The 144,179-nt window shown below is 46.9% G+C and overlaps 1 protein-coding gene across 1 annotated transcript; it reads right to left on the reverse strand.

Annotated features, from left to right (window-relative positions):
• Positions 1–34,487: 34,487 nt before the first annotated feature.
• LOC100278461 (uncharacterized) lies at positions 34,488–85,633 on the reverse strand. The gene is given in 13 exon segments (NM_001151734.1): positions 34,488–34,973; positions 54,153–54,590; positions 54,720–54,963; positions 55,171–55,326; positions 56,251–56,376; positions 65,687–65,954; positions 66,043–66,103; positions 66,645–66,804; positions 66,888–67,013; positions 67,743–67,893; positions 85,020–85,114; positions 85,208–85,264; positions 85,364–85,633. Coding segments are annotated over 13 exon segments (2,136 nt in total). The 5' UTR covers positions 85,577–85,633; the 3' UTR covers positions 34,488–34,932.
• Positions 85,634–144,179: the final 58,546 nt, after the last annotated feature.

Genomic DNA, 144,179 nt, shown 5'->3' on the forward strand with positions numbered 1-144,179 from the left:
TTGAAGAGAAGAAATTGACAACAACACCGGTATTGATTCTGCCAGATGTCCACAAGTCATTCTCAGTATACTGTGACGCTTCGTACACCAGTCTAGGATGTGTGTTAATGCAAGAAGGGAAACTAGTGGAGTATTCGTCCCGCTAGCTGAAGATTCATGAGAAGAATTACCCTACTCATGATCTGGAGTTAGCAGCAGTGGTTCATGCACTGAAGACCTGGAGGCACTATTTGTATGGACAGAAATGTGATCTCTACACTGTTGGGGGTCTTCTTCTCCGTCGAAGGTCCTCAAGACAAAAACACCTTCGGCAAAATGATACAGAGGTCCACCCTTCTTCTGCTGAAGGTTCTCAAGACGAAGACATTGCGTAGAAGCAACAATGTAGAATGTTGAGCCTATAGACATGGTTAGGGTACTTACTGTCTTCAAAGCCGGGAGGTTGCTCAACATAGACCTCTTCCTTGATTGGTCCATTGAGGAAGGCACTCTTCACGTCCATTTGATAAAGCTTGAAGCCATGGTAAGTAGCATAGGTTAATAATATTCGAATTGACTCAAGCCTAACTATGGGTGCATAGGTTTCACCGAAATCCAAACCTTCGACTTGTAAATATCCCTTGGCCACAAGTCGGGCTTTGTTCCTTGTCACCACACCATGCTCGTCTTGCTTGTTGCGGAAGACCCACTTGGTTCCTACAACATTTTGGTTAGGACGTGGAACTAAATGCCATACCTCATTCCTAGTGAAGTTGTTGAGCTCCTCTTGCATCGCCACCACCCAATCTGAATCTTGTAGTGCTTCCTCTACCCTGTGTGGCTCAATAGAGGAAACAAACGAGTAATGCTCACAAAAATGTGCAACACGAGATCTAGTGGTTACCCCCTTATGAATGTCGCCGAGGTTGGTGTCGATGGGGTAATCTCGTTGGATTGCTTGGTGGACTCTTGGGTGTGGCGGCCTTGGTTCTTCATCCTCCTTGTCTTGATCATTTGCATCTCCCCCTTGATTATTGCCGTCATCTTGAGGTGGCTCATCTTGTTGATCTTCTCCTTCATCAACTTGAGCCTCATCTTCATTTTGAGTTGGTGGAGATGCTTGCGTGGAGGAGGATGGTTGATCTTGTGCACTTGAAGGCTCTTCGGATTCCTTAGGACACACATCCCCAATGGACATGTTCCTTAGCGCGATGCACGGAGCCTCTCCATCACCTATCTCATCAAGATCAACTTGCTCTACTTGAGAGCCGTTAGTCTCATCAAACACAACGTCACAAGAAACATCAACTAGTCCCGAAGACTTGTTAAATACTCTATATGCCCTTGTGTTTGAATCATATCCTAGTAAAAAGCCTTCTACAGTCTTAGGAGCAAATTTTGATTTTCTACCTCTTTTAACAAGAATAAAGCATTTGCTACCAAAGACTCTAAAATATGAAATATTGGGCTTTTTACCGGTTAGAAGTTCGTATGATGTCTTCTTGAGGATTCGGTGTAGATACAACCGGTTGATGGCATAGCAGGCGGTGTTGACTGCCTCGGCCCAAAACTGATCCGAAGTCTTGTACTCATCAAGCATGGTTCTTGCCATGTCCAAAAGAGTTCTATTCTTCCTCTCCACTATACCATTTTGTTGTGGCGTGTAGGGAGAAGAGAACTCATGCTTGATGCCCTCCTCCTCAAGGAAGCCTTCAATTTGGGAATTCTTGAACTTCGTCCCGTTGTCGCTTCTAATTTTCTTGATCCTCAATCCGAACTTGTTTTGAGCCCGTCTCAAGAATCCCTTTAAGGTTTCTTGGGTATGAGATTTTTCCTGCAAAAAGAATACCCAAGTGAAGCGAGAATAATCATCCACAATAACTAGATAGTACTTACTCCCGCCGATGCTTATGTATGCTATCAGGACGAATAAATCCATGTGTAGGAGCTCCACTGGTCTGTCAGTCATCATGATGTTCTTGTGTGGATGATGAACGCCAACTTGCTTTCCTGCTTGGCATGCGCTACAAATCCTGTCTTTCTCAAAATGAACATTTGTTAATCCTAAAATGTGCTCTCCCTTTAGAAGTTTATGAAGATTCTTCATCCCAACATGGGCTAATCGGCAGTGCCAGAGCCAACCCATGTTAGTCTTAGCAATTAAGCAAGTGTCGAGTTCAGCTCTATCAAAATCTACTAAGTATAGCTGACCCTCTAACACTCCCTTAAATGCTATTGAATCATCACTTCTTCTAAAGACAGTGACACCTACATTAGTAAAAAGACAGTTGTAGCCCATTTGACATAATTGAGATACGGAAAGCAAATTGTAATCTAATGAATCAACAAGAAAAACATTGGAAATGGAATGGTCAGGAGATATAGCTATTTTACCCAAGCCTTTGACCAAACCTTGGTTTCAATCCCCGAATATGATAGCTCGTTGGGGATCTTGGTTTTTCTCATAAGAGGAGAACATCTTCTTCTCCCCTGTCATGTGGTTTGTGCACCCGCTGTTGATGATCCAACTTGAGCCCCCGGATGCATAAACCTACAAAACAAGTTTAGTTCTTCACTTTAGGTACCCAAATGGTTTTGGGTCCTTTGGCATTAGACACAAGAACTTTGGGTACCCAAACACAAGTTTTTGACCCCTTGTGCTTGCCCCCAACATATTTGGCAACTATCTTGCCGGATTTGTTAGTTAAAACATAGGATGCATCAGAAGTTTTAAATGAAATGTTATGGTCATTTGATGCATTAGGAGTTTTCTTCTTAGGCAACTTAGCACGAGTTGGTTGCCTAGAGCTAGATGTCTCACCCTTATACATAAAAGCATGATTAGGGCCAGAGTGAGACTTCCTAGAATGAGTTCTCCTAATCTTGCTCTCGGGATAACCGGTAGGGTACAAAAATGTAACCCTCGTTATCCTGAGGCATGGGAGCCTTGCCCTTAACAAAGTTAGACAATTTCTTAGGAGGGGCATTAAATTTGACATTGTCTCCCTTTTGGAAGCCAATGCCATCCTTGATGCCAGGGCGTCTCCCACTATAAAGCATACTACGAGCAAATTTAAATTTTTCATTTTCAAGTTCATGCTCGGCAATTTTAGCATCTAATTTTGCTATATGATCATTTTGTTGTTTAATTAAAGCCATATGATCATGAATAGCATCAATATTAATATCTTTACATCTAGTGCAAATAGAAACATGCTCAACAGTAGATGTAGAGGGTTTGCAAGATTTTAATTCTACAACCTTAGCATGTAATCATTTTCACTTCTAAGGTTAGAAATAGTAATATTGCAAACATCAAAATCTTTAGCCTTAGCAATTAATTTTTCATTTTCATTTCTAAGGCTAGCAAGAGAATCATTCAATTTTTCAATCTTAGCAAGCAAATTAGCATTATCATCTCTAAGATTGGAAATTGAATCATCACAAACATTAGAATCAACCTTAGCAATTAATCTAGCATTTTCATTTCTAAGGTTGGCAATCAAATCATGGCATGTGCTTAGCTCACTAGTTAATTTCTCACATTTTTCAACTTCCAGAGCATAAGCATTTTTAACCTTAACATGCTTTTTGTTTTCCTTGATTAGGAAGTCCTCTTGGGAGTCCAAGAGTTCGTCCTTCTCATGGATGGCACTAATTAGTTCATTTAGTTTTTCCTTTTGTTGCATGTTGAGGTTAGCAAAAAGAGTACGCAAATTATCCTCCTCATCACTAGCATTATCATCACTAGAGGACTCATATTTAGTGGAGGATTTGGATTTAACCTTCTTCTTTTTGTCGTCCTTTGCCATGAGGCACTTGTGGCCGACGTTGGGGAAGAGAAGTCCCTTGGTGACGGCGATGTTGGCGGTGTCCTCGTCGGAGGAGGAGTCGGAGGAGCTCTCCTTGGAGTCCCACTCGCGGCACACATGGGCATCGTCGCCCCTCTTCTTGTAGTGCCTCTTCTTCTCCTTTCTTCTCCCCTTCTTGTCGTCACCCCTGTCACTGTCACTAGAAATAGGACATTTGGCGATAAAGTGACCGGGCTTACCACACTTGTAGCAAACCTTCTTGTAGCGGGGCTTGTAATCCTTCCCCCTCCTTTGCTTGAGGATTTGGCGGAAACTCTTGATGATGAGCGCCATTTCCTCGTTGTCGAGCTTGGAGGCGTCGATGGGTTGTCTACTTGATGTAGACTCCTCCTTCTTCTCCTCTGTTGCCTTGAATGCCACCGGTTGTGCTTCGGGCGTGGAGGGGCCGTCTAGCTCGTTGATCTTCTTTGAGCCTTTGATCATCAATTCAAAGCTCACAAAATTCCCGATTACTTCCTCGGGAGTCATTAGTGTATATCTAGGATTGCCACGAATTAATTGAACTTGAGTGGGGTTAAGGAAAACAAGTGATCTAAGAATAACCTTAACCACTTCGTGGTCATCCCATTTTTTGCTCCTGAGGTTGCACACTTGGTTCACCAAGGTTTTGAGCCGGTTGTACATGTCTTGTGGCTCCTCCCCTTGGCGAAGACGGAAGCGACCAAGCTCCCCCTCGATCGTTTCCTGCTTGGTGATCTTGGTCACCTCGTCTCCTTCGTGCGCGGTCTTTAGCACGTCCCAAATCTCCTTAGCACTCTTCAACCCTTGCACCTTATTATACTCCTCTCGACTTAGAGAGGCGAGGAGTATAGTTGTGGCTTGAGAGTTGAAGTGTTGGATTTGGGCCACTTCGTCCTCATCATAATCTTCATCCCCTACGGATGGTACCTGTACACCAAACTCAACAACTTCCCATATACTTTTGTGGAGTGAGGTTAGGTGATATCGCATCATATCACTCCACCTAGCATAATCTTCATCATCAAATGTTGGTGGTTTGCCTAATGGGACGGAAAGTAAAGGTGTATGTTTAGGAATGCGAGGATAGCGTAGGGGGATCTTACTAAACTTCTTGCGCTCATGGCGCTTAGAAGTAATGGACGGCTCGTCGGAGCCAGAGGTGGAAGGCGATGAAGTATCGGTGTCGTAGTAGACCACCTTCCTCATCTTCTTTTTCTTGTCGCCACTCCGATGCGACTTGTGGGAAGAGAATTTCTTCTCCTTCCCCTTCCCCTTGTTGCGGGACTCTTCCGATGATGCCTTCCCGTGGCTTGTAGTGGGCTTGTCGCCGGTCTCCATCTCCCTCTTGGCGTGATCTCCCGACATCACTTCGAGCGGTTAGGCTCTAATGAAGCACCGGGCTTTGATACCAATTGAAAGTCGCCTAGAGGAGGGTGAATAGGGCGAATCTGAAATTTACAAACTTAATCACAACTACAAGCCGGGTTAGCGTTAGAAATATAAACGAGTCCGAGAGAGAGGGCGCAAAACAAATCGCAAGCGAATAAAGAGTGAGACATACGGATTTGTTTTACCGAGGTTCGGTTTTCGCAAACCTACTCCCCGTTGGGGTGGTCACAAAGACCGGGTCTCTTTCAACCCTTTCCCTCTCTCAAATGGTCCCTCGGACCGAGTGAGCTTCTCTTCTCAATCAATTGGGAACCAAACTTCCCGCAAGGACCACCACACAATTGGTGTCTCTTGCCTTGATTACAATTGAGATGATCGCAAGAAAGAATGAGAAAAAGAAGCAATCCAAGCGCAAGAGCTCAAAAGAACACAACAAATCTCTCTCACTAATCACTAAAGCCTTGTGTGGAATTGGGAGAGGATTTGATCACTTTGGTGTGTCTTGTATTGAATGTTTAGCTCTTCTTGTAAGTAGTTGGAAGGTGGAAAACTTGGATGACTTGAATGTGGGGTGGTTGGGGGTATTTATAACCCTAACCACCAAACTAGTCGTTTGGTGAAGGCTGCAGACGACGGGCGCACCGGACAGTCCGGTGCGCCACCGGACACTGTCCGGTGCGCCAGCCACGTCACCAGGTCATTGGGTTCCGACCGTTGGAGCTCTAACGTGTGGGCCCGCCTGGCTGTCCGGTGGTGCACCGGACACGCCCTGTAGGCTGTCTGGTGTGCCACCCGAGCGTGCTCTGCTCCTCTGCGCGCGCTGGCGCGCATTTAATGCGTTGCAGACAACCGTTGCGCTTGAAGTAGTCGTTGCTCCGCTGTCACACCGGACAGTCCGGTGTGCACCGGACACTATCCGGTGACTCACCGGACAGTCCGGTGAATTTTAGCGGAGCGGATTCCCGAAGCTGGCGAGTTCAGAGTCGCTCTTCCTTGGAGCACAGGACACTGGCCGGTGGTGCACCGGACAGTCCGGTCAATTATAGCGGAGCGCCTCTGAGAATTCCCGAAGGTGTTGAGTTCAGCTTGAAGTCCCCTGGTGCACCGGACACTGTCCGGTGGTGCACCGGACAGTCTGATGCGCCATACCAGGGCACAGTTCGGTTATCCCTTGCTCTTTTTGTTGAACCTTTTTCTTGGTCTTTTTATTGGCTTTTTGTGAACCTTTGGCACCTGTATAACTTATAGACTGGAGCAAACTAGTTAGTCCAATTATTTGTGTTGGGCAATTCAACCACCAAAATCAAATAGGAAATAGGTGTAAGCCTAATTCCCTTTCACCAAGAAAGCAGAAGCTTCGGAAAATGTCCGATGATAAAAGCCAAAGGTGCACGAAATGAAGTCAAAAGGCTTATGAGTGCCGGAGTCATCAGAGAAGTAACATACCCAGAGTGGCTGGCCAATACTGTGATGGTGAAGAAAGCTAATGGAAAATGGAGAATGTGCATTGACTTCACAGATCTTAATAAGGCATGTCCAAAGGATGAATTTCCATTGCCAAGAATAGATTCTCTTGTGGATGCAGCAGCTACTTCAGAGCTCAAGATCTTATTGGATTGCTATTTAGGCTATCACCAAATCTGGATGAAGAGGAGGATGAGCCTAACATAAGCTTCTTAACCCCTAGTAGGACTTACTGCTACCTTCGGATGCCTGAGGGGCTCAAGAATGCTAGAGGAAGCTTCAGTAGAATGACTGCCAAAGTTCTCAGCTCTCAGATTGGCAAGAATGTTCTGACATATGTCGATGACATCATAGTAAAAAGCACAAAGCAAGAACATCACATTACCGATCTACAAGAAACATATGCTAATTTCAGAAGGGTTGATCTCAAGCTAAATCCAGAAAAATGTGTCTTTGGAGTGAAGAAGGGGAAATTTCTTGGTTGTCTAGTATCAACAAAGGGGATCAAAGCCAATCCAAGTAAGATAGAAGCTATACTTCAGATGGAGCCACCAAAGTCACGAAAAGGTGCCCAGAGGTTAACAGAAAGGCTCGCATCATTGAATAGATTTATTTCAAGATCAGCAGAGAGAAACTTGTCATTCTTCGAAGTGCTGAAGTCAGCCAAATTCTTCCAATGGGGACCAACTTAGCATTTGATAGTTCGAAGAACTAAAGCAGTATTTGATAGAAATAACAACCTTAACACCACCTTAGTCAGGAACTCCATTGCTGTTGTATGTAGCTGCTTCCCATGTTGTGGTTAGTGCAGCGCTGGTGCAAGAAATGCAGGATGGCCAGGCAAACAAGCAAGTGCGAAGAGACTCCAAAGTCGTTCCTAAGGGGATGCAGAGTCTGGGTGTGTATTCGTGTGAGTTTTTTATCTTCGACATACATTTGCACACTTCATCATTGTTGGTCACTTGTTCTCAAATGCTATGAATCAAGAACAAGGCAACACAAGTGTTAATGGTTAAAAACCTTTGTCCTTCGTAACATTATCTCCCTCAGAATATAATGGTCTTCGGACGAAGGTCATGAAGGACGTACCTTCATCATTCCAATAAGCAAAGATACAAACAGAGATATATGAAACGTGAAGGGAATATGAATAATCATTTCAAATCATTAGACTATTCATATTCTTATTATTTAATCATGAACAAACATCAATGATATTTAAATTACATTTGTACCTTCGACTTGACAGAAGGTGAAAAACCAGAAGTGACGCGTGAGTGATTACCAATCAGCGTGAACAGTACGGTGTTACTGTTCATCTATTTATAGGCACGGGACGCAGCCCGGACAAAATTACATTCATGTCCTTGACATTTGCTATTGACCATAAAGCAAGCTGTCGAGGACTAAATAGTCTTTTCCCCCTTAAGTCGGTTTCTCCTTTTACCATCATCGATGTGTTGAGCCGAAGCTTCTTCAGCCACAGCTTGGGAGCTAGCTTGTCCTTCGTTCAGACTGCACCTTCACACCACGCACACCTTCTTCTCAAAGCCGAAGCCTCCTGTAATGGTCTATGTCATACTGAAAAACATGTTAGTTAAGTTTTTGAGGACCTTCGGAAGAGGAAGGCCCCAATAGTAGCCCCTCGCAGTATTAATTTGTTTTTTTCCTTTAACAAATTCAGACTGCGATGTGAACGAATGCCTCTAGCCAAAGGTCCGAAAAACACCTTCCCTTTGCTAGAATAGCGAAAGTCAATGACATGTAGGGCCCGCCAAGTTGCAATGCACTTGGGCATATAAATAGGAGCCTGTAGCGATAGCATTTGCTACGCCATTTCGATCGCTTGTGCTATTTTTGCAAGTTGTAATTTTCTTGCTCTGTCAGATTTCGCTTGTTTTGTGAGCTTCGGCATTTGCGCAAGTGCTCGTTAGATGTCTAAAGAGAAGAAGATGTCTGAGGAGAAGAATGCTGCGGACCCTGCTCTAGCTGGATTTTATGAGGCTATGGAAAAAACGAACACGGAAAAGATTACGAATGAAATATTAGCTGGGTTGTCTGAGGATTCTAGTGATAGCGAGAACTTTGATGTGGACAATGGGAATGAAGATGCCGAAGATCAGCCATGGTGGCCAAGTCATACTATCTTCGGAAAGTCGTCCATCAAACAGAGTCAGATTGATGCCATGAAGGGAATATATTTTCGTGACATGTCTATTGTGGGAGTTGGGGGGACAGTGTCGCCCCTGCACTCGAGGAAGATGAAGTTGTTGTTTACAGGAGCTTCATGAAAGCAGGTCTTCGGTTTCCATTGAGCAAATTTTTGGTTGAAGTACTAAAGACATTTGAGATCTTTCTTCATCAGATTACTCCCGAAGCTATAATCAGGATGGGTATTTTTGTTTGGGCCGTGAGGAGCCAAGGGCTAGAACCAAGCGCAAAGTGCTTCTGCAACATGCACGAGCTACTGTACGAGATGAAGGCCACTGGCAAGGAGCAATATCACAACAATTTCGGTTGTTATGGCTTCGTTCCTCGTTCTGATGTAAGTTACCAAGTTCCAACATTTCGAAAAAGGTGGCCCGGGGCCTGGATGGAGGAATGGTTTTATGTTAAGAATAATCTAATTGAAAGGGAGGACATAAAGGGGGTTATCCAACGCCCTATCTGGTCTCGCTTCAGCCTCAGAAGGCCGGCTACTGTGCTTGGGAATGATACCAAAGCATGCCAGAAGGCTTTCAACAATGTTTGTGCCTTCATTGGCACAAGAGACCTGGTTCAGAAGCACATAGCCTACAGAGTGTGGCCACTTGTGAATGACTAGGAGATGGCGAAGGAGACTGCTATCGAGTCCAGTCAAGGTGGTTTGGTTTTACTTGAAATACACCTTCAGATATAGAGACCAGTTTGACGAGCCAAGTGATGACTGGCTGACATGTGTTGAGGTGACTAGCGACGAATTGCTTGGAGCGTACACAAGAGCCGAAGATGATGCTATGACCTTAGCCTTCGAAGGACAAGGAAAGAAAAGGTTGAACAGAGTTTTTGATGTTATCGGCTTCGTGTACCTGTACTACACTTATCCCTCGTGAAAGCAGGGAAAGAAAAGGAAAAATGTCGCTTCGGCCATCTCTATTGTGCTGAAAGGCAAAAAGATTAAAGTTTTAACGCACCTACCTAGGTATATTGAAACGGCTACGGTGCCAAAGCTTGGTGAAGGGACATCTTCCATTGCGGGGCCAGGACAGTCTGCTCCTGCTGGCCAAAGCGCCGAAGAATCGACAGAAGGGTCAAAAGTTGTTGCAACCGGATCGGCCGAAGCGCCGAAACATACTTCCGAAGCTAAGGGAAAGGCGGCCAAAGAGCCAGACCGAGAAGAAACTGCAGAACCACAAAAAATCTTAAGTCCGGCACCGGAGCCAGAATTGCCGAAGGTGGCAAAAACTCCTGCAATAACTCCCAAGAGGAGGAGTATGGCAAGCGTGCTGGACGCTGTCATGGAGTCGACAAGGGCGGTAACTCCTACCCCTGTAAAGAAGGTTGTCGTAGCTACTACAGCTTGTGTTGAAGCCGAAGCTGGGCCCTCATTGCCCACTGAGGCGAAGCCTATTGGAACTGAGCAAAGAACTGAGCAAGAATCTTCAGATGTTGGCCTGGCTCCGGAGAAGAAAGAGGTGACCGAAAAAGTTAAATCTCCTTTTCCCGAAGCATCCTCCGAAGATCTTGACTTTATTATTCGACATGCTTAAGGAAAAAGATTATCTAAAGAAGAAATCGTGAAAGCCAAACACTATGCCCGGGAACTGAAATACTCGAAGGGGGCCTTGGTGTACAATGGCACTGACGAAGATGATTTTTTATACTGTCTCCCGAACAACAAGGAAATATCTGTCTGCCGGGAGATGGAGAAAAACATGGGATTTCCGAAGCTTGAAGTTGGCCTTTCTGCCATGTCAAAGGATGACCTCGCAGACAGCCTTGCATACAATAGTTTAAAGGTATGGAAGTTATGGACTTGTAAATAGATTATCTTTTGTCTTTTATTCTCACGCTAATCCTTTGTGTCTCTTCTTTTTGCAAGGCTTAATTGTTAGCAACGCTTTGCGGGCACAGAAGAATGCCGAAGATGAAAGCTGTCAAATAGCCCTCGGCAACCTTCGGTTGGAGATTATCAGACTGAGGAACGAAGCTGCAGAGAAAGACAAAATTCTGCTTTCCTTAGTGGACAGAGTGAAGAAAGACGAGGCAAAATTTAATGCTCAATCCGAAGCCCATAAAGCCGAAGTTGTGAGCCTTCAGAAAAAACTTGTCGAGGCTAACGAAAATTTTGAAGTTGCTAAAGTAAAGCAAGAAATAAGTGAATGGTCGAATGTTAGGTTGGAAAAGAATGTTGAGGAGCTTCGTGAATCCAAGGAGAGATGCTTTGAAAAATTCTTGGATTGCGTAAGAAAACTGAAAACCAGCTTTGCCAAGGTGGGTGCGTATTCTTCAGAGGAAACATTTGTTCGAGGTGACCCCGAAGGAGTCATTGATTAGATTGGTGAAGAAGCCGAAGTGTTTGAAGAGATCCTTAGTGATCGTGAGGACATTTGTGCCTTCGCCGGCGCCCGAGGGGTTGCAGCAATTCTAGAGAAGACTGGTTGTGATCATGTTAAAGCTGCGGCCTAGACCGAAGCCGCCTTCTCCACAGACGACATGAAGGACCCCTCGGCCGAAGCCACTTTGGTGGGCGAGAAGTTTTATTCTGATGTCTGGGTGAACAGTGGCCGAGAAATGGCCAACGAAATTATAAAGAAAAATGAAAAAGAAACCCATGACGCTCGGGAAGAAGCTAAGCGAGCCGAAGAGGCTGCCGAGCGCACAAGGCGTATAGGTATTATTTTTGAATTTTAGCTTCGATGTTTGTTTTCTGGCTTCGGACTAACAATTTGTTTACTACAGCTGAACTTTCACCGCTACCTGAGCTGTACGACCCCCATGCCGGTCCCGTTATGAAGGAGGCTCTAGATGTGATGAGTGTTGCCAATACCATCATCGACGAAGTCGTCGATAAACTGCTGAATGAGGCGGCCGAGAAAATTCTTAAAGAAGACTAAGCTTTTTCTTGTAATGATATAATGTAACATTTTTGTATGAGACAATTAGTAGACATGTAAATTAATGTAATATATTTCTTTGCGATGCATGAAATTTACGCACATACCATTTTTTAGCCTTCGGCGAAAAAACACCTTCCCTTCTTTTCATGGTTCATAAAGAAAGAAGCCCCTTTTATGGCAAATCTGTTGTGTGATACTGTTGTCAACATATTTTTCTGATAAAATTGTATTTGCCAAAAGTTCGCTTCGTGCCTCAGCACACTCTCACTCATCAAATTATTGCCAAAGATTTGCTTTGTACTCAGTCTGCTGTTGATGCGATATGATGTATGATGTAATGCTATGCGAGATGATGCGATGATATGATGCAACATGATGTTTATGCCGATGACACACACCCATACTGAAACACTCAAGACTCTGCATCCCCTTAGGGACGTCTTTGGAGTCTTTAAGCTCTACATTCCCTTAGGAACGACTTTGGAGCTTCTTCACCTTCTATTTCGGTGGTATTTAAGCTCGGCATCCCCTTAGGAACGACTTTGGAGCTTGTTCACCTTCTATTTCGGTGGAATTTAAGCTTTGTATCCCCTTAGGAACGACTTTGGAGCTTCTTCACCTTCTATTTCGGTGGAATTTTTGGCTCTGCATTCCCTTAGGAACGACTTCTGAGCTTCGGAACATACTCTGTGCTCCCTTAGGAACGGCTTTTGTAGCTTCGGAACTTACTCTGCGCTCCCTTACGAGCGCCTTTTGTAGCTTCGAAAGTCTGTTAGGAGGACACATTTTACTCATTGACACGGGCACAATTATTACATGAAATCGAAATTCGGTCCTTCGTGACTTGTTTTCATACAAAAAATAAAATGGCAGAAAAGATAAAGATACATCAAGAGTAAGATATTCTTTAGTAGATGTGCTTGGATTCAGGAATAGTGTTGTTAACTGTGCGAACTTCAGACTCCTCCCAAAACTCGCGCTGCTATTGAGCGTGTTGGTGCCCTTCTGGCTGCTGGTTTCGGGTCAGAGTAGGTGGTAGCGGTGGTGGTGGTGGGAGCTGAGCCCAGGAAGCTTGAGAGTGGCTCACCGAAGCGACAGAGGTCGTAGGCTGTTGATTACCTAAGTACTCTAGGACATAGGGAGAGTAGCATGAGGCAGTATGTAGGACCTGCTTTGGCTGATTCTATCGTGTCTCAGCTTCGGCAATCTCCTTTTGCTTCTGAATTGTGACTTGGCATGTTCTTGTGGTGTGGCCCTTATCTTCAACGCAGAATAAGCAATATAGTCTTCTGGGCTGATCTTCGTATCTTCCTCCGAAGCTTCTGCCCCTCTGCCTCTTAGGGCTGGTGGCCTGAAGGAGCTTTGTTGTGGCCCTGATGACTGGGAGATGTGTTGTTGCCTTTGGGGTTGACTTCTCTATCATCACTTGGATTGGCATTATGGATTGACCTGACATGCCTGGGGTGAAATCTTCCTCTGAAGCCCCTGGCCAACTCAGAAAACCTGTATGCTTCCTCCCTTCTTTGGTGGAAATCATTATTGGCCCGGATGTACTCATCCATCTTCTAAAGGAGCTTCTCCAGGGTTTGTGGGGGCTTCCTAGCAAAATATTGAGTTGTAGGTCCTGACCGGAGCCCCTTGATCATGGCATCAATGACAATTTCATTGGGTACTGTAGGTGCTTGTGCTCTCAAACACAGGAACCTTCAGACATATGTCTGAAGGTACTCCTCATGGTATTGTGTGCACTAAAACAAAGCCTGAGCAGTCACTGGCTTTGTCTGAAAGCCTTGAAAGCTAGTGACTAACATATCCTTGAGCTTCTGCCATGATGTGATTGTCCCTGGCCGGAGAGAAGAGTACCAAGTTTGTGCTACGCTTTTGACTGTCATGACGAAGGATTTCGCCATAACTGTAGTATTGCCCCCATATGAAGACATGGTTGCTTCATAGCTCATAAGGAACTGCTTCGGGTCTGAGTGCCCATCATACATAGGAAGCTGAGGTGGCTTGTATGATGGGGGTCATGGGGTGGCCTGCAATTCTGCTGCCAAAGGAGAAGCATCATCGAAAGCAAAATTGCCATGATGAAAATAACCATACCATTCATCATCATTGTGTGAATTCTCTTGATGAAGCTCCCTGTACTGGGGCCTTCGGTCTTGGTCATCCTATGTGAGGTGACACATTTCTTTGGCGGCCTCATCAATCTTCCTCTAGAGATCAGCGAGCCGAAGTATTTTCTCTCACTTCTTTTGAACTTGTTGGTGGATAGCTTCGAGGTCCCTGATTTCTTGGTCCAGTTCCTCCTCCTGAGGTCTTGGGTTGGTAGCCTTCCGCTTCTGGCTCCTAGCTTCGTGTAACGTCTCCTAATTTACGTCCATTGGCTGCAGTGCAGCCCCTGGTCCTACTGTCTTCTTCGGTGGTATGACGAAGGTCAAAGCTTGCCAATGGTGGTCGAATGAGTTCACCGGAGGTGGGCACCAATGTTGGTCACTTGTTCTCAAATGCTATGAATCAAGAACAAGGCAACACAAGTGTTAATGGTTAAAAACCTTCATCCTTTGTAACATTATTTCCCTCAGGATATAATGGTCTTCGGACGAAGGTCATGAAGGACGTACCTTCATCATTCCAGTAAGCAAAGATATAAATAGAGATATATGAAACGTGAAGGGAATATGAATAATCATTTCAAATCATTAGACTATTCATATTCTTATTATTTAATCATGAACAAACATTAATGATATTTAAATTACATTTGTACCTTCGGCTTGACAGAAGGTGAAAAACCAGAAGTGACGCGTGAGTGATTACCAATCAGCGTGAACAGTATGGTGTTACTGTTCATCTATTTATAGGTACGGGACACAGCCCGGACAAAATTACATTCATGTCCTTGACATTTACTGTTGACCATAAAGCGTGTTGTCGAGGACTAAACAGTCTTTTCCCCCTTAAGTCGGTTTCTCCTTTTACCATCGTCGATGTGTTGAGCCGAAGCTTCTTCAGCCACAGCTTCGGAGCTAGCTTGTCCTTCGTTCAGACTGCATCTTCATACCACGCACACCTTCTTCTCAAAGCCGAAGCCTCCTATAATGGTCTATGTCATACTGAAAAACATGTTAGTTAAGTTTTTGAGGACCTTCGGAAGAGGAAGGCCCCCAACAATCACATCATCTTTTGCATTAATACAAGCATACATTAAGCATTTGTAGGTTCATCATCATCACATAAAGCATGAAGCATTAACAGGAAATGCGAGGATTCCTTCCTTCAATGAGAAAACACTTCGTTATATACGAAGATGGTTTGTCTCAAAGGAAACTTTGTTGTACACGAAGATGCTTCGTCTCAAAGGAAACTTCGTTGTATACGAAAGACGCTTCGATGTGAACGAAAAGAAGGGAAGGTGTTTGTCGGTACCCTGAATCAGGGGTACCACTTACTACAGTTTAAAGACGCGGTGCTCGTATGTCGTTCCCTAGCCACACGGTGAACAGCGCTCGTCCCCACCACATGGGCAGCTCAAGGGGCACCATGCAGTAAGGAAAGATGATACATCCAGGATGTATCAGTCGAGCCGGACCTCCGCGAGGGAGCGCCGGACCCCTGTACACACAACCCGGACCCCCGATTATGGCCCGGGACTCCCGAGTAAGCATGTCGGGTCCCTTGGATGGGGTCTAGATCCCTCCGAGTAAGGTCCGGGCCACAACAAGGTCCCAGGACAGGGGAAACCCTGGCATGAGCAAGGGTCCGGTACTGACACGTGGTCGGGCCTTATTCTGTGCATGCGCTCCCCGCTCAGACGGAGACCCGATGCGGCCACGTGGCTCGTTGCCCGTGACATAAGCCAGCGGGCGGAGTCTGACGTAAGGCACCTAGACCGCGTGGACTCTGCATTTATTACGGAAAGGACGTGTCGCCTGTCCACCCTGCTGACACGCGATGTGCCCCCTCAACATTTATTGTGTCCTGTCCATTCCACTGGCAGGCAGCGCCAGGGCCATCCTGCAGACGGTGCACCTGTCCAATCCGTTGTCAAACAGTATGCCCGTGTTGTGCGGCGCATTGATCTCATCATCCCTTGTACGAGAAGCTTCCCCTGCACGCCGATGCTACGCAGATCTCGGATATCAGGGCACAAGGAGATTGCTCCAGCAACAAACATTAGTAGCTCCAAGTACTACATCCCTTATGTTCCTGGGCCCATATGTCGGGGCTCAGCACTCTTGTACATGCCCCCCTTAGCTATAAAAGGGGAGGTATGCAACGTTACAAGGGGAGGGCACTTAGACCCAACTTAGACTCTCAATTCTCAAGCTTCCACAGCAATCCAACGTACAGTGGAGTAAGGTGTTACGCTCCAGCGGCCCGAACCACTCTAAACTCTCGTGTGTTCATGTGCTTGATGTTCGCTTAGCAAGACAGGCAAAACGCTTAAGCCCCTTCCTCATCTTAGGATTTAGGGCAGGTGCACTCCGCCACCCGGCCGGAGAATTCCCTCTCCAACATTTGGCGCATCTGGTAGGGGGCTAGGCATTAGGTTTTTGCTGGTTTTCTCGCTCAGCATGATGGTGTAAATCGTTGAGCACCGCGCCGAGACATCAACAGATTTCCTGGTGGAGGAAGAAGTTGTTTCTTCCACGCCACAGGTTCCCAATCGCCCAGTGTTGGGCACTGCTGCTGTGCACGCTGCACGGCAGCATATAGTTGCACAGACATCCCGGGCACCGTCGAGGGCGGCTCCAGGAGCGTTGTCAGCAGCCAGGGAGTTGCTGCGACACCCTCCAAGCTCCACGGCCTCACCAGGGGCCATGAAGCAGTGGCGGGACAACGTCGACCGACTGCTCGGCATGGCACATTCTACCTCTACCAGGTCGAGGTCACGGTCATCCCGGCGCCAACATGAGGCATCAGCGTCTATGCGCTCACCCTCAGCAAGGGCGCACAGACCAACGACCTCCGGGCCGAACTCAACCACAGGCGCGCGGGAGAGGACGCCCGGATCTCTTTGGAAAGGGCGCGCGAGCGCCGCCAAAACATCGAGGGCCGCAACCTCGATCAAGGCTTCGCTGCGGTAGCACCGCAGGCCCCAATGGGCACCCGGTCCCAAGCGGGTGTCCCCTTGGCCGGCGTGGGCTGCACCGCTCTCGTGGATCATCTCCGCGCGGCGTCATGGCCACCCAAGTTCTGGCCGCACCTGCCGGAAAAGTACGACGAAACATCAAACCCATCGGAGTTCCTGCAGGTGTATGTCACCGCTATCACAGCAGCAGGTGGAAACACCGCTGTGATGGCGACATATTTTCATGTCGCCTTGTCTAGACCTGCTCGGACCTGGCTCATGAACCTCGCCCCAGGGTAAATCTACTCCTGGGAAGAGCTCTGCGCTCGGTTCGTTGCGAACTTCGCCAGTGCTTACCAGCAGCACGGTGTGGAGGCCCACCTCCATGCGGTGAGGCAGGAGCCCGGGGAGACTCTCTGGACGTTAATCTCCCGCTTCACCAAGGTGTGAGGTACTATACCTCGCATTTCCGATGCTTCCATCATCACGGCCTTCCGACAGGGAGTACGTGATGAGAAAATGTTGGAGAAGTTGGCCACGCATGACATGGAGACTGTCCCCACACTCTTCGCTCTGGCCGACAAATGCGCTAGAGCCGTCGAGGGCCGTGCATGGCACTCGGCCCCACAAACCGGGGCTGCCCAATCGGGTGGCTCGGGTGCTGTCCCCCGAGACAGTGAGAAGAAAAAGAAGAAGGACCGTGACTACCAGAAGCCGTGGTCCACCGCTCTAGTCGTTGCAGCCGCGACCAGGGGCCGGGGCGACCGCAACAAATGCCCACGGCTGCAGAGGGGTAACAGTGGTTCATGCCCTGTGCACCCCAACGGTCGCCACAGCGTCGCGGAGTGTCGCGAGATCATTGACCTCGCGAAACGCGTCAGTGAGCGGCACGAGAAGTCTTCCAAGGATGGCTCTCCACCTCGTCGCCGACATGGCAAAGAAAAGGTCGACGACGGCGAGGTGGCCGCGGCTGAACGGGACCTCGGGTGTCAGTCACCCGAGGGGGACCTGAAGGATGTCTTCGTCGGAGGCTCCTACTCCGGTGGAGATAACTAGATGGACCCCCAGGGGGACCCCGTGCTCCCCGGCCTATGGGGCCAAAGCCTGCCTTCCCCCGGAAACCCTTCTGGACTCCCCACGGGTCCAGACTTCCGACAGGTTCATGCAGAAATGGCCACAGCCGAAGACGAGGGCTCCCTCGTCAAACACAGATGGGAACCTAGGGTTGGGACCTAGTCCTACGGCAAGTACCAAATCAAGAAGGGATCCGCAACTCTCCCCCAGCTGGGAAGGACCCTTCAAGGTAACGGGAATACACCGACCCAAGGGTGACCGTCTAGCTACGACTGAAGGAGTGCCTCCCCCTGGCGCTGGAGCATCTCTGTAAGTTCTATCCATAGGAGCAAGTCTGAGGGGTCGAATTTGTTTCCCTTTTGTAACTAGGTAACGCATACGTGTACGCCAACCCGGTGAGGTCCGTCCCCATAAGCCCGGCCTGTTGGTCTACACCCATGCATGATAACTTATAAAGAAAAGAATTACCCCCTCAGATGTGCCCTATGATAGTTTCATCTTACTGCTCCATGGTCTTACCTTGCAGTTTTTCATATATTATTTTATCTAACCCACCCGAACAGTTCCCTTTCCATCAGACATAATGACATCCAAATTGAACAGCCAGGATTGCAGTTTAGGACCTCTCTGCGAAAGCAGGAGGGCCCGACAGCCTGGGAGCCGGCTCTAGAGAACGGGACCCTGTTCCATGGGGTGGTCCGGAGCCTATGTGGCTGCTTAGCCTGGTTCCGTACCCGAAAGCCTGCACACTCCACCACTCCGTGACGGGTACCTAGTATTTGAAGCTATAAGTTTTGTGGGTCCGACAACCTGGGGTCCAGAACTAGAGAATGGACATTTGTCTCCTAGGGTGATCCAGAGCCCGTGTAGCCGCTTAGCCTGGTTCCGTATCGTGGGCCTGCACACTCCACCACTCTGTGACAAGTGTCCTAGTACCTAGAACCACCATCCAGGGGGTCCAGACGCACAACTTGGACTCCCAGACTAGACCCTGCAGGTCCCGAGCATGTATCAAAGGATGGCTAGTGTTAGATGACGGGTCCTGTGGGTGTACTACTAATGCTCCCTAGCCGAAGCTGTGTGCACGCCCAGGTCCCAGTCGAGGCTACCTCCTGGGGGCTGAAAGGGAAATAGGCTCAAACCTTTTCCTAAAAGATTTTGGTGGTTGAATTGCCCAACACAAATAATTGGACTAACTAGTTTGCTCTAGATTATATGCTCTACAGGTGCCAAAGGTTCATCTACAACTATACTAAATCGACTGTTCGGAACACCGTAGATTATTCCGGATAGGAGAAGCTTTTTGGAAAATCAGGCCAAGCGCGGACCGTCCGGGTCTTTGCGGCAGACCGTCCGCGACACCTAAATAAACCTCGGACATAACCAATGCAAAAACATGTGTCTCTACTGCGGACCGTCCGATGGAAGAGCAAGCACCGTCCGAGACCACGCGCGGACCGTCCGGGCCCTTGCGGCGGACCGTCCGCGACACCGCTTTGACTTCGACCAGGAACTATAAATCAGGGACAGTCCGAATAAACCACGGACCGTCCAGCTATAACGTGCGGACCATCCGGCTATAATTCACGGACAGTCCGCAGGTGAAGACCTGGTTCAGCCCGAAGGTGACAAGTTGAGCAAAAGGAATTATATAGCTGGCGCGGACCGTCCGGGACCAAGGGCGGACCGTCCGCGTGGTGTCACCGAGGTAGATAGCTGTTGATCTAATCGTTGATCTGTCAGAAGTATCCGTTGAAGATGTCAGAATCGACCGTTGGAGGGTCGCGGACCGTCCGGGCCCTAGCCGCGGACCGTCCGCCAGTGCAATTTCTGGCAGATGCGCCCCAACGGCTATATGGGTGGTTGAGGGCTATAAATACCACCCCAACCGGCCACTTCAAGGTGTGGGAGCCCAAGCAACATTCCAAGTCACTTAGTTGACATACTCAAGCCCTCCCAACCACATATATTCATTGATACATCCTATACACAAGATCTAGACCACTACAACCAACACAAGTGCCACAAAAGAGAGAGCAAGCAATAGATAGCTACTCATTTGAGTTTAGCACTAGTGCCTTGTGAGATTCATTGAGAGATAGTGTGTGCTACATCTTTGTGATCATTTGCGCGTGGAGTTTTGACTCCCATTGAACTTCCTCCAAAGTTTTGGAGGCTTGTAAAAGCTAGCAAGAGACACCAAAGAGTGTGGTGGTCCTTGCGGGATCGAGAGTGATCCTTGAGAAGAAGAAGAGCTCACCGATCCTTGGGTGATCGGTGGAGAGAGGGAAAGGGTTGAAAAAGACCCGTCCTTAAGTGGACTCCTCAACGGGGACTAGGCCTTCGAGGGCCGAACCTCGGTAAAACAAATCACCCGTGTCATTTGTGTTTATTGCTTGTGATTTGTTTGTTTTCCCTTCTCTAAGTTTTCTTGCGCTATTCTTTGTCAATATCATTTGGTGTTGCTTCAAGTTAAATTCTCATTTAGTGAAGCAAAACTTCGCAAGAAAGAAACTTGACTTATTGCTCTTCTCATCTAAGCCTTCTTGCTTTACTATCCATACATCTAGTAGTTGTATTGATTATCAATTCCGCATTATTTCAAAGCAACATTCTTTACAAGCAAAGGACTTAGCTTTTATACTCTGATAATTGTTTATCTTGTTCTAACCACTAATCAAGGGATCTAGTTGGGGGATAAAGTTTTAATTTTTAGGTTTCGCCTATCCACCCCCCCCCCCCTCTAGGCGACTTTCAGTTGGTATCAAAGCTAGGCACTTCATATTGAGTCTAACAACTCGAAGTGATGGCTCGTAGAAGATCCCAAAAGAACAAGAAGACAACTCCGAAGGAGATCAATGAGGTAACTCTTGAAATATTACTTTCCGATCGTTCTAATTATGATTCTTGGTCTACTAGGGTTATAAATGCCTTTAGAACCGTAGATCCACAATTAGAACAAATTTTAGACAAGAGTATTATACCTCCTAGTTATGATAGGAAAAATATTTCCGAGGAAGATCAAAGATGTATACGCTTAAACTATCTAGCTTTTGACATCTTAGTTAATTCACTAAGCAAGGAAGATTATCATGCCCTCATAATGAATCATTATGAACATATTCCTGATGCGCATGATATTTGGACTAGAATTAAAATCAAGGTTGATGAGTCCAAACATGATAGTTCCTTTTGTGCTTCTACTTCCTTTGGTATTTGTGATACTAACCATTGCAAGGAAGAAGAAGAAAATGATCGATGGAGACCAAACGATGAATCCACCTCTCCAAAAGGTTTGTCTTCCCATTTCGATTCCCACATGTGTTGTGTGGCTAATAAAAATGATAGCGGAAGCACAAATAAGGATGAGGAGGAAGAAAGAAGCTTCTTGCAACTCTACGCTCGCCTAAGCCAAGAAGATAAGGCGGTCATGCTCAAACTTCTAGAAAGAGCTAGAGAGCAAAGCGAAGCTCGTCAAAGGCTAGAAGATATTCTCTCCATAAAAATGCTACACTTTGACAAGTTGACTAAAGAACATGAGGAGCTAAAGTGCTCTCATGTTGACTTGGTCCAAAGGTATGAAACTATTTCAATTGAGCAAAATAACGCTTTACATTGTATCGCTCAATTAGTAAATAGGAATACCTTGCTTAAGGACCAAGTAGAAAAGCTAAAAGTTGAAAATCTAGCTTTTCAAGAAAAATATGATATGCTCTTATGCTCTAATGAAAATCTTATGGATGATCATATCATATTAGATATTACTCATGAGGTTGTGATAGTAAACTTAAAATCTCAACAACCTCACACATGCACATGTATTCAAATTGAGACTATATTACCATGTGCTAATGCTTGTTGTCCGTCGACAAGCAAACCTTCCTTTGAGCTAGAATTTGCAGGAACAAAAGATGATACATATCAAAAGCTCAAAGAAGAAAATGAGAGGCTAAAAATGAGCTTGACACAACTAAAAGGGAAATGCATTGCTCAACCTTCTCAAGATAATCGTGATTACATGGTGAAGAAGCTTGAGACGGGAACAACCGAGGCATGCACTAAATCCCTTGAAGAAAATGTCAAGGACTTGAGGATTGCCAAGAGGAGGAAGCAAAAGAAGAAAATCAATACCTCTTCTAAAAGCCTCAACCATGCCTCCATAAAAGGTAACATCCAAGGTAATAATCAGGTTACACTTCATACAAATAGAATCAAGAAGTGTAGTGAATGCTTTGAAGAGGGGCACTTGATTAGATCATGTCCCTATATTAAAAATGGCTTGATTATTAACAAGGATGATAAACTTTGTTTTAAATGTTCAAAGAAGGGACACTTTATTAAATCTTGTCCCCATTTAAAACAAAAGGGCATAGGGTTAGAAAAGAAAGTTTTTACTAACCATGTAGCAAGCAACAAACAAGGAAAGAAGAAATCTTCAAAACTTGGAAAACGCCTATGCTACACATGCCGGGAAAAGGGACATCAATGCAAGGATTGTCCCATTGGTAACTCCTCCACTCATAGCTTGTCATTTGATTCATATATAACTAGGCAACCCAAAATTGCAACTTGTGCTAGAAAGGCAATGAATTCGCCAAGCGCTAGCACAAAGGACATTTGGGTTCCTAGATCTTTGTTGACTAACCATAATGGATCCATCAAGCAATGGGTACCAAAACATGCTTGACAAGCTTTGCAGGAGAAGGAGATGATATGAAACTTTGGGTGCTTGAGAGAGTCAATTCAATTCACATTAACTCAAGCTATCAATCTACAATGATCTACATATCCAAGATTGACCCAAGGTTATTTCAAATTATTATGTCTAAAACTCATATCATCTCGGGAAGATATTGATGTTGTAGGAAACAAAGAACTAATCCCATGTCGAAAAGTCAAGACCTACAACATGGAGGAAAGCCAAAGGATGGTAACAATTATGCTTTTAAGTGCAAATATCTTAAATTATCATTTCTTATGTGTCTTGTGTAGTTACATAGAAAAGGAAGCACTTAAAATGTTCTTAAAATTATGTCACCATTCTTTGAAGATATTCCTCCCATATGGTAGATTGTACATTCATCATTTCTATACTATGGCAATCTACATGTTTTAAATTATTAAGAAATCCATGGCATGTTTTACACTAATTATATTATTATTGCCATGATTCTAGATATAAAGAGATATTCCAAGTTCTTAAAAGAATAGGGTGTCACAATAGGAATTCAAATCCCTACGACACCTTTATAACTAGAATAGTGAGACTAATGCTTTTATCTAAGTAACCCATGTAGTCTCACTATTAGAGAATATGTTTTCTCTTTGGAAATGCGTAATGTAACATAAAAAGGAAAATCAATCCAATGACTTATGTTGTTATGCTTCTTGCTTATATTGGATATGATTCTTCTACATTTATCGCTCTCCATGTTATGAATTAGATTTATTCCTGTAATTCTTAAGAACTTACTATGCTTGTTCCATAAGTTAAAACTAAGCATACCTCAAGGAATAATCTAGTTTATATTTTAAAGTTTCCATGCTTTAGTAATTCACTTTTCATTCCTTATCAAAAATAATTACAAAAAGGGAAACTAGTGCTTGTGTTGCTATTAACATTTCTCTTGAGCCTACTTATGAAAATTTACAAGAGAGAAAGTGCAAGGTTTAAGCCACAAGCCTCAAAGGGTACTCTTCACCCAAAAGGAAGAAAAGTCAAAGCAAAGGTATGAGAACTCATCTCTTTAATTTAGTTCCCATCAATGATTGTTCACTCTAATTATATCTTTGTGAAGAAATAGATTCTTTATTAAACTTAAATTGGCTAAGATATGCATTCAATCTCATTCTCATTAATGCACTTATCCATTAGAATCTACTTCATACCTTTGCTATATATGTTCTCATATTGACTTGCTTTTAAGTAATGATTAATAAATTCAATATGAAGAAGTAAATTCCTAAGCTTGATCAAATGCTTAAATAGTGCATGTTCCTCTTTTCAAGTAATGTGCACTAATGTCAAGGATTTTACTTCATGTTTGTGTGATCTATGGATGATGAATTGTCTTTATTTTCTATCTAAAGAAATCATCATTCATCTTTTACTCCCTTGTGCTATTAACATCTCTCTTGAGTATTTTCAATAAGTTTGGAAGGAAAAAGAGTCAACTATAAAGGGAGGACACTCAAATGAAAAAAGAAGACATCAAGAGCAACAACACCTACTTGGATATGAGATCTTCAAAACATTCAATGGTGTGGTTGTAAGCATTCAAAAACTTTTCATTATGAGAATACTAGGCAAAGATTGTTTATTGCAAATCTTTTAAGCCTTGATCGAGATAAATAGTGCTTCTCCCTATTTGCTTTTAAAAGTGAGTGCATCCACCCATTTCCTTCATTCTTGATGCATATCTCTAGGGGGAGCCTATTTCTATATCTTGATTATTTTGAGACTAGCACATTATCTTAGAAATCTCATATTGTCTCCCTATATGAGAACAAGTTTCTCATAAGGCATGCTACTACATTTCAATCCATCTTGGTAAAATAATGTCATCATTGTCAAGGATTGTAGCTTTCAATATTAAAGTAGTATGTCTATTGGATTCTCCTATTTATGAGCTTGTTTGAAAATCTAATGCCTATGCTGTTCTTTTGATCGCATCTGTTGTATGATCATTGAATAACTTCAATTATCACTTATGCTTCTTAGTACCTCATGTAATTTCAATTTAATCTCAATTGGTAATTTCAATCAACATCTATCTTGATATGCACTAAGTTAAAAGGAGAATTATTGATATATTTGAGCAATTAGTGATCTACTTGATATCTAATAACAATGACTTAGAAATGGATCACTAGTTGTAAGAACTCTCTCCTGTGCGAAATATTTCCATATATTGTCTTAAGTATAGGTCTTAAGCAACTAAGACTAAGGACAAAGCACAATGAAGAGAGCATCCGTATGTAAAGGTACAAAAAGGTAAAACTCCTCAATCTCATTCATACATGTACCTAAATCTTCCTACATTCCTTGCATATCTTGTATAAAAGGAAGAGAAAGCATGTTCATGCATTAACCCTGCTTCATACCTAGTTTAACTTCTCAAACATTCATTTTTACATATTTGTTTAAACTGGGTGAAGTAATTTTATTGTCAAGGAGCTTAAAGCTTAACCTTGTAACGAGGATAAGCTGCCTTTTGTTCCAAAGGTGGATGGTCCTTAAGTCTCCTTGAACTCCTTAAGGGTAAATGCTTGAGATATTTATAACATGCTTTTATAAGTGCATAAAATGTCATGAGCATCACACTTATACTATGACACAATGCACTTTACACTCTTTATGATATAGACATGGTCTCATTAACCTGATTATGTGCACTTGGCATTTTAGACCAAAATATTGTTTTCCTCTCAATGCACATATTTAGGGGGAGCAATCTATATTGTATAGAATTGTTTAAGCTTAATTGACATATCCTTTTAATCATATCTCTTTCCTTTGGTACATTTGCATATTTCTTATCTCTCTTTATGCCAAGGCTAAGACTAATATGTTTTCATGAGCATCTCATGTATTAAGTCTTAGATTGAAAGGGAAATGGAGTATTCGGCAAAGACATCGCTTTCACTCAACTCCATTGGTATTATCCACTCTTTGCCGGTATCCCGTCGTCTCTCCGTCTTTGGTATAATCTTCACTCATGTTTTATTTACCAAAGGAGAGAAAGTAGTTAGAGACTTTAAAAAGGGCTTATATCTCATTCTAAGTATCCGTTTTTGGCGATTCATGCCAAAGGGGGAGAAAGTATTAGCCCAAAGCAAAAGGACCGCACCACCACCTAGTTTTAAAAACTAATGAATTTCAATTGGTAAATTTCAAATTGGTATCTTATTGTGTTCAAAAGGGGGTGAAAGTAGTATTTTCAAAATCAATATCTTAAAACCCTCTTGAACACTAAGAGGAGAATTTCATTAAGGGAGAGTTTTGTTTAGTCAAAGGAAAAGCATTTGAAACAGGGGGAGAAAATTTCAAATCTTGAAAATGCTTCTCAAAATCTTATTCATTTATCCTTTGACTGTTTTGCAAAACACTTTGAAAAGAATTTCCAAAAGAGTTTGCAAAAACAAAACAATTGGTGCAAGCATGGTCTAAAACATTAAAGGTAAATTGGTCTAATTCCAAGTAACCTTTGCACTTACCTTATGCAAACTAGTTCAATTCTGCACTTATATATTTGCTTTGGTTTGTGTTGGCATCAACCACCAAAAAGGGGGAGATTGAAAGGGAAATAGGCTCAAACCTTTTCCTAAATGATTTTGGTGGTTGAATTGCCCAACACAAATAATTGGACTAACTAGTTTGCTCTAGATTATATGCTCTACAGGTGCCAAAGGTTCATCTACAACTATACTAAATCGACTGTCCGGAACACTGTAGATTATTCCGGACAGGAGAAGCTTTTTGGGAAATCAGGCCAAGCGCGGACCGTCCGGGTCTTTGCGGCAGACCGTCCACGACACCTAAATAAACCTCGGACAGAACCAATGCAAAAACATGTGTCTCTACTGCGGACCGTCCGATGGAAGAGCAAGCACCGTCCAAGACCACGCGCGGACCGTCCGGGCCCTTGCGGCGGACCGTCCGCGACACCGCTTTGACTTCGACCAGGAACTATAAATCAGGGACAGTCCGAATAAACCACAGACCGTCCAACTATAACGCGCGGACCGTCCGGCTATAATTCACGGACAGTCCGCAGGTGAAGACCTGGTTCAGCCCGAAGGTGACAAGTTGAGCAAAAGGAATTATATAGCTGGCGCGGACCGTCCGGGACCAAGGGCGGACCGTCCGCGTGGTGTCACCGAGGTAGATAGCTGTTGATCTAACCGTTGATCTGTCAGAAGTATCCGTTGAAGATGTCAGAATCGACCGTTGGAGGGTCGCGGACCGTCCGGGCCCTAGCCGCGGACCGTCCGCCAGTGCAATTTCTGGCAGATGCGCCCCAACGACTATATGGGTGGTTGAGGGCTATAAATACCACCCCAACCGGCCACTTCAAGGTGTGGGAGCCCAAGCAACATTCCAAGTCACTTAGTTGACATACTCAAGCCCTCCCAACCACATATATTCATTGATACATCCTATACACAAGATCTAGACCACTACAACCAACACAAGTGCCACAAAAGAGAGAGCAAGCAATAGATAGCTACTCATTTGAGTTTAGCACTAGTGCCTTGTGAGATTCATTGAGAGATAATGTGTGCTACATCTTTGTGATCATTTGCGCGTGGAGTTTTGACTCCCATTGAACTTCCTCCAAAGTTTTGGAGGCTTGTAAAAGCTAGCAAGAGACACCAAAGAGTGTGGTGGTCCTTGCGGGATCGAGAGTGATCCTTGAGAAGAAGAAGAGCTCACCGATCCTTGTGATCGGTGGAGAGAGGGAAAGGGTTGAAAAAGACCCGTCCTTAAGTGGACTCCTCAACGGGGACTAGGCCTTCGAGGGCCGAACCTCGGTAAAACAAATCACCCGTGTCATTTGTGTTTATTGCTTGTGATTTGTTTGTTTTCCCTTCTCTAAGTTTTCTTGCGCTATTCTTTGTCAATATCATTTGGTGTTGCTTCAAGTTAAATTCTCATTTAGTGAAGCAAAACTTCGCAAGAAAGAAACTTGACTTATTGCTCTTCTCATCTAAGCCTTCTTGCTTTACTATCCATACATCTAGTAGTTGTATTGATTATCAATTCCGCATTATTTCAAAGCAACATTCTTTACAAGCAAAGGACTTAGCTTTTATACTCCGATAATTGTTTATCTTGTTCTAACCACTAATCAAGGGATCTAGTTGGGGATAAAGTTTTAATTTTCAGGTTTCGCCTATCCACCCCCCCTCTAGGCGACTTTCAGGGGCCACCGCCAAACTCTTTCTTAGGTATGCTGGTCTGTAGCCTCGACAAATCGAGCCTACATCCTAGGGGGCCAGGTACCAAGGAAGAATCAGTTACACCACACACAACAGGGACAAGTGGTACACAGATAAGTGCTAATACTGCTTGACAAATAGTACTCAAAAGTACCTTACAAAAAGCAGAAGTATTACATCCGCTTTCAAGCGGAGCCCTAGCTCCATCTCTACTCTGCAGGAATGGACTACTCTGCACCAGCAGGGTCGCGTTGGAAGCTAGCTCCGGGCAGCCTCACCAGTGGTGGCGACCACCTCTACTCCGAGCGGTCGCCTCTGCACCAACGGCTCGCCAGCGACAGCGGCCACCTTCGCCCTAGTGGCTTGCCACAACGGCGGCCATCACAGTGCACACGAAGTGGTCCTCGCTCCCGTCCTCCTACGGGGGTGAGGACAAGACCATCCAAGAACGCGGCCGCCACCTCCACGGCGTACGACGTCTTGTATGACCCCCCGGACGGCGTCGGAACAGTGCGACCGGCGGCGCGGGGGACGCCACGGATGTGGCGGACCTGCGCACGGCGCGACCGTCGCCCGTGTGGTGGACGGACAACCATGCCCCGATCAGCGACGGGAGGCAGCGTCGGAGGCACCACCAAAGCCATCAAAGCCAAAGAGATGGAGCCGCAGCACGACTCGCTTCCCACCCCAAGATACTAGGGGCGCGTGGGATGGAGCTGTGGCTCAGCCCGCTGCCCACCTCCACGAGGCTGGTAATCATCCTTCCCCTCGAATGCTGGAGGAAGAAGCGGGAAAGAACGACGCCTCCACGGACATCCCGCGGAAGTAGGCGACAATGGCCGCCTGAAGGATGAAACAGGACACCACGGGTAGAGCCCGGGGGCCAGGCCCCTCCAACAGCTGCACGAAGAAAGATGGGATCGACGAGATCGACCCGCTGGAGAGTTTGTAAACAAAGAACACAAGCTCTTCGGCAGAAAGGTCGCCAAAAGGAGAGACCCCAACACAAGTCCTCCCGGCAAATACCGACGCATTCCATCCAAGCAGGCGGTATACCATTTCGAGCACTCACTCAGGCTGGGCGCGCTCGAGATGAAGTCACAAGGCCATGGTAAACTATGGCGACACAAAGCAGGAACCTTGAAGGCAAAGGGGCGTAGAGACCTCGAAGGCGAAAGGGCACCGCGAGTGGGAGAGAAGCAAGACATGGCAGCTACTCGAAGGGTGAACCCCTTTTTAAAGGCAGATTTCCTCGCTTGCGCCCCGAAGCGTCATGGGCAAGGTCTCCCCTAATGCGCACCAGGATTCCCATCCTATGACATGGGGGCCAGACCTCACATGTCATACAAGCTGGCCCGAAGCGCGAAGAAGGCGAATTGTCGCACAAGGAGCGTGCAACCGCCCTGCTGTTATACGCCCTTCCATCTTCGCCGCAACCAGCAGTCAAGGAAGCGAACCGCCGCACAAGGAGCGTGCAACCGCCCCGCGGTTTTGTGCCCCCTCGGCTTCGACCGGTGATCCAACCTCTGGCATGGGGGCCCAGGCCCACATGTCATACACCCGGCGCGCCGGTTTCTGGGTGCAGAAAAGTTGCACCGCCGCTCGCGCCAATACCGCGCCTCCTCGAGAAGATAAATTTTCAAAACCAATGCAGCGACTCGAGGCACCCCGCGCATGGCCCAACAAAGACATTAAGTGCGGAGGTCACGGGCCAGTCAGCCGCGGGGACAGGCATGGCAGTCGGCGTGACCATGGGCGGGCCGACAGTAATTGCACCAACGGGCGCGCAGGAGCAGCGAGCCAATCGCCAGTCAAACCTTGGCCTCACCCGCAGGCTCGCATCCTCCCCTGAGGCGGGCTCGGAGGCCATTGTCGGTACCCTGAATCAGGGGTACCCCTTACTACAGTTTGAAGACGCGGTGCCCGTACGCCGTTCCCTAGCCACACGGTGAACAGCGCTCGTCCCCACCACATGGGCAGCTCAAGGGGCACCATGCGGCAAGGAAAGATGATACATCCAGGATGTATCAGTCAAGCCGGACCTCCACGAGGGAGCGCCAGACACCTATACGCACAACCCAGACCCCCGATTATGGCCCAGTACTCCCAAGTAAGCATGTCGGGTCCCTTGGATGGGGTCCAGATCCCTCTGAGTAAGGTCCGAGCCGCAACAAGGTCCTAGAACAGAGGAAACCCTGGCATGAGCAAGGGTCCGGTACTGACACGTGGTCGGGCCTTAATCTGCGCATGTGCTCCCTGCTCAGGCGGAGACCCGATGCGGCCATGTGGCTCGTTGCCCGTGACATAAGCCAGCGGGCGGAGCCTGACGTAAGGCCCCTAGACCGCGTGGACTCTGCATTTATTACGGAAAGGACGCGCCGCCTATCCACCCTGTTGACAGGCGATGTGCCCCCTCAACATTTATTGCGTCATGTCCACTCCACTGGCAGGCGGCGCCAGGGCCATCCTGTAGACGGCGCACCTGTCCAGTCCGTTGTCAAACAGTACGCCCGTGTTGTGCAGCGCACTGATCTCATCATCCCTTGTACGAGAAGCTTCCCCTGCACGCCAATGCTACGTAGATCTCGGATGTCAGGGCACAAGAAGATTGCTCCAGCAACAAACATTAGTAGCTCCAAGTACTACATCTGTTATGTTCCTGGGCCCATATGTCGGGGCTCAGCACTCTTGTACATGCCCCCCTTAGCTATAAAAGGGGAGGCATGCAACGTTACAAGGGGAGGACACTTAGACCCAACTTAGACTCTCAATTCTCAAGTTTCCACAGCAATCCAACATACAGTGGAGTAGGGTGTTACGCTCCGGCGGCCCGAACCACTCTAAACTATCGTGTGTTCATGTGCTTGATGTTCGCTTAGTAAGATAGGCAAAACGCTTAAGCCCCTTCCTCATCTTAGGATTTAGGGAGGGTGCACTCTGCCACCCGACCGGAGAATTCTCTCTTCGACAGTGTTTTTCGCCTTCGGCTCAAAAAAATACAAGTGTTGGTTTCGTCCACAGCAAAACAGATGACATGTGAATGAAAGGTAAAGTAGTATTACGAAGAATTTACAAACATTTACAATAATTTGTCTACTTTCAATTACAACTCGTTCTCAAATAATACACTCTCTAGTACAAAGAATTTCCAAGTGTTTCTACAGATGTTACCAAAAGCAGCTTCTAAGGTCTTCTTCAGCGCTTCAAAACTAGCTTCGGTTCATTAGCTTTCGGCACCATCACTTTGAAGAATGACAAAGGCAATGGTAATGAGGAACATGGTAAGGAAAAATATAAAATAAAAGCCTAACGGTAAAGGAATTTTCTATACCTTGTTTAGCAGGTTTCGAGCTTTGTCCACAGCCAGCTCTCGGCCGCCCTTCGCCAGATTTGGGTAATAAATCTGTTGCCTATGCTCCAAGCTTCGGCTAGAATATCAATTAAGTCAGATGGCGACAGGCTGAAGTTTGGTCTGTTAACGGCTCTCACATGATTGCATCCGACCTTCATGAAAGTTGCAGTCGTTCCACGAGAAGCCACCAGTGCACAGAAATCACCGTGCCCAGTTATGACTTCATCGAGGGCATCGAATTCTTTTTCAATATGTTCAAGAGCTCAAGGAATATCTTCGGCAGAAGGCGTAACTTCTTCAGATGCGGCTCCGACAGAATTGAATATCGCCTTCAACCGAGCAATGCATTGAGTAGCAAAGCCAAAGCATCTATCCCGAAGATTCGTAAATGTTTCGCTCAGCTTAACGTTCTTTTCAATTTCTGCTTCAACTCTTGCATTCAACGCTTTGGACTCGCGGTCGAAGCAATCCGAGTTCTTTTCCAAAGTTGCTCGAGTTTCGTCCAGCTCTCTGCTCAATTTCCCATTCTGAGAACGCATTTCGGCGAGTGAGTCTTATGCTGAGCGCAGCAGGCTGTCTTTTTCTTTCAAGGAATCTTCAAGCTTTCTGATTTTATCTTCAAAGCCTTCGATAAGGATTTCGTTTTTTCTGTCCTCAACATCCTGCTTCATCTTCAAGGCCTTGCTCAGTAGTAGACTCTGAAAAACAAATCAAAGTTAGAATACCCAAATCACCACGAAGGTATCAATAGGGAGCTATACAGAAGTCTTACTTTGAAGTTTGAGTAGAACAAGCTGCCAATAATGTTATTGACATCTCACAAGTTAGTCCTCGGCTATTCACCCGAGTCACTGACACCGCGAAAACCCCAAGGCTTATGAACTATCCAACCCACGCTCCTAACCTCATCGGAATAGTGACCACGATGGAAGAAAGGATGGCAGGGCTTACCGGCGTCGGTCTAGTTTCGGCGAAGTGGTCTCGAAGGTCAGGGAAGCTCTGACGATCACGTCGATGGTCGGATGACGGTCGATTGTGGTCAGAGTTGCCCGGTCTACCTTCTCCGACGGTCGGAGCTCGACGGTGGAGGTGTTCTGGCTAGTTGGCGTCGGTAGGACTCGATTCCCTTGGCGGACAAGCTCCTCAGGTGGTGGGAAGATGATTCCCCAAAGGAATTTGGCTAGGGTTGGCTATGGAAGCGGGTCTACACTCACCGGCGCTCGGGTGTGGTCCGGCAAGCAGTGGCGCAACTCTGGCGAGGCGTGGGTTCATGGGGGCTCAGAGAAGTTATCTGAGTGTCGGTGTGGGGTGGAACATGGTCCAGGTGGTTTGGTCACGGTGGCCGGTGTTCGAAGGCGATGGCGGGGCGCGCTGAGCTCGCCAGAGTTGGCAAGGTCTCAGGTGGAGCTCGGTACTGTGGGGGAGAAGTGTCGGGGTATTGCCTGAGAGCTGGGTGGCCTTTATAGGCGTGAGCGCAGGCGGGCAAGGGAGTGGCCGACCGCGGGTGCCGGGGCACGCGCACACGTGGGTTGGGCGCGCTCTAGCGTGCCATCCCGGGTCGAACACGTGGCTCGTTTGCTTAAGCCCTTCTTCTCGCGCGTGTAGTCACCGTTTCATGCCCGATCTTGGCAAGATCTCTGTACATGGCGTGTTCTCCCAACCTCAAGCATGCTCTTTTGTAGGGGGTTCAAAGATTTCGGCCACTGGTGCAAGAGATACATGGTCTGGAAATATGGACCGTCGGCTAGTGCGGTTCTGAGGCAACACCATCGTTTTGCCTTGTCTAGGGGTGGAGTCCCAATGCCATCTTCTGACAGGGGCTAGGTTGGTTAATTTGACACAACTTTGTCAATTGGAGTGATTAGATTTGGGGTTGTTTTCGTGTTGAACGCGAGAGAGTTCTAATCGGGTCTAAATTTTCAGAGAATAGTGAGCTGAACTTGGTGCTTATTTCTCTCCCTTTTGTGGTTGTTTAGGAAAGTTTCATCCATGTTTTTTAGTGATGATTTGTAGTCTAACTCGTAGTGAACTGATTTGGTATGTTACATTATTAAGTTTTTGGTCCAAGCCTTGGTAGTAAGGTCCATTTAGCTTTCCTTATCTGACTTCTATTTTGCTCAAGATAAGACCAATTAGGGGTTTTAGTTCACCTTACCTTGTTAATGATCATAGGAAGATTCTATAGTGATAACTCTTGGTAACTTGGTATTTACTTAGGGTCTGAGTTTCCATTTATGGCTTTGCTTAGTGCAGTTTTACTCTACTTGTGAGGGTTAAGCTAGTGAAGTCATGCAGAAACCATGTAACACTTGGGGTGTTACAGTCAGCGTTGATAGCAGCATGATCGCCATTGAAGAGCTCGCCCTAGTTGTCGGCATTGACAACAGGAGCCAGGGTTGGTGCAGAGACGTCCGTGGCGACGCGAGCACCTGCATCCTCCTCAATCTGACATAGCCTCGTGCCCGTGTGGACATCTGACCCCGTCAAATGTGCTTCCATGTCAATGCGGAGGCCCGATGATAGTTCAGACAAGCATCGATCAGAGGAAACGATATGAGATTTCAGTGCTTCAATTATGGACTCCTGACCACGCCACCGCGCTTCCTGGGCCGCAAGGCGGTCACTGAACTCGCAAAGGATCTTTGATTGTTCCTCCATGGCCGACTTCAGGTTGGGATCCATGGACTCTGAGATCGATCCCACTAATACCAATTGTCAACAACTAGGAATTGGGAAGCTGAGAATTACAGGAAGACAGACTGGGGAAGAACAGCAGAGGGGGATTTAGAATTGCTTACTGTTTTCTCGTCCTGTCCCTTTCCTATTTCCTACGCTTCCTTTATGTATTCTTTAGGAGCGTTTACAAGCACAAACCCACTTGGCCCACACCTTCATGTGCTTTGCCGCACCCTTTCCTATTGCCTATGCTTCCTTTAAGATTCCTTAGCAGCATTTACAAGCCCAGGCCCACTCGGCACACACCTTCATGTGCTTTGCCGCATCCTGCAGTCGAAGCTGGTACATGCCTAGAGCAAACAATAAGGTATAAAAAAGAATAAGAAATAAAGACCTCGATTTCGAATCTGTTGCTGGAGTTTAGCAAAAAAGGCTCAAAAATAGGAGCAGCCCTTAAAAATCCCTAGAAACCCTATTCTAGTGACCATTGCTAAAACTATCCCTAGCAGTTTACCTACATCCATCTTTATATTCAAACTTCACTTTACAAACGGTACAATATACAATGTACAACAGTACAGTGTTTTGGGTAACCATATACGATCTAACTCTGAACACAGTCCCCGTTGGCTTAACCTCATTAGATTCGTGATTTGCAATTTCGTACACTGAAACTGAGAAAACTCAGGAGGACGCAACTAGCAGAAAAACACATATTTCAGCAATTCGAAAAAGTATTACAGCACAAATACTGCTGATGTATAGTAACTAAATATACAAGATTGGGCTTTCCTATTGCGTCCACTACAGTTGGTACAACGCCGGCACCTATAGAGCCTTGTCCAGAAGGGGAAAAAACAGCATCAATATCACCTCTCCCCGCATCAATAGTCAACATATACCCCACAAATTCTGATGAAGCATCTGTATCTCAACATGGTTGCAACTCGCAAGCAACTAGCCGAATAGTCAATAAGACAAACATAAGCCACAATAACCTCCAGGCTGCGTCTGCAGTGGTCAAAATATTACATAGTGCACATGTGAAGCTTAATATTCCATTAATGCTGCATCAGTCTCTGACAAGGGTGCTGAAAAGCAAGCAACAAGTTTTTGGTCAGGTTGGAAACATTTTGCTTAGTAGAGACATAATGGCTTCCTAGAAACATTATTCATAATCATATCTAATGATGAAATTGAAATATAGGGCATAGCTGTTGAGGAATAAAACAATTCTAACATCATGAAAGCTTATAAGTGAATGCATACTAGTTGAAATATATGAAACCCTAACCCTAATCCAAGCCCATTATAATAGGGGTAATTAGGTAATTACATGAGAACCCTAATCCTAACCCTAAACAGAAGTCTAACACCCACGCAGTCTCAACTCATCATGTACAAATGTTGAGGCTGGATCGAAACTCAGTGAATACACTCAACGATAGCCCCTTGGTGAAGATGGCGGCGAACTGCGAGGTAGTCGGGACACGAAGAACACGAACATCACCGACGACAACACGATCGCGGATGAAGTGAAGGCGTGCTTCGTACACAGATGCTACATGGGGTTGGTGGAGAGGTACACCGCTCTGACGTTGTCACAGTAGACGAGGGTGGAGTGCTCGAGGGGACTGTGGAGCTTCTAAAAAAGCTGGCGGAGCTAAGAGGCATCGGCCACAGCGTTGGCCACAGCGTGGTACTCGGCCTCAGCGCTGGAGCAGGAGACGACGAAATAGCACTTCGAGGCCCAAGAGACGAGGTAGGCGCCTAGGAACACAGCGTAACCAGATGTGATCCGGTGTGTGTCGCGACAGCCAGCCCAATCGGTGTCGGTGTAGACCATTAGCTCCGAAGTTGGGGAGGGTCGAAGTAGAAGGTCGTAGTCGATGGAGCCACGGACCTAACGAAGAATCCGCTTGAGAGCGATGAGGTGGGACTCCCGTGGGGTGTGCATGTGAAGGCACACATGGTGAACGACTGAACGGCGCAGGCAATGTTGAGCCAAGAGAGGCAGGTACTATAGAGCGCCGGTGAGGCTCTGATAGGCTGTCGCATTGGTAACCAAGGGCCCATCGTCCTCGGAGGGCTTCGCCTAGGTGTCAGCGTGGAGCAGGGCTTGCAGTCGAATATGCCAGCTTGCTCCAGAATGTCGAGGGCGTACTGGCGCTGGTGAAGGGAGAGGCCTTGGGGCCATCGCTCCACGATGATCTCAGGGAAGTGGTGGAGACAGCCCAGGTCCTTCATCACGAACTCGCACTGAAGGGCGGCGATCGTGCGCTGAAGCAGGGCAACACTGGACACCATGAGCACCATGTCGACGACGTAGAGGTAAACAGTGTCGTCTGATGGAATAAGTCATGTGGTCTTCGTGTGGAGGACAGCATCTTTGCTTTGTGGTGTGGAGGACAGTCTGCATAGCATCTCTGTTGTAGGACAGCAGCAGTCTTTTGACTGTTATAGGACAGCAGCAGCAGGCTTTTGACTGTTGTAGGACAGCAACAACAGCAGTCTTTTTTACTGCACTTTAGCATCTAGAGGACATCACTTGTATGATGCAGTAGCATCTAGAGGACAACACCTTTGTGCTGCAGTGTGTAGTGTAGTATGTAGTGCAGCCCCTAGGGCTATAAATATGTGTTCTCAACCCTTCTAAGGGTATGGCATTTGACTAGTGTGTGAGAAATAAAACGAAAATTGTCCCAACTCGGACGAGCAGTCTTTCGTCTCCTGCTCGGACGAGCAGCCTTTCATCTCCTGCTCGGACGAGCAGCCTTTCGTCTGAGACAGCCTCTTCCACACACAGCGACCCCTCTCTAGCACGCCATGTCCATACGCTCGGACGTTGTGCCATACAGGGCGAAATGGGGGGTGGGGTGACTCACCGCCTGGAGGGAAGGCGGTTGAGAAGATGGGTAGTGTTCAGGGCATCTGCCTAATAGCTGGCAGGAAAAGACATCTAAAAAAGGAGGTGGTGGATCATGTTAGTGGTGGTGTGAATAATGCATTAGGCCCAGTCGTTCTGAGAATTGTACGGGGCACAAGAGACAACTGAATGCCATGGGAGAGAAAGACGTAGTTGTCAAACTCGCGGCCATTGTCGCAATGGAGGGCACGCACCGGGCGATAGAACTAGGTGGACACCTAGGTGAAGAAGTGTGCGAGGGTGGCAAAAGTGTTGGACTTGCGCTACAGAGGAAAATTCCGGAGAAATGGGATAAATCATCGAGGATGACCAGATACTACCGAAAACCAAAGAGGCTTGGAACAGGGGATGTCCAAAGGTCACACTGAATGAGGTTGAAGGGGTGAGTAGCTCGAAACATGGAAGAGAAGGGTAATCGAGTATGTTGGCCAAGCTGACAGGCATGGCAAAGCAAGGTGGTGTAGCCGCGAGGGCAAAGAATGGTCGAGGAGGCCGAGAGTTGAGAGAGGACATCGTGGCCGAGTTGGCCAAGACGGCGGTGCCAAGTGGAGGCAAGGGCGTAGGGTTGGACAACATGGGCGAAGGAAGGTGGAGTGGGGAAGCGAATATGGTATAGGGGCCGAAGTTGTCGTAGCAAGCAACCACAGCACGAGTGGTAAGATCTCGTATGGTGAGCCCCCAAGGATCGAACTCCATAGAGCAGTGGTTGTCAATGGTGAAGCGATGAGCAACAAGGATGTTGTTGAGGTACAACGGACCAGGAGGGACCGTGTCACCTATAGAGTTGACAGTGACAGGCAAGGTTGACCCATTGCTGACAGTGATGGAGGAAGGGAAGGTGGGGTTATAGGGTGTAACGCATTGAATTTGGGGGGCATAAATTTTCTTCTCCGATACTCACCAAATTCAGGTGTTGCTCTCTTTTCTCTTCCTGTTTCGCTCCTTCCAATTTTCAAACCAGTATAGAGACTGGTGTATGTATCGCGTGTAAACAAAAAACCTAAGTTGACATGGGTGTTGCATCATGCCGAAGCATATTTCTTTTATCTGATGTCGTGTCTAATCGCGCGTTCGTCTCGTTTCGGTTTTTTATTCGCGATTTAATTTCGTTTAGAGGTTACTGCGAGCAGTGGGTTTTTGGCCCAGCCCGTAGCCCAACCCAAACCCTAGCGCGCCCCCTGGAGCCCTCCCCCCCATGCGTGCGCCCCCCTCTTCCTATCTCATTTTCTTTTCCCGCGCAGCAACTTCCCTCTCCCTCTCTTCCACCTCCCTTGCCCTAGGTGTGAACCAGTGGACGGTTGTCGTCGATCGTCAAGCCCCGAGGTGAGCTTCCCCTCCCCTCTCCTCTCTCCCTCTTTCCCCTTTTTCTCTCCCTGCGGGCGGCCCTCCCTAGTAGGGGTGAAAACGGGCAGGGTACCCGAAACGGGTACCGATACGGGTACTAATTCGGGACCATTTTTCGGATACGGATACGGGTATTTTTATATTCGGGACGGATACAGGTAATACCCGGATAGTACAGCTTCGGATTCGGGTCGGGTACGGAGCGAGTACTACCCGGTAAATACCCGGATATTCGGGTCGGATACGGGTACCCAGAATTCGGGTACCCGTTTTTCCTTTTTTCTGCATAATAATATAGTTATAAAATCATAACTTTTACATATGAAATCGGATGAAGATAAAGTTTATATGAAAATTGTAGAGCTCGAAGAGATCTATAACTTTGTAGTACAACACATTTTTGTTTAAACATATATTTAGACCAAAATCATTGAAATAATGTTTAAATTTATATGAAAATAATAGACTTTATCATTTTTATGTGGGGACTTAAGATTATCTCCATGTGGGACCTTAGGATTATCTTTTTATAAACTATTTATTAATATTGGTAACTTGTTTGCAATTTTCGTTCGACGCTACAATATTTTTATGAATTTAATTATATTTTAATGATTTTCTACAACAAGAAATTAATAATACACCAAATAGCCTAAAAAATTCATGAATTTTTACGGGAACACAACATATATTCACATATAGTTCTCAAAAACATTTGGACTATAAAATCCACAAGATGTTGGTGTTTCTTCCATTCCACTCCCACTTATTGCGTGAGTTACACGTGAAATCATTTTATGTATCGCAACTTCAACATAATTAATATTTCACTTATCATTTTCATATGGCGACTTTAGGTTTTATTTGAATGGAATGTTTATTTGTTTTGGTAAGCTTTTTGCAATTTTGGGTCAAAAATAGTGTATTTATGAATTTTAATTATATTTTGATGATTTTATGTAGAAAGAAATTAATAATGTACAAATAGCCTCAGAAATCTATGAAATTATACGAAGGTACAACATATGGCTACATATAGTCATAAAAAATAATGGGACCATAAAATCCATAGAATGTCAACGTTTCTTCTATTTTATTTCAACTTATTGCGTGAGTTACACGTGAAATCACTCTAAGTATCAAGTTTCAACATAATCAATACTTTACCATTTTTATGTGGGAACTTGAGATGATCTTCTATTAAATGTTTATTAGTATTAATTTACTTGCAATTTCGTGGTCGAACAAGAATATTTTATGATAACTAATTAATGCATTATGCGACAAGTATCCGATATCCGATCAAATAATATCCGTATCCGTCACTTATCCGCCCGGATAAATATCCGGTCCCTATATCCGTATTCGTCCCGTTTCTAACTATCCGTATCCGATCTCGAATCCGTTTTAAATACATTAGGGTAGGATACAGGATGAGCTATTATTCGTCCGTATCCACCCGTTTTCACCCCTACTCCCTAGCGGCTCCCTGCGCGCGCTCTCCCCGGCGGCACCCCTAGCGCGCGGCCCCGTGCGGCTCCCCAGCGCACGGCCGTGGCGCGTCCCCGTGCGCGCAGTACCATTCTCGCGGGCGCGGCATTCAAAATTCAGTTTGAATTTAGTTTTAAATTTAGTTTAATTAATGCGCGACGATTCATTTTAATTTCAAATTATTTAATGTGTTTAGTCGCGCGACGTTTTGTTTTAAATTCAGTTTAAGTGGTGTATGTCGTCGTGCGCTTCGTCGCGTGACGCTTTACGTTATTCTCATATTTAATTCAAGTGTTTCGTTACGCGCTCTGTCGCGCGACGATTCGTTTAATTTCAGTTTAGTCTAAGTGTTGCGTCGCGCGCTTTGCCGTGCGACAATTCATTTTATTTTCAGCTTAGTTCATGCATGCTATTGCGCGTCTCGTCGCACGAACTCGCCCCAAATTTGCAGTTTAGTTCGTGTGCGTCGTGCGCTTCGCCGCGCGACAATCCTTTTAAATTTACCTTGATTTGTTTATAATAATTAAGCGCGTAGCTTAACTTTATTTTATGCATAGCGCGATGGTTAAATTAATATAGTTATGTTTAGACAAGTAACTTTATTTTATGCATAGCGCGATGGTTAAATTAATATAGTTATGTTTAGACAAGTATTTTATACCACAACTGCTTAACGTAATCGCCTTTCGACCGTAGCCTTGACCGTTGTTTTCTCTTTCTCGCATAGTCGTAAATGCGAGCCCTGCGCCAAGCGTCTGCTTATTTGTCGTATTCTACTGTGTGGTGTATTGTTTCTTTTATATTAAGTTTGTGGAATGTATATTTGAATTCGTATAGATAACGGTCCGTTAGCGGAGTCCAAAGGAGTTGCAGGTGAAGACCCTGAGCAGCAACTGGTTGGTGAAGGCAAGTGTCCCTTAACCCGTCTATGTCCTCATTTTATAATTCACTCCCCGCATTTACACAATTCATACCTAAGGATTGACTAGATTTGTTTATCATGTCCTTGTTTACCTATGTGGGTTGGATTATTTTGGTTTAGCTCTATGCTAGTGCTTCACCCTAATCAATGAACATGATGAGATTATTTATGATACGTTGTTTCCCCCTTTTGATTATGATGATGATATTGCGACATTTAAGGGGACTCGAGCGGTTTCTAGAGTGTCTCTCTGTAAGGACTGATTCGTTGGATGACCACCCGGGAAAGCAGTACAACTATGAGGATGGTATGGGACGACCTTAGCTGAATAATTTGAGGAACTGGGGTGTAGTTCGCTTCGTCGTCATGCCGTCAATGGGCTCGGTGTATGCAGCTCGCTCTGCCGAGGGTGGTTTGCCTCTTGGGGAGGAGTGTGGTACATTTAGGAAACCCAACGGAACCTTGCCTATTCATTTTGGTAGTGTTTAAGGGTTTGATCGACCCGAGGCAAAAAGAAATCACGGCTCGTGGGTAAAAGTGTGCAACCTCTGCTCGCGGTTATGAGCGGCCTTGGGAGCTCCATTGAGGATAATGTTGGTTTCTATTATGATTATGATTACGATTTCAGGTATTCTTTTCGTTTGGAAGGAATACTTTTGGTTAACAACTTGGGTTAATGCTAAAATATGGCTCTCTACTAGTAATAATTACTTGACTAACTAAAAGCAACTGCTTGACCTTAACCCCATATAAAGCTAGTCCACTACAGCCAAACGGGACAATTGTTGAGTATGTTGATGTGTATTCACCCTTGCTTTACACACCAAACCCCCAGGTTGTCCACATTGCAACCACTGGTCAGGAGAAGATGAAGTCGTGGTGGAGGATCTGCAGGAGTTCCAAGAGTACGATGAGTTCTAGGCGTGGGTTAGAGGCAAACCCTCAGTCGGCTGCCTGTAAAGGCTGTGTGTAGATATGTTTCATTTCCGCACTTTGATATATGTTAATGACTATGTGGATGTCTCGAACATCATGATGTAATCTAACCCTCTTCTATGTTACTATTTGAGCACTGTGTGATGATGTCCGGTTATGTAACTGTTGTGTATGTGAATTGCTGATCCTGACACGTACATAGTTCGCATTCGGTTTGTCTTATAAAACAGGGTGTGACATAAGTGATATCAAAGTTGTGCTGGCTGTAGAACCACTAACCTAGAGTAGAATGGTCGTTATAAGGATTATAGACCCCTAACCTTGACCTTGGTGTCACTTCAAAAGTTGGTCATCTCGACCAATTCTATGTTCTATTATATATGTTATACCTTGATGAAAATTTTGTTTTATTCTATTTCCTAATTTTTTTATGGTCTACTTGTTGTTCATACTAGTTCTGTTCTTACTCTTATACTTACGGTGTCTTTTGTAGATGGCTCGTCTTAGACACACAGCACGGAAGTCAGTCATTCCTTTCTTGTCGTCTCGTCTCGCGGAGCGTCCGCTTCGTCTTCCGGTGACTGGTCAGTCCAGCAATTTGGAGAGGTTGCACCACCGCCTGCACGAGGAGCAGGAGCGTCGGCGACAGGAGTTGGAGCAGCAGGGCACTTCTTCCTCGCCTCAGCAGAATGTAGAGTCTGCAAGGCGCTACTCTCCTGTGCCCCCGCTGGAGGCACCCCTACACCACCACTGGGCGTCTCGGCTGCTGGAGTAGCTGTTGTAGGAGACCCCAACGATGGAGGCGGCGACGACAGCAGCTCGAGCCACAGCACCGACCTCTCAGAGGAGCAGGAGCCAGAGGGATGGGTTGCTCGACCCATCACTCGTGACGCTGCCCGCGGGTGTCACTTCTACGATGCGCTCGACACCTTGTTGTGTCAGGCAATCGACCGGCGCACTTGGTCCATCAAGTATCACTGTGTGGTCTTCCAACATAGTCGCGGGGCATACTCGAACCGCTGGGAGGCGACTTGTTTGGTGCGCCGTCCGAAGGATAGTCTCCGGGGTGTGAAGGTCAGCTCCGAGCATTATTCTATCTCTGAGGGGACTCAGCTGAGGCGGCCATGCAAGATGTCGCACGGCGTGTGCTTTCGCACTACTACTCAGTGCTCGGTAGGGTGGCCGATGGTCTTGACCTGAGGTATTACCCCCGCTGTCCACCTGGCAGGTGGCAGCATAGGAGGCGTGATTGTCTCACCTGTCGGTGAGGACAATCCTAGGTTGAGCAGCACAGTCAACCTAGCCGTCATGCTAAACACGGAGCTGGACCACGCTTTAGACGAGCTGAGTAGAGCTCGTGTTGAGATCGCCCAATTGCGTGCTGAGCGCGCGGAGCGCCATAACCTAGCGGACGGTTCTCCCAACCCGTCTGGACTCAGCACCCGTACCGCTCACCTCTGCGTGGACACCATGTCTATGGCAATCCCGACTGTAGGACGAGGATAAATTTAGGATCATAGATCGTCAGCGTTGGATCTTGTAATTAATGTTTAAAATAGAAGTCTGAGCCTTAGTCTTATTCTCAGTTAGGCAGGATAGTTTGCTTATCCTGTGTTTTTATGTTTGGCATGATGAACTATGATGGATTTAAATCTTTGTAATGACTGTCGCCAGAGTGTGGGTACCCCCTGCACTTTGGTTTACCTGTTAATATTAATAAAATTAGTTATCTAGTTGGGAAGCTTTTTTACTCTACTTTCCTCTTTATCTGAGAAGTTGTTTGCCTGTGTTGAGAGTCAGTGAAGATGTTTATCCGTTCGGTATTGTGGAAGAATTATATACTCTTTTCTTATGCTGCAAGATTTGCAAGATCAGTTCTAATGTGTGATTGCATTCCACAGATGTCAGACAATAGACGCGGAGGAGGAAGGCGTGCTCAGCAGGAGCAGCAGGCACCGCAAGATGAGGCACCTCATCAGCAGATGCCACCACCGCCCTCGATGACAATAGAGTAGATGTTTCTGATGCAGACTCAGACAGTCCAAGCGATTGGTCAGACTCTGGCCGCCATGCAGCAACCCCCACCTCAACCTCAGATGCAAGTGCAGATGCCTCAGATGCACAGAGATTAGCGTGCTGAATTCATGAGAGGTCATCCCCCAGTGTTCGCTCACTCTGCTGACCTCATGGATGCTGAAGATTAACTGCGTACCGTGGAGCGAGAGTTGCACACCGCTCAGTGTGATGACAAAGAGAAGATTCTGTATAGTTCCCGTCTGTTGAGGGGAGCAGCTCAGTCTTGGTGGTTGTCCTATCCCGCCGCCCATGCCGACCCCGATGCCATCACTTGGGAGAATTCATTCAGTCGGTATCATATGTTCTAGCAAGTCTGATGACAGTGAAAAAGAGAAATTTCTGACGCTCAAGCAAAGGCCCATGTCAGTCAGTGTGTACAGAGACAGGTTTCTCCAGCTGTCCTGCTATGCTCCTAAAGATGTCAACACGGATGCCAAGAGGAAGTATCGTTTCTTAAGAGGCTTAGTCGATCCACTGCACTATCAGCTGATGAACCATACCTTCCCCACATTTCAGCACCTGATCGATAGAGAAAATCATGATTGAGAAGAAACGCAAGGAGATAGAGTATCGCAAGCGCAAGATTGGTGGACCTCAACCTGGGAGCAACAATCGCCCCCATTTCTCAGGCAACCCACCTCAACAGTTCAAACAGAATCAACGCCCGCCTGAGCAGCAGTTTCAGAGACAGTACCATCAGCATCAGCAGTCGTATCGCCAGAACAGTCAAAAAGAAGAAGTTAGTTCCAGAGGCAGAATCAGCAGGCACCTCGTCTTCCTGCCCCAGCAACCAACCAGAGCAGTCAAGCAGCCCCAGTGCAAGGAGAAGGCAGAGCATGTTTCCATTGTGGAGAGCAAGGCCATTGGGCGATGCATTGTCCAAAGAAGTTAGCTCAGCAGCAACCAGGCCCAGTGCCCCAACAAATCATAATGTGTCTCAGCCAGGAGCAGGCAATCAGGCCCAGACACGTTACAACCATGGGAGACTGAACCATTTGGAGGCTGAAGTAGTCCAAGAAACAACAGGCATGATAGTAGGTAAGTTTTCAGTCGAGTCCCATCTTGTAGAAGTGTTATTTGATACTGGAGCAACGCATTAATTTATTACTGCATCATGGGTAGAAGCGCATAATCTTCCAATAACTACCATGTCAACATCAATTCAAATTAATTCGGTCTGTGGAAAAGTTCAAGCCGATAGTGTATGCTTGAATGTAAGTGTGGAAATAAGGGGGATAGAGTTTCCCGCTAACCTCATAGTGATGGGTACTCAGGAAATAAATGTTATCCTAGGGATAAATTGGCTAAATAAGTATCAATCAGTTATCAGTTGTGATAAGAGGACAGTTAAATTGGTGTCCCCACTGAGAGAAGAAGTGGTGACTGAGCTAGTCTCACCCGAGCCAAGTAAAAGAGGTTGTCACCAGATGGCTATTGATAGCGAGGAGGCTAATCCACTTGAGACTATCAAGGTTGTGTCAGAGTTTCCGGAAAGTTGAGTTTGCTATAGAGCTTATTCCTGGCACCGCCCCCATTTCTGAAAGAGCCTACAGGGTAGCTGGACCAGAGTTGGTTGAGCTCAAGAAGCAAATTGATGAGCTGTCAGAGAAAGGTTACATCAGACCAAGTACCTCACCTTGGGCCGCCTCTGTCCTGTTCGTGGAGAAGAAGGATGGCACTAGGAGGATGTGCGTTGATTACTGAGATCTGAATGAAGTCACAATCAAGAACAAGTACCCCTTGCCCAGAATAGAAGATCTGTTCGACCAGCTGAGAGGAGCTATCGTGTTTTCAAAGATAGATCTGAGGTCAGGTTATCACCATCTCAGGATCCGACCTTTGGACATCCTGAAGACGGCATTTATTACCAAGTACGGGTTGTATGAGTTCACCGTTATGTCTTTTGGCCTGACGAATGCGCCGGCCTTCTTCATGAATCTAATGAACAGTGTATTCATGGATTATCTCGACAAGTTTGTGGTGGTATTCATTGATGACATTCTCATATATTCTAAAAGTGAGGAGGAGCATGTGGATCATCTGAAGATGGTGTTGCGGAGATTGCAAGAGTATCAGTTGTATGCAAAGTTGAGCAAGTGTGAGTTCTGGATTGATGAAGTCATGTTCTTGTGTCACATTATAAACAAAGATGGGTTGGCTCTGGATCCGAAGAAAGTGGCAGATATTCTGAACTAGAAAGCGCCAACAGATGCTCGAGTAATCAAGAGCTTCATTGGAATGGCCGGATATTATCGGCGATTCATTGAAGGATTTTCAAAGATTGCGAAACCAATGACAGCTTTGCTAGCAAAAAAGGTTGAGTTCAAGTGGACCAAAAGTGTCAAGAGGCCTTTGAAGCGCTGAAAGAGAAATTGACTACGGCGTCTGTCTTAGTCTTGCCTGATTGGCACAATCCCTTCTCGGTGTATTGCGACGCTTGTTACACTAGCTTGGGATGTGTGTTGATGCAAGAGGGAAGAGTTGTGCCTTACTCGTCCCGACAGCTGAAGGTTCATGAGAAGAATTGTCCAATCCATGACCTAGAGTTAGCAGCAGCGGTTCATGCACTGAAAACATGGAGGCATTATCTATACGGGTAGAAGTGTGATGTTTATACAGAACACAAAAGTCTAAAGTACATATTCACCCAGTCGAAGCAAAATATGAGACAACGAAGATGGTTAGAGCTGATTAAAGATTATGAATTGGAAATTCACTACCATTCAGGCAAAGCGAACGTAGTAGCAGATACTTTAAGCAGGAAAAGTCAAGTCAATATGATGGTCGCTCACCCGATGCCTTATAAGTTAGCCAAAGAATTTGACATGTTGAGCCTCGGATTCTTGAATAACACGCGAGAAGTAACAGTTGAATTAGAACCCACTTTAGAGCGAGAAATAAAAGAAGCACAAAAGAACGATGAGAAGATAAATGAAATACGGCAACTGATTCTAGAAGGAAAAGGCAAAGATTTTCGGGAAGATGCAGAAGGTGTGGTATGGTTCAAGGACCGCTTGTGTGTTCCCAATGTCCAGTACATTCGGGAGTTGATCCTCAAGGAAACTCATGAGACAGCTTATTTCATACATCCTGGAAGTGAGAAGATGTATCAGGATCTAAAAAAGAAATTCTGGTGGTGCGGAATGAAAAGGGAGATCGCAGAGCACATGACTATATGTGACAGTTGTTAGAGGATAAAGGCAGAGCATCATAAGCCAGCCGGGTTGTTGCAGCCGTTGCGAATTCCTCAGTAGAAATGGGATGAAATCGGGATAGACTTCATAGTCGGGTTGCCTCGCACTCGAGCCGTCTACGATTTCATTTGGGTAGTGGTGGACCCCTTGACCAAGTTAGCCCACTTCATACCTGTCAAGACTAGCTACAACAATGCAGTATTGGCAGAGCTGTACATGTCCTGAATCGTTTGTCTTCATGGTGTGCCAAAGAAGATAGTGTCAGGCAGAGGAACGCAGTTCACCTCTCATTTCTGGCAGCAGTTGCATGAAGCTTTGGGAACACATTTGAATTTCAGTTCAGCTTATCACCCGCAGACATACGGTCGGACTGAAAAAACTAATCAAATCCTTTAAGATATATGTTGAGAACATGTGCGTTGCAAGATCAGTCCGGATGGGACAAAAGATTACCTTATGCAGAATTCTCCTACACAGTTATCAGGCTAGTTTGAAGATGTCACCGTTCCAGGCGCTTTATGAGGAGTTGTAGAACCCTTTTGCATTGGGATCAGCCTGGAGAAAAGCAAGTGTTTGGGCCAGACATTTTGCTCGAAGCCGAAGAGAACATCAAGATGGTTCGGGAGAACCTGAAAATAGTGCAATCGAGGCAGCGAAGTTATGCAGACACGAGAGAGCTGAGTTTTGAAGTGGGAGATTTTGTCTACCTGAAGGTATCGCCTATCAGAGGAGTCAGAAGGTTCGGAGTCAAAGGCAAGATAGCACCCCGATATGTTGGTCCGTATCAGATTCTCGTGAATCGTGGAGAAGTGGCCTATCAGCTCAGTTTGCCAGAAGATTTGTCAGCGGTGCACGATGTCTTTCATGTGTCTCAGTTGAAGAAGTGTCTGTGTGTGCCAGACGAACAGTTGCCAGTGGAAGGTCTGGAAGTCCAAGAAGACTTGACCTACATAGAGAAACCAACGCAGATTCTGGAGACTGCAGACAGGGTCACCAGGAGGAACACTATCAGAATGTGCAAAGTTAGGTGGGGTCACCACTCTTAGGAAGAAGCAACTTGGGAGCGTGAAGATGATCTGATGGCCAAGTATCCTGAACTCTTTGCTGACCAACCTTGAATCTCGAGGGCGAGATTCTTTTAAAGGGGGTAGGTTTGTAACGCCCTGAATTTGGGGGGTATAAATTTTCTTCTCTGATACTCACCAAATTCAGACGTTACTCTCTTTTCTCTTCCCGTTTCGCTCCTTCCAATTTTCATAGCAGTATAGAGACTGGTATCTGTATCGCCTGTAAAAAAACCAAAGTTGACATGGGTGTTGCATCATGCCGAAGCATATTTCTTTTTGTCTGATGTCGTGTCTAATCGTGCATTCGTCTCATTTCGGTTTTCGATTCGCGATTTAATTCCGTTTAGAGGTTAGTGCAAGCAGTGGGTTTCCGGCTCGACCTGTGGCCCAACCCGACCCCTGGCGCCCTCACCCCCCATGTGCCCCCTCCCCCCTCTCCCTATCTCATTTTCTTTTCCGGCGCAGCAACTTCCCTCTCCCTCTCTTCCACCTCCCTTGCCCTAGGTGTGATCCGGTGGACGGTTGCCGCCAATCGTCGAGCCCCGAGGTGAGCTTCCCCTCCCCTCTCCTCTCCTCTCTCCCTCTTTCCCCTTCTCTCTCCCTGCGTGTGGCCCTCCCAGGCGGCTCCCTGCGCACGCTCTCCCGACGGTCACCCAGCGCGCGGCTCTCCGGCGGACCCTACGCGCGGCCCCCGACGGCGCCCCGTCCGGCCCCGACGTGCGGCCCACGGGGGCAGCCGTCCGGCCCCCGATGTGCGGCCCCCCGGCGCGGCCGTTCGGTCCCCGACGCGGTGGTCCGGCCCCCCGACGCAGCCCTGTGGCGCGGCTCGACGCATCCCCATGCGCGCAGTCCCGTTCTCGCGCGCGCGCAGCCCTAGCGCGCGCGACATTCAAAATTCAGTTTGAATTTAGTTTTAAATTCAGTTTAATTTATGTGTTGCGTCGCGCGACGATCCATTTTTAAATTTAGATTTATTAGTGCGCGTGATGATTCATTTTAATTTAGGATTATTTAATGTGTTGTGTCGCGCGACGTTTTGTTTTAAATTCAGTTTAAGTGGCATATGCCGTCGTACGCTTCGTCGCGCGACGCTTTACATTATTCTTATATTTAATTCATGTGCTTCGTTGCGCGCTCCGTCGGCTCCGTCGCGTGACGATTCGTTTAATTTCAGTTTAGTCTAAATGTTGCGTCACGCGCTTCGCCGCGCAACAACTCATTTTATTTTCAGTTTAGTTCATGTGTGATGTTGCGCGTCTCGTCACACGACAACTCGCCCCAAATTTTCAGTTTAGTTTGCGTGTGCCGTCGTGCGCTTCGTCGCGCGACAATCCTTTTAGATTACCTTGAGTTGTTTATAATAATTAAGCTCGTAGCGTAACTTTATTTTATGCATAGCGCGATGGTTAAATTAATATAGTTATGTTTAGACAAGTATTTTAATCCACAACTGCTTAACATAATCACCTTTCGATCGTAGCCTTGATCGTTGTTTTCTCTTTCTCGCATAGTCGTAGGTGCGAGCCCTGCGCCAAGCGTTTGCTTATTTGTTGTATTCTACTGTGTGGTGTATTGTTTCTTTTATATTAAGTTTGTGGAATGTATGTTTAAATTCGTATAGATAACGGTCCGTTGGCGGAGTCCGAAGGAGTTGCAGGTGAATACCCTGAGCAGCAGCTGGTTGGTGAAGGCAAGTGTCTCTTGACCCATCTATGTCCTACTCATTTTATAATTCACTCCCCGCACTTACACAATTCATACCTAAGGATTGACTAGCTTTGTTTATCATGTCCTTGTTTACCTATGTGGTTTGGATTATTTTGGTTTAGCTCTATGCTAGTGCTTCACCTTAATCAATGAACATGATGAGAATCAAAGTGCCTTCATAAAGGGGAGATTTATTCAGGATAACTTCATGTTGGTACAACAGACCTCGCGGCTACTTCATCATCAGAAAAAGGCCAGTCTTCTCTTCAAGTTGGATATCACTAAGGCTTTCGATTCAGACTCCTGGCCTTTTCTTATTGATGTCATGAAACACCTCGGTTTTGGTCAAATTTGGAGGGATATTATTTGTGGGTGGCTCTCCTCTTCTTCCACTCAAGTGCTTCTTAACGGTTTCCGCGGAAAGTGCATTATCCATCGGAGGGGTCTTAGGCAAGGAGACCCACTGTCTCCCATGCTTTTTATTCTTGCCATGGACATTCTGGGTTTGTTATTTGCTAGAGCAGAAGATGCAGGACTTTTACAACCTTTGTCACCATCTCAGAGATTGCACCGGGTCTCTATGTATGTTGACGATGTGGCATTATTCCTGCACCCGGTGGCAGATGATATCCTTGCAGCTTTAGAGATTTTACATTTGTTTGGTGCCTCCTCGAGCCTTCAGAATAATGAAAGCAAGTCCAATGTCTATCCTATCCAATGCTCTGTGGAGAATATTACGGTTACTCAAAATCTGTTGCCTTGTGCGATGTCAGTGTTTCTCTGTCAGTATCTTGGTCTTGCTCTCTCCCTAGTCAAGCTTACTAAAGACCAAGTACAACCTTTTGTGGATAAAATTGCAAGGCAGCTCCCTAACTGGAAGGCGGATCTATTGACAAGGGCGGGTAGAAGGATCCAGGTTAAGCATGTTTTGACTGGTATGATGGTCTATTTAGCAATGGCTATCGATTTCCCTTACTGGGCCTGGGATGCCATTGACAAAATCAGAAAATGCTTTCTTTGGAGAGGTCGCAAAGAGGCCAAGGGTGGTCATTGTCTTGTGTCCTGGGGGAGAGTTTGTCGCCCGCTCAGGCTCGGTGGCCTGGGCATCTCCAGTCTGCCCGAGATGTGTTGGGCTCTTCGGATGAGATGGTTGTGGTTGCACAAAACTGATCCAACTCGTCCTTGGGCGTAGCTCCCTTTTCATGTGTCGTATAAGGTCCGGGCCTTCTTCTCCACTGTTCTAGTTTCAGAAGTTGGCAATGGTGCCAACACCCTTTTTTGGACTGATAAATGGATCTCCAGGCAGAGAATTCGTGATATTGCTCCAAGGATTTTTCAGTGTATTCCCAAGAGGATCACAAAAAGAAAAACTGTGCAAGAGGCTCTAATAAATAGAAGATGGATTACCTTCAGATTTGGAAAAACTGTGCAAAAGGATTTTTCGGTGTATTCCCTTTTCATGTGTCGTATAAGGTCAGGGCCTTCTTCTCCGCTGACTGATTAGCTAGAAGAGGGCTAGACCACCCTCTGATATGCCCTCTGTGTGATCAAGAGGAGGAAACCTTAGACCATCTCCTGGTTTCCTGTGTTTTCTCAAGGATTTTCTGGTTTCAGCTTCTTAGGACTTTCGACCTTCATAGGCTCGCCCCTCAGTTTGCTTCGACCTCCTTCATGAGCTGGTGGGAGGAAGCTTCTTCTTCGGTCAGTGGTCTGGTTAGAAAGAGGCTAAATTCTCTGGTTGCGTTGGGTGCTTACATTATTTGGAACCACCGCAACAGATGTGTCTTTGATAACTGGATTCCTAATGTAACTTTAGCCATTAGGATGGCTATGGAGGAACGATGGATGTGGGAAATGGCTGGAGCTAAAGGGCTTTCCTATCTGTCTGCCCCCCTTCTTGAGGTTTAGCCTCGGAGGACGTTTTTCTTCAGTAGTTTGTTGTTGTTCTCAGATGGACTATTTTGGTTTCTTAGTATTTCAACCTCCGTAAGGAAGTCGGTCGTTCTGTATCTGGTCTGCTTAGACCTTGTTTTTCTTCTTAATATAATGAGGCGCAATTCTCCTGCGTTTTTCGAAAAAAAGATTATTTATGATACGTTGTTTTCCCTTTTGATTATGATGATGATATTGCGACATCTAAGGGGACTCGAGCGGTTTCTCGAGTGCCTCTCCGTAAGGACTGGTTCGTTGGATGACCACCCGGGAAAACAGTACAACCATGAGGGTGGTATGTTACGCCCTTAGCTGAATAATTTGAGGAACTGAGGCGTAGTTCGCTTCGCCGTCGTGTCGTCAATGGGGCTCGGTGTATGCGGCTCGCTCTGCCGAGGGTGGTTGCCCCATGAGAGGAGTGCGGTACATTTAGGAAACCTAACGGATGACTACAGCCTCAGGAAAACTTTGTAAAGGCTACGTAGTGAAACCTTGCCTATTCACCTTGGTAGTGTTTAAGGGTTTGATCGGCCCGAGGCAAACAGGAATCACGGCTCGCGGGTAAAGTGTGCAACCTCTGCAGAGTGTTATGAAACTGATATATCAGCCTTGGGAGCTCCATTGAGGATAATGCCGGTTTCTATTATGATTATGATTTCAGGTATTCTTTCCGTTTGGAGGGAGTACTTTTGGGTTAACAACTTGGGTTAATGCTAAAATATGGCTCTATACTAGCAATAATTATCTGACTAACCAAACGGGACAATTGTTGAGTATGTTGATGTGTACTCACCCTTGCTTTACACACCACCACCCCCCAGGTTGTCCACATTGCAACCACTGCTCAGGAGAAGATGAAGTCGTGGTGGAGGAGCTCCAGGAGTTCCAAGAGTACGATGAGTTCTAGGTGTGGGTTAACGGCAAACCCCCAGTCGACTGCCTGTGAAGGCCGTGTGTATGTTTCATTTCCGCACTTTGATATATGTTAATGACTATGTGGATGTCTCGGACATCATGATGTAATCAGACTATTACCATCTTCTATGTTATTATTTGAGCATTGTGTGATGATGTCTGGTTATATAACTGTTGTGTACGTGAATTGCTAATCCTGGCACGTACATGGTTCGCATTCGGTGTGTCTTCTAAAACCGGGTGTGACATAGAGGTGGGGTAAAGCGACGGCTCTAGAGTTATAGGGGTGGAGTAAAGCGACAGCTCTGGAGTTATAGGGGTTGGGTAAAGCGACGACTCTAGAGTTGGGAGTGGTGTGGAACGAGGCGTCGAAGTCAACAACACAACCGGTGGGAGGAGGCGGCAAAGACAAGGGGTGTGAGAAGAGAGCCAATGGAGGCACCCCTATAGAGCCACCAAGAGGGGAGAGCGTCACGGAGGTAATCACGTCACTATGAACACAAGCGGTCCTGTAGCGTGGTGACCCGCCTGAGGGTGGAGCTCGACGTAGTCATGGAGAACTGAGTTCATGACTCGATCAAAAGCCACGAAGATAACCTGGAGAAGCAAGTCGTCGTGAAGGGAGACACGCGCAGCGATCGCGGCGGAACTGGGCGAATCTAGGAAGGTGGCGTCAACAGCCAAGGCAAAGGCGAGGCTCCCGGTGGCGGGAGAAACGCTAGAGCCGGGGCGGCGAGTGCTACAAGCGAGGCAAAGCGCACGAGTGGGGAGGCGAGGCCACTGGTGGCCGACGCATGGCCACTAGGGGCCAACACAGACGATGCTCCGAGGATGAGGAAGGGCCCCATCGCGACAGGGTGCGAGGGGGGAGGGCCCCATCAAGAGGGGGTCGCGCCCGCCCAACAGCAAGGGGGCGGGCTGGCCATGCCCGGCCAGTGGAGGGGCGCTGCCCGACGACAGACACACGCCCGGTCATGTGGGTGAGTTCGTCGAGAGGAACAAGGCACATCACGCCTGTAGGGTGGAACGCGGCCTACAGCCACGACGACTTGGCTCTACACACGGGGGTCGAGGGCAAGTAGGGCCTTCGTGCGTGTCGGGGGTGAAGCCATGCAAGCTATTGGTGGGAGGAGCTTGGCCAACAGCCGGAGGAGCTTGGCCAACAGCCGGAGGAGCACGACTGACGGTGGGGGGGGCTAGCAGGCCGGGTTGGCGGCGTGGCGACCAAGCAAATAGGCAGCGCAGCATGGCATCCAGGTGCCGGCGCGAACCGAGAGGAGACATCACAACGCGACCAGTTGGGGGCGTGCCGAGGCGGCGGGGGCCGAGCGCCGCGGCTGTACAGTGCCGGGCGGACCTGTTCAGACAGAGGGCCAGGCGACCTGGCAGCGAAGCAGGGCCAGGCGAACACGCCAAGACGGCAGAGAACGTGGCGGCTTAGAGCAGGCCGAGCGGATTTAGAGGGGGCGTGGCCTGGGTAGTCAGCAGCCTAGGTAGAGGGAGGGGCCAGCGGCTGTGGGGTGAGAGGGAGGGAGAGAGAAAAGACCTAGCTCTATACCAAGTTGGAATATGTGAAACCCTAACCCTAATCTAGGGTTGAGAGTATATTATATAGAGGAGTTAGGTGGGCCAAGCCCATTACAATAGGGGTAATTAGGTAACTACAATAGAACCCTAGTCTTAACCCTAAACAGAAGTTTAACAATACTGCATACGCGTAATTACTTTCCAAAATAAAATCCATGGAGTTTATGACTTACCAAGTAGATCCTCATCTGCATCATGGAACAACGAAGATTCCATCAATAGAGGAGAGAATACTTGATCCAGAGCATCATCAGTGATAAAGGACTGATGTGCCAGACCACCAGCCGGGTCAAGGAAACTCATGGCACTGATCGAATCATGTCCATTGAGTTCACTTAACAGAATTGGACTTTTGTTGATTGGGGTATCTGCATTGTAGCTTGTGCTCTTTGGGAACTTCATCTGAGGTGACAAACCTAATCTTTGGTTACATCGATTTGCCACCGAATCCATTTCCTTCTTCGCAGCACTAATTGACAGCGGAATAAAGAAGTGTTCCGAACCATCATCACTATTTTTATCTTGTGGTCTCTCTGTATTCTTCAATGGCTTAGATAAAGCAGCTTCACGAACAGAACGTCTAATGTCATGAGCAGAATAGTCATCATTTTCTGCAAAGACCATATTGACCAAAACAATTCAACAGTGCTATCATGAAAACACTTCACTTTCTACTAGTAAGAAAACAGGACAGAGAGCATAAAGATAAAATGAAAAGCAGAAGAGTAAGATAGAAATACCGTGCATTGAACCATTCATTTGATCCTTAGTTGAGGGGATGGTAAGCGTTTTCTGTTCTGATGTGATGTCCTGGCTACGTTGACGAGCCAATGCACTCCGTTTTTGTGTCTGTATTCCTTTTCCAGAAGAACTTGGAGTCAGACTAAATAATGGTGGTAGCTTTAGAGCAGGACTGCCCCCAGGCTTATCCAAGTGTGTAGAAGAGAGCTTAGAATTGATCTCCGAAACTTCACTGCTGCTTTCCTGCTTAAAAGTGGGTGGTCAAATAGTAGAATAAATGTGTATATCAATATTTTTTGCTTGACAAGTGTTTACAATATAGAAATCTGATACTACTTCACACAAAAAAGGTATTGTTCAGCCAAAGCTGCTATATGTCGATACCCTACTTTAACAGTTGGTAAATCATCATAAAATAAAACAGCCTATTTGTTAAAACTTTATTCTTACTTCTGATGTTCCAAACCCTGCAATTTGTACTGGCAGTGGCAGCCTCGAGTTCAATTGGTCCATTGAGTTAATAGATACACTATTCACTTCTTCTGAGAGTTCGTCTATAGACTGCTGCATTGCTGGAATAGCCTCCTTGAGTTGATTAATTAGACCCTAGACAAAGTAGCAAATATTAAATATCAATTAAATATTGTTGAACCACTCACCAGTAAAATCCAAAAACCTGGTGGCTACTCATAATGATAGAATTGTCGCTATTGTTTAAGCTGTCTGGGAGACAGGTAGGAGTGGGAGATAGTGAGAAAGTTAGAAGTGGGAGACAGGGTTGAACCTGATGCAGAGGGGGGCATGTGACCTGAGGGAGGGGAAGCACAGCAACAAATCTGTTGCTCTGCCTAATCTCCTCCAATTAAAGTTCCATATATTTATCCCCTCCTAACCAGTGTTCCTATAGCGCTCGCCTAGGCGCACTTAGGCAATCTTCAGCAGCTTACTCATCATCATCTCTTATTTCAAACTCTACCTTGTAAACAGTGCAGTATACAGTGCAACAATGTTTTGCAGGGCCGTATGCACAATCTGCTGGCCATAGCCTTAGGCGCTAGGCAGAGGGGCACTGTCTCACCTAAGGGGTAGGCAGATGATAGGTGTCATGCACTCATGCCCCCAGATCCACAGCTGCGCTGCATGAGGGAGGACAGTGGCTGGGAGCGGAGGCAGGCGTGGCCGGGAGGAGGCTAGAGGCAGGCACGGCAAAGAGGAGGCAAGCCATAGGCGTGCCCAAGAGACGCGGGTGATGTGGGGAGGCCGGGAGGTTGTGCAGAGGCGGTGGAGACCAGAGGAGGGCAGGCACGGTAGAGCACCTAGTGCCTAAATGTAACCTTGCTTCTAAAAACCAATCTATGATCCAATAACCTATATTTGTGGGGAAAATAAACTAATACAATATATCCTTGAGCCCGTGGCCTCCTGCTGAGCTAGCATGCATCTAGCCACATGAGCACTTCCAGCATTTGTTCGTGACACTGGTCATAACAGATAAACTGACAAGTTTTAGTATTGCATGGAGGTTGTTACCTGTATACTGACTAAATGCTGGCGATGTTCAGCTAATGTTGCAGTTAACGAATCAGAATGAGTACTGGCCTCTCCGCTGGATGCACTCCTCAGTAATTCAGGCCCCTCTCCATCATTCGCTTTGGCCTATCAAATTAGTAGACAGCTGAACATCAGCTCAATAAATATGTAGTTTAGATCAAAGAAGAAAATGCGCATATGTACCAGAAGTCACAACATTAGCATATGATGCATATGGAATGCAGTACAGTACTTATATGCATCTGATGTATTGGGGAAACATATGCAGGAATATCTTGTCATAACTCATAATGCTAATGTAACAGTACTCATAATGCAATAAGGCTCAGCTGAGCAGCCTTACACATCCCCCATTTCTTTAGTCTATAAAACATACATAACATTTCGTAATGTGTTATGTTCGTTTTATGGTCTATCGAGCATTTAGGCATTTTTCTAACAGTATAAATTGTACTACGATAAATCATCAAAGCTTATATGCTTATGCAAGATATATGAAACTAACTGGCTAAATATATTGTTCTAGTATTCACACACCCACTTGTAGCCCAACCATGTGCTCCCGCCCCCTCCCCCTCTCCCTGGCGCTTCAGCCCCCTAGAGCCACACGTAGTCACCTGCTCCACCCCTTCCCTCCCTCCCCTAAGTTTGTCCCCGCTGGCAAGTTCAAGGCCCAATGTTGGAACGATGAAGACGATTCCTCCATCGATGGTTCCTAGGACTATATCTGGTCACAAGCTTCATATAAGGACGTGCCGGTTTCATCAAGCCCAGTGCTCTATTCCTAGAGATGACGGCGGAAACTAGGTAAAGGCTGAAAATCGTCGTGCTCGTCCGCATCGCCCTCGCCTTCTGAAGCCCCCTGCCAGGCCTATCCCTATTAACCTAAGACGGGAAGTGCTTCAATTGCTTCTCCCCGTCCCATCGCGCAGCAGTGTGTCGTCGATAGGTGCGGTGTTTCCTCTGCCGGTTGCCTAGGCACCGTGCTTGTGTGTGCCCGCACCGGCGGACGGGTCCGCATCAGCATAGGCGAGTCTTGGTGTGGCGCCCTGTATCCTAGGCGACATCTCTGGTGGCTGCCCCTGGTTGTGAGATGGTTGGTAATGCGGAGGTCGGCGGCGTGGATTTTGGTGGTGTCGAGAGAAGGCGTACTCCCCACGGTCAGAGGAGGAGATCTAGAGGCAGTTGCGGCCGAAATTCTCCCCTAGATCCATCGGTGGCTAATCCTACCGCCCGACGGCGATTGCCGACCCATGTGTCATCAGGCACTCTAGGAGGATTTGCCACGCTAAAGATGACCTTTGACGTGCTATGCTCGTCTCCTTTGTCTATCCGGAGGGTTCTGGCATTGACGTTGAAGCGATTGGCCTACGTTGGGCTGCGCCGAGCACCTTCATTGCTTTCTTCTCCAACGAGTTGGCTACCCGTGTATGCAATGGAAGTCAATCCCTATATGTGCCCCCTCTTTGACTACTTTTAAGATTGTGCTCTCATCAAGCTATGGCCTCTGGCGACGGTGCTTTGCCTCTGCTCCTCAACATTGAACTTCATGGAACATCGGCTCACCTTTGAAGGGTTGAGACGGTGGAGCATCTTCTCAATGGCCATTGCTTGATCCAAGGACTTCATCCAGATTCGGTGGAAGGCACCAAGTTGTCTATGTTCATGTTGAGCGCATGGTGCACTAAACCGGAGAATCTACCTTCATTTGTTGATCTCCACGTTGAAGAGTTGTCCATTTCGATTGGAGATGACTAATCATTCCCTTACACGCTGGTCTATCCTATCTTTGTTTTGGTGTCTCATCCTAGAGTTCTGCCGGAGGTGAACCCCCCTTTGTCACCGACGCCGAGCAACAACGATGATGATCGGGATCACGACCTTCATGGACAGTGGAAGCGACAGCCCCCTCTTCCAACATCCTTTGTTCGGGCTTCGATGACCTTCATGGACGGTGGAAGCGACAGCCCCTCTTCCAACATCCTCTGTTCGGGCTTCAATGCAAATGCGCTAGGGTCCATGGGCCCAATTGATTGCAGCATCTAGTGGACTAGTTGATGCCCCTGCTCTCCCAAACGCTTCGGGTGTTGAGCCGATGGCAACTAGATCCACGAATCCTTCGGTCGTTGTTCTGACAACAGACGCTTCATCTCATGTCTCTTCGTATGTTGTTCTGTCGCCTGGAGTTATAACAACCACCCTATTAAATGTCGCCAACCCAGCAAGTTCTATTCTGGCAAAAAATGTCCCTTTGATTCCTCCTAACCCGGTCTTTGTGTTAATTACGGAACCTACCCCTTCGATCCCCTCCTTGTGTGATGTTCTACAGCACGATGGGGGTACGTCATCTTGCAACAACATTATTAGTTTGGTTGATCAATATTCTGAAATGACGCCTTTAACTGATACCAATCCTACTGAGGGACTGACTGTTAATCTGATTGGTGGCCATCAAGATTGTTTGAATGTGTCAGATCTTATGTATCGAGTGCATTTCCCCTCTGATACGACCCCACAATCGGAATCATGCAAGGTGTTCAAGGTTTACTCTAGGAGAAATCTAACCAAGCAGCATCATCAATCTTCAATGGTCAGCGAAGCGGCAAAGGACTTCATCAATAAGCTCTCGAAGCCCCTTTCAATTGTACTGCCTACTCCAACATCACCCAAACTGAAGCCCATAAAGTTTGTCCCACCAGGCTTTGTGCCAAGAAGATCCAAGCGTGTAGCCAAGCTTCCCCCTTGGTGGAAATCAAGTTGCTCACATTATCTGGTATCTGCATGAAGCTGGGGTTGAAAATGAGCAAGCTACGCTATCTATGGATGATCTGGAGCATTGTGCCATAGTTTAGTAAGCCTCTTTCACTTAACCAAGTTAAGGCTCTAAATTAGTCTATTTGGTTGGGAGATCCCTGATGAGCTCCAGGTGGATCCTTCGCGGGGATGCAGCTTTCCCCTTGAGTTGGTCTCCCCTTCATGGTCATTTTCTTTTTTTGACTCATGGGTAGATTCGAAAGATGAGTCAATATTCATTCCCTTAAGGAGCTGCCTTTACTTGGAAGAAAATCTACTTGGTATAACCAGAAAGAAGACATGACCTTAGTTAAGCTTGATAGAGTGTTCTGCACTACTGATTGGGAGGCTTCATTTCCTAACTGCATTTTACATACCAATGCCTCGAATATGTCCGACCATTGCCACTTAATTTTGGGTCTTAAGATGGGCTTTAAAGGAAGAAAACGTTTTCATTTTGAAAGTTTTTGGCATCAGATGCAAAGCTTTCAAGAGGTGGTAGCTGAATCTTGGAACTCCAACCTTTCTGTTAATTGTCCCATGAAGTGACTAGCTCTCAAGTTCAAAAGGATCGCAAAGAATTTGCAATCTTGGAGCCAAAAAAGTGTTGGTCATGTTTCTTTTCAGCTTGCTTTGGCCAAGGAGACTTTTTTTCTCGGAAGCGCAGGAGAGTTGTGCATCATTATATTAAGAAGCGGTTAAAGTCCAAGCGGACCGTTACAAGATAAAACCACCTTACGGCGGCCAAAAACAAGGAGACTTTACACATAATTGAAATTGCCCAGGACAGCAGGTCTCTTTGGCCTCATGAAGAATGGTTGAGGAAACATACCAAACTGTTGTGTCTAAAACTCTCGTCCTTGGAAAGAACATATTCTAGGCTGCGATCTAGAGTGAGGCTAATACTTCTTTCAAGCACAAGCTACATTCAGGACAAGGAAGAATTTCATCCATAATCTGGTGGTTAATGATCAACTACTTACTTCCCAAGTTGACAAGCAGCAGGCTATGTTTCAGTTCCATGTTAATCTGACTGGTAAAGAGGGTGGGAGGAATTATAGTCTGAACCTTGCTGATTTTCATAGACGCAATTTTGATCTCCCTGCTCTTGATAATCCCATATTTCTGAAGGAAATCAAATCTGATATTTCCAACCTTCCTAATGATACAGCCCCTAGGCCTGATGGGTTCACAGGTCGATTTTATAAGTGTTGTTGGAATACAATCAAGTAGGGTCTTCTTGCTGCTATTCTTGGTGATCCAACAGTGGTCTCATGGAAGGCTCTGGCTTTTGAACTCAGCCTATCTCACTCTCATCCCCAAGCAGACTGAGGCTATACACCCTAGAGACTTTAGGCCTATCAGCCCGGTTCATAGTTTTGCTAAACTTCTTACCAAAATTCTTGCCAACAGATTGGCACCTGAACTGGATAAGCTGGTCGGCACAAACCAAAGTGCCTTCATTCAAGGTCGATGCATCCATGACAACTTTCTCATGGTTAACCAAACTGTCAAGATGTTACGCAGAAAGGGCATCCCAACTCTTTTCTTGAAACTGGACATTAAGAAGGCCTTCGACTCTGTGAACTGGACCTTTCTGATGGAAATTCTTCATCATTTGGGGTTTGGCCAGATTTGGTGCAACCTGATCCTCAATCTGCTCATGTCTTCTTCTACTCAAAATTCTTATGAATGGTGAGCCTGGGCAGCCAATAAGGCACATGAGAGGGTTGAAGCAAGGAGATCCCCTATCCCCTCTTTTGTTCATACTTGCCATGGATGTTCTTAAGGCTATCTCCAGCAGCTTACCCATACTCATACCCATAGTCAAACTCCACTCCACGAACAATACACTCTACAAAGCAGAATAGTGCAAAATAATGCTTTTGGGTAAACTTTGGGTAGACTGCTGCAGACGGCCTAATAGCCTTTATCAAAGCTGATGAGGGTGGGCTGTTGCACCGATTTGCTGGCAGAAATATCAACCAAAGGGTCTCAATTTTTGATGATGATGTGGCTGTCTTTGTCAAGCCTGATGTTGAAGACCTTGAAGTTGTCAAGGGAATTTTGATGGGTTTTGGTGTGGCTTCTGGTCTCCAAACTAATATGCAAAAAAGTCTCTTAACCTATTCGGTGTGAAGAGAAATATGTTGATTTGGCTGTTCAGACATTGGGTTGTGCCTTCAAAAGTTTTCCCAAAACATACCTTGGCCTTCCCCTGAGTAACAAAAGGATTAGTGCTGATGATCTTTTACCCTGGATTGACAAAATTGCTGACAAGCTTCCAAGTTGGAAAGCTGGTCTCTTGAACCTATCTGGGAGAATCGCTCTAATTAAAATTGTACTCTCTGTCATTCCAGTTTATCTGCTTATCGCTCTAATTGTTCATAAAAGGGTTATAAAAGCCATTGACAGAATTAGGAGTAATTTTCTGTGGAAAGGCAGAAAATAGTCTAGAGGAGTAGCTTGGGACAAAGTTGCTAGGCCTATTGAGTTGGGAGGTCTTGGCACTCCTAATCTCCTCACCATGAGCTGGACCCTACAATTATTTCTCACCGCAGGCCAGAGCCTTATTTCGGATTGCATTGACTACCATTATTGGCAGTGGGGTTACAACTTATTTTTAGAAGGATAAGTGGATTCATGGGTGCTCTATTGAAGATGTAGCTCCTCTCATTGCTGCTGCAATTCCAATGAAAATTAAGAAGAAAACTGTCCAGCAGGCCCTTTCTTCCTACTCTTGGGTACAAGACATCCAAGGAAACGTTTCTCTTGCTGGAAATGAACAATATTTAGAGCCGTGGGATGTTCTTGAAAAATTTCAGCTACAAGATATAGATGATAAGCATATCTGGAGATTTTCCAGCAATGGGTTGTTTAGCACTAAGTCTGCCTACAGAGCTTTCTTCACTGGTGCAGAGTATCATTTGAGCCTTGGAAGAGAGTCTGGAAGAGGTGGGCTACCAAGTGTAAGACATTCATATGGCTAGCTATAAAAAATAAATGTTGGACAGCAGACAGACTTCAAAAAAGAGGGCTTGACTTTCCTGAGAATTGTATCCTTTGTGACCAAGAAGATGAAACTGTGCAGCATATCTTAACTAACGGTGTCTTTGCAAGGCAATTCTGGCATGATTTCTTATCCCAAATTGGCCTTACTGCTGTGGTACCCAAGAGAAGAGATGTCTGCTTTGTTGACCGGTGGAGGAAAGCTTCCTCAAAGATTCCCAAAGGCAAAAGAAAAGGGTTCAATAGTGTTGTCATCCTTGGAGCATGGAGCCTTTGGAACCATAGAAATAGGTGTGTTTTTGATGGGGCTCGACCTTGCCTTGAATCCCTAAAGGAGGGGTTCAGAGAAGAGTTGCAGCTATGGTTTTTGGCAGGCGTCAAGAATTTGCGAAAAAAAATTGACCCTGGTTAATTTGGGATTGGTTTGGTTTATTAGTGTGTGTGTTTTTGTGTGCTGTGTTGTTTTAGTGTGTGTGTGTGTTTTGGGTGTGTGTGTTTTTCTTGTGTGGGTTTTTGGGCTCTTGGCCTTTTTCCTCTCCTTTTAATATAATGATACGCAGCTCTCATGCGTATTTGAGAAAAAACATATATTGTTCTTACACTTTCATTGAACATTCTAATTAGACCCGTGTGAGGAATGACTTGATTAAAGTCAAACACATGTACATTAAAGGAAGAATAATTAGGCTGGGTAATGGTAAGAATGTTGATTTTTGGCATGATGTTTGGTGTGGACCTTTATCCCTGTAGGGATAGGTTCCCCAATCTATATAGCATATGCTTTGACCAAGAATATTCAGTGTATTCTATGTGCAATCTAAAATGGAGATTATGTTTCAAGAGGTGGCTCTCTAAAGACTTGCAGAACCAACTCAGAGATCTCTGTAATATGCTGTTCAGATATAAAACTAATGACCAATTTGATGGGGCGGTTTGGAAGTGGGAAAAGTCTGGTTTGTTTTCTGTCAGATCAGTATGTAAACACATGTTTAAAAACTGTGAAGACACGGACAACAAGTACTTATGGAAGTTCAAAGTCCCTCTTAATATCAAGATTTTCATGTGGTGCAGAACGCTATCTTGACTAATGACAACTTGCTCAAAAGGAAATGGAAAGGAGTCCTTGTGCCATTTGCCAAGAGGAAGAACCAGTTAATAACCTGTTATTCGACTGTCCAATAACTAAATATGTGTGGAGCATTGTGGCTTATATTTTTGGGGTTACCATAAGACTAAATTCTTTCACCTAATTGTGGTTATAGATTAACTGGTGACGAAGGGGCAAACAGGTTCACTTTATCAGTTTAGTTGCTGTTTGCTGGACAGTGGGGATGACAAGAAACAGGTGTGCTTTGAAGGGAAAAGAATAAAGACACCTACTTGAAATCATATGTCTAATTTGCAATATGCTAACATATTGGACAGTTTTACAAAAAGTTGTCAGGTCGCCTCAGCTGGAGCATGGCGCAGAAATCCTCAAGAAGACGACGCTGTACTTTCATCAGCAAGATCAGATGGACGGAGATGACAACAGGGTTGGTGATCGTCTGAACTCTGAAGACAGCATTCCATGTTGAGAGACTTCTGAAAACTGAGCACAGCCTGTGCGCTATTAAAAGCCCTGTCATAATGATAGGATTAGAGCTCCTATCAGAGAGACTGCGCAGATTGTAGGGATGAGGCGTTGCGTGCTGGCGCAGGGGCGCCGTGGATGGGCGTGCGGCTGACTGGCGCAGGGGCGCCGTGGCCACTGTTCTTCGGCGGACGCTGAACAGAGGCTTTGGGAGAGAAAATATGTCTGCTTCCTTTGGAGGAAGGAGGCTAGATAGTTTTCTGCTTAATTCATAGAGTGGTGCTTACAAGTATTTATACTCCCTTCCAGTCCTTATCTAAAGAGATCAAATCTGAGATCCCCTCTTTCCTCTCTAACAAATCTTATCTCCTGAATCTTATAATCCTTATCTAACTAATCTGCATGCCTACTGTTGGCCGCCGCCTATGCTGTTGTCCGGCGCCTGTAGTGGCGGCCGACCATAACATATAATCTGTTATGTTGCACTGGGTTTGGATGTTGTGCACGGCAATGAATGCTTTAAGTTATGGGGTAACTCCTTTCGATTTCGTAGTTCAGGTTGTGCCAATTGGATGAAGACTCTGTGTTCATTCCAATGTGGCTTTTGCAGTTTGTTTAGTTTACTTTTTTACAAACTCTTGTAATTTTGTTGCTGTCAAGTAATGAAAGTCGGCCTTTACCATGGTGGGAAAAAATATACTTTTATGCAAGGTTCAACAAGGCACGATTAAGCATGTGATTAGGCGCTAAATACTGGGTCAATGCCTTGCTTAGGGGCTACGTGCTAGATTAAGTGCCCTGGGCATGTAATCCCGCTCAGCTGTCTAAGCGCACGAGGCAGCCGGTGAAACATGCCTGCGTCCTGGGCGAGCAGGTGCGTGAGGGAACCATGGGGGGGGGGGGGGGGGGGGGGTAGGTAAAGGAGGGTCCTGGGCGAACAGGCGCGTGAGGGAACCGCGGGGGTAGGTAAAGAAGGGCGCATGAGAGAAATGGAAAGAAAAGTGTGTGGGAAAGATAGGGGATTAGACCTGCTGTCCCTCTCGACCTCTCCAGTTCTCCAGATACCAGACTCCAAAGTGGCCATCGTCGCAGCCTCACAGGCCAGCAGTGGCCCTTGTGCCTCATCCACCTGCTAGTCGTCCGTCCCTCCATCGTGGCCTCGCGCCCAGCTGTGGCTGCCCATCCAGCAGCGTCTGCCTGCTAGACGCGGTCATCTACCTGCTGGCTGTTGCATCCACTCCTGCCAAAGCCATGTCTGCTTTCTGTCACGGCCACCCCTTAGAGCTCTGACGTGTCACCTCCTACCTAAGCCATGTGTGCTTCCTGTCCCCTTGGAGCTCTGACACGTCACATCCTGCCAAAGTTGTGCGCGCACAGGTATCATCTCCTTTGACTCCTCTGCTCTGCTTCTCATTTATGGTCTGTGCTGCTCGCCACCCGAAACCCCTTCCCCATGCACTGCGCCACTTGAAGCTCTGCTGCGCCACACTGCCCGGATGAGGCCGCCACAAGCTCGAGCACTAGGAAATCGAGGATGGAGCAGCTTGGCCCTCTCCCCCACGAGCTCAAGCATTAGCCCCCTCCCGGCAAGCTCCAATCCATGAGCTCGGGCATAGGAAGACGACAATGAACAGTGACGGCATCCGTAGAGAACTTCCCCACCCGCTCAATTCGTGGTGACGGAGCAGCCCTAGTCATCTCGGAACCAAACAGCACAAAATCTAGTATCACCCATCCCATCCCCCATCGGCCATCATCCCCCAACCAAACACACACTAATTATCTAATTAAGCTACAATTTTGTACAAGGATAAGTTTGTAGTATATCATGCAATGCTCCACGAGCAATGTAAACGAAATTCACTGTGATATTGCAAAAAAGCAACATAAACATATTATAATGCAAGCATTATGAAAAATAGTGGTTGATAATGCTGAAGTACGATGTATAAGTTGTATCATTAGGACATGATAAAAAAAAGAAATTCAGCAATGTCACTGATGTATTGCCAGTTCAAACTAAAACAATTAATATCTTACCAAATGAAGAGATTGTTTATGAATACGTTGTAAAGCATGGGTCCAGCGGCGAAGAATTTCAGCTACATCAACAGTTTGCTGAGTACGTCCATTCCTATCATCTGACCTTGTAAGGGCTTCTTCCTTTTCTTGGAATAGCTGAGAAAATTCTTCCTGCTTCTCCAAAATTATAGAAGTTTCACCAGCTTTAGATGATAGTAACTCAGAATGTGGAACACTTGAACTCATATCCATTGCTGCTAGTAACTGTGATCCTGATATCCGGTATCTAATAGAATACAGAATATTAGAAAAGATATAACAAGGATAGCACTGTATTGGACTGCAGAGTTCAATAGAAGTTAAGTAGAACACACCTGTGCTCCCGATGTGCTATAAGATCTTCAATTGGTCCAGAAGCTAAAACCTCGTGCTGGCCTGCAAGAACGGTAGCAATCAAAATCTGGAATCAAGATTACCACTGGAAGTTACAACACTATATCCAAAGAAATATCTTTAATTTTCAACGATGCTACACCCTCTATTTGAAATTAGTAGGCATATTTTATTTCATTACAAGAGTTTCTCCAATAATTTCTTTATTATATTCATATTTAAAGAATAATCATGATTATGGTTCTACAACACATAAGTGACATATTAATAGAATAATTGTTTATCAAAATATTGTCAAAATGAAACAAATATCCTACTGATTTCAAATAGAGGAAGTATAACACTGAAGATTTACAGTAGCGTACGCAAGGGAGTGCAAGAACTCCTGAATAGGAGACATTTTGTTTTAACAAACCACCTGAATATCCTAAAGTGGAAAATTTTACTGAGTAAATAACACATGCCACAGTGTAATAATATTGGCCTGGTGTGTCAATTAAATCAAAACTCATTTTTAAGTATGTGATTCATTTAGTCCGCATTTGAACAGCATATTCTGGTCATGGTACTTTGGTATGTCTACCTTTGCGAGCCAATATTGATTCCCAAAGACGAGTTGCCTTAGAAACCAAATGAGAGTTCTGCCCAGATGAGCCTGAGAGCCGTTCGTCCCAGAGTTCGCCTTCCAGTTTTGCTTTGTTTCTCATATCTTGTAGTTTCTCTAACTCTTGTTGCAAATAAGCCTAAAAATCCAAAAGGAGACAATAATACTAAGGATACAGTATGCAGCACATATTTTAAATAGACTATAGAAGTTATGATGTACCTCTTCAGCACATAGACTTCGGAACTCAGCTGTCATCTCATGGGCCAAATTTGACCATGTCATTTGCCTCTGAACAGCTATGTTTGCATTTTTAAGAAATTTACGCCTCTCCAGAGCTATTCTTGCCTGTTAGGAATACCCCATCAGTTCTCAAGAAAAATATCAAACATAGAATTCATTAATTCAAATATGAAATAAGGACTAGTATACAAAATCGCTTGGAGAAGCGTAAATCAGAACTATTTGTGCCTTCTAGGCATCTGAGACATCAAACTTTAAAATCATAGCTGAACTCATTACAGATAGAAAGCAAAACCAACCTTAACAAAAAGTTAAATTGGCTGACCCCACTAAAGTCACTATAATAAGCATAGAAATAACCAATTTTTATTTCAATTATAACATGAAAAGCCATAGCTTCATGTATGTCAGTTTCTCAGTTATTCACCACACATGCTTTCTCCTCAGTTACTGGCCATACATAAGAATTTCCCAAAATTTATCTTCATACGAGGTGTCAAAGTATTCAAACTTGGAGGAGTATACATTCCTCACAAGGCTAAAATACTTCATAGACGCGACCTCCTTTTCACAATGTTTGTCTGGTACAAACCTATGAGACTCAAAAGATAAGTATTGATCTATCTAATAAAGAATTTTGACATAATTCCATCAAACATATAACAAATACTATGTCACTTAGGTACGTGGACTCGGTAAATATTACAAAAAAGAGGAAGCAATATTTTTGGAAACAGAGCTCTTTAGGAATGATCAGCCTTTTAAAACAAGTCGTCAAAATGGTAAAAAAACAATATCAACAGCTCAAAAGATTCAACAATCAGATATTCTTGCCTTGGTTACTGGGAGTAAAGAAGCAGCATGAAGATAAGAAACATCTGTTAGTGCTGCAGGTAGTGGATTTGATACAACATCAGCTGCAAATGTTCTCTTGTGGACTTCTCTCAGGGCATGTACAGATAGTTGCCACAAAAGCTCAACAAATCTGCATCAATGTAGGGAATGCAAACATTACGGTTACAACCTGAAAGCATGCCAAGTAATTTGATCTCCAAGAACAAAGTGTACTTTGCTCATTGCAGATATCTGTTGGACAGCTTTTTTCCTAAAAGTAAGAACAACACAGTTCATCACTTGCAATCACTTCATATTGTACATAATTGCCATTGGAAACAATTTTTTAGGCCACATCCAGTTTCCCAAGCATGACTGAACCAAATCCATGCTGCAGTATACCAGCACCCACCATAAAAAGGCCACAGATATTATGTAGCTAGACTAACAAGTATTTATAGCACCCAAAACCCCATTACACCATGACAAAATACAATGCAAGCGCATTAGGCTCAATTTATCATTGCGATGAGTCCAAAAATGCCTAGGACCATAGGAAATATAAACGATATCTACATTGGTTGTGTAGACATGACATCATTATATTCATGCAATATATTTTTTAAAAAAATAATATATACATTTTCCCTAACACATTCATATAAGAAGTGTTGTCAAAGTTACATGCAGGGTTTAGGGTTTATGATGGATCGGTTTCGGAGGCTTATTAATGAGCTTCAGCTTATGGAATTACCGATGTTAGGGAGGCGCTTTACCTGGTCGAATGAACGGTCTTCCCCAACCTTGGTTCGGCTGGACCGGGTCTTATATACCAGTGGATGGGAGGACATCTTTCCGGACTGTTTATTGCAAAGCACTGCTTCTTTGATATCGGATCATTGTTCTTTGGTGCTGGGCTTACATGATCTCACCCAGGGCAAAAGACGTTTCCATTTTGAGAGTTTTTGTACCAAGCTTGATGGCTTCATGGATGAGGTGGCAAGTTCATGGTCTCAGCCGGCTGAAGCTATGCCCTCTCCAACGTTTTGAAGATAAGTTGAGTAGACTATCACAGCATTTGCAATCCCAGAGCCAGATAAATGTTGGGCACATCTCAAGACAATTGACAATGGCAAAAGAGGTCCTTCCTTCATAGACTAGAAATGGCCAGAGACTTATAAGCTTTAACATCTCAGGAGGAATGGTTGCACCGGAGGTTGAAACAACACTCTTTGGGGCTGGCATCCTTACAAAGAACAATGGCTACACTCAAGAGTGGCCTAAGCTGGTTGAAAGAGGGAGATGCAAATACCTCCTTTCACCATCATGCAAGGTACAAGAAAAAGAAGAATTTTATTGGCAAATTGAAAGTGAATGACAGAATTATAATGGATCAAGAGGAAAAGGAGGAGGCGGTGTGGAGCTTTTATAACAGCCTGCTGAGGACAGTAGTGCACAGGGATTTTTCTTTGAATTTGGAGGCTTTCCCATCGCCCGGCCAGCAGTCTCCAAGATTTGGATCAGGCGAGGAGGTTTGGAAAGCTGTCAAAATCACTCCCCCCCCCCCCCCCCGACAAGTCCCCAGGCTCAGATGGGTACACCGGCCGCTTCTATGAAGTTGCCTGGCCGATTATAAAGGCTGATTTCTTGGTTGCTTTAAATGTGATCCTCCATGATAATGTCTCCAAACTACATCTCCTCAATTCATCTTATGTGATCCTTCTGCCAAAAAAGATAGAGGCTCTTGAAATAAAAGATTTCCGCCCGATCCATAGTTTTGCAAAAATTGTTACCAAAATATTGGCTAATAGGCTTGCTGCCAGGCTTCCTGAGTTAGTGTCGTCAAATAAGAGCGCCTTTGTGAAGGGAGAACCGGAGAAGTACTCATGACAATTTCCCACTGGTGCAGCAAACAGCCAAAGCCATCTACAAGCACGAGCTGTCTGGAATCCTCCTCAAACTTGATATTGGCAAGGCCTTCGATTCTGTTTCGTGGCATTTTCTACTTGAAGTTCTCCGGCACCGGGGTTTTGGCCCTATCTGGTGCAACATCATCTCGAAGCTCTTGTGTTCTTCATCTACTAGGGTGTTGGTGAATGGAATGCCCGGGGAGCTTATTTCCCACCTGCGTGGTTTGAGACAGGGGGGGGTCCTCTTTCACCAATGTTGTTCATACCAGTCATGGATGTGCTGCACTCTCTGTTCTTGAAAGCCAATGAGTTGGGTCTATTGCAGTCCCTTCTAAGACAGGGTAATGGGCAGACATCTTTATGCGTATGATGTTGTGGTCTTTTGAGTTACCATGTACGTGGTCTGCCTCGTGGTGAGTGTGGCGGAGGTAGAGTTGTACATTTGGGCCGGGCCTGGTTGGCTAGCATGGAAAAAAAGCACAGCCCAAGCACGGCACGAAATTATTTCGGGCCGGGCCGGATTTGGGTCGAAGCCGAGGCCCAAGGGTTGGCACGAGCCCGGCCTGTTTATGCAGCCACGAAAAGGCCCGTCAGCAGGCACGAAATGGCCTGAATTAGAGCGTGCATCCATTGTCACTCCCTCACTCAGCCTTACAGCCAGCCAAGCCAGCCCACATTAGCAACGACCCAATTTCTAACCGACGGCCGACGCTCCACTGCTCCAACTCCAGCCGCCCAGCCCCCAGCCAAAAACCCTAACCCGCCAATTGTCATCCTGCCCAAACCGAAAAACCCTAGCGCCGGCAATCTAAGTGCCTACCATGGCACGTCGGCACCCACTGGCCGCTGCATCCAGCTGCCAGCGCGCACCCGCGACCCGCCTGGCGCCTTGGCCTAAGTGCCTGCCACGGCACCCGCATGGCCGCCCAGGGGCCCAGCGGCCAACACGCACTGCGCACGCGCCGTGGGGCCGTGCCCCAGCCGGCCAGCGGCCCAGCCCCACGCGGCCAGGTCCCAGCCACCACCCGCCAGCAATCAAGCTCCAAGCGGGGGCGGCCAGCCGTCCAAGGCTCCACTGCGCCACCGCCTCGCAAGGACAGCAGCTGCAAACTCGGGCCCGCTGCCAGCTCCAACCCGTCGGCCAACACCCAGCTTCTTCCCCAACTCCAGCAGCCATGGCGCCACCTCCACGGCAACCCGTCTCACCGACTGCCACGGGGACGGCCGGAGCTGTCTCCCCTGCTCCTTCCCGACCTCTGGGACATAGAGTTTCTCTTCCTCCCCGACCTCCTTTTAGTTCGTCTATCGCTGCTGCTATCGACTGCCAACTCGGGTCGTCCATTTCCATGGATGGGAACCGGAACTTGAATCGAATCGATGACAATACTAGCCAATCATTTGTCGATCCTCTGACTTTCAGTTCCACTAATCGTGAGAATGCTTTGGATGACACTACAAGAATATGTACTTGGATGAAGAACGTGAAGCTAGCATTGGTCCTAGTTAGATGTTTATTATGATGTAATTATACTTTTGTTATGTACTTGGACAATAAACTTTGAACTTATAAACTGCATCTAGAGCTGGCTGCACTCTTTTTCCCTTCTGGCCATAGGGTTTTTTAATGAGGCAGCCATTGCACAGCTCTAGTAATATTAAGTTTGTTTTGGTCAAAATTTGTTTGTTTGGTTTGCTAATCATATCTGATTATATGTTTCCAATTTTGGGCTTTTGTGTATTTTTGGGCTCGATTATGTATTTTGGGCTCATTAATGTATTCTGGGCTCAATTGTGTATTTCGAGCCTAAATTTGTATTTCGGGCTTTATATGTATTTCGGGCCTTCTCTATTTTCGGGCCGCCCGATTAAAGCCCGGCTCGTTTAGCTAAAAACGTGTCGAGCCGTGGGCCGAGGGGTCAGCCTGTGGGCCAGCCCATCACACCCCGAATTTAATATTGGGCTGGGCCGGACCGAAATTAAACGTGTTGGGCTTTTTTGGGCTTGAGTTGGGTCGGGCGGCCCGAATGTACACCTATAGTCAGAGGTCGTCGGTGTGACCCAGGGCCATCATCATGATCACGAAGCGACGACAGTGAGGCTAAGGCCAAAGGAGCTGTAGCAGCTGAGACTCCCTCCGGGGACGCCTCGGCAAAGGTACACATTGAACTATTGAAGAGCAAATTCAACATGATGTCATTTCTAACTGGCAGATCCTAATCACACTGAGCAGAATTTTGCGGATGGTCCTTGCTGCGATCACACTGAAGAACACCGTCCGGGCCTTGAGACTCCCTCCGGAAATGCCTCGACTCCGGTGCACATTGAAGAGCAAACCCAACATGGTGATTTTTCTGATCAGGCGGATTGTAATTCTAATGGGCAGCAAGGCTTTACTAGAGATTTGTGCTCTGTTCCAAGTGGCATACATCGTGCGGGCCTTGAGGCTCCCTTCAGAGATGCCTCGGCTCCGGTGCACATTGAGGAACATTTCCATCAATCTATTCCAAGTCAGTCCTCTGCACCATCAGGAAGAAGGCTCATAGAGGCACCAAACCTGCTTGTTTACCATAGAAAAAGGAAGCATAACAAGCCGCTGGTTGAAATTGCAGAAGAGGCAGTGGATAACATTTCAGCCCTGCAAGTAGATGGCGAGGACCCTCTAGCAGCCAAAAAAGAGGAATTTTTTAAACAAATAGTGAAAGAAGTCTCTGGTATTCTACCAGCCCCAGCAGATCCACCTCCAAAGCCCAAAAACACTGATAGTTCCACTGCTGTGTCCCTGCGCCGCAGCCGCCATATTGCTGGAATGGGAGCAGAAATTGGCAAGCAAGATCTTTGCTCAAGAGCAACAAAGTTATGAAGGCTCTAAAGGTGGTGGGGGAACTGGAGGAAATCAATCAGCAAACCAGAAAGGATTACAAAAAAATATTCTCTGAAAGATTTCCCCTCAATCACATAGAGGCTCTCGCTGCCTTCTTCGGACGGAAGGTGCCGGAAGAGTTGAGGGCAGAGGCCAGCAGTGCAGTTGCCTGCTAAGTGTCCTCCTCTTTCTTTCTTTTGTTGTTTTTTTAAGCCTGTAATTTATGGATCCAAGAAAAATATTTATATGGAATGTAAGGGGTCTGAATTCTACTGCAATACAGAGTTCTGTTCGCAGTTTTATTGAATCCCTGGGAGAGGGCATTGGTTGTTTGCAAGAGACTAAGATGCCTAAATTGCCAGAATAAATGTGATAGCCATTTTGGGAATAGACTTCGAGCACTTTGTCTATTTACCCTCTTTGGGTGCCAGCAGAGGAATTCTTGTAGCCTGGAAGCGCCATTTGCAAGTCACAGGGCTGAGTAGAGTGGGCACTTTCAGCGTTTCTGTTCAATTCAAAAACTCCAATGGGCAACACTGGTGGTTAACCAATGTTTATGGTCCCCAAAGCAATGAAGATAAGATCTCTTTCCTGCTTGAACTCAGACAAATCAGAGTAGAGTGTCATGGGCCTTGGGTTGTTTCTGGAGACTTCAACCTAATATACAAAGAGGAAGACAAAAACAATGCTAATTGCAATAGAGCCATGATGGGGAGCTTCAAGAAGTTTATTGATGATACAAGCCTTATTGACCTGCCTATAATTGGGCGTAAATACACCTGGTCTGATCACCAAGTGTCTCCCACATTGGTCAGATTAGACAAAGTCATGTGCTCCAGTGACTCGGAAGATATTTTTCCCAATAACCTCTTCCAAAGCGCTGCCTCTGAGGACTCCGATCATTGCCCCCTTGTGCTTGGTCTGAAGAGCAACTGCTTTGGCAAGATGAGGTTCCATTTTGAACCCTTTTGGCCAAAGTTGGATGGATTCCAGGAAGCTGTCAGTGAAGCATGGTTGTCTATCGATGGAGTCTGCACAGTTCTAAACTTTGACAGGAGATTAAAAGCCACTGCTAGATCTTTGCAGAAATGGAGTGGAAAAAAGATTGGACATATGACCTCCAAGTTGGCTTTAGCAAGGGAGATTCTTCACAGACTTGAAGTGGCCCAAGATTTAAGACTTTTGTCCCCTTTGGAGGATTGGCTGAGATGTGGACTGAAAAAGCACTCCTTAGCCCTTGTTTCCTTTAAGCGCACCATTGCACGATCTAGATCAAGAATCAGTTGGCTCAAAGAGGGAGATGCAAACACCAAGCTTTTCCATATGCACGCTAGATATAGAAAAAAGAACTTTGTGTCAAAGCTGGTTTCTGGAGATAATGTGTTTAGTGAACATGCTGACAAAGCCATGCTGGTGGATGATTTTTATAGAATCTTACTGGGAACAAGAATGGATAGAACTGTAACTATTAATCTTGACTACTTGGGGCTGCCCTCTCATAACCTGGAGGATTTGGACTTGCCAATTACAGAAAAAGAAGTCCTTGAAGCCATTAAAGAGCTGTCATCTGACAAAGCTCCTGGCCCAGATGGGTTCACAGGAAGACTTTACAAGGCTTGTTGGCCTACTATTAAGTGTGATGCAGGTGCTTGCAGCTATTTGGGACAGGAAATTTGGCCACTTTAGCAAGTTAAATTCAGCACTTGTTACCCTTATTCCAAAAATAGGGGGAGCTGACCAAGTCAAAGACTTTAGACCTATTAGTTTAGTGCATAGCATGGCAAGCTAGTCACTAAAATTCTAACTAACAGACTAGGGGATAAGCTACAAGCTATGGTCTCTCAAAGGTAGAGTGCATTTATTAAAGGCCGGTTCATCCAAGACAATTTTATGATTGTGTAGCAAACTGCCAGACTCCTCCATCAGCAAAGACAGGCAAGAATCCTTTTGAAGCTTAACACTACTAAAGCTTTTGACTCAGTATCCTGGCCATTCCTCCTCGAAGTGCTTCAAAAACTGGGGTTTGGGCAGATTTGGACATATGTTCTGAGTGGACTGCTATCTACCTCGTCCACACAAGTGATGCTTAGTGGAGTAGCTGGTGAAAAAATTCAGCTTAGAAAGGGCTTAAGACAGGGAGACCCCCTCTCACCTATGTTGTTCATACTAGTCATGGACGTGCTAGGCTGGTTAATCTCAAAAGCTGATCTGGAAAATCTATTGCAACCCTTGCCCTCTAGACCTTTGCAACACAGAGTGTCCTTGTATGCTGATGATGTGATCATGTTCTTGCATCCAAAAGAATCTGATACACAAATTGTACTCAAAATCTTAGAGATTTTTGGAGAAGCTTTCAAAAAAGCAATGTGTATCCAATTAGATGTGGGGAAGAAGTGGTAACCTTTCAAGAGCTACTCCCATGTGAGACCTCTTCTTTCCCCTGTAAATATCTTGGTTTACCTCTGTCTCTGAGCAAGCTATCCAGAAATCAAACTCAAAGCATAATTGACAAGATAGCTGACCAGCTCCCTGGGTGGAAAGCTGACTTGAAGACTGAGCTGGAAGAAAAGTGCAAGTTCAAATATGTTATGACAGGAATGGTCATCTACCTTGCAATGGCGGTGGACTTACCTCCGAGAGCTCTCAAGGACATTGATAAAATTAGAAAAGGATTCCTTTGGCGTGGAAGAAAAGATGTCAGAGGGGGACACTACCTGGTGGCTTGAGGAAGAGTGTGCAGGCCACTTGAGTTTGGAGGTCTGGGCATTTTCAGCCTTAAGGAGCTAGGATGGGCTCTGAGAATGAGATGGTTGTGGATGGCTAAAGTGGAGCCTGGTAAACCTTGGGTAGGGCTCCCTATGCATTTTCCTTCAAAGGTGAAATCCTTCTTCCATGCCTCCATTCACACGAAAATTGGCAATGGAAGTTCGACACTTTTCTGGGAAGATAGATGGATACAGGGGTGAAATGTGAAGGACATTGCTCCCAGACCGCTGGCAGCTGGGCCAAGACGAATTCAAAACAGTAGAACTGTCCATGCAGCTCTAGCAAATAGAAGTTGGCTGAATGACATCAAAGGAGCTCTCACAGTGGAAGTCCTTGCAGATTTCCTTGATCTTTGGGATGCAATTCTCACAATAAACATAAATCCACAAAGGGAGGACAAACACATCTTCAGTTTTGCTCATTAATGGAAAATATTCTGCTAAAGTAGCCTACGAAAGTCTCTTCATTGGATCAACATACTTTGAGCACTGCGACAGGGTTTGGCATTCCTGGTCCCCCCCCCCAATGCAAATTTTTCTTATGGCATGTGGTGCTTCAGAGGTGTTGGACAGCTGATAGACTTCAAAGCAGGGGGCTGGATCACCCAGATCAGTGTCCTCTTTGTGACCAGGAAATAGAAACCATTGACCATCTCCTTGTGAGTTGTGTGTTTGCAAGAAGCTACTGGTTCAGGCTGTTGGGACAGGTTAACCTCCAGGATTTCACTCCTCAAGTTCATGAAGAGAATACCATGCTCTGGTGGAAAAGATGCGGTGTTCAGCTGCATGGAATTGCCAAAAAAGGGCTAAACTCGCTAATCAGTCTCGGCCTCTGGATCCGGTGGAACCATCAAAATGCATGTGTCTTTAACGGTCTTTCTCCCTGTCTTAATGTAGCCATCAAGAGGACCGAGGAGGAGAGGGATATGTGGGTTTTAGGAAGGGCTAAAAACTTAGATCTCCTAACAGCCCCAATCCCAGATCTTTAGATCAGAGTAGTTCCTGGTTTTTTCCTTATGGATGTCTTTTTGTTTCTTTGTTTCGGCCGCCGTAATGGGGGCTTTTGTGTCTCCCCGTGCTGATCCGTTTTTGGATCTTTTTCCCTCCCTTCTTAATGAAATGATGCGCATGTCTCTTGCTCGTTCGAGAAAAAAATGTTGTGGTCTTTTGAAGCCTAGTACGAACGAAGTCACGGTGGTCAAAGAAATTCTGAGGGTCTTTGGGGAGGCTTCTGGTCTTGTCACAAACATAAACAAATGCAGCCTGACCCCCATTCGTTGTGTTGAGCAAGACCTTAGTGTTGCACAAGATCTGTTCCCCTGCAACATTGTGGATTTTCCATGCAAGTATTTGGGTCTACCCATTTCTATTAAGAAGCTGCCTAGAAGTGTTTTTCTGGAGCTCATTGATAAGGTGGCTGATAAGCTACCTGGTTAGAAAGTTGTGTTAATTAACCCAGCTGGGAGGACAACCTTGGTTAAATCAGTGCTTTCGGCAGTCCCTATCTACCATTTTATAGCTCTTCAGTGCCCCAAATGGGTTGTGCCAAGGCTATAAATAAAATTCGGAGAGGATTCCTTTGGAAAGGAAGAACTGACATCAAAGGAGGTCATTGTGCAGTGGGTTGGGCTAAGGTATGCAAACCAGTGAACCAAGGAGGTCTGGATCTGCACAACTTGGATGTTCTAGCGTGGGCCCTAAACTTGAGGTGGCTCTGGCTTAAAAAAACACAATCGGACAGACCCTGCACAGAGTTTGACATCCAAATACATCTGTACGCAGCAGCCCTTTTCTCAGCTTGTGTGTGTTCCATTGTTCATGATTGTGCTTCAACTCTTTTCTGGACAGATCGCTGGCTCCACGGGCAATCCATTAAGCAGATTGCTCCTTCCCTGCTAAGTCGTATACCCAAAAGAGTTCAGAACTGCAGAATTGTCAAGGAAGCTTTGACTGATAATAGATGGCCAGATGGGTGAACGATATCTCTGGAAGTCTGCCGGAGCAAGTTCTAATTGAGTACCTCAGGGTATGGGACTTGATTCAGGGAGTTCATCTTCATCCGGGGGCTCCTGATAGGCACAGATGGCTTCCCACATCCTCTGGGGAATACTCCGCCAAATCTGCATATAAACGGTTTCTAGCTGGGTCAACTTTGTTTGAACCAGCTGAGAGGATTTGGAAAAGGTGGTCTCCTCCGCGTTGCAAATTCTTTGTTTGGTTGGCCTCTCTTGATAGATGCTGAACTGCTGACAGACTAGCTCGTCGGGGCCTCGATCACCCGGAAAGTTGCCCTCTTTGCGATCAACACGAAGAAACAGTCCAACACATTTTGGTCTCCTGTGTTTTTGCTAGGGATATTTGGTTTCAAGTCCTAAGCAAGGTGGGGTTGCAGTCCCTTTCCCCTAGGGCTGCCGTTCTTGTTTTCCAGGAATGGTGGAGGAAGGCTAAAAGCAGGGTGCCAAAGCTCCAGAAAAAAGGGTTCAACTCAATAGTGATCCTTGTGGCCTGGTGGTTGTGGAAACATAGAAATGCATATGTTCGATGGTGCCTCTCCAAACAGCAACATTGTCCTACAACATATCCATCAGGATGCTCATATGTGGGGAATGCCCGGGGGCTGGGGCAGCAGACATTAGGAGGCTATGTACTTAGCACTGGGACTCTAGGAGTGCTTGTTTGCTGCTGGCTTGTAGTAGTGTGGTTTCCTCATGGATAGTTATGTGTGTGCCTGTTCTTGGCCGCCGTAAGGAGGCCTTTTTTGTACTGTTTTGGCCATCTAAAGCATCTTTCTCTTCTTAATATAATGATGTGCAATTTGTAAGTAGAGGGACTCTAACTCTCATCAAGAGGATGACACTATGAGTTGGGGCAATTTTCTGTTTATTTCCTCAAACACTACACAATGCCATACCCATCTAAGGGTTGGAGACCCATATTTATAGCCCTAGAGGCTGCACTACCACACCTTCTCACACACACTACACAACAGGATTGTCCTATAGATGCTAAAGAGACTACAGAGGACAGTCAAAAGCGACTGTTGTCCTCTAGATGCTAAAGGGACTACAGAGGACAGTCAAGCTGTCCTCTAGATGCTAAAGGACTACAGAGGACAGTCAAAAGCGACTGCTGTCCTCTAGATGCTCAAGGACTACATAGGACAGTCAAAAGCGATTGTTGTCCTCTAGATGCTCAAGACTTATTCCATCATTCTCCCCCTAAGTCTTGGGCGTCGTCTTGTGAGAAAGTTGGGCCATCCCGGACCTGGAGCAAAGCTCAACAAACTTGATCTTCCCAAGGGGCTTGGTGAGCAGGTCTGCAAGCTGATCCTTGGTGTTGATGTAGCGCGCCTTGATGCTCCCTTCTGCCAAGCAGTCTCGGATGAAATGGTATCTCAGCCGGATGTGCTTGCTCCGTTCATGGAACACGGGGTTCTTGGCCAATGCCAGAGCGGACTGGCTGTCCACCCTGAGTTCCACCGCTCCAGTGTCTCTCCCGAGGAGATCACCGAGCAGTCGAGCCAGCCAGAGCGCCTGAGTCGAAGCAGTGGACGCCGCTATGTACTCGGCCTCGCAGCTGGACATGGCCACCACCTGCTGCTTCACCGACTGCCAGCTAATGAGGCACTTGTCGAGGAAGAAGAGGATCCCGCTTGTGCTCTTGCTAGTGTCGATGTCACCGGCGTGGTCGCTGTCGCTGTACCCGACAAGGTGTGCCTCCCCAGGGCACCTCGGGTAGTAGAGACCGTGGTCGAGAGTCCCCGCAACATAGCGGATGATCCTCTTCACAGCCTGCTCATGCTCCGTCGTCGGTCGCTGCAAGAACCGACTAACGTAGCCGACGGAGTATGCCAAGTCAGGCCGTGTGTGGACGAGGTAGCGAACGCTCCCCACAAGACGCTGGTACTGTGTAGCATCCACCTCCTCCGTCGTGCTGTCGCGACTCAGCTTCAGCCTCTCCTCCAGGAGGAGAGCTGGGTTGCAGTCGGTGAGCCCAGCCAGCTCAACAATGCGCTTGGCGTAGGCGGTCTGGCGAAGTGTGATCCCGGAGTCTCCCTGGTGCACCTCAATCCCCAGGTAGAAGGAGAGATGCCCCAGGTCACTCATTTGGAAAGTGGCCTTCATCTCTTCCTTGAACGCTGCCACCTCTACATCCTTGGCGCCGGTGATCACCAAGTCGTCGACGTAGACACCCACCAGCAGGGCACTTCCTCCATTGCCCCGCCGATAGATGGCTGCCTCGTGCGGGCTTGGCGTGAAACCCATTCCTTTGAGCGTGGAATCCAGCTTGGCATTCCACGCCCTCGGTGCCTGTCGCAGGCCATAGAGAGCCTTGCGCAGGTGCAACACCTTGCCCTCCTTGCCAGGGATCGCAAAACCTGGCGGCTAGTGTACGTAGACCTCCTCCTTTAAGTCGCCGTTAAGGAACGCCGACTTGACGTCCATGTGATGAACGTGCCAGCCCTGCTGGGCTGACAGCGCAAGGAGGAGTCGCACGGATTCCATCCGTGCCACGGAGGCGAAAGCATCGTTGAAGTCGATCCCCTCCTGCTGTAGTTAACCGCGTGCCACCAAGCGAGCCTTGTGCTTGACGATGGCGCCGGCTTCATCCCTCTTCAGTTTGAACACCCATTTAAGGGTGATCGCGCGATGACCATGAGGGAGATCAGCGAGCTCCCAGGTGCGGTTCGTCTCAACCGCGTCCATCTCCGACTGCATCGCGGCCCGCCAAGCCGCATGTTTCTCGGCCTCCGCGAAAGACCGAGGCTCACCATCGTCGCATGCAAGATGGAACTCTCCTGCCAGAATGCGAGATGCAGGGCCTGGCACCGACGGGTCGATGAGAAGGCCCTCCACCCTTCGATACCACAACGGCTCGTCGTCGTAGCACGCGTCGACGCGCTCCTCGTCGCGGGACAGAGGGGTCACGAGCTCCACTGGGTCGTGCTCGACACGAGCTGGTGTCGGAGAAGACGTTTCCGGAGAGGGTACCGTCGGTGCTGGAGTACGTGGTGGCGAAGAGCTCGCTGTAGCCAGAGTCGTGGCTGGAGTGCGTGGTGGTGAAGAGCTCGTTGTAGCAGGAGCTGGAGAGTTTGGCGCTGGAGTCGGTGGAGACTTGGGGGCTGGGGTAGACCTGCTCGGAGAAGAGTTGCCTACTCCCCCAGCTCCCTCAAAGTGGACGTACTCGATGGTGAAGTCGTACGTCGGAGTCGTGCCGTCGTCCACCGCCTTGTCCCACGCCCATCCTCGCCCTTCGTCGAACACTACGTCGCGCGCCGTGCGCACACGCTGTGTTCTTGGGTCAAGGATGCGGTAGGCCTTCGAGCCCTCCGCGTAGCCAATGAACATCCCCGGGGTGCTCCTATCGTCGAGCTTGCTGATGTGGCCAAGCTCCTTGGTGAACGTGAGGCAGCCGAAGACCCGTAGGTGAGAGACCGCCGGCTTGCGCCCATGCCAAGCCTCGTACGGTGTCATCCCGTTGAGAGCCTTGGTGGGCGAGCGGTTGAGGATGTAAACCGCTGTCACCACCGCCTCTCCCCAGAAGACAGCTGGCATTCCTCTCTGCTTGAGGAGAGCCCGAGCCATCCCCACAACCGTCTGGTTGCGCCGCTCGACGACGCCGTTCTGCTGCGGGCTGTACGGCGCGGAGTAGTGGCGCTGAACGCCCTCATCCGCGCAGTACGACGCGAACTCAGCCGCCATGAATTCGCCGCCGTTGTCGGTGCGCAGCGCGCGCAGCTTGCGGCCGCGCTCCGCCTCCGCAGCGACCTGCACACGCCTGATGGCGTTCGCAGCCTCTCCCTTGCTGCCAAGGATCATCACCCACATGTAGCGGGAGAGATCGTCGACGAGCAGCAAGAAGTAGCGTCGTCCTCCTGGTGTGGCTGGTGTCACCGGGCCACACAAGTCCCCATGCACGAGCTCGAGCCTCTCCTTGGCTCGGAAGCTCGACTGCTGGGGAAAGGGGAGTCGTCTCTACTTTGTCAACACGCAGACATCGCAGAATTGCTCCACATGGTCAAGGCACGGCAGGCCTCGTACCATCTCCTTGGCACTGAGCCGCTTCAGAGCCTCGAAGTTAAGGTGCCCGAAGCGCTCGTGCCACTGCCATGCCCCGTCGTCTCGACGAGCAGCAAGGCAGCAAGGTTGTGCCACCTTCACATTGAGGATGTATAGCCGATTTGGACTCCTGCGTACCTTGGCAAGAAGGCGACGAGAGGGATCCCAGATCCTCATGACTCCGTGCTCGACCTCCACGCGCGAACCGTTCTCATCCAGCTGTCCCAAGCTGATGATAGAGTTCCTCAATGCGGGGATGTAGTAGACTCCGGTGAGCAGCCTGTGCTCACCAGACGCGGCGGTGAAGACGACTGAGCCGGCGCCCTTGATCTCTACGCCGGAGGCGTCCCCAAACTTGACGGAGCCTCGGACGCTAGAGTCAAGCTCGGTGAAGAACTCCGGTCGGCCGGTCATGTGATGAGTGGCGCCGGTGTCGAGGCACCATCCTTCGATCATGTCTTTGTTGGAGTCGTCGCCGAGGAAAGCGCGTGCTTTCGACTCATCAAGGTGGAGGAGTGCCGCTGCGGCCGGTGCCGCTGGAGATGGCTCGATGCTTGCATGTGCCAGGAGCAGGGCCTCCTCCTCCGCCTCCGCCTGTGCGACGTTGGCCTGGCCACGTCGTGGCTGCCGACAATCCCTGGCCCAGTGGCCAAGCTTGCCGCAGTTGTGGCAGCCGTCGTCTCGTGCCGGCTTCTTGTTGCCGACGGCGCCGCCTTGGGCACCTCCACGTGCACCACCCTCAGCGTGTCCTCGCGCCCCGGCCTGGGCGCCTCCACGCGCCTTGCGCGGCTTGCCGCGTTTGCGGCCTCGTGTCGAGGAGGACTCCTCCTTCTTCTTGTCACCCTGGCAGACCTCCCACTGCTCCCGAGTGAGATGTAGCTTCCCGCCGATAGTGATAGGCCCAGAGAGAGCCTGTGGTTCGTCGCCGTCGACCACCTTGAGGCGACCAATCGCCTCTTCGATCGTCATCGTGGAGAGGTCTAGCAGAGACTCGATCGAGCGAGCAATCTGCTTGTACTTCTCGGGGATGCAACGGAAGACCTTCTCAACAGCTCTCTCCTCATCGTAGGTGTCGTCGCCGAACTGCACCATCTTCTGCAACAGAGTGTTGAGGCGGAGAGCAAAGTCATCAACATCCTCACCTGGCTTGAAGGCCAGGTTCTCCCACTCCTTGCGAAGTGCCTGTAGTGTGGTCTTGCGGGCACGATCGCTGCCGATGCGGGTCGCAGCGATGGCGTCCCAGGCCTCCTTGGCAGTCCGCTTCTGGGAAAGCGAAAACTGCATCTCGGGCGGGACTGCAGCAATGAGGGCATCCAACGCCCGCCGATCCTCGTGGTAGTCGACGTCGTCGTAACGAACTGCTTCCCACATGTGGCGAACCTGGAGCCGTACCCTCATCACCGCGGCCCACTCGACGTAGTTGGTCTTGGTGAGGGTAGGCCACCCACCGCCGGGACCGATGTCCCTGACAATGGCCTGGGCCATGCGGCGACCATGGTACCGATCCGGGGAGGGAGAACCGTGCCGCCTGTAGAGGCCGCGATCTCCGTCGACTCGATCGCCGCCGCCGGGAGCACCGCTGGCGCGTCTACGCCCGTCTAGGCCGCCGCCGCGTGCGCCCCCGCCTGGAGCGCCGTCAGCGCGTCGGCGCCTATCCGAGCTGCCGCCACGCGCGCCCCCATGGGGATGCGCGGCTGCCCACTGTGCCGCCTGCTCTCGCGCTGCTTCCCTCGCCAGCCTGAGCTCTTCGTCGGTGTTATCGTCGATAGAAGCAGAGCTGCCAGCTCTACTGCCGAGCAGAACCTCGAGCTCTGTTGCCGTCGCACGTGCAGCATCCGCCGCCTCCGCTGCTTCTACTTCCGCTCTCGCCGCTGCCAGTTCCGCCGCCGCCAACCGTGCTGCCCTCGTCGCTGTCGCTGCAGCCGCTGCTGCTGCTCGCTCGCGTTCTTGTGCCGCGGCGACCTCGGCCTCCTGCTGGCGCCGCGCACTCGAAGTGGCCGAGCGTAGGGACATGGTGGGCTAGTGAGGGGTCGCTGCGTGTGGAAGAGGCTGTCTCAGACGAAAGGCTGCTCGTCTGAGCAGGGGAGGAAGGAACAGTTGGAGCTCTTGCTGCCGACTGAGTGTGGGGAGAGGCGCGGGAAGGAGATGAGCACGAGATGTTTAGGCTGCAGGATAGTTTGGCTCTGATACCAATTGTAAGTAGAGGGACTCTAACTCTCATCAAGAGGATGACACTATGAGTTGGGGCAATTTTCTGTTTATTTCCTCAAACACTACACAATGTCATACCCATCTAAGGGTTGGAGACCCATATTTATAGCCCTAGAGGCTGCACTACCACACCTTCTCACACACACTACACAGCAGGATTGTCCTATAGATGCTAAAGAGACTACAGAGGACAGTCAAGCTATCCTCTAGATGCTAAAGGACTACAGAGGACAGTCAAAAGCGACTGATGTCCTCTAGATGCTCAAGGACTACAGAGGACAGTCAAAAGCGACTGTTGTCCTCTAGATGCTCAAGACTTATTCCATCACAATTCTCCTGCGCTTTTGAGAGAAAAAAAGTTACATGCAGGAAAACATGCCCTTAGAAACCGGGAACATGGAACTTTTTCACATTCCTCGTTCCAGAAACGTTCATTCCATTCCAGGAACGCAGGAACAATCTCGTCCCCGTAGTGTAAAATCTGTTTTAAGTATCGTAGCACGTTCCCGTTCCTCGACCCCATCGATCCGAGAACCTGGTTACTAAGAGCATGCCCACATCCAAAACCTCATACTAAAAGAGTCACTAAAGGTCATAATAGAAATATTCTACAAGATTGTTGAAATTCTCTCAAATGCATTACTCCATGAAGCATAACACAGAAATGCTAGCTCAGGAATTTACCATGTTGTGTGAATAGGAGGGATAACCACAGTTAAAATATGCTTCAGTTTACGGAAGAGTGAGGTCAGTAAGGAAACTCTTCTCTCAAAAGGGAGTCAATTATAGGCCACTGCACTTTTAGCACTAAAAGCTTTACCATCCCTTCTGTTATATTGATCTTATACCACCACCCATCAGTATTGTGTAATTTTGATGTTGAGTTGGCCATTTTGCATGTCCCATTTATTCCTCCACTTAACTCTACTTCTCCAAACAAGCCATTGTGGCAACAAGGGGTGACAGCAAGCATGGTCTGTGATCAATTATAACTGGATGAACAGAAAATATGGAAGCTGTTTACATACAAGGCCTATATAAGTATATAACTCTTCTTTTGGAGGGGTACGATTTTTATGTGTTTGCACCTTAGCCCCCAGGTGAGTCAAGGGCGTGTAATGTCATTCTGAATGGATTGTTTAGGATAAGTTGTTTTATGTCAGGTGAACATGGATAGAAAAAACTTGCTATTAGTTGAGAGAATCTTTGCAAATCCATCCTATTAAGCATCAGCAATCTATTTATCCTATTGTAGTGATGAACTACTAAGCATTAGCATTCATTATTTATCTTGAAACCAGCACCACATGACATTTGGTTGAGACAATGCACTTGGATATAAACAATCTATGTCACATCTAGTTTCGTCTATATTTCAAAAAGTGTTTCCAAGGATCCAATGAAGCTAAGTTGCAGTAGATCCCAACCGACCAAAACAAATGACACCCAGCCTAGTCCACTGGTCCACTAACCTCGGTCCGCAGCATGTGGCAAGTGACGAGACCCTAGAATTGCTCCGAGGCAGTGCCCCATGCTGTTCCAGCTCGCTGATGATCCCTTGCACGATCTAAGCAACCAATCACCGGCAAAGGGCCAACAAACATCAAAACATCACATTTTATTAAACAAAGAAATGTGAAACAAACTGCAGAAATCCCACCTTCCTGAACTCCCTGGACTGAGCGGAGTCGAAGATTGGCCAGACCTTGTCAAAATCCTGTGTTGAATGCCAACCAAACCAAATCAAAGGTCAGGAAAGCCCAAAAAAATACGCAAACACAAGGGAACCGAAAATTCGGAAGAGCCAGCGGATTGCCTTCGCGGACTGCGCGGGGCCGCGGAGCGAGGAGAGAAGGAAGTAGAGGAGTTGCTCGCCAAGGCGGGGGTTGGAGTGACGAAATAGGCCCACGCGGCCGGCGGGGGAAGAGGGAGAGCCGAGGACCGCGGGATCGAGGCCGAGGAGTAGGCAGTTAGTGTACATGGCGCCCTCCAGCTCCGCCTCGCGCTCCTTCTCCCGATCCGCCGCCATGGCTGCACTTGCTCTCCACGGGGTGGGGGTGCGGGTAGGTAGAGCAGCTAGGTTTACAGGGAGAAGGGCGCCATTGGAGGCCGAGCCGTCAGATCTCGCGGAGGTGGGAAGGGGGAGAAAAAACAAGCAACCGAGGAGGCGAACGGTCAGGGCCCGGTTCAGGGGGATTGAAGCTAATTCCATACATTCTCCCTCTCATCTCCCTCTGTTTATATTTTCTATTATTTTTTAAATATATCCCCTCTTTTATTCCTCCCCTATTTTATTCTCTCTCTAACCATTCTATTACTCCATTCTGTATCAGCAACGACTAATATACAAACAGACATTAGGTGCAATCGTGCAAGCATATCTCTTGGTTCGTTAGATCTAGATCTAACAGTATGTCATATTTAGCATTTAAATCCTCCTACTACCATATCGTGTAGCTTTACAAAAAAAGCCCCTAACAAACCACAATTACACATACGGTTGAATCTAGATCTCACGGACCAAAAAAATAATTGCACACTTGTACCTAATGATTGCTTGCATATTAGTCACTGTCACCCTATATCAAAGAACGTACTATAAAAAATATATTAAAACATCATCGGCTTGAGCAAACTCAAGGAGAGCAGAAACTCGAGTTCACGGGCGATATGGAGGGCGATTCTGACACACGTGATGGAGAGGGAGAGTGCTCGGGGGAATCGTTTGACCCGACCTAATAACTCTGAGCCTCCTGTAACACCTCTGGTGTTTAGCATACTTATATATTGCATGTGCATCATGAAAGCATCATTAATCATTCACTACCTATATTAGAATCTAGAATTGTCACATTGTTGTGAAGTGAACTCCTCCTTGAACCAATAGGAGGCTTATGTTTCATGGCAATGGATCATCATTGAGTGCTTGTGTGCATGAGTAAAACCACCTAGATAATCTAGGTTGATAATGGTTGATCTTTCAATTCTTGATTTCATGTAATGATAGTTTCTTAGACTATATGTGATGGTGTGACTTAGTGAATCTAGTGCTTGGTAAATAAAATTCTCTCAAAAACAAAAATTAGGAAGTAAGCATTTGGCTCCTAAAATTACTAATTATAAGAATTCAAATTCCAATAGAAAGGAAGCTCAACCAAAAAAGTTGGCGAGGTTTTGAATTTGTTTGACAATTTTTGACACCGTTTGACAGTCGTTTTCCACCATTTCGCGCGGTGCTGACAAACCAGAGTTTGGAGGCTTGTAGTTCAAAATCTAGTAGCTAATCCACACTAACCCCTATAGTAAAGTTGTAGCTGGTAGAGAGGAGAGAAGACTGATAGAGCTGGACGACGCCTCGTGCTCTCGTTTTGTCCCTAGCTCGCCTGCAGCCCGAGCAAATGGTAAGCGCCACGTGGCACGCGCCTGGACGCGTGGTCGTCGTGCCCTGCTCCGCGCCTGCCTTGTCCCCGCGCGTGGGCAAGCACAGCAGCAGCATGGCCAAACCCTGCAATTTGTACTGGCAGTGGCAGCCTCGAGTTCAATTGGTCCATTGAGTTAATAGATACACTATTCACTTCTTCTGAGAGTTCGTCTATAGACTGCTGCATTGCTGGAATAGCCTCCTTGAGTTGATTAATTAGACCCTACACAACGGAGCAAATGTTAAATATCAATTAAATATTGTTGAACCATTCACCAGTAAAATCCAAAAACCTGGTGGCTACTCATAATGATAGAATTGTCGCTATTGTTTAAGTTGTCTGGGAGACAGGTAGGAGTGGGGGATAGTGAGAAAGTTAGAAGTGGGAGACAGGGTTGAACCTGATGCAGAGGGGGCATGTGACCTGAGGGAGGGGAAGCACAGCAACAAATATGTTGCTCTGCCTAATCTCCTCCAATTAAAGTTCCATATATTTATCCCCTCCTAATCGGTGTTCCACAACGCGCTATAAGGCGCTCGCTTAGGCGCACTTAGGCAATCTTCAGCAGCTTACTCATCCTCATCTCTTATTTCAAACTCTACCTTGTAAACATTGCAGTATACAGTGCAACAATGTTTTGCAGGGTCGTATGCACGATCTGCTGGCCATAGCCTTAGGCGCTAGGCAGAGGGGCACTGTCTCACCTAAGGGGTAGGCAGATGATAGGTGTCATGCACTCATGCCCCCAGATCCACAGCTGCGCTGCATGAGGGAGGACAGTGGCTGGGAGCGGAGACAGGCGTGGCCGGGAGGAGGCTAGAGGCAGGCACGACAAAGAGGAGGCAAGCCATAGGCGTGCCTAAGAGACGCGGGTGATGTGGGGAGGCCGGGAGGTTATGCAGAGGCAGTGGAGACCAGAGGAGGGCAGGCACGGTAGAACACCTAGTGCCTAATGTAACCTTGCTTCTAAAAACCAATCTATGGTCCAATAACCTATATTTGTGGGGAAAATAAACTAATACAATATATCCTTGAGCTTGTGGCCTCCTACTGAGCTAGCATGCATCTAGCCACATGGGCACTTCCAGCATTTGTTCGTGACACTGGTCATAACAGATAAACTGACAAGTTTTAGTATTGCATGGAGGTTGTTACCTGTATACTAACTAAATGCTGGCGATGTTCAGCTAATGTTGCAGTTAACGAATCAGAATGAGTACTGGCCTCTCCGCTGGATGCACTCCTCAGTAATTCAGGCCCCTCTCCATCATTCGCTTTGGCCTATCAAATTAGTAGACAGCTGAACATCAGCTCAATAAATATGTAGTTTAGATCAAAGAAGAAAATGCGCATATGTACCAGAAGTCACAACATTAGCATATGATGCATATGGAATGCAGTATAGTACTTATATGCATCTGATGTATTGGGGAAACATATGTAGGAATATCTTGTCATAACTCATAATGCTAATGTACAGTACTCATAATGCAATAAGGCTCAGCTGAGCAGCCTTACACATCCCCCATTTCTTTAGTCTATAAAACATACATAACATTTCGTAATGTGTTATGTTCGTTTTATGGTCTATCGAGCATTTAGGCATTTTTCTAACAGTATAAATTGTACTATGATAAATCATCAAAGCTTATATGCTTATGCAAGATATATGAAACTAATTGGCTACATATATTGTTCTAGTATTCACACACCCACTTGTAGCCCAACCATGTGCTTCCCGCCCCCTTCCCCTCTCCCTGGCGCTTCAGCCCCCTAGAGCCACACGTCGTCACCTGCTCCAGACACGACGGCTACACCCCTTCCCTCCCTCCCCTAAGTTTGTCCCCGCTGGCAAGTTCAAGGCCCAATGTTGGAACGATGAAGACGATTCCTCCATCGATGGTTCCTAGGGCTATATCTGGTCACAAGCTTCATATAAGGACGTGTCGGTTTCATCAAGCCCTCCCGTCCCGCCCAGTGCTCTATTCCTAGAGATGATGGCGGAAACTAGGTAAAGGCTGAAAATCGTCGTGCTCGTCCGCGTCGCCCTCGCCTTCTAAAGCCCCTGCCAGGCCTATCCCTATTAACCTAAGACGGGAAGCGCTTCAATTGCTTCTCCCTGTCCCATCGCGCAGCAGCGTGTCGTCGATAGGTGCGGTGTTTCCTCTGCCGGTTGCCTGGTGAAAGGGAATTAGGCTTACACCTAGTCCCTAATTAATTTTGGTGGTTGAATTGCCCAACACAAATAATCGGACTAACTAGTTTGCCCAAGTGTATAGATTATACAGGTGTAAAAGGTTCACACTCAGCCAATAAAAAGACCAAGTTTTGGATTCAACAAAGGAGCAAAGGGGCAACCGAAGGCACCCCTGGTCCGGCGCACCGGACTGTCCGGTGTGCCACCGGACATGTCCGGTGCACCAGGGGAACTCAGACTCAAACTCTCCACCTTTGGAAATTCCCAGAGGCGACTCGACTATAATTCACCGGACTGTCCGGTGTACACCGGACAGTGTCCGGTGCGCCAAGGGAGGTCGGCCTCAGGAACTCGCCAGCTTCGGGAAAAGCCAACGGCTCGTCCACTATAATTCACCGGACTGTCCGGTGTGCACCGGACTGTCCGGTGCGACTCCGGGGCAACGGCTATCTCCGCGCCAACGGCTCTCTGCAGAGCAATAAATGCGCGCGCAGAAGTCAGAATCGCCCATGCTGGCACACCGGACAGCCAACAGTACCTGTCCGGTGTGCACCGGACACCAAGGCGGGCCCACAAGTCAGAAGCTCCAACGGTCAGAATCCAACGACAGTGATGACGTGGCAGGGGGCACCGGACTGTCCGGTGTGCACCGGACTGTCCGGTGCGCCATCGAGCAGACAGCCTCCCAACGGCCACTTTTGGTGGTTGGGGCTATAAATACCCAAACCACCCCACCATTCATTGCATCCAAGTTTTCCACTTCCCAACTACTACAAGAGCTCTAGCATTCAATTCTAGACACACCAAAGAGATCAAATCCTCTCCAATTCCACACACAAAACCCTAGTGACTAGAGAGAGTGATTTCCGTGTGTTCTTTCGAGCTCTTGCGCTTGGATTGCTTTCTTCTATCTTGATTCTTTCTTGTGATCAAACACTCACATTGTAATAGAGGCAAGAGGCACCAATTGTGTGGTGGCCCTTGCGGGAAGTTTGATTCCCAAGTGATTTGAGAAGAGAAGCTCACTCGGTCCAAGGGACCGTTTGAGAGAGGGAAGGGTTGAAAGAGACCCGGCCTTTGTGGCCTCCTCAACGGGGAGTAGGTTTGCAAGAACCGAACCTCGGTAAAACAAATCCGTGTGTCTCACTTCATTATTTGCTTGCGATTTGTTTTGCGCCCTCTCTCGTGGACTCGTTTATATTTCTAACGCTAACCCGGCTTGTAGTTGTGTTTATATTTGTAAATTTCAGTTTCGCCCTATTCACCCCCCCTCTAGGCGACTATCAATTGGTATCAGAGCCCGGTGCTTCATTAGAGCCTAACCGCTCGAAGTGATGTCGGGAGATCACGCCAAGAAGGAGATGGAGACCGGCGAAAAGCCCACTACAAGCCACGGGAGCACTTCATCGGAAGAGTCCCGCACCAAGAGGAAGGAGAAGAAGAAGGACTCCTCCAAACGGAAGGAGAAAAGATCTTCCTCTTCTCACCACAAAGAGAAGAAGGAAAAATCTTCTTCCCACAAGTCGCGTCGGAAAGGCGACAAGCACAAGAGGATGAGGAAGGTGGTCTACTACGAGACCGACACTTCATCAACATCGACCTCCGACTCCGATGCGCCCTTCGTCACTTCTAAGCGCCAAGAGCGCAAGAAGTATAGTAAGATCCCCCTACGCTACCCTCGCATTTCCAAACATACACCTTTACTTTCCGTCCCATTAGGCAAACCACCAACCTTTGATGGTGAAGATTACGCTAGGTGGAGCGATTTAATGCGATTTCATCTAACCTCGCTCCACAAAAGTATATGGGATGTTGTTGAGTTTGGTGCACAGGTACCGTCGGTAGGGGATGAGGACTATGATGAGGATGAGGTAGCCCAAATCGAGCACTTCAACTCTCAAGCAACAACAATACTCCTCGCCTCTCTGAGTAGAGAGGAGTATAACAAAGTACAAGGGTTGAAGAGCGCCAAGGAGATTTGGGATGTGCTCAAAACCGCGCACGAGGGAGACGAGCTCACCAAGATCACCAAGCGGGAAACGATCGAGGGGGAGCTCGGTCGGTTCCGGCTTCGCAAAGGGGAGGAGCCACAACACATGTACAACCGGCTCAAAACCTTGGTGAATCAAGTACGCAACCTCGGGAGCGTAAAGTGGGATGACCACGAGATGGTTAAGGTTATTCTAAGATCTCTTATTTTCCTTAACCCTACTCAAGTTCAATTAATCCGTGGTAATCCTAGATATACTAAAATGACCCCCGAGGAAGTTATCGGGAATTTTGTGAGTTTTGAGTGCATGATCGAAGGCTCGAGGAAGATCAACGAGCTTGATGATGCCACCACATCCGAAGCTCAACCCGTTGCATTCAAGGCAACGGAGGAGAAGAAGGAGGAGTCTACACCAAGTCGGCAACCAATAGACGCCTCCAAGCTCGACAATGAGGAAATGACGCTCGTCATCAAGAGCTTCCGTCAAATCCTCAAGCAAAGGAGGGGGAAGGATTACAAATCCCGCTCCAAGAAGGTTTGCTACAAGTGTGGTAAGCCCGGTCATTTTATTGCTAAATGTCCTATATCCAGTGACAGTGACCGAGGTGACGACAAGAAGGGGAGGCGAAAGGAGAAGAAGAGATACTACAAGAAGAAGGGCGGCGATGCCCATGTTTGTCGGGAGTGGGACTCCGACGAAAGCTCAAGCGACTCATCCGACGACGAGGACGCCGCCAACATCGCCGTCACCAAGGGACTCCTCTTCCCCAACGTCGGCCACAAGTGCCTCATGGCAAAGGACGGCAAAAAGAAGGTTAAATCTAAATCCTCCACTAAATATGAATCCTCTAGTGATGACAATGCTAGTGATGAGGAAGATAATTTGCGTTCCCTTTTTGCCAACCTTAACATAGCTCAAAAGGAAAAATTAAATGAATTGGTTAGTGCTATTCATGAAAAGGATGACCTTTTGGATTCCCAAGAGGACCTCCTTATTAAGGAAAACAAGAAACATGTTAAGGTTAAAAATGCTTATGCTCTAGAAATTGAAAAATGTGAAAAATTATCTAGTGAGCTAAGCACTTGCCGTGAGATGATTGACAACCTTAGGAATGAAAATGCTAGTTTAAATGCTAAGGTTGATTCACATGTTTGCAATGTTTCAACTTCAAATCCTAGAAATAATAATGTTGATTTACTTGCTAGGATTGATGAGTTGAATGCTTCCCTAGCTAGCCTTAAAACTGAAAATGAAGAATTGCTTGTTAAGGCTAAAAATCTTGATGTTTGCAATGCTACTATTTCCGACCTTAGAACTAAAAATGACATGTTACAAGCTAAGGTTGTAGAATTAAAATCGTGCAAACCCTCTACATCTATTGTTGAGCATGTATCTATTTGTACTAGATGTAGAAATGTTGATATTGATGCTATTCATGATCATATGGCTTTAATTAAACAACAAAATGATCATATAGCGAAACTAGATGCTAAAATTGCCGAGCACAACTTAGAAAATGAGAAATTTAAATTTGCTCGTAGCATGCTTTATAATGGGAGACGCCCTGGCATTAAGGATGGCATTGGCTTCCAAAGGGGAGACAATGTCAAAATTAATGCCCCTCCTAAGAACTTGTCTAACTTTGTTAAGGGCAAGGCTCCCATGCCTCAGGATAACGAGGGTTACATTTTATACCCTGCCGGTTATCCTGAGAGCAAAATTAAGAAAATTCATTCTAGGAAGTCTCACTCTGGCCCTAATCATGCTTTTATGTATAAGGGTGAGACATCTAGCTCTAGGCAACCAACCCGTGCCAAGTTGCCTAGAAAGAAAATTTCTAATGCATCAAATGATCATGCTATTTCATTTAAAACTTTTGATGCTTCTTATGTGCTTACTAACAAATCCGGCAAGGTCGTTGCCAAGTTTGTTGGGGGCAAACACAAGGGGTCAAAGACTTGTGTTTGGGTACCCAAAGTTCTTGTTTCTAATGCCAAAGGACCCAAAACAGTTTGGGTACCTAAAATCAAGAACTAAATTTGTTTTGTAGGTTTATGCATCCGGGGGCTCAAGTTGGATACTCGACAGCGGGTGCACAAACCACATGACTGGGGAGAAAAGGATGTTCTCCTCCTACGAGAAAAACCAAGATCCCCAACGAGCTATCACATTCGGGGATGGAAATCAAGGTTTGGTCAAAGGATTGGGTAAAATTGCTATATCTCCTGACCATTCTATTTCCAATGTTTTTCTTGTAGATTCTTTAGATTACAATTTGCTTTCCGTATCCCAATTATGTCAAATGGGCTACAACTGTCTATTCACTGATGTAGGTGTCACTGTCTTTAGAAGAAGTGATGATTCAATAGCATTTAAGGGTGTGTTAGAGGGTCAGCTATACTTGGTAGATTTTGATAGAGCTGAACTCGACACATGCTTAATTGCTAAGACTAACTTGGGATGGCTCTGGCACCGCCGACTAGCCCATGTTGGAATGAAGAATCTTCATAAGCTTCTAAAGGGGGAACACGTTTTAGGATTAACAAATGTTCATTTTGAGAAAGACAGGATTTGTAGCGCATGCCAGGCGGGAAAGCAAGTTGGCACTCATCATCCGCATAAGAACATAATGACGACCGACAGGCCACTGGAGCTCCTACACATGGATCTATTCGGCCCGATCGCTTACATAAGCATCGGCGGGAGTAAGTACTGTCTAGTTATTGTGGATGATTATTCTCGCTTCACTTGGGTATTCTTTTTACAGGAAAAATCTCAAACCCAAGAGACATTAAAGGGATTCTTGAGACGGGCTCAAAATGAGTTCGGATTAAGGATCAAGAAAATAAGAAGCGACAACGGGACGGAGTTCAAGAACTCTCAAATTGAAAGCTTTCTTGAGGAAGAGGGCATCAAGCATGAGTTCTCTTCTCCCTACACTCCACAACAAAATGGTGTAGTGGAGAGGAAGAATCGAACTCTATTGGACATGGCAAGAACCATGCTTGATGAGTACAAGACCTCGGATCGGTTTTGGGCGGAGGCAGTCAACACCGCTTGCTACGCCATCAACCGGTTATATCTACACCGAATCCTCAAGAAGACATCATATGAACTCCTAACCGGTAAAAAGCCCAACATTTCATATTTTAGAGTCTTTGGTAGCAAATGCTTTATTTTTGTTAAAAGAGGTAGAAAATCTAAATTTGCTCCTAAGACTGTAGAAGGCTTTTTACTTGGTTATGACTCAAACACAAGGACATATAGGATCTTTAACAAGTCCACTGGACTAGTTGAAGTCTCATGTGACGTTGTGTTTGATGAAACTAACGGCTCTCAAGTAGAGCAAGTTGATCTTGATGAGATAGGTGAAGAACAGGCTCCATGCACAGCGCTAAGGAACATGTCCATTGGGGATGTGTGTCCTAAGGAATCCGAAGAGCCTCCACATGCACAAGATCAACCGCCCTCCTCCACGCAAGCATCTCCACCATCTCAAAATGAGGATGAGGCTCAAGTTGATGAAGGACAAAATCAAGAAGATGAGCCACCTCAAGATAATGGCAATAATCAAGGGGGAGATACAAATGATCAAGACAAGGAGGATGAAGAGCAAAGACCGCCACACCCAAGAGTCCACCAAGCAATCCAACGAGATCACCCCGTCGACACCATCCTCGGCGACATTCATAAGGGGGTAACTACTAGATCTCGTATTGCACATTTTTGTGAACATTACTCGTTTGTTTCCTCTATTGAGCCACACAGGGTAGAGGAAGCACTACAAGATTCGGATTGGGTGGTGGCGATGCAAGAGGAGCTCAACAACTTCACTAGAAATGAGGTATGACATTTGGTTCCACGTCCTAACCAAAATGTTGTAGGAACCAAATGGGTCTTCCGCAACAAGCAAGATGAGCATGGTGTGGTGACAAGGAACAAAGCACGACTTGTGGCCAAGGGATACTCCCAAGTCGAAGGTTTGGACTTCGGTGAAACCTATGCACCCGTAGCTAGGCTTGAGTCAATTCGCATATTATTAGCCTATGCTACTTACCATGGCTTTAAGCTTTATCAAATGGACGTGAAAAGTGCCTTCCTCAATGGACCAATCAAGGAAGAGGTCTATGTTGAGCAACCTCCCGGCTTTGAAGACAGTGAGTATCCTAACCATGTCTATAGGCTCTCTAAGGCGCTTTATGGGCTCAAGCAAGCCCCAAGAGCATGGTATGAATGCCTTAGAGATTTCCTTATTGCTAATGGCTTCAAAGTCGGCAAGGCCGATCCTACACTCTTCACTAAAACTCTTGACAATGATTTGTTTGTATGCCAAATTTATGTTGATGACATCATATTTGGGTCTACTAACGAATCTACTTGTGAGGAATTTAGTAGGATTATGACACAGAAATTCGAGATGTCTATGATGGGGGAGTTGAAGTATTTCTTAGGATTCCAAGTAAAACAACTCCAAGAGGGCACCTTCATTAGCCAAACGAAGTACACTCAAGACATCCTAAGCAAGTTTGGAATGAAGGATGCCAAGCCCATCAAGACACCCATGGGAACCAATGGGCATCTCGACCTTGACACGGGAGGTAAGTTCGTGGATCAAAAGGTATACCGGTCGATGATTGGTTCATTACTTTATTTATGTGCATCTCGACCGGACATTATGCTTTCTGTTTGCATGTGTGCAAGATTCCAATCCGACCCTAAGGAATCCCACCTTACGGCCGTAAAACGAATCTTGAGATATTTGGCTTATACTCCTAAGTTTGGGCTTTGGTACCCTCGGGGATCCACATTTGATTTGATTGGTTATTCGGATGCCGATTGGGCGGGGTGCAAAATTAATAGGAAAAGCACATCGGGGACTTGCCAGTTCTTAGGAAGATCCTTGGTGTCTTGGGCTTCAAAGAAGCAAAATTCGGTCGCTCTTTCCACCGCCGAAGCCGAGTACATTGCCGCAGGTCACTGTTGCGCGCAATTGCTTTGGATGAGGCAAACCCTACGGGACTACGGTTACAAATTAACCAAAGTCCCTTTGCTATGTGATAATGAGAGTGCAATCAAAATGGCCGACAATCCCGTCGAGCATAGCCGCACTAAGCACATAGCCATTCGGTATCATTTTCTTAGGGATCACCAACAAAAGGGGGATATCGAGATTTCATACATTAACACTAAAGATCAATTAGCCGATATCTTTACCAAGCCTCTTGATGAACAAACTTTTACCAAACTTAGGCATGAGCTCAATATTCTTGATTCTCGCAACTTCTTTTGCTAGATTGCACACATAGCTCATTCATACTTTTGATCATATATGCTATGACTAATGTGTTTTCGAGTCTATTTCAAACCAAGTCATAGGTATATTGAAAGGAAATTGGAGTCTTCGGCGAAAGACAAAGGCTTCCACTCCGTAACTCATCCTTCGCCATCGCTCCAAGAAAAGGACCTTGTCTTTGGGGGAGAGAGTAAAAGCCCCAAGCAAAAGGACCGGACTTCGTCTTTGGTATAATCTTAACTCATTTACTTATGACCAAAGGGGAAGATAGTACTTCGAGGGCTCTAATGATTCCGTTTTTGGCGATTCATGCCAAAGGGGGAGAAAGTATGAGCCCAAGCAAAAGGACCGCACCACCACCAATTTCAAAAACTTAGTGTTTTCCAAAAGTATTTATCAATTGGTATTCTATTGTGTTCAAAAAGAAGAAAGTAGTGTTTCAAAAATAATATATCAAAACCCTCTTGAACACTAAGAGGTGGATCTCCTGTAGGGGGAGTTTTGTTTAGTCAAAGGAAAAGCATTTGAAACAGGGGGAGAAAATTTCAAATCTTGAAAATGCTTTGCTAAACTCTTATTCATTTACCTTTGACTGTTTGCAAAAGAACTTTGAAAAAGATCTACAAAAGAGTTTGCAAAAACAAAACATGTGGTGCAAGCGTGGTCCAAAATGTTATATAATAAAGAAACAATCCATGCATATCTTGTAAGTATTTAAATTGGCTCAATTCCAAGCAACCTTTACACTTACATTATGCAAACTAGTTCAATTATGCACTTCTATATTTGCTTTGGTTTGTGTTGGCATCAATCACCAAAAAGGGGGAGATTGAAAGGGAATTAGGCTTACACCTAGTCCCTAATTAATTTTGGTGGTTGAATTGCCCAACACAAATAATCGGACTAACTAGTTTGCCCAAGTGTATAGATTATACAGGTGTAAAAGGTTCACACTCAGCCAATAAAAAGACCAAGTTTTGGATTCAACAAAGGAGCAAAGGGGCAACCGAAGGCACCCCTGGTCCGGCGCACCGGACTGTCCGGTGTGCCACCGGACATGTCCGGTGCACCAGGGGAACTTAGACTCAAACTCTCCACCTTCGGGAATTCCCAGAGGCGACTCGACTATAATTCACCGGACTGTCCGGTGTACACCGGACAGTGTCCGGTGCGCCAAGGGAGGTCGGCCTCAGGAACTCGCCAGCTTCGGGAAAAGCCAACGGCTCGTCCACTATAATTCACCGGACTGTCCGGTGTGCACCGGACTGTCCGGTGCGACTCCGGGGCAACGGCTATCTCCGCGCCAACGGCTCTCTGCCGAGCAATAAATGCGCGCGCAGCGCGCGCAGAAGTCAGAATCGCCCATGCTGGCACACCGGACAGCCAACAGTACCTGTCCGGTGTGCACCGGACACCAAGGCGGGCCCACAAGTCAGAAGCTCCAACGGTCAGAATCCAACGGCAGTGATGACGTGGCAGGGGGCACCGGACTGTCCGGTGTGCACCGGACTGTCCGGTGCGCCATCGAGCAGACAGCCTCCCAACGACCACTTTTGGTGGTTGGGGCTATAAATACCCAAACCACCCCACCATTCATTGCATCCAAGTTTTCCACTTCCCAACTACTACAAGAGCTCTAGCATTCAATTCTAGACACACCAAAGAGATCAAATCCTCTCCAATTCCACACACAAAACCCTAGTGACTAGAGAGAGTGATTTCCTTGTGTTCTTTCGAGCTCTTGCGCTTGGATTGCTTTCTTCTATCTTGATTCTTTCTTGTGATCAAAAACTCACATTGTAATAGAGGCAAGAGGCACCAATTGTGTGGTGGCCCTTGCGGGAAGTTTGATTCCCAAGTGATTTGAGAAGAGAAGCTCACTCGGTCCAAGGGACCGTTTGAGAGAGGGAAGGGTTGAAAGAGACCCGGCCTTTGTGGCCTCCTCAACGGGGAGTAGGTTTGCAAGAACCGAACCTCGGTAAAACAAATCCGTGTGTCTCACTTCATTATTTGCTTGCGATTTGTTTTGCGCCCTCTCTCGTGGACTCGTTTATATTTCTAACGCTAACCCGGCTTGTAGTTGTGTTTATATTTGTAAATTTCAGTTTCGCCCTATTCACCCCCCCTCTAGGCGACTATCACCTGGGCACCATGCTTGCGTGTGCCCGCACCGGCAGACGGCTCCGCATCAGCATAGGCGAGTCTTGGTGTGGCGCCCTGTATCCTAGGCGACATCTCTGGTGGCTGCCCTTGGTTGTGAGATGGTTGGTAATGCGGAGGTCGGCGGCGTGGGTTTTGGTGGTGGCGAGAGAAGGCGTACTCCCCACGGTCAGAGGAGGAGATATAGAGGCAGTTGCGACTGAAATTCTCCCCTACATCCATCGGTGGCTAACCCTACCGCCCGACGGTGATTGCCGACCCATGTGTCATCAGGCACTCTAGGAGGATTTGCCATGCTAAAGATGACCTTTGACGTGCTCTACTCGTCTCCTTTATCGATCCGGAGGGTTCTGGCATTGACGCTGAAGCGATTGGCCTACGTTGGGCTGCGCCGAGCACCTTCATTGCTTTCTTCTCCAACGAGCTGGCTACCCGTGTATGCAATGGAAGTCAATCCCTATATGTGCCCCCTCTTTGACTACTTTTCAGATTGTGCTCTCGTCAAGCTATGGCCTCCGGCGGCGGTGCTTTGCCTCTGCTCCTCAACATTGAACTTCATGGAACATTGGCTCACCTTTGAGGGGTTGAGACGGTGGAGCATCTTCTCAATGGCCATTGCTTGATCCAAGGACTTCATCCAGATTCGATGGAAGGCACCAACTTGTCTATGTTCATGTTGAGCGCATGGTGCGCTGAACCGGAGAATCTACCTTCATTTGTTGATCTCCACGTTGAAGAGTTGTCCATTTCGATTGGAGATGACTAATCATTCCCTTACACGCTGGTCTATCCTATCTCTGTTTTGGTGTCTCATCATAGAGTTCTGCCGGAGGTAACCCCCCTTTGTCATCGACGCCGAGCAACAATGATGATGATCGGGATCACGACCTTCATGGACAATGGAAGCGACAGCCCCCTCTTCCAACATCCTTTGTTCGGGCTTCGATGACCTTCATGGACGGTGGAAGCGATAGCCCCCTCTTCCAACATACTCTGTTCTGGCTTCAATGCAAATGCGCTAGGGTCCATGGGCCCAATTGATTGCAGCATCTAGTGGACTAGTTGATGCCCCTGCTCTCCCAAACGCTTCGGATGTTGAGCCAATGGCAACTGGATCCACGAATCCTTCGGTTGTTGTTTTGACAACATATGCTTCATCTCATGTCTCCTCGTATGTTGTTCTGTCGCCTGGAGTTATAACAACCATGCTATTAAATGTCGCCAACCCAGCAAGTTCTATTCTAACGAAAAATTTCCCTTTGATTCCTCCTAACCCGGTCTTTGTGTTAATTTATGGAACCTACCCCTTCGATCCCCTCCTTGTGTGATGTTCTACAGCACGATGGGGGTACGTCATCTTGCAACAACGTTATTGGTTTGGTTGATCAATATTCTGAAATGACGCCTTTGACTGATACCAATCCTACTGAGGGACTGATTGTTAATCTGATTGGTGGCCATCAGGATTGTTTGAATGTGTCAGATCTTATGTATCGAGTGCATTTCCCATCTGATACGACCCCTCAACCGGAATCATGCAAGGTGTTCAAGGTTTACTCTAGGAGAAATCTAACCAAGCAGCATCATCAATCTTCAATGGTCAGCGAAGCGGTAAAGGACTTCATCAATAAGCTCTCGAAGCCCCTTTCAATTGTACTGCCTACTCCAACATCACCCAAACTGAAGCCCATAAAGTTTGTCCCACCAGGCTTTGTGCCAAGAAGATCCAAGTGTGTAGCCAAGCTTCCCCCTTGGTGGAAATCAAGCTGCTCACATTATCTGGTATCTGCATGAAGTCGGGGTTGAAAATGAGCAAGCTACGCTATTTATGGATGATCTGGAGCATTGTGCCATAGTTTAGTAAGCCTCTTTCACTTAACCAAGTTAAGGCTCTAAATTAGTCTATTTGGTTGGGAGATCCCTGATGAGCTCCAGGTGGATCCTTCGCGGGGATGCAGCTTTCCCCTTGAGTTGGTCTCCCCTTCATGGTCATTTTCTTCTTTTGACTCATGGGTAGATTCGAAAGATGAGTCAATATTCATTCCCTTAAGGAGCTGCCTTTACTTGGAAGAAAATCTACTTGGTCTAACCAGAAAGAAGACACGACCTTAGTTAAGCTTGATAAGAGTGTTCTGCACTACTGATTGGGAGGCTTCATTTCCTAACTGCATTTTACATAGCAATGCCTCGAATATGTCTGACAATTGCCACTTAATTTTGGGTCTTAAGATGGGCCTTAAAGGAAGAAAACGTTTTCATTTTGAAAGTTTTTGGCATCAGATGCAAAGCTTTCAAGAGGTGGTAGATGAATCTTGGAACTCCAACCTTTCTGTTAATTGTCCCATGAAGTGACTAGCTCTCAAGTTCAAAAGGATCGCAAAGAATTTGCAATCTTGGAGCCAAAAAAGTGTTGGTCATGTTTCTTTTCAGCTTGCTTTGGCCAAGGAAACTTTTTTTTCTCGGAAGCGCAGGAGAGTTGGGCATCATTATATTAAGAAGCGGTTAAAGTCCAAGCGGACCGTTACAAGATAAAACCACCTTACGACGGCCAAAAATAAGGAGACTTTACACATAATTGAAATTGCCCAGGACAGCATGTCTCTTTGGCCTCATGAAGAATGGTTGAGGAAACATACCAAACTGTTGTGTCTAAAACTCTCGTCCTTGGAAAGAACCACTTCTATGCTGCGATCTAGAGTGAGATTTGTTAAAGATAGTGATGCTAATACTTCTTTCAAGCACAAGCTACATTCAGGACAAGGAAGAATTTCATCCATAATCTGGTGGTTAATGACCAACTACTTACTTCCCAAGTTGATGTAATGCCCCGAATTTTAGAGTTGAATTTTTTTCTTTCACTCGCTAAATTCGGGCGTTACCTCTCTTTCCCATTTCTTTTCGCTAAAACCCTACCCATTTCCAAAACTCTATGTCGTGTGATAATAGTAAACCCTAGAAATATTTTCTTTGGTTGTTGCATCATGCCGATCCACGCATCAATTTCCCTTGTGAGTATTTGCTTGATTTCCATAAAGTATGCACTTAGTAGAGGGTTAGAGGGAAATGGATAATGGGAAATAGGGAAATAAATAGAATAGGGAATTTCCCCCTCCCCCCTCTTGGGTCGGCTTCCAGCCGCGGCCCAGCCGGCTACCAGCCGTGGCCTGCCCCGCCCCCCCTCGGCCCAGCTCGCCCCCCCCCCGCGCGGCCCAGCCACGGGCCCAGCTCGCCCGCCCCCGCTCCCCACGCGGGTGGAGCCTGCGGCGGTTAGGCCACCGTCGCCTCCCCTGTGGGCCCCGCTTGTCATCCCCCCTCCCCCCAAAATCTCTCCCTCTCTCCCTCCCCCGCGCACGATCCCCTCCATGCCCGCGTAGCTCCCCTGCCCCGTCTGGCGCCGCCCTCGCTCCCTCCCCGCACGGTGAGCCCCCTTCCCCTCTCTTCCCCGCCTTCCCCCTCCCCTCCCTGGCTTGGGCATGGCCCGGCCATGGCGCGCTCGCGATGGCCCGGCCATGGCAGCTCACCCTCAGCGCCCGCCCGCCCGCCCGGCGCGGCTCCCCCGCCCCCCCCCCCCCCGCGCGGTCGCGACCCCGGTGTCCTGCCCGTGCTCGGCGCGCGGCCTCGGCGCGGCCGTCCCGGCGCGGCCGCCCTGGCTCGGCGCCCCTCCTCCTCGCGTCCGCGCGGCCCCCTGCCCCGGCGTGGTGGCGCGGCTCGGCCCCGCCGGCCATGGCGCGCCCGCGCGCCCCCTGCTCCAGCCGTGGTGTGGCTCGGCCTCGTCGGCCCCGGCGCGATGCCCCGCCTGCGCGCTCGCCCCGGCGCGATGCCCCACTGCGCTCGCCCCCGCCCCCGCCCCGCCCCAGCGCGCGGCCATGGCGCCCGCCCGACCCCGCTCCCTGCCCCCCCCCGCGCCTGCGATGCCCCTCCCCGCGGCGCACCCGCTGTGGCGCCCTGCGCAGCCCCGCCCGACGCGCGGTCCCGGCGGCCCGCCCGCCTCGGCGTGCCCTGCCCCTGCCCGGCGCGGCCACGACGTGTCGGCCCCGGCGCGGCCTTGAGCTCGGCCCGGCGTGCCTATGGCACGCGGCCTTAAGCTCGGCCAGCGTGCGGCCCCGCGCGTTCGGCCTTGGCGTGGCCCCGTTGCCGCTCGCGGCGCGTGCGCGGCTCGGCCCCGGCGTGTGCGCATCCCGTCCACGACGCGTCAATGCGGCCCTGCGTGCGCGCGTGCTCGCGTGGTGCGCACGGTGCTTTGGCACGGCTCGCCGTGCCCTCGACGCGCTCGTCTACCCCTAGACGTGCCTGTCTACCCCCCGTGTATTCCATGCGTAGTGATCGCGTTATTTATATCAATAAATGGAAACTCGATTTAGAAATTGGTTACGTTAGTTATTTCATGTAGTTAATCATTGACCTTGTTTAATGTTGATCAATTGAAAATGGTTATAATTATATTAGTGCATGTGACTAATACTCGTTAGTGTAACTAGGTGGAACTAGATCACATAATGATTAGTTATGCATCTATCCGTAATACGCTTCGATTATAGCTTTAACCACTGCGAGACCTTCCTTCTTCTCTTTCTAGCCATGACGAATGCAATATCGTATGTCACATCTTATGCATATTTGACTTATCTGCTCTCTTGTATGGTGTACTGTTTATTTTCCTAATTCGAATGGATGGATGTATGTATGTTTGCGCTCGCATAGAGAACGATCTGGTTGAGGAGCCCGAAGAACTCGCAGGAGAAGCCCCTGAGCAGCAGCTGGTTGGTGGAGGCAAGTGTCCCTTGACCTATCTTTGTCCTATGCATTCTATAATTCACTTCCCGCATTTACACAATTGTACCTAAGGATTGACTAGCTTTCGTTATCCATGTCCTTGTTCACCTATTTGAGTTGGATTATTATTGTTTAGCTTTATGCTATTGCTCAACACTAATCAATGAACATGATGAGAATTATCAATGATACATTGTTTCCCTTTTCTATTATGATGTTATACTTGTGGCATTTAAGGGGGCTCGAGCGGTTTCTCGAGTGCCTCTCCGTAAGGACCTGTTCGTTGGATGACCGCCCGGGAAAACTGATAGAGCTGGAGTGCCCGATCTTTCGGTGAGTGGAGATAATTCTGATTTGGTGGAAGTAGACCCTCACGATCCGACTACGACGAGCGATCCCGAAGTGCCAATGCAATCGCTGAACCAACTTCCAATAGTTACCGACCTTGCTGATGCGAGATCGGCCTGATCACGAAGATCGTTTCCTGTGCACAATCGAAGAACGAACAAGAAAAAGATGCGAGTTATCTTAATATCACTCGAGGTGGAGTTTTGATTCACAGAGGACAACACGTATTTGTGCGTGTTCTAGGGTAGCTAAAGCTAGATGTAAAACAAAACTTGAAAAACAAAGGAGGCGCAACTCCTATATAAATAGAGAGAGGGGGCGCAGCCCTAGGGGCGGCCAACCCTAGTCATCCACTATGGGCCGCAGTTGGGCTGGTCGTCTATTCTTCTGGGCCCTCATTCTTCAGTAGCATGACGAAGTTAAGATCTCTGGCACGGGCCCGAGTGATTGGCCCAGCTAATGAAGGAAGTGGCGCTTGATGTGGAGGTGCTGCTGGTGTAGTCGTACTCATAGTGATGTCCTCATCATCCTCCCCTTCTTGAAGTGAAGTCGTCCTCGACGGCAACTCCTCATCCTCGGCCATATATGGTTTCAAATCTGCAACATTAAAACTAGTGGAAACACCAAATTCCGCAGGCAGGTCAAGGATATAAGCATTACCATTAATCTTTGTTAGCACCTTAAAAGGACCAGCAGCACGAGGCATTAATTTAGAACGGCGCAAAGTAGGAAACCGATCCTTTCTCAAGTGCAACCAAACCATATCACCTGGCTCAAAAGTAACAAGTTTTCTTCCTTTACTACCAGCAACCTGATTTTTTGCATTAGTAACAGCAATGTTTTGTTGAGTTTGTTCATGGAGGTTAATCATTTGTTCAACATGTGCAACAGCATCTATGTGTGGGGCGTCCGCAGCATCAAGCGAAAACAAAGCAATAGGCGCCCTAGGAATGTAACCATAAACAATTTGAAAAGGGCACATCTTTGTAGAAGAATATGTTGCATGATTATAAGCAAACTCAACATGATGCAAGCAATCCTCCCAACGTTTCAAATTTTTGTCTAAAACAGCCCTAAGCATGGTAGACAAAGTTCGATTAACTACCTCAGTTTGACCATCAGTCTGAGGGGTGACAAGTGGTGCTAAACAGCAATTTAGTTCCCAATTTATTCCACAGAGATCTCCAAAAATGACTAAGAAACTTAGCATCACGATCCGAGACTATTGTATTGGGAATACCGTGCAAAAATGACTAAGAAAATGGGTGTTGGTTTGCATTCAAAGCACGAGTTTTTGCCACCAGAACCATTTCTTTGTTTTTCGCAACAAACATGCCCAATCCACTACTTTAGGTCCAAAACTCATGTTTGGGGTGGTTTCGCGCAATTTCGTTGCCGCACGTCACCCCCTCCGAAAATAGGTGTCGGGTTGCATACAAAGCACGAGTTTTTGCCACCGGATCAATTTCTTTGTTTTTCGCAACGAACATGCCCAATCCACTACTTTTGGTCCAAAACACATGTTTGGGGTGGTTTCACGCAATTTCGTTGCCGCACGTCACCCATTCCGAAAACGGGTGTCGGGGTGCATACAAAGAACGAGTTTTTGCCACCGGATCAATTTCTTCGTTTTTCGCAACGAACATGCCCTATCCACTAACTTTAGGTCCAAAACTCATGTTTGGGGTGGTTTCGCACAATTTCATTGCCGCACGTCACCCATTCCGAAAACGGGTGTCGGGGTGCATACGAAGCATGAGTTTTTGCCACCGGAACCATTTGTTCGTTTTTCGCAACGAACATGCGCAATCCACTACTTTAGGTCCAAAACTCATGTTTGGGGTGGTTTCGCGCAATTTCGTTGCCGCACGTCACCCATTCGAAAACGGGTGTGGGGGTGCATACAAAGCACGAGTTTTTGCCACCAGAACCATTTCTTCGTTTTTCGCAACAAACATGCTGAATCCACTAATTTTAGGTCCAAAACACGAGTGTTTGGGGTGGTTTCGTGCAATTTCGTTGTCGCACGTCACCCGTTCCGAAAACGGGTGTCGCTGTGCATACAAAGCACGAGTTTTTGCCACCGGATCAATTTCTTCGTTTTTCGCAACGAACATTCACAATCCATTACTTTAGGTCCAAAACTCATGTTTGGGGTGGTTTCGCGCAATTTCGTTGCCGCACGTCACCCGTTCCGAAAACGGGTGTCAGGTTGCATACAAGCACGAGTATTTGCCACCGAATCAATTTCTTCGTTTTTCACAACGAACATGCCCAATCCACTACTTTAGGTCCAAAACACATGTTTGGGGTCGTTTCGCGCAATTTCGTTGCCGCACGTCACCCATTCTGAAAACGGGTGTCGGGGTGCATACAAGCACGAGTTTTTGCCACCGGAACCGTTTCTTTGTTTTTCGCAACGAACATGCCCAATCCACTACTTTAGGTCCAAAACTCATGTTTGAGGTGGTTTCCGCAATTTCGTTGCCGCACGTCACCCATTCCGAAAACGGGTGTCGGGGTGCATACAAAGCACGAGTTTTTGCCACCGGATAAATATCTTTGTTTTTCGCAACGAACATGCCCAATCCACTACTTTAGGTCCAAAACACATGTTTCGGGTGGTTTCGCGCAATTTCGTTGCAGCACGTCACCCATTTCGAAAACGGGTGTCGGTGCATACAAGCACAAGTTTTTGCCACTGGAACCATTTTGTTTTTTGCAACGAACATTCCCAATCCACTATTTAGGTCCAAAACTCATGTTTGGGGTGGTTTCGCGCAATTTCGTTGCCGCACGTCACCCATTCCGAAAACGGGTGTTGGGGTGCATACAAAGCACGAGTTTTTGCCACCGGATCAATTTCTTCGTTTTTCACAACGAACATGCCCAATCCACTACTTTAGGTCCAAAACACATGTTTGGGGTGGTTTCGCGCAATTTCGTTGCCACACGTCTACCATTCCGAAAACGGGTGTCAGGGTGCATACAAGCACGAGTTTTTGCCACCGGAACCGTTTCTTCGTTTTTCGCAATGAACATGCCCAATCCACTAATTTAGGTCCAAAACACATGTTTGGGGTGGTTTCGCGTAATTTCGTTGCCGCACGTCACCCATTCCGAAAACGGGTGTCGGGGTGCATACAAGCACGAGTTTTTGCCACCGGAACCATTTCTTCGTTTTTCGCAACGAACATTCCCAATCCACTACTTTAGGTCCAAAACTCATGTTTGGGGTGGTTTCGCGCAATTTCGTTGCCGCACGTCACCCATTCCGAAAACGGGTGTCGAGGTGCATAGAAAGCACAAGTTTTTGCCACCGGATCAATTTCTTCGTTTTTCACAATGAACATGCCCAATCCACTACTTTAGGTCCAAAAACATGTTTGGGGTGGTTTCGCGCTGTTGGGGGCCTTCGGCTTCCGAAGGTCCTCAAAAACATGATTTGACAATGTTTTCCAAGTGAAATGTGTGAGCAGGTATCTTCGGAATTGGATTACGAGTATATAAGAGTATGGTCAAGACGAAGCTTGAGTGGGACGGAAGGCGATTGTGACGAAGGAAAAGATCATCACGAAGCTATGCGCAGATAAGCTTCGGCATGACAGTAGAAAAGGGGAACCGACTTAAAAGATGAAAAGCCAAATTAGACCCTGAAGAATTACTGTAGAGTTATTGATAAATGTAAAGGGCACTAATGTAATTTTACACGAGCTGCGTCTGATGCGGACATCAACACCAACACGAGCACATCTACACCAGCAGCACCTTCTCCAGCCCAGGCGCCACCCCTTCCACCTGGGCCAGTGACTCGGGCCCGTGCAAGAGAATTGAACTACATCATGTTGTTAAAGAACGAAGGCCCGGAAGAATAGACGACCAGCCCAATTGCGGCCCATAATGGACGACCTAGGGTTGGCCGCCCCTAGGGGCTGCGCCCCCTCTCTATTTATTCAGGAGCTGCGCCTCCTTTATTTCCTGAGTTTTGTTTTACGTTAGCCTTAGCTACTCTCGAACACGCGCAAATCTGCGCTGTCTTCGTGTATTCAGAACTCCACCCTCGAGTAATAGATTAGATTGCTCGCATCTTGTTCTTGTTCGTTCTTCGATTGCGCACAGGAAACGATCTTCGTGATCAGGCCGATCTCGCATCAGCAAGGTCGGTAACCACAGGGAGTTGGTTCAGCGATTGCATTGGCGCCTCGGGCTTGCTCGTCGTAGTCGGATCGCAAGGGTCATCTTCCGACAAATCGGAATTATCTCTACTCGCCGAAAGATCGGGCACCTCAGCTTCATCAATTGGTATCAGATTTCCAGGTTGATCGGTGAGTTTATCGAGCGTTTTTTTTTCCTACAGTCTACAAAACCACATAAAAATTCAGGTTAGATCTTATCCCAGCACCCTTTTGAGCCTCGCACTTTCTTTCAATAATCTGCATTGTTGAATTTGTGTGCTTTCGCGTCATTTGTTGCTGGTTGCATTGTGTTCTTCCACCATTCAAACCCTAGCGCCGCCACCATCTCCCGTTTGATCACACCACAAACCGAGTCAACATCGTTTCCTTATTTTTCTCCTTCGGTTACGTCAAAAAAAAAAACAGAAAAAACAAACCGAGTCAACGGCCGTTTCCTTGATTTTCTCCTTCGGTTACGAAAAAAAAAAACAGAAAAAAAAACATACCGAGTCAACGGCCGCTTCCTTGTTTTTCTCCTTCGGTTACGTCAAAAAAAAACAGAAAAAAAAGATAACGAAGGAGAAAGGATACAGTTGCTTCATTCCGGTCGTTTTTAGAACATAACTTGAGGTACCTTCCGTAAAACGGGCATAACTTTTCGCTCGGGTGTCCAAAAAATCTGAAATTTTTACAGGAGCTTGTTGACACCATTCTGAGCCCGGCCAAACTCACCTTCGGTCTGTTTGGGTTCGACAAAATTGTCAAAAAAATTCAGGAAAATAAAGAAAAAAATCCGTCAAAGTTCTCGCACGCTTTTCAGAGAACTTCCTGATTTTCTGTAGACCACATCTGATCTCTGTTTTAGGTGAAACTTCGTCTAGCTCCTATCTTGTTGCTTCTTGTGCTGAGAAAAATATCAAAAAAATCATACAAAAAAGAAAAACAAAATCACCTGTGATTTCTACTAGTGCCTTTTTGGCATCACTAGTACAATATTTACGGTACTGCCATTCTGCTAGTTCCATCCATCTTTTGCACCTGTGGCCAGCAATATAGTTTCGTGTTTTGCACTATAATTCAACTTTGCATTATTGTTTGATCGTGCTAATCCTTGACTTGAGTGCAGCCTACCCACAACTCCACATATTTCTACGACGAGCAGGTTTCTGTTTCTCCACGCAATCGCTCATCCAATCTTTCACCGGTTCCACCTGTTGATTGCAGTTCACCACTGTGGCTTGGTAAGAACGGATAAGAACTTGATAACAGCACTAGTGTGAGCGCCTTGTGAGCAGTACACCCCTGTTTTTGTCGTTGGTTTTTCTTCTTTTGGTGTTTGCGCTAACTATGGCAGGAGCACACGACATGGTGGACGCCCAGTTGCAGGAAGTAAGGGGACAAGTTGATGGACTTGCTGCTGACATTAGGACGATGCATGAACGGCTTGATTCAACGATCACTTCGACGACCGAGCGTTTCAACCAACTTGACCTTGCTCAAACGGCGACTCGCACCACACTCGACACCATCCTTGCACGCCTTGATGCATTGACCACAAAGATGGAGCAGGAATACGGCGGTGACACTGAGCAGGACGATGGAGATCGCCGTGGTCGTGCACGTCGTGTGGTTCGTCATCCCCCTAATGACTTATTTTCTAAGATTAAATTTAAAATTCCATCTTTTAATGGTAAATATGATCCTGCTGCATATCTTGATTGGGAATTAGAGGTAGAACAGAAATTTTCATGCCATGATATTCCTGCTAATAGCCAAGTGAAGGCTGCCATTAGTGAATTTACTGATTTTGCTTTAATTTGGTGGCGTGAGTATAAACAAAAACTTCCCATTAACAGTGTCATTACTTGGACCCAATTAAAAACTGCCATGCGCCACAGATTTGTTCCTTCCTATTATGCTCGTGATTTGCTTAACAAAATGCAGCGTTTTCAACAAGGTTCACAATCTGTTGAGGAATATTACCAGGAGTTGCAAAAGGGTATGCTTCGTTGTGGTTTGGTTGAGTCAGATGACGCTGCTATGGCGCGTTTTCGTGGTGGTTTGAACAGGGAAATTCAGGATATACTTGATTATAAGGATTATTTTGATATAACCACATTGTTTGAATATGCTTGCAAAGCTGAACGTGAAGTGCAGGGACGACGATCAAAGACATATACTAACTCTTTTGCAGGCCGGGGACCAACACACAGCTCAACTCCTTCCAGCCCTGCACCTCCTACGCCTAGCACTACATCGCGCACAGGGCCGGCCAAGCCAGTGGCACCCCCTGCCAAAGGCGCCGCTTCTTCCACAGGACGTACACGGGATATTCAGTGCCATCGTTGCAGAGGGTTTGGGCACATGATTCGGGACTGCCCAAACAAGCGTACCTTGCTTATACGTGACAATGGTGAGTACTCTTCAGCCAGTGATTCTGAGGAAACTAGTCATGCTATGATTGCCACTAACCATGCAGAAAATGAGGAAGTCCACGTTGATCCCATCGACGCCGATAGGTATGAGAGTCTTGTTGTGCAGCGTGTTCTCAGCACACAGGTTGCCCAGGCCGAAAAAAATCAGCGACACACTCTATTCCATACCAAGGGCGTCGTGCACGAACGGTCGATTCGCATCATCATCGATAGTGGCAGCTGCAACAATTTGGCAAGTACAGCGTTGGTAGAGAAATTATCTTTGCCCACTCGCACACATCCACATCCGTATCACATTCAATGGCTTAATGATGGTGGTAAAATAAAGGTAACACGTTCGGTACGTGTCCCCTTCTCGCTGGGTTCTTATTCTGATTATGCTGATTGCGATGTTATTCCTATGGAAGCATGCTCTTTGTTATTAGGTCGACCTTGGCAATATGATACTGATAGTTTACATCATGGTCGTTCAAATCATTATTCTTTCATGTTTAAAGGCCAGAAAATAATTATACATCCAATGACCCCTGACCAAATTTTGAAAGATGATCTTACTAGGGCTGCTAAAACTGCACAACAAGTCAAATCGACATCAGCCGCACCTATTAAATCTGAAATCAAGTTGCACTCTCCTGTTTTACTTGCTACACGTGCTGATTTTGATGATCTCCATGAAGCTCATATGCCCTGTTATGCACTTGTATGCTCGCGAATGCTTGTTCCGCTTGATGATGCACCGTCTTTGGATATACCCCCTGCTGTTGTTAACCTTTTGCAGGAGTATGCTGATGTTTATCCTACGGACTTACCACCGGGTCTTCCTCCCCTCCGTGGCATTGAGCATCAGATCGATCTCATCCCCGGCGCTTCTCTTCCGAACCGCGCCCCGTACCGTACAAATCCAGATGAGACGAAGGAGATCCAGCGCCAGGTGCAGACGTTGCTTGATAAGGGTTACATTCGTGAGTCTCTTAGCCCTTGCTCGGTTCCTGTTTTATGTGGTTTTGTGGACTGTAGGAAAAAAAAACGCTCGATAAACTCACCGATCAACCTGGAAATCTGATACCAATTGATGAAGCTAAGGTGCCCGATCTTTCGGCGAGTAGAGATAATTCCGATTTGTCGGAAGATGACCCTTGCGATCCGACTACGACGAGCAAGCCCGAGGCGCCAATGCAATCGCTGAACCAACTCCCTGTGGTTACCGACCTTGCTGATGCGAGATCGGCCTGATCACGAAGATCGTTTCCTGTGCGCAATCGAAGAACGAACAAGAACAAGATGCGAGCAATCTAATCTATTACTCGAGGGTGGAGTTCTGAATACACGAAGACAGCGCAGATTTGCGCGTGTTCGAGAGTAGCTAAGGCTAACGTAAAACAAAACTCAGGAAATAAAGGAGGCGCAGCTCCTGAATAAATAGAGAGGGGGCGCAGCCCCTAGGGGCGGCCAACCCTAGGTCGTCCATTATGGGCCGCAATTGGGCTGGTCGTCTATTCTTCCGGGCCTTCGTTCTTTAACAACATGATGTAGTTCAATTCTCTTGCACGGGCCCGAGTCACTGGCCCAGGTGGAAGGGGTGGCGCCTGGGCTGGAGAAGGTGCTGCTGGTGTAGATGTGCTCGTGTTGGTGTTGATGTCCGCATCAGGAACCATTTCTTCGTTTTTCGCAACGAACATGCCCAATCCACTACTTTAAGTCCAAAACTCATGTTTGGGGTGGTTTCGCGCAATTTCGTTGCCACACGTCACCCATTCCGATAACGGGTGTCGGGGTGCATACAAGCACGAGTTTTTGCCACCAGAACCATTTCTTCGTTTTTCGCAACGAACATGCCCAATCCACTAATTTAGGTCCAAAACTCATGTTTGGGGTGGTTTCGCGCAATTTCGTTGCCGCACGTCACCCATTGCGAAAATGGGTGTCGGGGTGCACACAAAGCAAGAGTATTTGCCACCGGATCAATTTCTTCGTTTTTCGCAACGAACATGCCCAATCCACTACTTTAGGTCCAAAACACATGTTTGGGGTGGTTTCGCGCAATTTCGTTGCCGCACGTCACCCATTCCGAAAACGGGTGTCGGGGGTGCATACAAGCACAAGTTTTTTTGCCACCGAAACCATTTCTTCGTTTTTCGCAACGAACATGCCCAATCCACTACTTTAGGTCCAAAACTCATGTTTGGGGTGGTTTCGCGCAATTTCGTTGCCACATGCCAAAAACGGGTGTCGGGGTGCGTACAAAGCATGAGTTTTGGCACCGGAACCATTTCTTCGTTTTTTGCAACGAACATGCCCAATCCACTACTTTAGGTCTAAAACTCATGTTTGGGGTGGTTTCGCGCAATTTCATTGCCGCACGTCACTCATTCTGAAAACGGGTGTCGGGGTGCATACAAAGCACGAGTTTTCGCCACCGGAACCATTTCTTCGTTTTTCGCAACGAACATGCCCAATCCACAACTTTAGGTCCAAAACTCATGTTTGGGGTGGTTTCGCGCAATTTCGCACGTCACTCATTCCGAAAATGGGTGTTGGGTTGCATTCAAAGCACGAGTTTTTGCCACCGTAACCATTTCTTCGTTTTTCGCAACGAACATGCCCAATCCACTACTTTAGGTCCAAAACTCATGTTTGGGGTGGTTTCGCGCAATTTCGTTGCCGCACGTCACTCATTCCGAAAATGGGTGTCGGGGTGCATACAAAGCACGAGTTTTTGCCACAGGAACCATTTCTTCGTTTTTCGCAATGAAGATGCCCAATCCACTACTTTAAGTCCAAAACTCATGTTTGGTGTGGTTTCGCGTAATTTCGTTGCCGCACGTCACCCATTCCAAAAACGAGTGTCGGGGTGCATACAAGCACGAGTTTTTGCCACCGGAACCATTTCTTCGTTTTTCGCAACGAACATGCCCAATCCACTACATTAGCTCCAAAACTCATGTTTGGGGTGGTTTCACGCAATTTCGTTGCCACACGTCACTTAATCCGAAAACGGGTGTCGCGGTGCATACAAAGCACGAGTTTTTGCCACCGGAACCATTTCTTCGTTTTTCGCAACGAACATGCCCAATCCACTACTTTAGGTCCAAAACACAAGTTTGGGGTCGTTTCGCGCATTTTCGTTGCCGGACGTCACCCATTCCGAAAACGGGTGTCGGGGTGCATACAAAGCACGAGTTTTTGCCACCGGAACCATTTTTTCATTTTTCACAACGAACATGCCCAATCTACTACTTTAGGTCCAAAACTCATGTTTGGGGTGGTTTCGCGCAATTTCGTTGCCGCACGTCACCCATTCCGAAAACGGGTGTCGGGGTGCATACAAAGAACGATTTTGTGCCACCGGAACCATTTCTTCGTTTTTCGCAACGAACATGCCCAGTCCACTACTTTAGGTCCAAAACTCATATTTGGGGTGGTTTCGCGCAATTTCGTTGCCGCAATCCACTACTTTTGGTCTAAAACACATGTTTGGGGTGGTTTCGCGCAATTTCGTTGCCGCACGTCACCCATTCCGAAAACGGGTGTCGGGGTGCATACAATCACGAGTTTTTGCCACCGAAACCATTTCTTCATTTTTTGCAACGAACATTCCCAATCCACTACTTTAGGTCCAAAACTAATGTTTGGGGTGGTTTCGCGCAAATTCGTTGCCGCACGTGACCCATTCCGAAAACGGGTGTCGGGTGCATACAAAGCACGAGTTTTTGCCACCGGAACCATTTCTTCGTTTTTCGCAACGAACATGCCCAATCCACTACTTTAGGTCCAAAACTCATGTTTGGGGTGGTTTCGCGCAATTTCGCACGTCACTCATTCCGAAAATGGGTGTTGGGTTGCATTCAAAGCACGAGTTTTTGCCACTGTAACCATTTGTTCGTTTTTCGCAACGAACATGCCCAATCCACTACTTTAGGTCCAAAACTCATGTTTGGGGTGGTTTCGCGCAATTTCGTTGCCGCACGTCACTCATTCTGAAAATGGGTTCGCAGTGCATACAAAGCACGAGTTTTTGCAACCGGAACCATTTCTTCGTTTTTTGCAACGAATATGCCCAATCCACTACTTTAGGTCCAAAACACATGTTTGGGGTGGTTTCGTGCAATTTCGTTGCCGCACGTCACCCATTCCGAAAATGGGTGTCGGGGTGCATACAAGCACGAGTTTTTGCCACCGGAACCATTTCTTCGTTTTCGCAACGAACATGCCCAATCCACTACTTTAGGTCCAAAACTCATGTTTGGGGTGGTTTCACGCAATTTCGTTGCCGCACGTCACCTATTTCGAAAACGGGTGTCGGGTTGCATACAAGCACGAGTTTTTGCCACCGGAACCATTTCTTCGTTTTTCGCAACGAACATTCACAATCCACTACTTTAGGTCCAAAACACATGTTTGGGGTGGTTCCGCGCAATTTCGTTGCCGCACGTCACCCATTCCGAAAACGAGTGTCGAGGTGCATACAATCACGAGTTTTTGCCACCGTAACCATTTCTTCGTTTTTCGCAACGAACATGGCCAATCCACTACTTTAGGTCCAAAACTAATGTTTGGGGTGGTTTCGCGCAAATTCGTTGCCGCACGTCACCCATTCCGAAAACGGGTGTCGGGGTGCATACAAAGCACGAGTTTTTGACACCGGAACCATTTCTTCGTTTTTCGCAACGAACATGCCCAATCCACTACTTTAGGTCCAAAACTCATGTTTGAGGTGGTTTCGCGCAATTTCGCACGTCACTCATTCCGAAAACGGGTGTCGGGGTGCTTACAAAGCACGAGTTTTTGCCACTGGAACCATTTCTTCGTTTTTCGCAACAAACATGCTCAGTCCACTACTTTAGGTCCAAAACTCATGTTTGGGGTGGTTTCGCGTAATTTCGTTGCCGCACGTCACTCATTCCGAAAATGGGTGTTGGGTTGCATTCAAAGCACGAATTTTTGCCACTGTAACCATTTGTTCGTTTTTCGCAACGAACATGCCCAATCCACTACTTTAGGTCCAAAACTCATGTTTGGTGTGGTTTCGCGCAATTTCGTTGTCGCACGTCACTCATTCCGAAAACGGGTGTCGCAGTGCATACAAAGCACGAGTTTTTGCAACCGGAACCATTTCTTCGTTTTTTTGCAACGAACATGCCCAATCCACTACTTTAGGTCCAAAACACATGTTTGGGGTGGTTTTGCGCAATTTCGTTGCCGCACGTCACCCATTTCGAAAATGGGTGTTGGGTTGCATTCAAAGCACGAGTTTTTGCCACCGTAACCATTTCTTCGTTTTTCGTAACGAACATGCCCAATCCACTACTTTAGGTCCAAAACTCGTGTTTGGGGTAGTTTCGCACAATTTCGTTGCCGCACGTCACCCATTCCGAAAACGGGTGTCGGGGTGCATACAAAGCACGAGTTTTTGCCACCGGAACCATTTCTTCGTTTTTCGCAACGAACATGCCCAATCCACTACTTTAGGTCCAAAACTCATGTTTGGGGTGGTTTCGCGCAATTTCGTTGCCGCACGTCACTCATTTCGAAAATGGGTGTTGGGTTACATTCAAAGCACGAATTTTTGCCACCGTAACCATCTGTTCGTTTTTCGCAACGAACATGATATAGCTGAGGTGCCCGATCTTTCGGCGAGTAGAGATAATTCCGATTTGGCGGAAGATGACCCTTGCGATCCGACTACGACGAGCAAGCCCGAGGCGCCAATGCAATCGCTGAACCAACTCCCTGTGGTTACCGACCTTGCTGATGCAAGATCGGCCTGATCGCGAAGATCGTTTCCTGTGCGCAATCGAAGAACGAACAAGAAAAAGATGCGAGCAATCTAATCTATTATACGAGGGTGGAGTTCTGAATACACGAAGACAGTGCAGATTTGCGCGTGTTCGAGAGTAGCTAAGGCTAACGTAAAACAAAACTCGAAAATAAAGGAGGCGCAGCTCCTGGATAAATAGAGGGGGCGCAGCCCCTAGGGGCGGCCAACCCTAGGTCGTCCACTATGGGCCGCAGTTGGGCTGGTCGTCTATTCTTCTGGGCCCTCATTCTTCAGTAGCATGATGAAGTTAAGATCTCTGGCATGGGCCGAAGTGATTGGCCTAGCTAATGAAGGAAGTGGCGCTTGATGTGGAGGTGCTGCTGGTGTAGTCGTACTCATAATGATGTCCTCATCATCCTCCCCTTCTTGAAGTGAAGTCGTCCTCGACGACAACTCCTCATCCTCGGCCATATATGGTTTCAAATCTGCAACATTAAAACTAGTGGAAACACCAAATTCCGCAGGCAGGTCAAGGACATAAGCATTATCATTAATCTTTGTTAGCACCTTAAAAGGACCAGCAGCACGAGGCATTAATTTAGAACGACGCAAAGTAGGAAACCGATCCTTTCTCAAGTGCAACCAAACCATATCACCTGGCTCAAAAGTAACATGTTTTCTTCCTTTACTACCAGCAACCTGATTTTTTGCATTAGTAGCAGCAATGTTCTGTTTCGTTTGTTCATGTATGGTAATCATTTGTTCAACATGTGCAGCAGCATCTACATGTGGGGCGTTCGCAGCATTAAGTGAAATCAAATCAATAGGTGCCCTAGGGATGTAACCATAAACAATCTGGAAAGGGCACATCTTTGTAGAAGAATGCGTGGCATGATTGTAAGCAAATTCAACATGAGGCAAGCAATCCTCCCAACGTCTCAAATTCTTGTCTAAAACAGCCCTAAGCATGGTAGATAAAGTTCTATTTACTACCTCAGTTTGTCCATCAATCTGAGGGTGACAAGTAGTGCTAAACAACAATTTAGTTCCCAATTTATTCCAAAGAGATCTCCAAAAATGGCTTAGAAACTTAGCATCGCGATCAGAGACTATTGTTTTTGGAATACCATGTAAACGAATAATTTCTCTAAATAACAATTCAGCAACAATGCTAGCATCATCAGTTTTATGACAAGGTATAAAGTGAGCCATTTTAGAGAATCTATCAACAACCACAAAAATACTATCCCTCCCCTTCTTAGTTCTAGGCAAGCCCAAAACAAAGTCCATAGAGATATCAAGCCAAGGAGAAGAAGGGACAGGCAAAGGCATATACAAACCATGGTTGTTCAACCGTGACTTAGCTTTCTGACAAGTAGTGCAGCGTGCAACAAGGCGCTCAACATCAGCGCGCATCCGAGGCCAAAAGAAGTGGGCAGCCAACACCTCATGCGTTTTATAGACGCCAAAATGCCCCATGAGACTGCCTCCATGCGCCTCCTGTAACAACAAAAGACGAACCGAGCTAGCTGGAACACACAGCTTGTTAGCGCGAAACAGGAACCCATCCTGTATGTGAAATTTGCCCCATGGTATCCCATTAATACAATGGCCGAAAGCATCTTTAAAATCAACATCGTCAAAATACTGATCCTTCACAGTGTCCAAACCAAAGATTTTAAAATCTAATTGTGACAGCATGGTATAGCGACGAGACAAAGCATCAGCAATAACATTGTCCTTCCCGTTCTTGTGTTTAATAATGTAAGGAAAGGACTCAATGAATTCGACCCATTTAGCATGACGACGGTTCAGATTTGTTTGGGTACGAATATGTTTTAAAGCCTCATGATCAGAATGAATTATGAACTCACTGATGAAGCTGAGGTGCCCGATCTTTCGGCGAGTAGAGATAATTCCGATTTGGCGGAAGATGACCCTTGCGATCCGACTACGACGAGCAAGCCCGAGGCGCCAATGCAATCGCTGAACCAACTCCCTGTGGTTACCGACCTTGCTGATGCGAGATCGGCCTGATCACGAAGATCGTTTCCTGTGCACAATCGAAGAACGAACAAGAAAAAGATGCGAGCAATCTAATCTATTACTCGAGGGTGGAGTTCTGAATACACGAAGACAGCGCAGATTTGCGCGTGTTCGAGAGTAGCTAAGGCTAACGTAAAACAAAACTCGGAAAATAAAGGAGGCGCAGCTCCTGAATAAATAGAGAGGGGGCGCAGCCCCTAGGGGCGGCCAACCCTAGGTCGTCCATTATGGGCCGCAATTGGGCTAGTCGTCTATTCTTCCAGGCCTTCGTTCTTTAACAACATGATGTAGTTCAATTCTCTTGCACGGGCCCGAGTCACTGGCCCAGGTGGAAGGGGTGGCGCCTGGGCTGGAGAAGGTGCTGCTGGTGTAGATGTGCTCGTGTTGGTGTTGATGTCCGCATCATCCTCCCCTTCTTGAACTGAAGTCGTCCTCGACGGCAACTCCTCATCTTCTCCCGCATACGGTTTCAAATCTGCAACATTAAAACTAGTGGAAACACCAAACTCCGCAGGCAGGTCAAGGATATAAGCATTATCATTAATCTTGGTTAGTACCTTAAAAGGACCAGCAGCACGAGGCATCAATTTAGAATGGCGCAAAGTAGGAAAACGATCCTTTCTCAAATGCAACCAAACCATATCACCAGGTTCAAAAGTAACATGTTTTCTTCCTTTACTACCAGCAACCTAATTTTTTGCATTAGTAGCAGCAATGTTCTGTTTCGTTTGTTCATGTATGGTAATCATTTGTTCAACATGTGCAGAAGCATCTACATGTGGGGCGTTCGCAGCATTAAGTGAAATCAAATCAATAGGTGCCCTAGGAATGTAACCATAAACAATCTGGAAAGGGCACATCTTTGTAGAAGAATGCGTAGCATGATTGTAAGCAAATTCAACATGAGGCAAGCAATCCTCCCAACGTCTCAAATTCTTGTCTAAAACAGCCCTAAGCATGGTAGATAAAGTTCTATTTACTACCTCAGTTTGTCCATCAGTCTGAGGTGACAAGTAGTGCTAAACAACAATTTAGTTCCCAATTTTTTCCAAAGAGATCTCCAAAAATGGCTTAGAAACTTAGCATCGCGATCAGAGACTATTGTTTTTGGAATACCATGTAAACGAATAATTTCTCTAAAGAACAATTCAGCAACAATGCTAGCATCATCAGTTTTATGACAAGGTATAAAGTGAGCCATTTTAGAGAATCTATCAACAACCACAAAAATACTATCCCTCCCCTTCTTAGTTCTAGGCAAGCCCAAAACAAAGTCCATAGAGATATCAAGCCAAGGAGAAGAAGGGACAGGCAAAGGCATATACAAACCATGGTTGTTCAACCGTGACTTAGCTTTCTGACAAGTAGTGCAGCGTGCAACAAGGCGCTCAACATCAGCGCGCATCCGAGGCCAAAAGAAGTGGGCAGCCAACACCTCATGCGTTTTGTAGACGCCAAAATGCCCCATGAGACCGCCTCCATGTGCCTCCTGTAACAACAAAAGACGAACCGAACTAGCTGGAACACGCAGCTTGTTAGCGCGAAACAAGAACCCATCTTGTATGTGAAATTTGCCCCATGGTATCCCATTAATACAATGGCCAAAAGCATCTTTAAAATCAGCATCGTCAACATATTGATCCTTCACAATGTCCAAACCAAAGATTTTAAAATCTAATTGTGACAGCATGGTATAGCGACGAGACAAAGCATCAACAATAACATTGTCCTTCGCGTTCTTGTGTTTAATAATGTAAGGAAAGGACTCAATGAATTCGACCCATTTAGCATGACGACGGTTCAGATTTGTTTGGGTACGAATATGTTTTAAAGCCTCATGATCAGAATGAATTATGAACTCACGATGCCAAAGATAGTGCTGCCATGTATGCAAAGTGCGCACTAAAGCGTAAAGCTCCTTATCATAAGTAGAATATTTCAGACTAGCACCGCTTAATTTTTCACTAAAATAAGCCACTGGTTTTCCTTCTTGTAACAAAACAGCACCTAGCCCAATACCGTTAGCATCGCATTCAAGCTCCTGTAAAAATTTCAGATTTTTTGGACACCCGAGCAAAAAGTTATGCCTGGTTTACGGAAGGTACCTCAAGTTATGTTTTAAAAACGACCGGGATGAAACAACCGTATCCTTTCTCCTTCGTGTTCTTTTTTTTTGTTTCTGTTTTTTTTATGTAACCGAAGGAGAAAAACAAGGAAGCGGTCGTTGACTCGGTTTGTTTTTTTTTTCTGTTTTTTTCGTAACCGAAGGAGAAAATCAAGGAAACAGTCGTTGACTCGGTTTGTGGCGTGATCAAACGGGAGATGGTGGCGGCGCTAGGGTTTGAATGGTGGAAGAACACAATGCAACCAGCAACAAATGACGCGAAAGCACACAAATTCAACAATGCAGATTATTGAAAGAAAGTGCGAGGCTCAAAAGGTGCTGGGATAAGATCTAACCTGAATTTTCATGTGGTTTTGTGGACTGTAGGAAAAAAAACGCTCGATAAACTCACCGATCAACCTGGAAATCTGATACCAATTGATGAAGCTGAGGTGCCCAATCTTTCGGCGAGTAGAGATAATTCCGATTTGGCGGAAGATGACCCTTGCGATCCGACTACGACGAGCAAGCCCGAGGCGCCAATGCAATCGCTGAACCAACTCCCTGTGGTTACCGACCTTGCTGATGCGAGATCGGCCTGATCACGAAGATCGTTTCCTGTGCACAATCGAAGAACGAACAAGAAAAAGATGCGAGCAATCTAATCTATTACTCGAGGGTGGAGTTTTGAATACACGAAGACAACGCAGATTTGCGCGTGTTCGAGAGTAGCTAAGGCTAACGTAAAACAAAACTCGGAAGGGGTGGCGCAGCCCCTAGGGGCGGCCAACCCTAGGTCGTCCATTATGGGCCGCAATTGGGCTGGTCGTCTATTCTTCCGGGCCTTCGTTCTTTAACAACATGATGTAGTTCAATTCTCTTGCACGGGCCCGAGTCACTGGCCCAGGTGGAAGGGGTGGCGCCTGGGCTGGAGAAGGTGCTGCTGGTGTAGATGTGCTCGTGTTGGTGTTGATGTCCGCATCACTCACGATGCCAAAGATAGTGCTGCCATGTATGCAAAGTGCGCACTAAAGCGTAAAGCTCCTTATCATAAGTAGAATATTTCAGACTAGCACCGCTTAATTTTTCACTAAAATAAGCAACTGGTTTTCCTTCTTGTAACAAAACAGCACCTAGCCCAATACCGCTAGCATCGCATTCAAGCTCAAAAACTTTATTAAAATCAGGCAATTGCAAGAGGGGAGCTTGGGTTAACTTATCTTTCAAAGTGCTGAACGCTACCTCCTGCGAATCACTCCAAGCAAACGGCACATCTTTCTTTGTAAGCTCATGTAGAGGCGCTGCAATGGAGCTAAAATCACGAACAAATCTGCGGTAGAAACCGGCAAGTCCAAGAAAGCTCCGAATTTGTGTGACCGTTGTCGGTGTAGGCCACTCCCGAATGGCAGCAATCTTGCTGCTATCTACCTCAATGCCCTGCGGAGTAACCACATAACCAAGAAACGAGACACGTTGCGTGCAAAATGTGCACTTTTCCATGTTACCAAACAAGCGAGCAGCACGCAAAGCATCAAAAACAGCACGCAAATGTTCTAAATGCTCCTCTATAGACTTGCTGTAAATAAGGATATCATCGAAATAAACAACAACAAACAAACCTATGAAGGCTCGTAGAACTTCGTTCATTAAACGCATAAAGGTGCTGGGAGCATTAGTCAATCCAAATGGCATAACCAACCATTTATATAAACCAAATTTCCGCTGGGAGCATTATGAACTACTCATAATGATGTCCTCATCAAGCATACTCCTGCAAAAGGTTAACAACAGCAGGGGGTATATCCAAAGACGGTGCATCATCAAGCGGAACAAGCATGCGTGAGCATACAAGTGCATAACAGGGCATATGAGCTTCATGGAGATCATCAAAATCAGCACGTGTAGCAAGTAAAACAGGAGAGTGCAACTTGATTTCAGATTTAATAGGTGCGGCTGATGTCGATTTGACTTGTTGTGCAGTTTTAGCAGCCCTAGTAAGATCATCTTTCAAAATTTGGTCAGGGGTCATTGGATGTATAATTATTTTCTGGCCTTTAAACATGAAAGAATAATGATTTGAACGACCATGATGTAAACTATCAGTATCATATTGCCAAGGTCGACATAATAACAAAGAGCATGCTTCCATAGGAATAACATCGCAATCAGCATAATCAGAATAAGAACCCAGCGAAAAGGGGACACGTACCGAACGTGTTACCTTTATTTTACCACCATCATTAAGCCATTGAATGTGATACAGATGTGGGTGTGTGCGAGTGGGCAAGGATAATTTCTCTACCAACGCTGTACTTGCCAAATTGTTGTAGCTGCCACTATCGATGATGATGCGAATCGACCGTTCGTGCACAACGCCCTTGGTATGGAATAGAGTGTGTCGCTGATTTTTTTCGGCCTGGGCAACCTGTGTGGTGAGAACACGCTGCACAACAAGACTCTCATACCTATCGGCGTCGATGGGATCAACGTGGACTTCCTCATTTTCTGCATGGTTAGTGGCAATCATAGCATGACTAGTTTCCTCAGAATCACTGGCTGAAGAGTACTCACCATTGTCACGTATAAGCAAGGTACGCTTGTTTGGGCAGTCCCGAATCATGTGCCCAAACCCTCTGCAACGATGGCACTGAATATCTCGTGTACGTCCTGTGGAAGAAGCGGCGCCTTTGGCAGGGGGCACCACTGGCTTGGTCGTCCCTGTGCGCGATGTAGTGCTAGGCGTAGAAGGTGCAGGGCTGGAAGGAGTTGACCTGTGTGTCGGACCCCGGCCTGCAAAAGAGTTAGTATATGTCTTTGATCGTCGTCCTTGCACTTCACGTTCAGCTTTGCAAGCATATTCAAACAATGTGGTTATATCAAAATAATCCTTATAATCAAGTATATTCTGAATTTCCCTGTTCAAACCACCACGAAAACGCGCCATAGCAGCGTCATCCGACTCAACCAAACCACAACGAAGCATACCCTTTTGTAACTCCTGGTAATATTCCTCAACAGATAGTGAACCTTGTTGAAAACGCTGCATTTTGTTAAGCAAATCACGAGCATAATAGGAAGGAACAAATCTGTGGCGCATGGCAGATTTTAATTGGGTCCAAGTAATGACACTGTTAATGGGAAGTTTTTGTTTATACTCACGCCACCAAATTAAAGCAAAATCAGTAAATTCACTAATGGCAGCCTTCACTTGGCTATTAGCAGGAATATCATGGCATGAAAATTTCTGTTCTACCTCCAATTCCCAATCAAGATATGCAGCAGGATCATATTTACCATTAAAAGATGGAATTTTAAATTTAATCTTAGAAAATAAGTCATTAGGGGGATGATGAACCACACGGCGTGCACGACCTCGGCGATCTCCATCGTCCTGCTCAGTGTCACCGCCGTATTCCTGCTCTATCTTTGTGGTCAACGCATCAAGGCGTGCCAAGATAGTGTCGAGTGTGGTGCGAGTCGCCGTTTAAGCAAGGTCAAGTTGGTTGAAACGCTCGGTCGTGGAAGTGACCGTTGAATCAAGCCGTTCATGCATCGTCCTAATGTCAGCAGCAAGTCCATCAACTTGTCCCTTACTTCCTGCAACTCGGCATCCACCATGTCGTGTGCTCCTGCCATAATTAGCGCAAACACCAAAACACCAAAAGGAGAAAAACCGACGACAATAGGGGAATGGTGGTGACAACTTGCTCGCTCAATGGAATGCTGTTATCAAGTTCTTATACGTTCTTACCAAGCCACAGTGGTGAACTGCAATCAACAGGTGGAACCGGTGAAAGATTGGATGAGCGATTGCGTGGAGAAATAGAAACCTGCTCGTCGTAGAAATATGTGGAGTTCTAGGTAGGCTGCACTCAAGTCAAGGATTAGCACGATCAAACAATAATGCAAAGTTGAATTATAGAGCAAAACACGAAACTATATTGCTGGCCACAGGTGCAAAGAACGGATGGAACTAGCAGAATGGCAGTACCGTAAATATTGTACTAGCGATGCCAAAAAGGCACTAGTACGAATCACAGGTGATTTTGTTTTCCTTTTTTGTATGATTTTTTTGATATTTTTCACAGCACAAGGAGCAACAAAATAGGAGCTACCCGAAGTTTCACCTAAAACAGAGTTCAGATGTGGTCTACAGAAAATCAGAAAGTTCTCTGAAAAGCGTGCAAGAACTTTGACGAATTTTTTCTTTACTTTCCTGAATTTTTTTGACAATTTTGTCGAAACCAAACAGATCGAAGGCTAGTTTAGCCGGCCTCAGAATGGTGTCAACAAGCTCCTGTAAAAATTTCAGATTTTTTGGACAACCGAGCGAAAAGTTATGCCTCGTTTAAGGAAGGTACCTCAAGTTATGTTTAAAACGACCCAGATGAGTCAACAAGTTCCTTACTTTTTTTTGTTTCTCTTACTGTTTTTTTTTGACGTAACCGAAGGAGAAAAACAAGGAAGCGGCGTTGACTCGGTTTGTGGCGTTGACTCGGTTTGATGTAACTGAAGGAGAGAAACAAGGAAGATGGTTGCAGCGCGCTAGGGTTTGATGTAACCGAAGGAGAAAAACAAGGAAGATGGTTGCGGCATGCTAGGGTTTGATGTAACCGAAGGAGAAAAACAAGGAAGAAAGAAGGATGGTGAGAAAAAAAAACACAATGCGACCAGCAACAAATGACGCGAAAGCACACAAATTCAACAATGCAGATTATTGAAAGAAGGTGCGAGGCTCAAAAGGGTGCTGGTATACGGTCTAACCTGAATTTTTATGTGGTTTTGTGGACTGTAGGAGAAAAAAACACTTGATAAACTCACCGATCAACCTGGAAATCTGATACCAATTGATATAGCTGAGGTGCCCGATCTTTCGGCGAGTAGAGATAATTCCGATTTGGCGGAAGATGACCCTTGCGATCCGACTACGACGAGCAAGCCCGAGGCGCCAATGCAAATGCTGAACCAACTCCCTGTGGTTACCGACCTTGCTGATGCGAGATCGGCCTGATCACGAAGATCGTTTCCTGTGCGCAATCGAAGAACGAACAAAAAAATGATGCGAGCAATCTAATCTATTACTCGAGGGTGGAGTTCTGAATACACGAAGACAGCGCAGATTTGCGCGTGTTCGAGAGTAGCTAAAGGTAACGTAAAACAAAACTCGAAAACAAAGGAGGCGCAGCTCCTGGATAAATAGAGAGGGGCGCAGCCCCTAGGGGCGGCCAACCCTAGGTCGTCCACTATGGGCCGCAGTTGGGCTGGTTGTCTATTCTTCTGGGCCCTCATTCTTCAGTAGCATGACGAAGTTAAGATCTCTGGCACGGGCCCGAGTGATTGGCCCAGCTAATGAAGGAAGTGGCGCTTGATGTGGAGGTGCTGCTGGTGTAGTCGTACTCATAGTGATGTCCAAATCAGAACATGCCCAATCCACTACTTTAGGTCCAAAACTCATGTTCGGGGTGGTTTCGCGCAATTTCGTTGCCGCACGTCACCCATTCCGAAAACGGGTGTCGCAGTGCATATAAAGCACGAGTTTTTGCAACCGGAACCATTTCTTCGTTTTTTGCAACGAACATGCCTAATCCACTACTTTAGGTCCAAAACACATGTTTGGGGTGGTTTCGCGCAATTTCGTTGCCGCACGTCACCCATTGTGAAAATGGGTGTCGGGGTGCATACAAGCACGAGTTTTTGCCACCGGAACCATTTCTTCGTTTTCGCAACGAACATGCCCAATCCACTACTTTAGGTCCAAAACGCATGTTTGGGGTGGTTTCACGCAATTTCGTTGCCGCACGTCACCAATTCCGAAAACGGGTGTCGGGGTGCATACAAGCACGAGTTTTTGCCACCGGAACCATTTCTTCGTTTTTCGCAACGAACATTCACAATCCACTACTTTAGGTCCAAAACACATGTTTGGGGTGGTTTCGCGCAATTTCGTTGCCGCATGTCACCCATTTCGAAAACGGGTGTCGCGGTGCATACAAGCACGAGATTTTGCCACCGGAACCATTTCTTCGTTTTTCGCAACGAACATGCCCAATCCACTACTTTAGGTCCAAAACTAATGTTTGGGGTAGTTTCGCGCAATTTCGTTGCCGCACGTCACTCATTCCGAAAACGGGTGTCGGGGTGCATACAAAGCACGAGTTTTTGCCACCGGAATCATTTCTTCGTTTTTCGCAACGAACATGCCCAATCCACTACTTTAGGTCCAAAACTCATGTTTGGGGTGGTTTCGCGCAATTTCGTTGCCGCACGTCACTCATTCCGAAAATGGGTGTCGGGGTGCATACAAAGCACGAGTTTTTGCCACCGGATCAATTTCTTCGTTGTTCGCAACGAACATCCTGAATCCACTACTTTAGGTCCAAAACACATGTTTGGGGTGGTTTCACGCAATTTAGTTGCCGCACGTCACCCATTCCGAAAACGGGTGTCGGGGGTGCATACAAGCACGAGTTTTTGCCACCGGAACCACTTCTTCGTTTTTCGCAATGAACATGCTCAATCCGCTTCTTTAGGTCCAAAACTCATGTTTGGGGTGGTTTCGCGCAATTTTGTTGTCGTACGTCACTCATTCCGAAAACGGGTGTCGCAGTGCATAGAAAGCACGAGTTTTTGCCACCAGAACCATTTCTTCGTTTTTCGCAACGAACATGCCCAATCCACTACTTTAGGTCCAAAACTCATGTTTGGGGTGGTTTCGCGCAATTTCGTTGCTGCACGTCACCCATTCCGAAAACGGGTGTCGGGGGTGCATACAAGCACGAGTTTTTGCCACCGGAACCATTTCTTCGTTTTTCGCAACGAACATGCTCAATCCACTTCTTTAGGTCCAAAACTCATGTTTGGGGTGGTTTCGCGCAATTTCGTTGCCATACGTCACTCATTCCGAAAACGGGTGTCGCAGTGCATACAAAGCAGGAGTTTTTGCCACCGGAACCATTTCTTTGTTTTTCGCAACAAACATGCCCAATCAACTACTTTAGGTCCAAAACACCTGTTTGGGGTGGTTTCGCGCAATTTTGTTGCTGCACGTCACCCATTCCGAAAACGGGTGTCGGGATGCATACAAGCACGAGTTTTTGCCACCGGAACCATTTCTTCGTTTTTCGCAACGAACATGCCCAATCCACTACTTTAGGTCCAAAACTCATGTTTGGGGTGGTTTCGCGCAATTTCGTTGCCGCACGTCACTCATTCCGAAAATGGGTGTCGGGGTGCATACAAAGCACGAGTTTTTGCCACCAGAATCATTTCTTTGTTTTTCGCAACGAACATGCCCAATCCACTAATTTAGGTCCAAAACTCATGTTTGGGGTGGTTTCGCGCAATTTCGTTGCCGCACGTCACTCATTCCGAAAATGGGTGTCGGGGTGCATACAAAGCACGAGTTTTTGCCACCGGATCAATTTCTTCGTTTTTCGCAACGAACATGCTGAATCCACTACTTTAGGTCCAAAACACATGTTTGGGGTGGTTTCACGCAATTTAGTTGCCGCACGTCACCCATTCCAAAAACGGGTGTCGGGGGTGCATACAAGCACGAGTTTTTGCCACCGGAACCACTTCTTCGTTTTTCGCAATGAACATGCTCAATCCGCTTCTTTAGGTCCAAAACTCATGTTTGGGGTGGTTTCGCGCAATTTCGTTGCCTTACGTCACTCATTCCGAAAACGGGTGTCGCAGTGCATAGAAAGCACGAGTTTTTGCCACCGGAACCATTTCTTCGTTTTTCGCAACGAACATGCCCAATCCACTACTTTAGGTCCAAAACTCATGTTTGGGGTGGTTTCGCGCAATTTCGTTGCTGCACGTCACCCATTCCGAAAACGGGTGTCGGGGTGCATACATGCACGAGTTTTTGCCACCGGAACCATTTCTTTGTTTTTCGCAACAAACATGTCCAATCCACTACTTTAGGTCCAAATCTCATGTTTGGGGTGGTTTCTCGCAATTTCGTTGCCGCACGCCACTCATTCCGAAAATGGGTGTCGGGTGCATACAAAGCACGAGTTTTTGCCACCGGAACCATTTCTTCGTTTTTCGCAACGAACATGCCCAATCCACTACTTTAGGTCCAAAACACCTGTTTGGGGTGGTTTCGCGCAATTTCGTTGCTGCACGTCACCCATTCCGAAAACGGGAGTCGGGGTGCATACAAGCACGAGTTTTTGCCACCGGAACCATTTCTTCGTTTTTCGCAACGAACATTCACAATCCACTACTTTAGGTCCAAAACTCATGTGTGGGGTGGTTTCGCGCAATTTCGTTGCCGCACGTCACTCATTCCGAAAACGGGTGTCGGGTGCATACAAGCACGAGTTTTTGCCACCGAAACCATTTCTTTGTTTTTCGCAACGAACATGCCCAATCCACTACTTTAGGTCCAAAACACATGTTTGGGGTGGTTTCGCGCAATTTCGTTGTCGCACGTCACCCATTCCGAAAACGGGTGTCGGGGTGCATACAAAGCACGAGTTTTTGCCACCGGAACCATTTCTTCGTTTTTCACAATGAACATGCCCAATCCAGTACTTTAGGTCCAAAACTCATGTTTGGGGTGGTTTCGCGCAATTTCATTGCCGCACGTCACCCATTCTGAAAACGGGTGTGAGGGTGCATACAAGCACGAGTTTTTGCCAACAGAACCATTTCTTCGTTTTTTGCAACGAACATGCCCAATCCACTAATTTAGGTCCAAAACTCATGTTTGGGGTGGTTTCGCGCAATTTCGTTGCCGCACGTCACTCATTCCGAAAATGGGTGTCGGGGTGCATACAAAGCACGGGTTTTTGCCACCGGATCAATTTCTTCGTTTTTCGCAACAAACATGCTGAATCCACTACTTTAGGTCCAAAACACATGTTTGGGGTGGTTTCGCACAATTTCGTTGCCGCACGTCACCCATTCCAAAAACGGGTGTCGGGGTGCATACAAGCACGAGTTTTTGCCACCGGAACCATTTCTTCGTTTTTCGCAACGAATGCTCGAAATCCACTACTTTAGGTCCAAAACACATGTTTGGGGTGGTTTCACGCAATTTCGTTGCCGCATGTCACCCATTTCGAAAACGGGTGTCGGGGTGCATACAAGCACGAGTTTTTTCCACCGGAACCATTTCTTCGTTTTTCACAACGAACATGCCCAATCCACTACTTTAGGTCCAAAACTAATGTTTGGGGTGGTTTCGCGCAATTTCGTTGCCGCACGTCACTCATTCCGAAAACGGGTGTCGGGGTGGATACAAGCACGAGTTTTTACCACCGAAACCATTTCCTCGTTTTTCGCAACGAACATGCCCAATCCACTACTTTAGGTCCAAAACACATGTTTGGGGTGGTTTCGCGCAATTTCGTTGCCGCACGTCACCCATTCCGAAAACGGGTGTCGGGGTGCATACAAAGCACGAGTTTTTGCCACCGGAACCATTTCTTCGTTTTTCACAACGAACATGCCCAATCCAGTACTTTAGGTCCAAAACTCATGTTTGGGGTGGTTTCGCGCTATTTCGTTGCCGCACGTCACCCATTCCGAAAACAGGTGTCAGGGTGCATACAAGCACGAGTTTTTGCCACCGGAACCATTTCTTCGTTTTTTCGCAACGAACATGCCCAATCCACTAATTTAGGTCCAAAACTCATGTTTGGGGTGGTTTCGCGCAATTTCGTTGCCGCACGTCACTCATTACGAAAATGGGTGTCGGGGTGCATACAAAGCACGAGTTTTTGCCATCAGATCAATTTCTTCGTTTTTCGCAACGAACATGGCGAATCCACTACTTTAGGTCCAAAACACAAGTTTGGGGTGGTTTCACGCAATTTCGTTGCCGCACGTCACCCATTCCGAAAACGGGTGTCGAGGGTGCATACAAGCACGAGTTTTTGCCACCGGAACCATTTCTTCGTTTTTCGCAACGAACATGCTCAATCCACTTCTTTAGGTCCAAAACTCATGTTTGGGGTGGTTTCGCGCAATTTCGTTGCCATACGTCACTCATTCCGAAAACGGGTGTCGCAGTGCATACAAAGCAGGAGTTTTTGCCACCGGAACCATTTCTTTGTTTTTCGCAACAAACATGCCCAATCAACTACTTTAGGTCCAAAACACCTGTTTGGGGTGGTTTCGCGCAATTTTGTTGCTGCACGTCACCCATTCCGAAAACGGGTGTCGGGGTGCATACAAGCACGAGTTTTTGCCACCGGAACCATTTCTTCGTTTTTCGCAACGAACATGCCCAATCCACTACTTTAGGTCCAAAACTCATGTTTGGGGTGGTTTCGCGCAATTTCGTTGCCGCACGTCACTCATTCCGAAAATGGGTGTCGGGGTGCATACAAAGCACGAGTTTTTGCCACCGGAATCATTTCTTCGTTTTTCGCAACGAACATGCCCAATCCACTAATTTAGGTCCAAAACTCATGTTTGGGGTGGTTTCGCGCAATTTCGTTGCCGCACGTCACTCATTCCGAAAATGGGTGTCGGGGTGCATACAAAGCACGAGTTTTTGCCACCGGATCAATTTCTTCGTTTTTCGCAACAAACATCCTGAATCCACTACATTAGGTCCAAAACACATGTTTGGGGTGGTTTCACGCAATTTAGTTGCCGCACGTCACCCATTCCGAAAACGGGTGTCGGGGGTGCATACAAGCACGAGTTTTTGCCACCGGAACCACTTCTTCGTTTTTCGCAATGAACATGCTCAATCCGCTTCTTTAGGTCCAAAACTCATGTTTGGGGTGGTTTCGCGCAATTTCGTTGCCGTACGTCACTCATTCCGAAAACGGGTGTCGCAGTGCATAGAAAGCACGAGTTTTTGCCACCGACATTTCTTCGTTTTTCGCAACGAACATGCCCAATCCACTACTTTAGGTCCAAAACTCATGTTTGGGGTGGTTTCGCGCAATTTCGTTGCTGCACGTCACCCATTCCGAAAACGGGTGTCGGGGTGCATACATGCACGAGTTTTTGCCACCGGAACCATTTCTTCGTTTTTCGCAACAAACATGTCCAATCCACTACTTTAGGTCCAAAACTCATGTTTGGGGTGGTTTCTCGCAATTTCGTTGCCGCACGCCACTCATTCCGAAAATGGGTGTCGGGTGCATACAAAGCACGAGTTTTTGCCACCGGAACCATTTCTTCGTTTTTCGCAACGAACATGCCCAATCCACTACTTTAGGTCCAAAACACCTGTTTGGGGTGGTTTCGCGCAATTTCGTTGCTGCACGTCACCCATTCCGAAAACGGGTGTCGGGGTGCATACAAGCACGAGTTTTTGCCACCGGAACCATTTCTTCGTTTTTCGCAACGAACATTCACAATCCACTACTTTAGGTCCAAAACTCATGTTTGGGGTGGTTTCGCGCAATTTCGTTGCCATACGTCACTCATTCCGAAAACGGGTGTCGCAGTGCATACAAAGCAGGAGTTTTTGCCACCGGAACCATTTCTTTGTTTTTCGCAACGAACATGCCCAATCCACTACTTTAGGTCCAAAACACCTGTTTGGGGTGGTTTCGCGCAATTTTGTTGCTGCGCGTCACCCATTCCGAAAACGGGTGTCGGGATGCATACAAGCACGAGTTTTTGCCACCGGAACCATTTCTTCGTTTTTCGCAACGAACATGCCCAATCCACTACTTTAGGTCCAAAACTCATGTTTGGGGTGGTTTCGCGCAATTTCGTTGCCGCACGTCACTCATTCCGAAAATGGGTGTCGGGGTGCATACAAAGCACGAGTTTTTGCCACCAGAATCATTTCTTTGTTTTTCGCAACGAACATGCCCAATCCACTAATTTAGGTCCAAAACTCATGTTTGGGGTGGTTTCGCGCAATTTCGTTGCCGCACGTCACTCATTCCGAAAATGGGTGTCGGGGTGCATACAAAGCACGAGTTTTTGCCACCGGATCAATTTCTTCGTTTTTCGCAACGAACATGCTGAATCCACTACTTTAGGTCCAAAACACATGTTTGGGGTGGTTTCACGCAATTTAGTTGCCGCACGTCACCCATTCCGAAAACGGGTGTCGGGGGTGCATACAAGCACGAGTTTTTGCCACCGGAACCACTTCTTCGTTTTTCGCAATGAACATGCTCAATCCGCTTCTTTAGGTCCAAAACTCATGTTTGGGGTGGTTTCGCGCAATTTCTTTGCCGTACGTCACTCATTCCGAAAACGGGTGTCGCAGTGCATAGAAAGCACGAGTTTTTGCCACCGGAACCATTTCTTCGTTTTTCGCAACGAACATGCCCAATCCACTACTTTAGGTCCAAAACTCATGTTTGGGGTGGTTTCGCGCAATTTCGTTGCTGCACGTCACCCATTCCGAAAACGGGTGTCGGGGTGCATACATGCACGAGTTTTTGCCACCGGAACCATTTCTTCGTTTTTCGCAACAAACATGTCCAATCCACTACTTTAGGTCCAAAACTCATGTTTGGGGTGGTTTCTCGCAATTTCGTTGCCGCACGCCACTCATTCCGAAAATGGGTGTCGGGTGCATACAAAGCACGAGTTTTTGCCACCGGAACCATTTCTTCGTTTTTCGCAACGAACATGCCCAATCCACTACTTTAGGTCCAAAACACCTGTTTGGGGTGGTTTCGCGCAATTTCGTTGCTGCACGTCACCCATTCCGAAAACGGGAGTCGGGGTGCATACAAGCACGAGTTTTTGCCACCGGAACCATTTCTTCGTTTTTCGCAACGAACATTCACAATCCACTACTTTAGGTCCAAAACTCATGTGTGGGGTGGTTTCGCGCAATTTCGTTGCCGCACGTCACTCATTCCGAAAACGGGTGTCGGGTGCATACAAGCACGAGTTTTTGCCACCGAAACCATTTCTTTGTTTTTCGCAACGAACATGCCCAATCCACTACTTTAGGTCCAAAACACATGTTTGGGGTGGTTTCGCGCAATTTCGTTGTCGCACGTCACCCATTCCGAAAACGGGTGTCGGGGTGCATACAAAGCACAAGTTTTTGCCACCGGAACCATTTCTTCGTTTTTCACAATGAACATGCCCAATCCAGTACTTTAGGTCCAAAACTCATGTTTGGGGTGGTTTCGCGCAATTTCATTGCCGCACGTCACCCCCAAATTCAGGGCGTTAGAAAAGAAGAAAAAAAAATTCTACCCCCAAATTCAGGGCGTTACAAACCTATCCCCCTTAAAAGAATCTCGCCCTCGAGATTCAGGGTTGGCTAGCAAAGAGCTCAGGGTATTTGGCCATCAGATCATTTTCACGCTCCCAGGTTGCTTCTTCCTCAGAGTGATGACTCCATCTGACTTTGCACATTCTGATGGTCTTCCTTCGAGTGACTCTGTCTGCGGTCTCAAGGATTTGCGTTGGCTTCTCAACGTAGGTCAAGTCCTCCTGGACTTCAAGACCTTCAACTAGCAACTGCTCTTCCGGCACACGCAAGCACTTCTTCAACTGAGACACATGAAAGACATCATGCACAGCAGACAAATTCTCTGGCAGACTAAGTTGATAGGCCACTTCTCCACGCCTTGAGAGAATTTGGTACGGACCAATGTAGTGGGGTGCTAGCTTGCCTTTGACTCCGAACCTTCAGACTCCTCTGATCGGTGACACTTTTAGATAGACGAAGTCTCCGACTTCGAAACTCAGCTCTCTTCTTCTTGTGTCTGCATAACTTCGTTGTCTTGACTGCGCTATCTTCAGATTCTCTCGAACCATCTTGATGTTCTCTTCGGCTTCAAGAAGAATGTCTGGCCCGAACACTTGCTTTTCTCCAGGCTGATCCCATTGCAACGGAGTTCTACAACTCCTTCCATAAAGCGCCTGAAATGGTGACATCTTCAAGCTGGCCTAGTAACTGTTGTTATAGGAAAACTCTGCATAAGGCAATCTCTTGTCCCATCCGGACTGGTCTTGCAACACACAGGCTCTCTACATGTCTTCAAGAATTTGGTTGGTCCTTTTAGTCTGACCATCTGTCTGCGGATGATATGATGAACTGAAATTCAGATGTGTGCCCAAGGCTTCATGCAGCTGCTGCCAAAAATGAGAGGTGAACTGTGTTCCTCTGTCTGACACTATCTTCTTCAGCATACCATGAAGACAAACGATCCGAGACATATACAACTCTGCCAATACTGCACTGCTGTAGTTGGTCTTGACTGGTATGAAGTGGGCTGACTTGGTCAAACGGTCCACTACTACCCAAATGGAATCATAGCCGGCTCGAGTGCGAGGCAATCCGACTATGAAGTCCATACCGATTTCATCCCATTTCCACTGAGGAATTTGCAACGGTTGCAACAATCCAGCAGGTCTCTGGTGCTCTGCTTTGATCCGTCGACAACTATCACACATAGCCACATGCTCTGCGATTTCCCTCTTCATTCCGTACCACCAGAATTTCTTCTTCAGATCCTGATACATCTTCTCACTGCCAGGGTGAATCGAATAGGCTGTCTCATGGGCTTCCTTGAGGATCAACTCCCGAATGGATTGGACATTGGGAACACACAAGCGGTCTTTAAACCATATCACACCTTCTGCATCTTCCGGAAAATCTTTGCCTCTGCCATCTAGAATCAGTCGCCGGATCTCACTGATCTTCTCATCATTCTTCTGCGCTTTTTTGATTTCCCGCTCCAGGGTAGGTTCCAACTCAACGGTGACTCCTCGCGAATTGTTTAGAAATCCGAGACTCAACTTGTCAAACTCCTTGGCCAACTCATAAGGCATCGGACGAGCGACCATCAGATTGATCTGACTCTTCCTGCTCAAAGCATCTGCCACTACGTTCGCTTTGCCTGGATGGTAATGGATCTCCAACTCATAGTCTTTGATCAGCTCTAACCATCTTCGTTGCCTCATATTCAGCTCTGACTGAGTGAATATGTACTTCAGACTCTTGTGGTCTGTGTAAACATCGCATTTCTGTCCATACAGATAGTGCCTCCATGTCTTCAGTGCGTGAACCACTGCTGCCAACTCTAGATCATGGATTGGGTAATTCTTCTCATGAACCTTCAGTTGTCGGGACGAGTAAGCCACAACTCTTCCCTCTTGCATCAACACGCATCCCAAACCAGTGTAACAAGCATCATAATACACCGAGAAGGGCTTGTGCACATCAGGCAAGACTAGGACAGGCGCTGTTGTCAACTTCTCTTTCAGCGCTTCGAAGGCCTCTTGACATTTCTGGGTCCACTTGAACTCAACCTTGTTGCCTAGTAACGCTGTCATTGGTTTCGCAATCTTCGAAAACCCTTCAATGAATCGCCGATAATATCCGGTCATTCCAATGAAACTCTTGATTCCTCGAGCATCTGTTGGCGCTTTCCAGTTCAGAATGTCTGCCACTTTCTTCGGATCCACAGCCAATCCTTCTTTGTTGATTATGTGACCCAAGAACAGAACTTCATTGATCCAGAATTCACATTTGCTCAACTTTGCATACAACTGGTGCTCTCGCAATCTCTGCAATACCATCCTCAAATGATCTGCATGTTCTTCTTCGCTTTGAGAATAGATCAGAATGTCATCAATGAATACCACCACAAACTTGTCAAGATAATCCATGAATACACTGTTCATCAAGTTCATGAAGAAGGCCGGTGCATTGGTCAAACCAAAAGACATCACAGTGAACTCATACAAACCATACTTGGTAATGAATGCCGTCTTCGGAATGTCCGAAGGTCGGATCCTGAGCTGATGATAACCTGACCTCAGATCTATCTTGGAGAACACACTGGCTCCTCTCAACTGGTCGAACAGATCTTCTATTCTGGGCAAAGGGTACTTGTTCTTAATCATGACTTCATTCAAAGCTCGGTAATCGATGCACATCCTTTTGGTACCATCTTTCTTCTCCACAAATAGGACAGGGGTGGCCCAAGGCGAGATGCTTGGCTGGATGTAACCTTTCTCTGACAGCTCATTAATCTGCTTCTTAAGCTCAACCAACTCTGGCCCAGATATTCTGTAAGCTCTCTTAAAGATAGGGGAGGTTCCAGGAAGAAGCTCTATGGCAAACTCAACTTTCCGCTCCGGTGGCATGCCCGGTAAGTCCTTGGGAAACACATCTGGAAACTCAGACACAATCTTGATCCTCTCAATTGGGTCTGCTTCACTGCTATCAACGACCATCTGATAACAACTTCCTTTCTTTGGCTCAGGCGGGACTAACTCGGTCACTACTTCCTCTCCTAGTGGAGACACCAACTTGATTGTCCTCTTATCACAACTGATAACTGCCTGATACTTATCTAGCCAATTCATCCCTAAGATGACATCTATTCCCTGAGTACCCATTACTATGAGGTTGGTGGGAAACGCTATCCCCCTTATTTCCACACTTACATTCAAACATATGCTATCAGTTCGAATTCTACCACCGGCTGAGTCAATTTGAATGGGGGTTGACATGGTAGTAATTGGAAGATTATGTGCTTCTACCCATGATGTAGTAATGAAAGAATGCATTGCCCCAGTATCAAATAATATTTCTACAATATGGGAGTCGAATGGGAACATACCTACTATCATGCCGGGGGTCTCCTGAACTCCTTCAGCCTCCAAGTGATTCAGTCTTCCATGATTGTAACGCGGCTGAGAGCGGTTGCCTGCTCCAGGCTGAGACACATTCTGCTTTGCTAGGGCATTGGGGCCTGACTGCTGCTGGGCTGCCTTCTTCGGACATTGCATCACCCAGTGGCCTTGATCTCCACAGTGGAAACATGCCCTGTTTCCAACCTGAGCTGGTGCTGCCTGACTGTTCTGCTGGTTTGCTGGGGCAGGAAGACGAGGTGCCTGCTGATTCTGCCTCTGAAGCTGACCTCCTGACTGATTGCCCTGACGGTTCTGATACTGGTGCTGAGGATACTGCCTTTGGAACTGCTGATGTTGCTGAGGTGGACGTTGGTTCTGCCTGAACTGCTGAGGTTGATTGGCTGAGAAACGAGGACGGTTGCTGCTTCCAGGCTAGGGTCCACTGATCTTGCGCTTACGATCCTCCATCTCCTTACGCTTCCTCTCTGTCATGATTGCTCTGTCAATCAGGTGCTGGAACGTCGGGAAGGTATGATTCATCAACTGATACTGAAGAGGGTCAACCAAGACTCTCAGGAAACGGTACTGTCGCTTGGCGTCGGTGTTGACATCTTCAGGAGCATAGCGAGACAACTGTAGAAACCTGTCTCGATACTCACTGACTGACATCGACCCTTGCTTAAGGGCCAGGAACTCCTCCTTCTTCACTGTCATCAGACCTGCAGGAACATGGTACTGACGAAAGCTACCTCTGAACTCTTCCCAGGTGATGGCGTCGGGTTGGCATGGGTGGCGAGATAAGACTCCCACCATGACTGAGCTGCTCCTCTCAACAGACGGGGACCATACAGGACTTTCTCCCTGTCGTCACACTGAGCGGTATGCAACTCCCGCTCCACAGTGCGCAGCCAGTCTTCAGCATCCATGGGGTCAGAAGAGTGAGCAAACGTTGGTGGATGACCTCTCATGAATTCAGCACGCTTGTCCCTGGGCATCTGAGGCTGAGGTGGTGCCTGCTGCTGTTGTTGTTGTTGCTGCTGCTGAATGGCGGCTAGAGTCTGACCGATGGCTTGAACTGCCTGAGTCTGCATTAGAAACATCTGCTCGATCGACATCGGGGGCGGGGGTGGCAGGTGCTGTTGCTGGGGCACCTCATCCTGCTGAGCGGCTCGCTCCTGCTGAGCACGCCTTCCTCCTCTGCGCCTATTCTCTGACATCTGCAGAATGCAACCACACATCAGAACTGATCTGGCCAATCTTGCAGCATAAGAAAAGAGTATAGAATCCTTCAACAGCACTGAACAGATGAGCATCCTCACTGATCTCCAACACAGACCACACAGCTTCTCAGATAAAGAGGAAAGTGGAATAAAAGGTTTCCCAACTATATAACTAACTCCATTAACATAATAGGTAAACCAAAATGCAGGGGATACCCACACTCTGGTGACAGTCATTACAAAGATCCAAACCAAACATAGTTCATCATGACAAACATAAATGCACAGGATATAGCAAACTATCCTGTCTAACTAAGACTAACTAAGGGCAAGACTAACACTAAGACTGTAACTTCTACGTATATATTTTGTATTAATTACAAGATCCAACTCTAACGATCTATGGTTCTAGATTTATCTTGGTCTTGCAGTCGGGATTGCCATAAGACTGGCGTCCACGCCGAGGTGAGCGGTACGGGTGCTGAGTCCCGACGGGAGCGGGGGAAACATCATCCAGGTGACGACGTTCCGCGCGCTCAGCCCGCAGCAGGGCGATCTCAGCACGAGCCCTACTCAGCTCGTCTAGGGCATGGTCCAGCTCCGTGTTTAGCACGACGGCTAGGTTGACTGTGCTGCTCAACCTAGGATTGTCCTCACCGACAGGTGAAACAATCACGCCTCCTGTGCTGCCAGATGGACGGCGGGGGTAGTACTTCAGGTTGAGACCGTCAGCTACCCCACCAAGAACCGAGCAGTAGTGCGAAAGCGCACGCCGTGCAGCATCTTGCATGGCCGCCTCAGCTGAGTCCCGCTCAGAGATAGAATAGTGCTCTGAGCAGACCTCAGCACCTTGGAGACTGTTCTCCGGACGGCGCACCAAGCAGGTCGCCTCCCAGCGGTCCGGGTAGACCCCGCGACTATGTTGGTAGACCACACAGCGATACTCGATGGACCAGGTACGCCGGTTAAGTGCCCGACGTAGCAGGGTGTCGAGCGCATCGTGGAAATGACACCCGCGAGCAACGTCGCGAGTGATGGGTCGAGCAACCCATCCTTTCGGCTCCTGGTCAGCAGAGAAGTCGGTGTCGTGGCTCGAGCTGTCGTCGCCACCTCCGTCGTCTGGGTCTCCTCCAGCAGCTACTCCAGAAGCTGGGGCGCCCAGTAGTGGTGCAGGGGGCGCCTCCAGAGGAAGCACAGGGGAGCAGCTCCTCACGGACTCTATCTCCTGGTGCAGCGAGAAAGAAGAGCCCTGCTGCTCCTATCGTCGACGTTCCTGCTCCTCATGCAGGCGGTGGTGCAGCCTCTCCAAGTGACTGGACTCTCCGGCCACGGGACGGCGAAGCGGACGCTCAGCAAGGCGGGAGGGTAAGAAGGGGATGACGGACTTTCGTGTAGTGTGTCTAAGACGAGCCATCTACAAAAGACACCGCAAGCAAAAGAGTGAGAACAGAATTAATATGACCAGCAAGTAATGAACCATAAATAAATGAAGGATTAGAATAAAACACAATTTTCAGCAAGGTATAATATACAGTAGAACATAGTCTTGGTCGGTATGACCAACTTTTGAAGGGATATCAAAGTCAAGGCAGGGACAGAGGTCTATAGTCCTTAGAACGACCATTTTACTCTGGGTTGTGATATCCTAGCCCCTGAGATGGGATATCCTGGCCCAATGCTTAATAGAATTAATAGAGTAATCATATCAACAAGGTGCATCTTCTTTTTCGGAAGCCTATCTCGAAAGAACCTCCAAGTTAAGCGTGCTTGGCTTGGAGCAATTTAGGATGGGTGACCGACCGGGAAGTTTTCTTGGGTGACACATGAGTGAGGACAAAGTCCGCATAAAAGACTCGTGTTGGTCTGTGGGGACGATATATGATCCTAGAGAGTTGCCAGGAGTAAGTTGATGTAGCTGAGGTGCCCGATCTTTCGGCGAGAGGAGATAATTCCGATTTGGCGGAAGACGACCCTTGCGATCCGACTACGACGAGCAAGCCCGAGGCGCCAATGCAATCGCTGAACCAACTCCTTGTGGTTACCGACCTTGCTGATGCGAGATCGGCCTGATCACGAAGATCGTTTCCTGTGCGCAATCGAAGAACGAACAAGAAAAAGATGCGAGCAATCTAATCTATTACTCGAGGGTGGAGTTCTGAATACACGAAGACAGCGCAGATTTATTCCAATTTAGTTTCCAATTTATTCCAAAGAGATCTCCAAAAATGGCTTAGAAACTTAGCATCGCGATCAGAGACTATTGTTTTTGGAATACCATGTAAACGAATAATTTCTCTAAAGAACAATTCAGCAACAATGCTAGCATCATCAGTTTTATGACAAGGTATAAAGTGAGCCATTTTAGAGAATCTATCAACAACCACAAAAATACTATCCCTCCCCTTCTTAGTTCTAGGCAAGCCCAAAACAAAGTCCATAGAAATATCAAGCCAAGGAGAAGAAGGGACAGACAAAGGCATATACAAACCATGGTTGTTCAACCGTGACTTAGCTTTCTGACAAGTAGTGTAGCGTGCAACAAGGCGCTCAACATCAGCGCGCATCCGATGCCAAAAGAAGTGGGCAGCCAACACCTCATGCATCTTGTAGACGCCAAAATGCCCCATGAGACCGCCTCCATGCGCTTCCTATAACAACAAAGGACAAACCGAGCTAGCTGGAACACACAGCTTGTTAGCGCGAAACAGGAACCCATCCTGTATGTGAAATTTGCCCCATGGTATCCCATTAATACAATGGCCGAAAGCATCTTTAAAATCAGCATCGTCAACATATTGATCCTTCACAGTGTCCAAACCAAATATTTTAAAATCTAATTGTGACAGCATGGTATAGCGACGAGACAAAGCATCAGCAATAACATTGTCCTTCCCGTTCTTGTGTTTAATAATGTAAGGAAAGGACTCAATGAATTCGACCCATTTAGCATGACGACGGTTCAGATTTGTTTGGGTACAAATATGTTTTAAAGCCTCATGATCAGAATGAATTATGAACTCATGATGCCAAAGATAGTGCTGCCAGGTATGCAAAGTGCGCACTAAAGCGTAAAGCTCCTTATCATAAGTAGAATATTTCAGACTAGCACCGCTTAATTTTTCACTAAAATAAGCAACTGGTTTTCCTTCTTGTAACAAAACAGCACCTAGCCCAATACCGCTAGCATCGCATTCAAGCTCAAAAACTTTATTAAAATCAGACAATTGCAAGAGGGGAGCTTGGGTTAACTTATCTTTCAAAGTGCTGAACGCTACCTCCTGCGAATCAATCCAAGCAAACGGTACATCTTTCTTTGTAAGCTCATGTAGAGGCACTGCAATGGAGCTAAAATCACGAACAAATCTGCGGTAGAAACCGGCAAGTCCAAGAAAGCTCCGAATTTGTGTGACCGTCGTCGGTGTAGGCCACTCCCGAATGGCAGCAATCTTGCTGCTATCCACCTCAATGCCCTGCGGAGTAACCACATAACCAAGAAACGAGACGCGTTGCGTGCAAAATGTGCACTTTTCCATGTTACCAAACAAGCGAGCAGCACGCAAAGCATCAAAAACAGCACGCAAATGTTCTAAATGCTCCCCTATAGACTTGCTGTAAATAAGGATATCATCGAAATAAACAACAACAAACAAACCTATGTAGGCCCGTAGAACTTCGTTCATTAAACGCATAAAGGTGCTGGGAGCATTAGTCAATCCAAATGGCATAACCAACCATTCATATAAACCAAATTTCGTTTTAAAAGCCGTTTTCCATTCATCACCGAGTTTCATTCTAATCTGATGGTAACCGCTACGCAAATCAACCTTAGAGAAAATAACGGCACCACTAAGCTCATCAAACATATCATCAAGGCGTGGAATAGGATATCAATAACGAACTGTGATGTTATTAATAGCACGACAATCTACGCACATACGCCATGACCCATCTTTCTTTGGAACGAGTAAAACAGGAACCGAGCAAGGGCTAAGAGACTCACGAATGTAACCTTTATCAAGCAGCGTCTGCACCTGGCGCTTCTCATGTTTAGGGTGGTTTCGCGCAATTTCGTTGCCGCACGTCACCCATTCCGAAAACGGGTGACGGGTTGCATACAAAGCACGAGTTTTTGCCACCGGATCAATTTCTTCGTTTTTCACAACGAACATGCCCAATCCACTACTTTAGGTCCAAAACTCATGTTTGGGGTGGTTTCGCGCAATTTCGTTGCCGCACGTCACACATTCCGAAAATGGGTATTGGGTTGCATTCAAAGCACGAGTTTTTGCCACCGGAACCATTTCTTCATTCTTCGGAATGAACATGCCCAATCCAATACTTTAGGTCCAAAACTCATGTTTGGGGTGGTTTCGCGCAATTTCGTTGCTGCACGTCACTCATTCCGAAAACGGGTGTCGGGGTGCATACAAACCACGAGTTTTTGCCACCGGAATCATTTCTTCGTTTTTCGCAACGAACATGCCCAATCCACTACTTTAGGTCCAAAACACATGTTTGGGGTGGTTTCGCGAAATTTCGTTGCCGCACGTCACCCATTCCGAAAACGGGTGCATACAAGCACGAGTTTTTGCCACCAGAACAATTTCTTCGTTTTTCGCAACGAACATGCCCAATCCACTACTTTAAGTCCAAAACTCATGTTTGGGGTGGTTTCGCGCAATTTCGTTGCCACACGTCACCCATTCCGAAAACGGGTGTCGGGGTGCATACAAGCACGAGTTTTTGCCACCGGAACCATTTCTTCGTTTTTCGCAACGAACATGCCCAATCCACTACTTTAGGTCCAAAACTCATGTTTGGGGTGGTTTCACGCAATTTCGTTGCCGCACGTCACCCATTACGAAAACGGGTGTCGGGGTGCATACAAAGCATGAGTTTTTGCCAGCGGAACCATTTTTCGTTTTTCGCAACGAACATGCCCAATCCACTACTTTAGGTCCAAAACTCATGTTTGGGGTGGTTTCGCGCAATTTCGTTGCCGCACGTAATCCATTCCGAAAACAGGTGTCGAGGTGCATACAAGCACGAGTTTTTGCCACCGGAACCATTTCTTCGTTTTTTGCAATGAACATGCCGAATCCACTACTTTAGGTCCAAAACTCATGTTTGGGGTGGTTTCGCGCAATTTCGTTGCCGCACGTCACCCATTCCGAAAACGGGTGTCGGGGTGCTACAAAGCACGAGTTTTTGCCATCGGAACCATTTCTTCGTTTTTCGCAACTAACATGCCCAATCCAGTAATTTAGGTCCAAAACTCATGTTTGGGGTGGTTTCGCGCAATTTCGTTGCCGCACGTCACCCATTCTGAAAACAGGTGTCGCGGTGCATCCAAAGCACGAGTTTTTGCCATCGGAACCATTTCTTCTTTTTTCGCAACGAACTTGCCCAATCCACTAATTTAGGTCCAAAACACATGTTTGGGGTGGTTTCGCGCAATTTCGTTGCCACACGTCACCCATTCCGAAAATGGGTGTTGGATTGCATTCAAAGCACGAGTTTTTGCCACCGGAACCATTTCTTCGTTTTTCGCAACGAACATGCCCAATCCATTACTTTAGGTCCAAAACTCATGTTTGGGGTGGTTTCGCGCAATTTTGTTGCCGCACGTCACGCATTCCGAAAACGAGTGTCGCGGTGCATACAAAGCACGAGTTTTTGCCACCGGAACTATTTCTTCGTTTTTCGCAACGAACATGCCCAATCCACTACTTTAGATCCAAAACACATGTTTGGGGTGGTTTCGCGCAATTTCGTTGCCGCACGTCACCCATTCCGAAAATGGGTGTTGGATTGCATTCAAAGCACGAGTTTTTGCCACCAGAACCATTTCTTCGTTTTTCGCAACGAACATGCCCAATCCATTACTTTAGGTCCAAAACTCATGTTTGGGGTGGTTTCGCGCAATTTTGTTGCCGCACGTCACGCATTCCGAAAACGAGTGTCGCGGTGCATACAAAGCACGAGTTTTTGCCACCGGAACTATTTCTTCGTTTTTCGCAACGAACATGCCCAATCCACTACTTTAGATCCAAAACACATGTTTGGGGTGGTTTCGTGCAATTTCGTTGCCGCACGTCACCCATTCCGAAAATGGGTGTTGGATTGCATTCAAAGCACGAGTTTTTGCCACCGAAACCA

Source organism: Zea mays, chromosome 5 (genome assembly GCF_902167145.1).
Source record: "Zea mays cultivar B73 chromosome 5, Zm-B73-REFERENCE-NAM-5.0, whole genome shotgun sequence".
Lineage (NCBI taxonomy): Eukaryota > Viridiplantae > Streptophyta > Magnoliopsida > Poales > Poaceae > Zea > Zea mays.